At 40.4% G+C, this 107,301-nt stretch overlaps 4 protein-coding genes across 4 annotated transcripts; 2 read left to right on the top strand and 2 right to left on the bottom strand.

Annotated features, from left to right (window-relative positions):
- The first annotated feature begins 3,061 nt into the window (after positions 1-3,061).
- LOC139467737 (cadherin-23-like) lies at positions 3,062-48,877 on the top strand. Its single transcript, XM_071249247.1, has 28 exons — positions 3,062-3,131; positions 16,447-16,524; positions 17,109-17,272; positions 18,688-18,738; positions 19,104-19,193; positions 20,189-20,275; positions 22,008-22,019; positions 23,216-23,332; positions 23,981-24,121; positions 24,462-24,540; positions 26,423-26,550; positions 27,410-27,610; positions 27,825-27,995; positions 29,172-29,420; positions 30,107-30,640; positions 31,800-31,988; positions 32,999-33,218; positions 33,651-33,964; positions 34,710-34,940; positions 36,463-36,551; positions 37,104-37,190; positions 37,498-37,566; positions 38,361-38,424; positions 39,118-39,248; positions 39,990-40,027; positions 40,510-40,564; positions 40,942-40,998; positions 44,491-48,877. The coding sequence occupies exons 1-28, from the start codon at positions 3,062-3,064 to the stop codon at positions 44,765-44,767; spliced, it is 3,993 nt and encodes a 1,330-aa protein (XP_071105348.1). The 3' UTR covers positions 44,768-48,877.
- Positions 48,878-50,140: 1,263 nt separating this feature from the next.
- On the bottom strand, positions 50,141-52,108 carry LOC139467736 (mucin-2-like). The gene has a single exon (XM_071249246.1). It carries the CDS (start codon positions 52,106-52,108, stop codon positions 50,141-50,143), a length of 1,968 nt encoding a protein of 655 aa, XP_071105347.1.
- A 3,105-nt stretch (positions 52,109-55,213) lies between these two features.
- Positions 55,214-70,485, bottom strand: LOC139469433 (cadherin-related family member 1-like). Its single transcript, XM_071251599.1, has 13 exons — positions 70,386-70,485; positions 69,673-69,744; positions 69,164-69,336; positions 68,802-68,852; positions 68,409-68,498; positions 66,534-66,620; positions 64,209-64,325; positions 62,258-62,377; positions 61,275-61,353; positions 60,239-60,360; positions 59,595-59,798; positions 57,692-57,856; positions 55,214-55,476 (listed from the first exon to the last, which is right to left on the bottom strand). The coding sequence occupies exons 1-13, from the start codon at positions 70,447-70,449 to the stop codon at positions 55,369-55,371; spliced, it is 1,452 nt and encodes a 483-aa protein (XP_071107700.1). The 5' UTR covers positions 70,450-70,485; the 3' UTR covers positions 55,214-55,368.
- A 3,666-nt stretch (positions 70,486-74,151) lies between these two features.
- Positions 74,152-100,182, top strand: LOC139468370 (scavenger receptor cysteine-rich domain-containing protein DMBT1-like). Its single transcript, XM_071250291.1, has 21 exons — positions 74,152-74,260; positions 74,598-74,622; positions 79,008-79,046; positions 80,001-80,033; positions 82,350-82,391; positions 83,194-83,235; positions 83,781-83,944; positions 85,464-85,632; positions 87,447-87,613; positions 88,088-88,211; positions 91,514-91,546; positions 92,518-92,577; positions 92,686-92,715; positions 92,896-93,059; positions 93,531-93,684; positions 94,310-94,357; positions 94,861-94,896; positions 95,949-96,145; positions 97,442-97,857; positions 98,211-98,482; positions 99,152-100,182. The coding sequence occupies exons 1-21, from the start codon at positions 74,201-74,203 to the stop codon at positions 99,322-99,324; spliced, it is 2,448 nt and encodes an 815-aa protein (XP_071106392.1). The 5' UTR covers positions 74,152-74,200; the 3' UTR covers positions 99,325-100,182.
- Positions 100,183-107,301: the final 7,119 nt, after the last annotated feature.

Below are 107,301 nucleotides of genomic sequence, written 5' to 3'. Positions count from 1 at the left end.
TTTAGATTTACAGCTTACGGGGACATTTTCGAGAACAAGGAAATAGATGCAATCGCATTTGTATTCATGACATTTTGAATTAACACGTGTCTTGTATTTCTACCTTCACATACTATTTGAATTTGAACCACATTTTTATATCTGTATTAACAAAATCACACTTCTGTCATCTAAAACAACAAGTTTAAAAAAAAATATACGATAAAACTGCTGTTATAACGAAATTAAAGGGACCACAAAGTTCGTAATAACCGTAGTTCGTTATAAGCATATATACGGCATATATACAGTAAAAAACGAACTAAAAGGGACCAATAAGTTAAGTTCGTAATAACCGTAATTCATTATAAGCATATACGGCATATATACAGTTAATGGCCGGGACAAAAAAAAGACAACAGTTCGTTTTTTCCGTCAGTTCGTCATGAACGTGTCCATTATAAACGTAGTTTACCGTAGAGACTAAAAAATAGCCCTTGACTGTGAATATAGACCTAAGGTACATGTACCTCATCAACTAATGACTTCTATTACACGTATTCTGGCGAATAGAAGCAACATTGCAAATATTCAGCCATCCTTTCTGACACAGTAAAGACTATATTCGAGGCAGGGCGTCCAGTAGTATGCTAACGAGGTCCCGAATACCTATTTATATGCTTACACGTAGATTGGCAGTCACAGGCCCAGGTACGACAAGTATATCTCGCGCTCCTGAGGTTGAGTGAGTGAGTGAATTGAGTTTAACGCCGATTTTAACTCCTGAGGTTGACCAGACAGGAAGATGATGTTGATTGCGTGTCACTCCACTGGTGTGTCTGGTCCTGGTTTTAATCCCCACATGCCGTCGTGGTGGAGTTGTGATGACGTGACTGCCGCCCACTTAGTCACCATGGGTAGTCTAGTGGTTACAGCGTTGGCTTGGCACACCGGCAAGTCTCAGGTTCGATACCCCACATGGGTGCCATTTTTGGAGTTCCTTAGCTGATTTGGCTGGAGTTTTACAAAAGCGCGTAAAACTAAACTCACACTAACTCTCTCACTCGTGTAACTGGCTTTTTTCTGTACATGCTCTGTAGCGTGCTCTCGTGGAAAGGTATGTTGTTTTTTTTAACTAAAGAACTCCACAACACCACGTTAATATATAATACTACACATAATGAATTCATTTAACAACCTATTAGGTACAGCAGATACAGTAACTGGTATACCGTTCAAAACACTGATAACTCCGAGTCACTCACTCACTCACGCATAGTGCCATAAGCTTAAGTATCAGGTATATAGTATGAGATAAAAGTGAGAAATGGGGGACATTCAAACACATGACTCAGTTGCCGGTTAATGAACTGGAACGTCGGTAAACGGAAAGTGTGTTCCCGACAGGATCAACAACGTTCAGAGCAATAGTCCCACTGACAAAGGGCAGTCAACACCCCAGAGGGGCGGTCGGGTAGCCTAGTGGTTAAAGCGTTCGCTCGTCCCGCCGAAGACCCGGGTTCGATTCCCGACATGGGTACAATGTGTGAAGCCCCGCCGTGATATTCCTGGAATATTGCTAAAAGCGGCGTAAAACCATACTCACTCACCCACTCACTCAACACCCCAGAACCTATATTACAACGACTGACAGTGGACACTGCTTATTCAGTAAAACACGGGAATATGTGTAAATATTTGAAATAAATAGACCCGGGAATAGGATCACTGAAGTTATACATATATATGTTTCTTACTTTTCTTTACATTGACCTCAAATGTTTTTGTCAATCATAATCGTATAATGTTTGTAAAATGCTGTGATGGCATGGGTCAGGTTAGATGAACATTCTTTGTAAAGGTAGGACAGTCACGTCTTTCTTGAAAGTACAAAAAGATAGTTTACAAAATGATCTAACACACTGACCTAATAAACTTTCATTACTTATAGGGGCGGTCGGGTAGCCTGGAGGTTAAAGCGTTCGCTCGTCACGTCAAAGACCCGGGTTCGATTCCCGACATGGGTACAATGTGTGAAACCCATTTCTGGTGTCCCCCGACGTGATATTGCTGGAATATTGCTAAAAGCGGCGTAAAACAATACTCACTCGCTCATGAATTATGAACGTTTTCCATAAAAAATGGCACATGATAGTAGTTCTAACATTGCAAGCTGTTAACCTTTGGCATGCTCTCCCGTGAATACTAGTAAACTACGACAGCAGGTATGAGAGTACAGACTCGGGTAGTTTCAGCTAAATATATTATTTCCTATCTTCACACTACGTTTGACTTTATTTAATTTACGAAACTCCATCAAACCCCTCTGTGTTAATGAACATGTTAAATCATTAATTTAGTTTACTTTCGCGTATATTACAAGGGGTAGTTAGCCTTTTTAACAGGGGGTGCAATATAATATTTGTACAAGTATCACTTGTCCCCAACTTGTGTTTACATAATTACAATAAAATCCAGGGGGAGGGGGGGGGAACTGCCCTCCCCTAAACCACCACCCCCACCCCACCCCCCGGCTGGGTACGGCGCTGTATCAACATCAAGATGCAGTTTTAGCATCCCGTTATTACAATAGTGTTAAAACATGCGTGCACGACTCTCTAACGTCATAAGGTTGAAGAGGCATGAATACATCAAAAGTGTTTTATCTAGCAATTCACAACCTAGTTTACATGACAGCTGTGGATTACATTATGTATCCCATAATGCTCGCTGGCTGCTTGTTACTCGGATTCTGATTGGACAACACTTACTGGTGCAAGTACTTCCGTGTTAACACATCTGAGATATAGATACGCCTGTTTACGTCACTGGTGGATATTCTGTGACGATCGATGCAAAGAGGATTAATGTTTCAACTGCATTTAATTTAATGCTATCTTAAGGTTAGATCAATGACAACTCCTCAAGTAGAGAATATATAACGTCAACGCCAGGGAACAACCAGCCTCGATTATCCACCGAAACAGATCCCATTTGGGTAAAAGGCGAAACAGCGATGAACATTGTATGAATTGTATGGTGAATGTGGGAGGTTTCCACTATATATAACATCTTATACTCGATGCCTACGCTATTGGCTGAAGTTATTGTGTATGCCACATCGTTTGCCAAAGAGAGCTTAAACTATGCTGGTATGTCTTGATAATATTGGGAAGAACACATGGGCTTCCCGTATACGCTTAACTCTGTTTAAGTATGGCTTTGGATTCATATGGATCTCGCAATCTATTGGTGATATAAATATGTGTTTGCAACAATTTCGAACTCGTGCTAAAGAAATGTTCAGACAGGAATGGCATTCTACACTTTCAGGAAGTTCGAGATTCGACACATATCGTAATATTAAGTCCCTCCTTGAACCAGAGTCGTATCGTTCAAATTTAAGATTCAAACACCTCCGCAATACCTTTATACTGTTTAGACCTTGTCTAAATGATTTAAAAGAGAATAGACGAAGATATTTAATATTGAAAGTCCCTAAGATTTTGCCCTCCTGTAACCTTGGTGTTGAAGACGAATTTCATTTTATGGTTATGTGCCCTGTATATAAGAAAATAAGAATGGAATATCTACCCGCCTGGTCATTTTCATGTACATCTACTAATAACTTTGAATGTCAAAGAAAACGTACAGCGTTCAACCACAAGTATCTTTATTCATTCATCATGATTTTCTGTTTCGTCAGTTGGCTTGACACTCCGAATTTTATAATATTTGTTAATATGACTGTATGACTGTACAATAAACCTTTGAATTGAATTGAATGGATCACTGAAAATTAGTGATGACACCAGGTGTTCGGGAAAAGGGATACAACATTGCGATGATGTAAAATTATGTCCTACACGAACAAGAGCAGGTGACATGACTCGTCTAACATTGCAGCTAACATGGTTTCTACCACACGTCCACATAGTTCGCTGTCAGCCAGTATACAACCTGAACAAATCCCCGTTAACTAATTAAAAAAAAGTTGATTCGTCATGCGTATCACTGCATCACGTGTTTGATGAGTGCAGGGATTTGATAACAGAGAGTATAGTAGTTTCTTCCTGGTTAGACTAACATATAGTCTCTGAAATGAACATATCATACAGAAAAAAACAGTTGTTCAGTTATCTTAATAAAAATCTAATAAAAAGGGAGCCTAGTGATACTGCAGTAATCTAGACTTGCCAAACATTATAGACTTGCATGGGCTGTAGTTGATATGAATGTATCAGGGTCTGTAAGACAGACTACGTCCTGGTGACAGTTTGTCTTTGTCAAATGACAAGAAACACACCTCTCTTGAACACGACCCTGACTTCAATGATAACATTTGATGTGCATGGACTGAGCAACATTTGCCGTAGTAATAAATCAAAGCTATTTTACATTTATGTGAAACAGTATGTGTTGAACAGATACATGACATACTTTACTTCTCAGACTCCTGTACACAAACACCTTATGTTTGTCCTAAAGCCAGACGGTGGATTAGTAAAGAAATAAATATCTGACTGTAAACAATGGCTGTAATACAAGCTATTTAAGGGGGTTATCTATAACCTTGTCAGGACTGTAGCCGTGGCTGTGCATTCTGCTATCGATAATTGACTAAACTAGGTCGGGCCGGGGACAGGGAACAGGGCGGCGATACAGGAAACTACAGGTAACTCTTAGGTGGTAATGGTCAACCGACATCCTGGATGTGGAGCTAGACAGCACAGGCTTGGTCATTAGAATGGAAACCTTACGTTATTCTGATTCATTCACTGTCACGACTTTGTGATCGCCGTCTAGAATACCTGGAATAACCTGACGTTACCTGAGCGAGAGGGAACACCTTGACTCGCCCATATACAGGTGAGTGTTGTCCATGCTGTGTTAATAACGTGTAAACTATGATTCAGTCGGCCAGTGAAACATGATATATCCACACGTTATTAACCATAATGTTACTCTTAATTTGAAGAATACATTTAAAGGCATATACTCTTATTTATTACTGTTATTATCAACTAAAGGTAAATTTAATATTACAATAAAGAAGCAATGTTAATTGTAACCTAGAATTAAAAGGTCAACTTCTCAGTGGGATTCCTAGTGTACGAAAGAAAACACAAAAAGGGAGGTAGAGCGTGTGTATATAGGAAAAGTACATGGTCATAAGCTTCTTCCAATTTCTGTGTGATTTTGTTCAGTACATCTATGTTTTTATGTATTGTTATGTATTACCTCTTATATATACATATCTTGTGATTTGATGTGTCGTGTCTCATAGGTCATATATGGCCGACGGTTGTACCTTTTAACCTCTACACTGATATTCCAAGTATGTACCACTCTATATTCTTCTCTCTCCTGCTCTCTCTAGCTCTCCTTGTCTCTCTCCCTGTCTGTCTGTCTCTGTCTCTGTCTCTGTCTGTGTGTGTGTGTCTCTCTCTCTCTCTCTCTCTCTCTCTCTCTCTCTCTCTCTCTCTCTACACGAATGCCAGTTGTAATGCAATGACTCCACCAATATGTCTCCACCAAAAGAACATTTACTGAACGATATTCAAGTCGATTTCATGACTTTAGGTCATGTACCACATCTAAATATAAATACCGTTGAGCTTTAAATCTTGCATGAGTCATTACAGAACACACGTATCACGACACATTGACACTTTAACCGTCTGGGTGAAATACGGCAGCATTTGACAGTTCCTGCTCGTTGCTCTTATCTGCACGTCCAGTAAAACAAGGATGTGTATCTGCGCCGTTGCAATGGCTTATCAAGAAATCGATGTTTCTCTGATACGAACAGTTCGACTTGAGGATATGACATCTAAATGTCGATGGCATCCACTTCGAGAAGGAACTTTGTGATGACGTATACAGTTAAATTGATACGTTAATTAGTAAAATCGTATCGACATGGTCACATTTGTTTAGAAATGTCGTTTATTGTAATGTATGAGGCAATTTGGCGTCACATCGCTTCAACTGACTAATCAGCGTTGAGATTCGATAAAATGCACTTGCAAATATCGATCTTTCTACCCTCATGTGTAATATCGCATTGGTAGACTAGGGCGTTGCATGTTATATATCTTTGTGTATATCCTTTACATATATCATGGGTACCTGACAAGTTTAAACAGTTACTTTTTCTGTCGAGACTTTTAGAGGATTACAATCTTAGATATTGCATCTAGCAGTGTCACGCTCTTTTCAAATGTGTGCAGCGTGTTAACATCCCAGCCATAAAGTAATATTTTACTGACTTATAATCATTTTGTAAGTACATGAAAATAAAATGGACTATGAAGTTTTGTGCCGCTAAGGCAACATTTAGCTCACGAATATTAAAATCCATTGGAAATTCTGATCTTTTTAATTTGAAAAGATAATTTGAAAACAACATTAAATTAAATAAAAAATATATTTTGGAAAGATGTAATAAATAGCTACATTAGCCTCAAACCAAACGAAACACAAACTGTTCAAGGATATTTTAGTTGACCTATATTGAACTTTGTTCCATACAAACGAACTAGGATTGTTTCAATTGTTAAACGGTATAGATAAGGGTTTAAAGTGTGTCAGGGATATTGTTTCTAATACCGGACATTTAAAGACTTTGGATGGATTTCGCTTTGAATGAAACATACTTACTCTACTTTAAACACAAACCTTATATACCTAATCGATGGATACAACTGTTGAACGACCATGCACAGAGCAGTTACGGTAAACACGCAATTCGTTGTGGTCTTCTTAATGATATTCGTCAATCTACAGATTGTAAATTTATATAGAAACATTCACGGGAAACTGGCTGTTCCTCTTGATAACCTCCATACAAAATGGGGAAATGAATTGTACCGGACGACTATTTAGACAAATGTTTTGTATTGATAAATGATACTGCAATTGAAAATATGACAAAAAGCTTTTAATATGAAATAATCCATCGAATATTTGCAACAAATCATTTCTTTTTATGTTTTAACACAAAAGACTCGATCTCACAGGTTTTAAATTGGTTTAACAATAAAACAGGAACTCATCTGGTCTTAGACATTAGAACATTTATGCATGGAGGCCCCATCTCTTTCTTATTATAAAACAATACATGTATAATTCCCTGACTGGCAGATATAATGACACTGACTTGCATATGATCCATCTTACAAATTCAGTAAGGTACTATTTTAATCTTGAAAATGCTTTTCGGAGAAAACAGCACGGAATGTCACGTGGTCTGTTGTTCTTCCACTGAAGCTCGGTATATGAGTGCCACGTGGTCTGTTGTTCATCCACTGAAGCTCGGTATATGAGTGCCACGTGGTCTGTTGTTCATCCACTGAAGCTCGGTATAGGAATGTCACGTGGTCTGTTGTTCATCCACTGAAGCTCGGTATATGAGTGCCACGTGGTCTGTTGTTCATCCACTGAAGCTCGGTATATGAGTGCCACGTGGTCTGTTGTTCTTCCACTGAAGCTCGGTATAGGAGTGTCACGTGGTCTGTTGTTCATCCACTGAAGCTCGGTATATGAGTGCCACGTGGTCTGTTGTCTTCCACTGAAGCTCGGTATAGGAATGTCACGCGGTCTGTTGTTCATCCACTGAAGCTCGGTATTGGAATGTCACGTGGTGTGTTGTTCATCCACTGAAGCTGGGTATAGGAATGTCACGTGGTGGGTTGTTCATCCACTAGGGTTAGCTATAGGAATGTCACGTGGTGTGTTGTTCATCCACTGAAGCTCGGTATGGGAATGTTACGTGGTGTGTTGTTCATCCACTAGGACGAGGTATGGGAATGTCACCTGGTGTGTTGTTCATCCACTAGGACAAGGTATAGGAATGTCACGTGGTGTGTTGTTCATCCACTAGGACGAGGTATAGGAATGTCACGTGGCGTGTTGTTCATCCACTAGGACGAGGTATAGGAATGTCACGTGGCGTGTTGTTCATCCACTAGGACGAGGTATAGGAATGTCACGTGGTCTGTTGTTCATCCACGAGGGTTAGGTATAGGAATGCCACGTGGTGTGTTGTTCATCCACTGAAGCTCGGTATATGAGTGTCACGTGGTGTGTTGTTCATCCACTAGGACGAGGTATAGGAATGTCACGTGGTGTGTTGGTCATCCACTAGGACGAGGTATAGGAATGTTACAGTGACCTGCACATGAACACAGATAAACTGTAGAAATTCAGTTGTCATTTGTTGTGAGACTTAGGTTCTGTAGACTATTATCCTTCGGGCCTTAAACCTGTAATAAACTGACTTTGTCAGGGATATAAATGAGAATGTTATATTTATAAATCTTAATTGTTGAAATTGATCTTTAGTATTCTTTTTTTTCTCTTTGAATTCATTGTTTATCAAACAGCTTGCTGGACTATTATATAAAATAATGAACACCTAGTGGGATTACAACACAGGAAGTTGGTCGTTTGTCGTATTTTCGTCTTTTACAATGAGAATTACGTAGCACTTTTTCTTTTCAAATTACGGTTCGCCCCGATTATGTTTCTAGATTTGTCAGCACCATACCCTTGCTCGTGGGTTTCACCGAAGTGGTAAACGTCTGAGACCTGTATCACTTCGGGCATTCCTCCCAGACTAAGCTGAAACGCCGCGATATAACTGGAATGCTGTTAAAAGCGGCGTTAAGCCCAACTCAATCACTCACTCATTCTTTACGTAAAAATGTCCACCGATGTTATACTTACGACAGTGCTTCTGTGTCGTCAGTAAAACCAACCAGGATCCTATAGAAGCATGGCGACCAGACCCAGTGTGAGATGCGGAAAATCATCGTGCAAAGAACTGCTTGTTGCGGGTTTAGATGCCTGTGCTCCCCGCTCTGTCGGCATTATGCCCATGAATCAGAATTTCATGAAGCTAAGAAAGCACCCAGTTGGGTGTCCTCTAGTCTGTCTACCAGACGCTAGAGAAACAATTGAAAAGAAGTGCAAATCAAATCTAGATTGATTTGGCAAGTCTAGAATGCCCCAGCTCTCACAAAATAGGCATTGTTCTTGGCTACATTTGGATTATATTTGGTAGATATATACTTTTAGATAAGATAACTTTATTTCCTGGACTAAATGTCTGTCTAGGTTTACCCACTAAACACAGCTGTGGAATCTGACAATCACGGGGCGTGTGTTTGAAACTATGTCGTAAGACCAACCGGATGTCACGGGTGGACCGAAAAGAATACTGACGATAGCAGCTATCTATCCAATCAGACTATTATAGACTATTGTATAAATAATGAACACCTAGCGGGATTAGAACACAGGAAGTTGGTCGTTTGTCGTGTTTTCGTCTTTTACCATGAGAATTACGCAGCACTTTTTCTTCTTTTCAAATTACGGTTCGCCCCGATTATGTTTCTAGGTTTGTCAGCACCATATCAAATCAAATCGAGATTGATTTGGCAAGTCTAGAATGCCCCAGCTCTCGTAAAATAAGCATTGTTCTGGGCTACATTTGGAGTATATTTGGTCGATAAATAATTTTAGATAAGATAACTATATTCCCTGGACTAAATGTCTGTCTAGGTTTCCTCCTAAACACAGCTGTGGAATCTGACAATCACGGGGCAGGTGTTTAAAACTATGTATTTCCTCCAACCGGATGTAACGGGTGGACCGAAAAGAGTACTGACGACAGCAGCTATCTATCCAATCAACTTATTATCATTCTTAAATTCACAGATGTGTATTATCGACTTTACTATGCGGATCACACAGGAATAGAGTGTCGTGTTGGTGCATATTCTAACTGTGGTTGAGCCAAGAGGCAACCCTGTCTAACGCCACAGAACACACGACCCTTACAGTCGCCTACACGCCACCTCATATAAACGCAGCCCTACACTACATATAAACGCAGCCCTACACTAAATACAAACGCATCCCTACACTAAATACAAACGCAGCCCTACACTAAATACAACGCAGCCCTAGAGTATATACAAACGCAGCCCTACAAACATATAAACGCAGTCCTACATTACATATAAACGCCGCCCTACACTAAAATACAAACACAGCCCTACACTAAATACATACGCAGCCCTACACTACATATAAACGCATCTCTACACTAAATACAAACGCAGCTCTAAACTAAATACAAACGCAGCCCTACAAACATATTAACGCAGCCCTACACGACATATAAACCCATCCCTACACTATATATAAACGCAGTCCTACAGTAAATACAAATGCAGCCCTACACTAAATACAAACCCGCCCCTACACTATATATCAACGCAGCCCTACAAACATATAAACGCATCCCTACACTATATACAAACGCAGCCCTACACAACATATAAACGCAGCCCTACACTACATATAAACGCATCCCTACACTACATACAAACGCAGCCCTACACCAAATACAAACGCAGTCCTACACTAAATACAAACGTAGCCCTACACTAAATGCAAACGCAGCCCTTACCGTCGCCTACACGCCAACAACACACCTATACGCAGCCCTACACTGCATATAACGCAGCCCTACACAACATATAAACGCAGACCTACACTGCATATATACGCACTCCTACACTACATATAAACGCAGCCCTACACAACATATAAACGCAGACCTACACTGCATATATACGCACTCCTACACTAAATACAAACGCAGCCCTCCAAACATATAAACGCAGCCCTACACTACATATAAACGCAGCCCTACACTAAATACAAATGCAGCCATACACAATAGCTCGACTCACCACGCTTATGCCGCTCTACTCACCATATATAGGACTCTCAACACGCCACGCACATGTCGCTCTACACGCCACGCACATGTCGCTCTACTCGCCATATATATGACGCTCTTCTCGCCATATATATGACGCTCTACACACTACGCACATGTCGCTCTTCTCGCCACGCACATGCCGCTCTACACGCCATATATATGACGCTCTACACGCCATATATATGAGGCTCTACACGCCACGCACATGTCGCTCTACTCGCCATATATATGACGCTCTACACGCCACGCACATGTCGCTCTGTTCGTCATATATATGGCGCTCTACACGCCACGCACATGTCGCTCTACACGCTATATATATGACGCTCTACACGCCACGCACATGTCGCTCTATTCGCCATATATATGGCGCTCTACACGCCACGCACATGTCGTTCTCCGCAAAATATAATCGCGCTACATGTATACGACGCATTTCTTGCCAATTGTAACACACACTGTAATCGTTATGAGTTTGTACTGACAGGAAGATGAAACGTTTCTCCGTCTTCAGATATGCACAAAGGACGTTCAAACTTATTATAACTTAGATATTAAGCGACAATAAAATATAAGCGTTTATCCTATTTTACAATATATTCCAAAGTCCCAACATCAACACTGCTCTCTCACTATGTAGTGGTTATATATAGATTGTTAAAACATATAACACATAAACATATACATACACTCGTGTAAATGTATCTTATATTGTGGTTAGGAACCCATACTGAATCTCGAAGCTCCATTCATTGCAAGACAATATAATACGGGCGGAACTTTAGTAAATGATCTAACGACGTTATCTTTATGATTGAACAAGTGAGATTAAATGTTTCACAACACTTAGAATTGCACTGCACCAGAAGGTGGGTCAAACTGCTCGTACAGATAAGAAAGTTGACACAGGTCGACCACAGCACTGCAGGAACAGCCTGATATGGCTACTATTACTGCCTTACGAGTTAAAGGTATGTGGTTGGAGCTCTCAAGTACTGTGTTCGGTTTTGAAATGTGTTTTTTCCCTTAGGGACCAACTATTTAATATTCGGGAGGTGGGGTGGGGATGAGGCAGGTGCTGGGATTTTGTATGGAGACAATATATGTTTTCAGCTACAGTCACCACGCAATCACCATGCAGCAATGTATTTTTTGTGGCAGACGATCTATTTTTGACAACAGTCTGAAGCATAAATATGTTTGCAAGCATTTTCTGGGACAAATTTCATTTCCTCTTGAAACAATCATACAGCCATAATATATTGTCTTATACTAAAGGGTGACGCCAAGAATAGGTCCTACCCATTGAAATCGTGATTGAAAACTGCGGCGTAATACAACACTCACTCATATTAATATCATTCTGCAATATGAGAGTTTTGAGTCATAAATTATACTGCTGTCGGGAAACAAGATGATGTCACGGATTTCCCAACAGTTGTGTCATGTTAATATGTCTTCGGTTGTTTATATCCCGTATTCGTAACATGTCACACGAAGCGACACTTACTCACATGCAACCATTAACTGGTACTCTGCCCTTGTCTTGGAAGGCCACCGATAAGTACAGCAAGGTTGTTTCCTATCGGATACATGCAAAAGGGGTTACAAGGATCATGGTATTTTGGGAGCTACATTTGATGCACGGATTCACCACTGTGTGTGTACAGACCATCCTGTCTGCATATGGATGTGATTGTGACAACTTTTCATTACCCCTCATACTTAGAAATATGTGACAGATGAATGGCGAAAGCATACTATGAAACTCCAGAACTAGGATAACTCCAGACACCTTCAGTGGTCCCATGAATTCCCCCAGCGAGACTTCATTCCAATGTCCTATGTTCTGTCGCCCTTATGTTGCAGATATACCCTACAAACCATGAACTACATCTTGCTGGTCGCAGTGCTATACTGCATACACGACGGTAGGTTAATCGTCACCTTCAGTCCACTAATATGCAAAAAAACTAATTAACTAAGCCAAATGGTGGTGTGTCTAATGAGTCGAAGTTGACAAACACTGTACATACTGTAGACACTGATGACCTCCACTGTATATACTGTAGACACTGATGACCCCCACTGTATATACCGTAGACACTGATGACCTCCACTGTATATACTGTAGACACTGATGACCCCCACTGTATATACTGTAGACACTGATGACACCCACTGTATATACTGTAGACACTGATGACCTCCACTGTATATACTGTAGACACTGATGACCTCCACTGTATATACTATAGTCACTGATGACCCCCACTGTATATACTGTAGACACTGATGACCTCCACTGTATATACTGTAGACACTGATAACCTCCACTGTATATACTGTAGACACTGATGACCTCCACTGTATATACTATAGTCACTGATGACCCCCACTGTATATACCGTAGACACTGATGACCTCCACTGTATATACTGTAGACACTGATGACCCCCACTGTATATACTGTAGACACTGATAACACCCACTGTACATACTGTAGACACTGATGACACCCACTGTATATACTGTAGACACTGATGATCTCCACTGTATATACTGTAGACACTGATGACCTCCACTGTATATACTGTAGATACTGAAGACCTCCACTGTATATACTGTAGACACTAATGACATCCACTGTATATACTGTAGACACTGATGACCTGCACTGTATATACTATCGACACTGCTGACCTCCAGTGTATAAACAGTAGACACTGATGACCTCCACTGTATATACTATAAACACTGATGACCTGCACTGTATATACGGTAGACACTGATGACCTCCACTGTATATACTGTAGACACTGATGACACCCACTGTATATACTGTAGACACTGATGACCTCCACTGTATATACTGTAGACACTGATGACACCCACTGTATATACTGTAGACACTGATGACACCCACTGTATATACTGTATACTCTGATAACCTCCACTGTATATACTATAGACACTGATGACCTCCACTGTATATACTGTAGACACTGATGACCTCCACTGTATATACTGTAGATACTGAAGACCTCCACTGTATATACTGTAGACACTAATGACATCCACTGTATATACTGTAGACACTGATGACCTGCACTGTATATACTATCGACACTGTTGGCCTCCACTGTATATACAGTAGACACTGATGACCTCCACTGTATATACTGTAGACACTGATGACCTCCACTGTATATACTGTAGACACTGATGACCTCCACTGTATATACTGTAGACACTGATGACACCCACTGTATATACTGTAGACACTGATGACCTCCACTGTATATACTGTAGACACTGATGACACCCACTGTATATACTGTAGACACTGATGACACCCACTGTATATACTGTATACTCTGATAACCTCCACTGTATATACTATAGACACTGATGACCTCCACTGTATATACTGTAGACACTGATGACCTCCACTGTATATACTGTAGATACTGAAGACCTCCACTGTATATACTGTAGACACTAATGACATCCACTGTATATACTGTAGACACTGATGACCTGCACTGTATATACTATCGACACTGTTGGCCTCCACTGTATATACAGTAGACACTGATGACCTCCACTGTATATACTGTAGACACTGATGACCTCCACTGTATGTACTGCAGACACAGGTGACCTCCACTGTATATACTGTAGACACTGATGACCTCCACTGTATATACTATAGACACTGATGACCTCCACTGTATATACAGTAGACACTGATGACCCCCACTGTATATATCATAGTCACTGATGGCCTCCACTGTATATACCGTAGACACTGATGACCTCCACTGTATATACAGTAGACACTGATGACCCCCACTGTATATATCATAGACACTGATGGCCTCCACTGTATATACCGTAGACACAGGTGACCTCCACTGTATATACTGTAGACACTGATGACCTCCACTGTACATACTGTAGACACTGATGACCCCCACTGTATATACCGTAGACACTGATGACCTCCTCTTTATATACTATAGACACTGATGACATCCACTGTATATACAGTAGACACTGATGACCCCCACTGTATATACTGTAGACACTAATGACATCCACTGTATATACTGTAGACACTGACGACCTCCACTGTATATACTGTAGACACTGAGGACCTCCACTGTATATACTGTAGACACTGATGACCTCCACTGTATATACAGTAGACACTGATGACCCCCACTGTATATACTGTAGACACTGATGACCTCCACTGTATATACTGTAGACACTGACGACCTCCACTGTATATACTGTAGACACTGATGACCTCCACTGTATATACAGTAGACACTGATGACCCCCACTGTATATACTGTAGACACTGATGACATCCACTGTATATACTGTAGACACTGATGACCTCCACTGTATATACTGTAGACACTGAGGACCTCCACTGTATATACTGTAGACACTGATGACCTCCACTGTATATACAGTAGACACTGATGACCCCCACTGTATATACTGTAGATACTGTTGACCTCCACTGTATATACTGTAGATACTGTTGACCTCCACTTTATATACTGTAGACACTGATGACCCCCACTGTATATACTGTAGATACTGTTGACCTCCACTGTATATACTGTAGATACTGTTGACCTCCACTTTATATACTGTAGATACTGATGACCCCACTGTATATACTGCAGACACTGATGACCCCACTGTATATACTGTAGACACTGATGATCTCCACTGTATATACCGTAGACACTGATGACCTGCACTGTATATACTGTAGACACTCATGACCTCCACTGTATATACTATAGACACTGATGACCTGCACTGTATATACTGTAGACACTGATGACCTCCACTGTATGTACTATAGACACTGATGACCTGCACTGTATGTACTGTAGAAACTGATGACCCCCACTGTATATACTGTAGACACTGATGACCTGCACTGTATGTACTGTAGACACTGATGACCTGCACTGTATATACTGTAGACACTGATGACCTCCACTGTATATACTATAGACACTAATGACATCCACTGTATATACTGTAGATACTGTTGACCTCCACTTTATATATACTATAGACACTGATTACCTCCACTGTATATACTGTAGACACTGATGACCTGCACTGTATGTACTGTAGAAACTGATGACCCCCACTGTATGTACTGTAGACACTGATGACCTGCACTGTATATACTGTAGACACTGATGACCTCCACTGTATATACTATAGACACTAATGACATCCACTGTATATACTGTAGACACTGATGACCCCCACTGTATATACTGTAGACACTGATGGCATCCACTGATTTTACTATAGACACTGATGACCTCCACTGAATATACTATAGACACTAATGACATCCACTGTATATACTATAGACACTGATGGCATCCACTGATTTTAATATAGACACTGATGACCTCCACTGTATATACTGTAGACACTGATGACATCCACTGTATATACTATAGACACTGATGACATCCACTGTATATACTATAAACACTGATGACCTCTACTATATATACTGTAGACACTGATGACCTCCACTGTCCACGACTGTGTTACCTATTGGCAAAGCGACTATTACCGAATTCCTATAACTTATACTTTGATGTCTTCTACAGTCTTGTCAGGGGAGGCAAATAGTCCACCAAACATCATTGTACAGGGCACCGTACAAGTGTCGGAAGACACGTTCCCTGGTGAGTATTTCAAGTATTCAAATTTGGCGCTAAGATTTATAGGATTTGGATACTACAAATAGCAACATCTCAAAAATAATATATAGGAAGTAACCTTGAACGATTAATATTCGTTTCATTTCATATAGTTCTACAATTGTTACCAACGCAAATGTGCAAATATCCCATTTGATCACAGTGTACATGTAAAGAGTTATGCAAAACTTCCCTGTACGTTTTAGAAAGATTCAATGGTGTCAATGTTTGCTCGAGATAGGCTTCGTACGTGGATCGTTTCAAGATTTGTAATTTGTACAGTTTGTTAAAACCACAATACGCATGTATTGAAGGGACCAATAAAATATCCTGGAAAGTGATTTGTTTTGTTTAGTGCAGTTGATTATAACTTTATCATCAAAAGTATAATGATTTATATTTGGTTAGTTCAGCTATATTTTGTTATTAAGTATCAGAGTTACTTTTGTCGCATGGGAAAATAACAAATTCGTGAATGGATTGGTGATACTTCCAAAACGTTTGTCTTACATAGATCCCCCACCACAATATACTGATTGTCATATTGCCACGGCGTTTGGTGCACACAGGTTCCTTCCTCTTCAACATAAGCGCGACAAGCGAAGACAGTCCGCCTGTATTGGACATTAGATCGGATGAAGTCAAAAACATCGTCAGCCTTGAGAACATTACATCCGACGGCAACGCTAGACACGCGTCGGTGGTACTGAGTAATAAACTCGACAGAGAAACGGTAAGTCTAGTCGATATCCTTCAAAAGGGTCGACAGAGTGCAGTTGTAGACTCATCAATACCCTCACCCTGTTTACTCGGGCAGATCAGCAACACACAGAACAGCTCGGCACAAGATGCGTTTTGATCCATTTCTCACAAGGTTTATAGCAGTGAATGGATACAAAATTGCCAATGCGGCTTAAAACAATACTCACCCACTCTTTATGTTCACATATCACATGAGCCGAACTCTAGTACTCTGTCTCAACAAATCTGACGTCGCCTGCAAATCAAAACGAATAGTAGCGAACAATGCGATGTTGATAAAGTAGACACATTTTATGGATAACAACTTCTTTAATACTGTAAAGGCGACGTTTCGGTATAGATCCTTATACCGTTGTCCAACAAGACTGTCTTGCCCCGTCAACTTCTAAGTAATGCCTATCAAACAATTAATGCGATGTGGTGTGTCACAAATGATACATCGGAGGTTCAATTAGTCAGACAAGTGTATTGCGAAACTCACAACATTTTTGAAACTATTTATTGATAACAATACCAGTATACCACAAGACGTAGGTAACAGTAAACGTTGGCGACAAACCACTTCCACGTCTAATCTAAAGACCACAGAGAAACATATCCACAGCTTTATCAATTCATACACAAATGCTGGTCAGTTCCTGAAGAAAACCCTGGAAGCATTTACCAAACCGCAACATGAGTATATCCAGCCTCAGCCTCAGCCTCAAGTCATTAAAGTTGGACGTCTGCTACCCATTCGTCACCACTCGCCCCTTTCCGTAATCTGCAATTCGGCTTGCCCCGGAATAACACGAGTAGTCTGCTACCCGACCGGGGGCAACACGTTCATTAATGACTGATCCGTTTAAACCCTCCCTTGAATCTGTGATGAGATCAGATGCTCGCGAAAGGTGAGCGTTTCCTGCCCCACCGATTGAAGCATCAAATAGCCGAATCAAAATTGTCACTTTTTCTACATCTGTAGATATGAAGGTCGAAATATAATTCTTTGCGTATAAATATTTTTCTTCCATTCGAACTGTGTAAGTTCTCTCTTCCTTAGCTAAGCTGGTACGCCCTAACATGAGCGAATTTGTGAATCAAACAGGAGCTCTCTCTCGATTCACAAATATATAAGGTGGACGATATTAATCTTGTCGTAATATCCTATATCATTAATTATACACGGAATAATGCTTGTTCTGTGATAAAATCACAAAAGACGATAGCCCACAGACCTACCTCATGTATGAGTGACACTCCTCCCTTCCGCGTATCTCTGCGTGAGGTCCTTTTCTGGTGTCCCCCGCCGTGATATTGATGGAATATTGCTAAAAGCGACGTGAAACGATACTCACATCCACATTTCTCTTCTTTTGTGAATCATATCATGAACATCTTTTGCAGGATGGTTCCACAAAAGCTCTGATATTCTTTGCCTCGGACGGCATATATGAGGTAATATAATTTTTCTCACCTAGGATTAATCGAAAGAAATATTAATGCAGACATTCGGCAACGAACTCACTTACTACACACATACCTTTATCGGTTTTACCGCTTCTTTAACAATTTATCCCCGTGATAGTGGGTTTCAACAAAGTGACTTGATATGACTAAAATACTGTGTTAACCAAACGTTTAAATAGCTCTTTCTAACTCTGAAAAATTGACAAAAACTACACAGCAAGCAGAAAGATTTCCGTGTGTATTCAAACTCGTACATGTTTCAGATAAATGGAAAATGATGTTTGTTCCTCTGTTACCTCCACTGTAGATATGGACTCTCTATGCTGACTCTCTATAATGATGTGTCTGTGCAGGTGTCCGCGGGGGTCACCCTCATCATCATGGACGTGAACGACGAGAAACCGGTGTTCACCCAGCCCGGCTACAGGGTCACCGTGAATGAGGTAGGAGACTAGGACCCAACTGTATAGAATATTGGTACACTTGATGAAAGTTCAGGTTAAACATGATTACACGAACACCTGGTGTCATCACCTTATTGTGGCAATATTGACATCATTGGAAGTGAAAGTTAACAGCTCCTTCACGAACACCTGGGGTCATCAACTTATCGTGGTAATATTGACACCATTGGAAGTGAAAGTTAACAACTCCTTCACGAACACCTGGTGTCATCACCTTATCGTTGTAATATTGACACCATTGGAAGTGAAAGTTAACAGCTCCTTCACGAACACCTGGTGTCATCACCGTATCGTTGTAATATTGACACCATTGGAAGTGAAAGTTAACAGCTCCTTCACGAACACCTGGTGTCATCACCTTATCGTTGTAATATTGACACCATTGAAAGTGAAAGTTAACAGCTCCTTCACGGACACCTGGTGTCATCACCTTATCGTGGTAATATTGACACCACTGGAAGTGAAAGTTAACAGATCCTTCACGAATACCTGGTGTCACCACCTTTATCGTTGTAATATTGACACCATTGGAAGTGAAAGTTAACAGCTCCTTCACGAACACCTGGTGTCATCAGCTTGTCCTCGTAATACTGGCATGATTGGAAGTGCAGGTTAATCATCCTTTTCATATATACCTTGTGTCATATCCGTTATAGATGTACCATATTTATGCAGGTTGGTTAAACACCATCTCCTCCAACACCTGGTGTCACCACCGTTACGTATTTTTACATAGTAATTTACTCTTTGTGTATGTTCATTGGCGTCAGGATTATGATGGTGTGATGGCGAAAGACTGTTATTTGACCCTAATTCTAGGAAGGTTCATATCTATAACACGTCGCTGTAAGATGAATTATTGCCGATGCGGCTCTACTCACTCACGTGAAGTTGTGAAAGTAACTTGGTATCTCACAGGATTTATACATCACTTCAACCGGTTCATGTGACCTCTGTTCTGTGTTTGTTTCAAGTCTGCTACAATAGGTACAACAACTACAACAGTTACAGCACAGGACCCTGATTCGGGAATTGGAGGTCAGGTGTACTATGGTTTGAAGGTAGGTGCTGATCGATAGGAGATATGTTTGTAAAAATATGTACCGATACTGTTCGAGGTCTACCAAGCAGATATATCGGACAATATACCTACATCTACGTTGTGAGATATCCGAGGCTCAAGCAAGTTTCACAAACGAAAATATTTGTAATGTAATAACGAACTGACACCCGACTCTGGGAGAGTTAACATTCTGTAACAATTTATTTATGTGACGTTGATGTATCATAAGCACAGAAACCGACCTAAACTATTCACAAAAAAAACATTTTTGTCTCCGGTTCAGCAACTATCTGCGGATGTCTTCCGTCATCAATACAACGCCCTAACTCATTCTATCGGTTGAGTGAATGAGTGAGTGAGTTCGGTTTAACGCCGCTTTTAACAGTATTCCAGTTATAACACAGTGTGTCAGCTTAATGCGGGAGGAAAGCCCGAAGTGATGCAGGTCCTTGACGTTTACCACTTTAGTGAAACCCACGAGCAAGGTGCTGACAAACCTAGAAACATAATCGGGTCGAACCGGGATTCGAACCCGCAATCATAGGTTTCTGGCGTGCCCAAGGGACTCTACACAGAGAATTGCGTCGCCTTAGACGACTGGTCCACCAGTGCCCCCATCTAAATTAAGAGTTTAATTAAACTGTTTATTTGAGCTTTCTCATATGCAATGATCAATGATCAGATTAAATTGTATCAAAAACTATTATTGCACTAGGAAAAGTATATTCCATTATCCTGTTAGATGTTGCTTTTACTAAATATAGTGTCCCCTGTCGGTTGAGAAATATGACCATGGTAATGTGTGAACATTATTTTGAGCGAGAAATACCATTGATGCTCTTGTTGTGAGAGGGCGTTCATTGTCCTGCTGGAATATCTGCAGCCTCGGTGGAGATGTAAACGTGCGGACGCAGAACGTTATCTCTGTAAATAACAATAGTTACACGTTGTCCTGTGTGGAATCCTGTGTTCGTAGCTGAGTGTTCCCTACACCTTATTATTGCCACCTCATCAGCAGTTGGCTCATCTTCCCGAGGCAAGAGCATCCACTAGCCTTTTTTTTTTTATCAAAGTCTTGTTTCCACCCTTGCCACATCAAACCCACTTTCCTATGCTAAATATGACTGGACAATTGCACATATCGATTGTCCAATCAGAGAATGTTTCACAAAATCAACATCCACGACTGGTACTGGTAATTTCGTAATAAAGTGATTTACCAATGCCTCTCTTTTACATCTGTTAAACCTCCCAACAATTGCCTATTTTTGTGTCAGGGATGAAATCGCGAATGTTTTCCTTATCTGATCGACTAGGTCGTCGCCTTTTGGTAGTCGCCATCTTTGTGAAGCTATTCGAGATAAGAACAGCGATCTGATTGGATATCGCGTTTTCAATAAAAGGGGCACAACTCGTGATCTACGCGAGGTCGCGCCAGGGTCGAGCCAAGACAAGTGTCCTTGGTGTGGCAAGGGAGGAAACAAGGCTTTGATATAGGCTAGTGGACACGCTTGAATAACACAACAATCGGCAAAAACGTTCATTTCGATGTCTCCACCTGCCAGGACATTCAATAAATCACCTTATTTATATGTGTCGAGATACAGTTTGACGTAGTTGAGGCAGGGAGTTTTAGACAGTGGTTCGTTGGTTTTGACTATAAGAGGACATTTTGTTCACAAGATGTAAGATTTGCTTTACTCTGATGAAATGATTTCCCTTTTTTCTAGGCCAAGGGTCAGGTGAGTGGACAGGGTCTGTTTTATAAAAAGAAATATCTTCTACATAACGCTATCAGTGACACAATGATGTTACACAATGTACCTGCTATTATGTACACGTTGACGTGGATGGAGAGTAACATGAATTGACCTTTGCAACCATGCTGGCATTTGGACAAGTGGATTTCTCCTTGATAATTAATAATACGTCCCTACTATGAAGAGAGAATTGTAATCTACAGATCTACTACTACTATTACTACAAACACCACTACAACTACTACTACGACTACAACCACTACTACTAATACTACCACCACCACCACCACCACTACTACTACTACTACTCGTACTTCTACTACTACTACTACTACTACTACTACTACTACTACTACTACTACTACTACTACTACTAATACTACCACCACCACCACCACCACTACTACTACTACTACTCGTACTTCTACTACTACTACTACTACTACTACTACTACTACTACTACTAATACTACCACCACCACCACCACCACTACTACTACTACTACTCGTACTTCTACTACTACTACTACTACTACTACTACTACTACTACTACTACTACTACTACCACCTCAACCACAACCACAACCTCTACCACTACCACTACCACCACCACAACTACTACTACCACCACCACCACTACTACTACAATTATTATTACTACTACTACTACTACTACTACTACTACTACTACTACATTTCTACGTATGAGAAAACAAATTCTAAACAGGATTGTTTTGCTCGTTGTTATTCCGGTTTCGTAAAGTAGGGAGAATCCACATTTTATGTTTCTGGTAAAACGAAGAGGACTGAGGCAATATCTGATACATGTTTCCCGCAGCATATTAGACCTATCACTTTTCCATACCACTTAATTCGATGTAATGTGTCTCATTGTCCTACGAATAATATTGATTCCAAGTTGACAGATATCTCCAGCGGGTGTTGCATAAAGCATAGAACACCTGTTATATGAGCCATAAATTGTGTTTGTGTTAATCATATTTACTAAACGATTATGATATATAATATAAACGTTATTTCTTATGAAATACTAGCTTCAAATTCGGAAATTTAATTACGTTTCTTAAATTCAGCATAAAACTTTGTCGTTTAGTGATCTCTTTGCGTTTATAGAAAACAACACATAAGAGTACAATAAAAATGATACTGATTTCAGAACGCCGATGACTATAAATACACGTTCTATGTGGATCCAAGGCATGGCCATATTATCCAGAATGAAAGTCTGGACTACGAGAAAAGGACTTTCTATCAATACGAGGTCCATGCATGGGTAAATAGTGATTTGCTTTTTCTTTTATCGAAGAACATTCATGATATAAAAATGTTCCTACCTTGGAGAGTCCATGCTATATAATTATAATTTTTCTTGCCTGTTGTGTCGCGTGGCCTGCGATAGTGCATCGTTATTTATTTTGCTTTCATGTTTAAACTTTGGTTAACCAAAATGAAAGTAAACGGAAAATTAGTGTTATGGTTGAGTCCTTTCGCAATTATTCACGAAGCAGATGTACTTTTCTCCCTTGTTTTGGAAATACAGTTTCTCCTTAGAAAAGGTACTTGTGACGAAATACTTTTTCTAACCAATCCACAATGAGGCCGATCCGTGAAGATCCGGGGTAGAATATGTCTTCAGCAACCCATGCTTGCCGTAAAAGGCGACTATGCTTGTCGTAAGAGGCGACAAACGGATGGGTGGTCAGGCTCGCTGACTTGGTTGATGCAAGTCATTGTATCCCAATTGCGTGGATCGATGCCCATGATGTCACACACTGGATAGTCTGGTCCAGACTCGATTATTTACAGACCGCCGTCATATAGCTGGAATATTGCCGAGTTCGGCGTTAAACAACACACAAACAAACAAACAAACAAACAAACAAACAAACAAATAACTCTCACATGTACTACGTGTCTTCAGGACGCCTACCCAGATGAATCTCTTGGTGAGAACCATGCTGATCCAGTCGACTTCTTCGTCACCGTGCAAGATGTCCAGGACACTCCTCCCGTCTTTACGAACCTGCCGTACATACGACAAATTTATGAGAACGCCACACTCGTAAGTATTGATTTCCTCAGATGACGATATTCATATGAAATGGAAACTTTCAACACGTTGCTTGTCGTACAACATCAAATATATGGTAAATGTAAGTTTTTATGGGGAATGTCAGAAGGGGACAGAACATACAGTATCAAGATACAGGTCCATGACATGTTTATAGTTGATAGTTTAATAGCGATGCCCATACGTATATGCAGGTATCAAGGTATTTAATATCTACAATACATTGATCAGTGTATTGCCGAGAAGACAAATAATGAATTTGCGAACTTTGGGCATCAATTGTAGAGAGTGGAATAATGTTGTGACAGTACGTTCTTAACTTGTATTACAGGATAGTTCTGTTCTGCTTGTACAAGCCTTTGACGGGGACATAGGCGTCCCGAATGATCTCTATTACTGGATTGTACATGGTCAGTAACTTGTTCTCCTCTTTATGCCCTGGTAATTGAAGTCTGACATGTACGCTTTGAGGTATTCATATTCCATTAGTTGGGCTGTGTAGACTAACTGTATCAGACTGTATAGACTAACTGTATCAGCCTTTATATACTAACTGTATCAGACTGTATAGACCAACTGTATCAGACTGTAGACTAACTGTACCAGTCTGTAGACTAACTGTATCAGACTGTGTGGACAAACTGCATTAGACTTTATAGAATAACTGTATCAGACTTTATAGACTGCTTGTGTCACACTTTATAGTCTAACTGTATCGGAATTTATAGACTAACTGTATCAGACTTTGTAGACTAATTGTATCAGACAGTGTAGACTAACTGTATCAGACTTTATAGACTGACTGTATTAGACTTTATAGACTGACTGTATCAGACTGTGTAGACTAACTGTATCAGATTGTATAGACTGACTGTATTAGACTTTATAGACTGACTGTATCAGACTGTGTAGACTAACTGTATCAGACTGTGTAGACTAACTGTATCAGACTTTATAGACTAACTGTATCAGACTGTGTAGACTAACTGTATCAGACATTATAGACTGACTGTATCAGACTGTGTAGAATAACTGTATCAGACCGTATAGACTGACTGTGTAAGACTTTATGGACTAACTGTATCAGACTTTATAGACTAACTGTATCAGACTTTATAGACTAATTGTATCGGACTTTGTAGACTGACTGTATCAGACAGTGTAGACTAACTGTATCAGACTTTATAGACTGACTGTATAAGACTTCATGGACTAACTGTATCAGACCTTATAGACTAACTGTATCAGACTTTATACACTGACTATATAAAACGTTATGGACTAAATGTACCAGACTGTGTAGACCAACTGTATAAGACTTTATGGACTAACTGTATCAGACTGTGTAGACTAACTGTATAAGACTTTATAGACTAACTGTATCAGACTTTATAGGCTGACTGCATCAGATTTTATAGACTGACTGTATCAGACTTTATGGACTAACTGTATTAGACTTTATAGACTGACTGTATCAGAATGTATAGACTAATTGTATCAGACTGTGGAGACTAACTGTATCAAACTTTATAGTCTAACTGTATCAGACTTTATGGACTAACTGTATCAGACTGTGTAGACTAACTGTATAAGACTTTATAGATTAACTGTATCAGACTTTATAGGCTGACTGCATCAGATTTTATAGACTGACTGTATAAGACTTAATGGACTAACTGTATTAGACTTTATAGACTGACTGTATCAGAATGTATAGACTAATTGTATCAGACTGTGGAGACTAACTGTATCAAACTTTATAGTCTAACTGTATCAGACTTTATGGACTAACTGTATCAGACTTTGTAGACTTATTGTATCAGACTGTGTAGACTAACTGTATCAGACTGTGTAGACTAACTGTATCAGACAGTGTAGACTATCTGTATCAGACTTTATAGTTTAACTGTATCAGACTTTATAGACTAACTGTATCAGACTTTATAGACTAACTGTATCAGACTTTATAGACTAATTGTATCAGACTTTATAGACTAACTGTATCAGACTGTGTAGACTAACTGTATCAGACTGTGTAGACTAACTGTATCAGACTGTGTAGACTAACTGTATCAGACTTATTTGTAAGCCGAAGCAGTGGCAGGAAACTGGCCGTGAGATTATGTATGTCGGATTTTTCAAGGTCCCTACAGTCAGGGATGCAACATGCTAGACGTGATAACATTAAAGATCGCCTAAATGAGTCAGTTTCTTCCACCTTTCTTATATCTTAACTAGTTGACATACTGAGTCGGTCACACAAGTGCAGATTTGTGTTATATTTTATTTCAGACAACGCCGACTACACCGACAACTTCACCATGAACAATGACAGTGGCCTCATCAAAACGGCACTACCACTTGACACTGACTCTGACGATATGAAACAGAAGGGCGGAGTCTTATCATTCCAAGTTAATGTAAGATTCCACACAATGTTATATGAAAAATGATATAACAACGAACTAGTACCTTAACAGATATTCTACCATGGATTTGGAAAATACACGGTTCTGATTGGTCAACCAGAATTTTCAAATCACAATGACTTCCACAGATTAGAACAGCTGACAGGCGCCACACTCGCGGAAGCGCAAAGGGCACTTCTTTTTTAATCATTGACGGGGGGTTTGAATTGAATAATGGTATGTATAATTATAGGTTACAAAGTGCAGATCTGTGGTTAAAACAATATTCAGCGTATGCGTGGCTATAGATTTTGGACAGGAGACAACACAGATATCGACTAAGAGAGTGTAGCTTCAGGAACCACACAGAGAGAGTTTGTAATTTGGTGCTTTTGGCTGGACGTTCAGTTCCAAATTCAGTTCAGCGGGGTTAAGTGCCAGGTAACATCAGAACATCAAACGCGGGCGTAGTTCCAATTGATTCAGTTCACCTCTGTTAAATGAATAGGTGATCTAGCTCACTATTGAAACGCAATATGCTACTTTGAAACGCGTGTGACGTGATCTTCGACGTTACTGCATTGATGCTTATCCACTATTCCTAGGTTGATAAGTTCCCGCTGATACAGCTATATACATCACGTACCTGCATAGATACATACAAGATACACAGATAGTTGGCATTATAGCTTGAGACAGATGTATATCTTTACACGTATCTATTAAAAAAAGATGAATACTTACCAATATAGTTTGTGTGGGTTCAATGTTTTTTTATTATAACGATAGGGCATCCTTCTATCACCTACTTCCATTGAGAGATGTACGTTTGAAACAGAAGTACGTGTAATCAGTGAGTGCTATGCTGCAGGCGTCAGAGATCGTCATTGACAACCAGACCCAAGGAGGAGACACCAGTACCGTCACTCACGTCACCGTCACCATCCTCGACGTCAACGACAACTCCCCAGAGTTCTCCTCCACCCTCATTAACGCTACTGTTCTAGAAAACATCCCTGTTGGAGTCCCCCTCAGCATAGAAGGCGTCATAGAGGTGATGGACATTGACATGGTGAGTGGACCGCAAGCTCGGAGTGAATGAGTGGGTGTGGGAGAGAAGATGGCGGCGATGCCAAAGATACAGATACAGAGTAGTGGAATTTGCGTCTTATAAGAGACTTGTTACGAATTCCCGCCAAGGCATGCAATGATGGCTTGGTGTGATTGGATACTGTGCAATGATGCAATGATTTATAGTTAGATCTGATTAAATGAACTATTTCCAGACCGTGGACAACAATATGTTCGAGCTGTCTGTAGAGCAGAACGGATCACCATATATGGACTTCGACACAATCCCGGGGAGAGGTGAACCGGTGTCCAGAACAAACGTCATGCTACGTGTGAACAACACACAGGTCCTGGACTATGAACAACGTGACAACATCAGCTTCCAGGTAGCATACAACAACATGATGTAACAGATAATATACCACAGCATGGTGTTACAGATAATGTACCACAGCATGATGTTACAGATAATATACCACAGCATGATGTTACAGATAATATATCACAGCATGATGTTACAGATAATATACCACAACATGATGTTACAGATAATATACAACAGCATGATGTTACAGATAATATACAACAGCATGATGTTACAGATAATATATCACAGCATGCTGTTACAGATAATATACCACAGCATGATGATACAGACTATATACCACAGCATGATGTTACAGATAATTTATCACAGCATGATGATACAGACTATATACCACAGCATGATGTTACAGATAATTTACCACAGCATGCTGTTACAGATAATATACCACAGCATGGTGTTACAGATAATTTACCACAGCATGCTGTTACAGATAATATACCACAGCATGATGTTACAGATAATTTACCACAGCATGCTGTTACATATAATATACCACAGCATGATGTTACAGATAATATACCACAACATGATGTTACAGATCACGAACTTCACATGTTTCACATGAAAAATCTATCACAGAAATTCGTTATTCAAAACTGTTTTGTGTTTTTATATCCTTAAATGTGATGTACAAGGAAACTTATCTTTTTTAATTGACGTTAGTGACCTTGTTGATAAAGAATATAGTCACAATAAATTTCTTGTCAACAAGGTTTGCCTCTAAGGTTTGAAGAGTAGTCTCCCTTTGACTCTTAACGTCAGCGTACTGAGCTAAAAAAAAGTAGTGCGATATGGATACCACAACGTGTAAACTCTTCCACATGATAAATTCGTAATGGTGTCTTTAGTTGCCCTATACGGCGTCATATCAGGTTAGCAGAAAAATAATGGTAGAGGCGTCAGCCTAATAACTTTCTGCTAACCTAATATGACACCGTAAACGGCAACTAAAGTCACCATAACTAATAGTATCCCTATCATGCAATGGCGTCCTGAAACCAACCGAGTCTTGGACAGAAACACCAGTGACACGTCAGCGCATTTACTTATGTTGTTGAACCAATAACGGGAGGTTAATTTTGAATTACGTCTGCTGCGTACAAGTTGGTAATGATTCAAGTCTACCGTTTCACAATCACGACATGTGCTGTAACGCAAGCTGATGTCAATACAGATTGTGGCGAGAGAAAGCCGGACCCAGGAGAAGCGGTCAAGCACCGTGGACGTCCTCGTGCACATCATCGACACGAACGACAACTCCCCGGTGTTCAACGACACCTACAACTTCAACATCTCTGAGGACGCCTCTCTGGGGGAGAAAGTTGGGGATGTGACTGCGACCGACTCCGACAGTGGGGACTTTGGCAAAGTCTTCTATCTGATGGAAGATGCGAACGCTGATTTCAACGTTTCCAAAGCGGATGTACGTAGAACATTATGATGATATCCGTTTGAAGGGTGATATTACTGTAGGTACACTGTAGGCTTATTCTGTAATTGTTAAAATACATACACATTTTTCGGATAAGTTATATTCTTTTCAAAATATGTTATTATTTACCGACTTTCTTATGATGTTTTAGTTCCACAAAGCGATCGTAGAATTACGATTGTCATAAGTCTATGTTAAAGTAGCACATGAACACTGGGCTTCCCATGTTGTTCCCATGTAGAGATCCTACTGATCTTAATACACTAGGGTCATGCTAAGGTTCACCAACATTGTTTTCATGAATGTACAATGCTTTTTAGAAAGTGGTGAAATGCAACAAATGCTATATTTGGGATCACACTTTCTTAATAACTACAAATTCTAGTACTTTTTGTAGGTTGTCAGATTCGAACCGACTCTCAGAGTTGGGTACCTAATCGTCTGCACACAAATTAGGTGATATATACTATCAGTTGTCGAACTTTCACTTTGTGGAAGCCTCGGTGGCTGAGTGGGTTAGATCGCTGACCTTGTGTGCTTACGATTAGATGACTCAGTCTTACAGTGTGGGTTCGAATCCCGAAAGGGACTCAACCCCAGAAGTACTAGGATTTGTACTTTTTTAAGGAAAGTGTGATACCGAATATAACAATTGTTACACTGTTCTTGTGTCTCAGGGTGTTATAACCGTTGCAACTAAACTGGATCGGGAAACAAAGTCGTCGTACTCGTTGTTGGTGATTGCGTACGACAACGAAGCTGATGTTAACGGACGACGTTCCGGACAAACACGGGTAGAAATACGCCTGAACGACGTGAACGATAACCATCCAGAGTTTGAGCCTAAACCTGTGGCAACTCCGATTGCTGAGGATATAGACAACGGTACCATCGTCACCACCGTGTCTGCAAGGGACGCCGACGAAGGCATGAACTCCCAGATCGAATACTACATCGCCGACGGGGGTAACCTTACAGGCCGGTTTAACGTTGACAACGGTACTGGTGAAGTTGCAGTAGTCACATCCCTGATCGGCTTCACGGGGACTCGTGTGTTGACGGTAGGAGCCAGAGACAAGGGGGAACCTCCATTGAATGGGACGCTGCAGATTGTGTTCAGCGTCAAAGACGTCAATCTCCATCATCCTAACTTCACTCATCCGGGCGGTAACTACAACACAAGCAACCCATTTATACTTGCAGTCGATGAGGTAAGTAGTACACTTACTCGATACCAATAAACACAAGCATGCTTTGGTTTGATACAACGCATGTGTATTTGGCATATTGGGGGTGACTTAGTGGGTGAGTGAGTGAGTTGGGTTTAACGTCGCTTTTAACAGTATTCCAGTTATATCGCGGCGCGTCAACTTAATGTGGGAGGAAAGCCCGAAGTGACGCAGGTCTTTACCACTTTGGTGAAACCCATGAGCACGGGTATGGTGCTGACAAACCTAGAAACATAATCGGGGCGAACCGGGATTCGAACCCACAATCATAGGTTTCTGGCGTGCCCAAAGGACGCAACTCTGCACAGCGAATCGCGGCGCCTTAGACGATTGGGCCCTGGGGTGGGGGTTGGGGGGGGGGGGGGGGGGGGGGGGGGGGGGGGGGCGGGGGACTTAGTCACGAGGTAGATCCCAATGAGACCTATCATTCCTCATGTTGGATACGTTTATCAATTATTCAATTATCAATTATTGTGAAAAGGGTATGAATGACAACCGGGCTAAATAACGACAAAAAATAAAGATTGAGTGAGTGAATGAGTTGAACAGTATTCCAGTTATATCCCAGCTAAATGTGGTAGGAATGTCCGATGTGATACACATCTCAGGCGTTTACCACTTGAAACCCACGATCAGGGTTATGGTGCTGACAAATAATTGGTCCGAATCGGGATTCGAACCCACGTTCAAAGGTTTATGGTGGACCCAAGCGACGCAACTAGGGGACCAAATGGAATTAATAACTGTCAATTAATTACAGTCAACTTGTTGGTAATGCTCAAACTGCCCTTGGTTCTACTCCATACAGTGTCTATGTGTTGGTGGATTGAATCTTAACATTGCTCAGGATCATTGTGGGTAATATCTATTAAATGTTTAGGTAATTGAAATTGGTTTTGAAGTATAATTCTGAATTAATCTGGGCATTTGTTTTATTGCATATGTGAAGCCCCCAAAGATACTGAACACCCAATGCCATTTTGGAGGGAATTTGTATGCTTTATGTATTGTGACAAAATGAGCGAAACGGCACCAACCCCTAAGTGGAGTGGTGCAACCCATATTCTGGTGTACTACTTCATTGTGGAGAAAGACATGACAAGGGCTACACAGTGTAACCAGACATCTGTATGACCTTCAGGAGGAACCCCTTCACTCTGAGATGTTTATCCTGGAAGCTGATGACGAAGACAAGGGAGACAACGGCCAGGTCGTCTACAGGATCGAACCTTCTCGGGGAGACGATTGGACTTTCTTCTATCTCGATACCGCCTCTGGCAATTTGTCCAACACTAAAAGACTTGACCGAGAAACAAGACCAACTTTCACAGTAGGTTTCCGCTGAAGTTTCCGCTGAAGTTTCCGCTGAAGTTTCTGTTTGTGTCATTGCCGACGTCATGTACACTAAGGTCTACATATTACAGGTAATCGTCGGGTGGACTGTTATTAATATTGACAGAAGCAGATTACGTTCCAAATGAGCGTTATCGCCGACGCCGTTCGTATCTTTATGATGCCTGTTCAAGCTTTATGTACCGTGCACTTATTTCCACATCAGTTTCATTTTCACCGATCTGTATAATTATATTTATTGCTGCACTGACATTGATTCATAAGCCTTGCTTTAACTAAAAGCAACGCTTCGTGAGTCGGCAATTTTGTTCGAGGGGACGTCACTCGCGATGGAGTGTCAAGGGCAGATAACTATGACTGCCAAATGTATCACTCCAACGTCGATCACATAATACTGTTTACGTCCCGGGGACAATCCAGTGATCTCACAACTTCAGTCGTTACCTTGCAAAATAGTTTTGGTTCTAATGGTGAACTGTTTATATTGGGATTTAATGTGATAAAGGCTGATATAGGCAATGGCGATGAAATAAAGTTCGAAAGATTCCTATGTTTGAACTCCGTGAAGGACAGAATCTAGATTGCGATGTGAAATTAAAGTTAACGTTGATACATACACATCTTTAAGTAGTAGTTAGAAGTTGTAGTGTCAGTGAAGACTAGAATGTTAACTTCTGCATGTTGTTTTTAATGCAATTTAGAGCAAATGTCTCACATTGTTATGTGTAGATAGAGTTGTCTCTCCTTCTGATGTTGTATTGTTGCTGTGTAGATTGAGGTGTTTCTCCTACTGATGTTGTATTGTTGCTGTGTAGATTGAGGTGTCTCTCCTTCTGATGATGTATTGTTGCTGTGTAGATTGAGGTGTTTCTCCTTCTGATGTTGTATTGTTGCTGTGTAGATTGAGGTGTCTCTCCTTCTTATGTTGTATTGTTGCTGTGTAGATTGAGGTGTCTCTCCTTCTGATGTTGTATTGTTGATGTGTAGATCGATGTGTCAGCTCAAGACAAGGGAACGCCGGAACTGAAGACAACGCTGACGTTGGTGGTGAGGTTACTTGACATCGATGACAATGACCCATATTTCTCGAACAGAAAGCAAGACATCAGTATAGCAGAAGAAGAGACAGGGTGTTACGGTAATCTGTCTCTGGCCGATGACAAAGATGAAGGGGAGAACAACACTAGAAGATGTTATTACATACACAGTAAGTTATGGCGTCAATGTCTCGCTGTATAGATCATGATTGTATTCACCTTGTTTAGAAATACCACAAAGGTTTCGGGTAAAAATATATGCAAATAGATACGCGTAATTATAATTCTGACAAAAATGAATTCTGACTGAATGATTTTTATTAATAGGGTTTTTTTTCAATTGAAGCGTGTAAGGTCTTAAGGTGCGAAATCAATTTGAAATTAAACGTTAAATCTCCAGTTTGAGAATTATTGTAACCATAGCCGTTTTCAATGATTAGGTTTGTTGCAGGTAGGCTCTTAAATATATCTATTGATTAGAATGTGCTATACATGTACTAGGTTTACATATTCATACATTTGAGTCATACAGTTTACACTATAGTTTACCCGTTGAAACAGTACTACACATTTAGTCTTGAATCATATATGATCACGTTCAGGTGGTGATCAACCCCACGCAACGTATTTCTCTCTCAACAAGACAACTGGAACCCTATGTCTAAATCATAAACTGGACAGGGAAGAAAAGGACTTAATAAACCTGATTATCAAGGTATCAAAGGATTGTTCTCTGAATGAGTCCCCTCAGAACCCCTTCCATCCACCGTTCAACATAAGTGACACCTCTCTCCTCCACGTCGAGGTCAATGTTGAAGACATCAATGACAACCCACCAGTGTTCGCGGATGGAGGAGAACTTTCTACGGGCATTTTGTATGACGTGAACAAAAAGGAGTTGGTGTACGATCTGAAGGTCAGTAGAAACTTCTCACATCACTCTATGACCTTTACTTCCTGTACATGGAATGTCAGGATCCTCATGTCGATGTATGGAGAATCCTGGGCCATGTTTCACAAAGCTTCTTTTGCGCTACGACAGTCACAAGCCAATGTTAAATGTGAGAGTTACGACACTCGTAGGGAAATATCTTTTTGTTTAACGGGTCGTAATCTTGGTGGACAACTTCAGTAAGTACTTTTGAGCAGAAAGGGACCATTTATAGGCTGGGTATGTGGCAATGTAGCATTGGTAGTCAACATCTCTGTTACAGTCGTAGCGACGTTTCGGTGTAGATTCTAACACCACATGCTTGACAATGGCGTCAGGATCTGATCTGTCACCAAAGTAATTTTGATGTTCCAACGTCAAATCTGCCCAAACCATGTTATAGTAAAACTACTATGACTCCTTATCAACTATAGAAGAGTGGTAGTGTGTTCAGTTTACATTGATTTTACAATGAATATGGAAAATAACTATATATTATCCTTTGTGTGGTGGCGATAAGGTGCCTCACTCTGGCAGTGTGGGTTCGAATCCCGGACGGGACTCAACCCATAAAAGTACGAGAATCTGTACTTTACTCAGAGAGTGTTATTCCAAATATAACATTTGTTTTATATATCATTAAACGTTAAACATGTTTAAATCCAGACAAAAATGAAATGTGCACATCAATATGACAAATGTATTTACAAATGTACATGCGTTGGCACAGATTGACGTCACAGACAAAGATATAGGCTCTAACGCCATAACACATTTCCTGGACAAAGGCCAAAACGTTCATGGTATTAGTGACCTGGAAACCACGAAGCCATTTATAGTCGGCATCAACGGCAGTGTCATCACAGACACGCTGTTTTCTTCATCCATGCTGGGTCATGTGGAGATTGCAATACAAGCTTATGATGAAGGTGACAAACACACTGCTGATGCCACACTCAAGGTAATATCATGCGGTGTATACTGCGAATATTTAACAGCTGATTGAGTTAGTTGGGCCGTTAGACACAGTTGTGGAATAATGAAGATCAGTGGGGTTATGGCAATAGCGTTCTCTCGTCAGGGTTAAGGTCCGGGTTTGACTTCCTACAAGTGCTATGTGTAAAACCCCTGTTCTGGTATCCTCCGTCGTTATATTTGTGGAAAGGTACGACATAAAAACATATTCGCTCACACACTGTTTAATAATGAATACTATCTACATCGTGTTCAAGTTAGGCTTATCACTTGCAACATGTTTAAAACTATGTCTTTATATATTGTCTGCTATTTAAGACTGTTCAACGCGCCGATGCCCATTTCCAGTCTACGTCTAGAAGATATACTTGTTTCGGGTTGTATGTAATTTTTCCAACCCAAATGAGTTCGTACCCCTAGAAATTTCGTAAGCATGGCAAATTCGTAATACTTAAAATAAGAAACTTAGTTTCCCTACTTCATATTTCTGACAATTCGTTAATAAGACATGATTATATACATGTCAATCGAGTAGTTAACGATAACTGTATAAAACAGACGCTGTTGAGATTTTGTATTTTATTTTTAATTTTCAATCACGCAATTGTTGCATTCACATTCATAAAATCAACCATTCCTTCACTATAACATTGGTATGATCAACTGATATTGGGATCAATCATTGTTAATTGACCCAGTGCATAGTTAAAGATTGGCATCGGTCAACAGATAAACTCCTTGTGCTATTATATAACATAATATCGCCACTATGCATTTACATTGATGGACTCTTCCATTCGGTGCAGGATTTAGGTCAAGTTATATCAGGCGTTTTGAATGTGCTATAAATTTAAATTAATCTTATATTTATAACGAAATTTATTAGTCAGAGTTTCGAAATTACTTTTGATTTGGGTTACGAAATGCAGGGTGTGAAATATTGTCTCAGTCTTATTAGGCTAATACTAGATTGATCTCATCAGAAACCTCCACATGGCAGAAAAGAATTGGCGTCCATCTTCCCGAGACAAGAGCGTCCACTAGCCGTTTAATCAGAGTTTTGTTTCCACTCTTGCAAAACCAAGCCAACATACCTGTGCTAAATAGGATTGGACTATCGCACGTACCGATCAAAGAACTTTTCACAAAATCAACATCTGGTACACCTTTGGGTGAAATCGCGGATGAAATCGCGAATGTTTTCGTTGTCCGATCGACTTGGACGTCGCCTTTGTTAGTCGCCATCTGTTGTGAAGCTATACAGATCTGATTGGATATCGCGTTTTCATTTCAAGGGGCACAACTCATGATCTACAGGAGGTGGCGCCATGGTCGAGCCAAGAAAAGTAGCCTTAGTGTGGCAAGGGAAGAAACTAGGCTTTGATATAGGCTAGTAGACACGCTTGCCTCGGGAAGATGAGTGGTGTCTGACAGAATCTAGCTCGCTAGGATTGCCAATGTGTCCGAGCCTATTCTTCATTTAAAATCACCATCTATTACGATTACAGGTGTACATCATTAGCAACGTCCAGAGGGTGAAGATAATATTCCACTCACTGCCAGATGAGGTGCAGAACATCAAATCTAAATTCAAAAGGTACTGCTGAACATATTCTTTGTAAAGAAATCTGCTCTTATTGGATATGAATTGGTTTGAACAACGGAGAATGAATAGTCTAAATACCTTGTTAATGTAACGTACATGTTCTATTTCATGAAGGTGTTATTGTAGAGATTGGTTGTACATGTACTTTATATACTTCACAATGCATACAACTTGTTTCTGGAAAATGTACTTTTGTTCTTTGTAGTATGCTTTTTGTGTTGGTTGCGTTACATGTAGTTTTCATGATTCACACCAAAACCGCCTCCGTGGTCTGGTCGCAGAGCGTCCACCAAAAGACGTTAAAAGATGGAACTTGTTGTTACCATGTCTGGTGCTCGGCATTAAGGGGCTAAAACAAGGAGTAGTCGGCTCGGAATCACTATACTGTGTCTGAGTGGGGTATTCATGTTAAACTGCAGCATGGTGTCTCAGTGGACTGGTACAAGCAGCCACACACACACACACACACACACACACGCACACGCACACGCACACGCACACGCACGCACACCTCACCGCGCCATGATTCCTCGTCATTTACAGTGAGCTGGAGCAACTGTTGAAGTACAGGGTCATTGTGGACAAGATAGCAACACACGAGAATCCTGATAAGACAACAGATGATACAAAGTAAGTCATTTCCTTACCTCCGTTGCATCGCAGTATCTTGAGTTAAACCAGATCTACATATGACTTCATTGAACACGTATGTCAGAAGTTCAGAGTAATCTTAAACAAGGTAAAAGCTATGTAGGTTGAACGTATTATCTATTTTGTGTACAAGCAAATATGCAATTTACTGAAAAAATGATCAAAGTACGCATTGTCAAACGTACGGGTCTACAGTTATAGATGTGACTTTGAAATTCTCCTGCCTACCTACTGTGTGACACTGAGGTGGATGTTAATTCACATGTACCTGGCCGTCATCTTTCAGGACCGACATGTTCGTCCATGCTCTGTACAATGCCACTGGGGAGGTCGTTCCAGCCACGGAACTGTGGAGGTGGGTCAATTGTAATTAATTCCATGGAATGTCATGCTTATTTCTTTAAAGGATAAACAAAAGGTTTACATTGCTATATGTAATTCACTCTTGACTATCAATACAACTATAGTATATATCCTTGTTGCTATCTTGATATTTGATTGCTTTTCAATTCCATGATCTCCAAAGTAAATGGTGACTATCAGGGTTGAGGTCAAGTATTGCAAGTTTGAGTAACTGTCGGAAAGGGTTAAAGATTGTTCGTTTCAAGATAGGCATGCATCTCTAGGCAGCAAGACCCTCTCATTCTATAAACTGAATAAATCTTATATCGTTTGCGAAACATATTGATTAAATATTTAGCATTGTGAATATAGAAGGCTAATAACCAAATGTAGATACAAATACTCTTGGTATTCAACTTGTTCTTAAGGGTGTTGCCAATATTGAGGAGGATGACGACTTATGTAAACAATGTCATGTAATTGAGGATGAACTTCATGTTATATACAGTTGTCCTCTTTGTGCAGGTCGGAGGGAAATGTATGTCCCAAAGACAGTTAATCATCATTATCTGAGTTCTGAAATACTGTCAATTTTCCAACAATGACACAATGATAACTTTTGCAAAGTTTCTGATGTACGTGTTCTCAACACACAAAAGTATCCATTAGCTAATTCTTAGATAAATATGATGTAAATGTATTTGTCTGTCTGTCTGTAACTGTCCGATTTCAGGAACATCAAAACTAATTTGTGGTAGATTTGCTAAATAATTTAACCTTAGTAGAATCATCTACTGATAATTTCAGGGCATTTGACTTCACTGTTGGTGTGGCAGAGTTATTTCAACGGTACAAGGTTATAGAGTCACAGGTAAGACTGGGTCTGCACTCATTCAACTGTAGTACATACTCACCGAACTGTAGTATATACTCATCGAACTGTAGCATATACTCACCGAACTGTAGTACATACTCATCGAACTTTAGTATATACTCAACAAACTGTAGTATATACTCTGCGAACTGTAGTATATACTCACTAAACTGTAGTACATACTCACCGGACCTACAATTTTCATGGACCTGTGAAGATCCGGGGTAGAAAAATCTTTAGCAACACATGCTTGCCGCAAAAAGCGACTATGCTTGTCGTAAGAGTCGACTAACGTGGTCGGGTGGTCAGGCTCGCTGACTTGGTTGATGCATGTCATCGTATCCCAATTGTGTGGATTGATGCTAATAATGTCAATCACTGGATCGTCTGGTCCAGACTTGATTATTTACAGACAAACAATACAATATTCATGGAATGCTTCCACATGAGTGTCTGAGTGAGTGAGTGAGTGAGTGAGTGAGTGAGTGAGTGAGTGAGTGAGTGAGTGAGTGAGTGAGTGAGTGAGTGAGTGAGTGCATCTGTACGTTTTAACCCCTTCCAGCAATAGTCCAGCTGTATCACGCCGGTAGAAACCAGGATTGGTGTCTAATTGTACTGACACTTTGTACTAATTTGGGGATTGCGTGACAACTGTTCACAGTAGTTCTGTTTTCCAATTCCTTTATGCAGCCTGTTGTGGATCAACTGGAAGCCGACGACACGTTGACAAGGACGTTGACAATGACCCTGATTCTCGTTGCCGTCATCCTTACCCTGATTGCCATATCACTGGCTGTTTCCCTATACTGCATCAGAGGGAAGTGAGTACACCGCCAGTAGAAAGTTCATTAACAGTTATGAAGTTTGATGTTGTTCAAATGTTCTGTCCATCTTGATCCTGCACAGTAAATTTTATTTGGGGCGACGAAGATTAACACGTGACTACTGAGCATGCGTAGTGTTGAATAGAGGCCATTTTGAAAGCCCAGGGTCATGTCCATCTAAGTTTCTTGACGACTGAAGTAAGTCTATGTAGTAGACTAGCGTTTTGGATTTACGACAGTCATGGAGCTGTAGTGGCTTTAGCAGTGACCAGTGCGCCGTTGTACAAAACAACCTTAGCGCCACGACTGTCGTAAGTCTATGTTAAGGTATGGGAGTTACGATCACCTCAGCGCTAAGATCGCTTTGTACAACGGCACCCAAGGTTTGGCCAGGATATCTGCCTTGATATCATGTTATGAAGGAGTGGAGACATTTAATTTATCTCGCTTGGGTTTATCAAACAAACTGACATTTTTCCTGGTATAATTAAAAAAGGTGCCTTAAGTGATATGTAAAAATATCATTTCTGTTGGAAGATGTCACTTTAGCTTGACTTTTTAATTTTAAAAAAATCCCTAGTATAATTAAAAAACAAGTGCTTTCAGTGGGTGATACCCCTGGTATGTAAAAATATCATTTCTGTTGGTAGATGTCACTATAGCTTCACCTTTTTAACTCGCTCACGCTCGCTCGTGATTACGACACCCATTTGTATAATGATATATGTCACGTGACAGGTACATCCGGCGGCTACGCGCTGAAACCACAGCAGTCAGTAAGTATCACGTTGTCCATGGAGTCGCCACTCTGTGTCGCTGTTGCTCAAAGTGGAATCTGTTTCGGCAGAACATCTAGGATGGTTATACTCTTGCATTGACAATTTATATTTATTGTTGTTTGTAAATTATAGACTTAAAAATACATGCCACATTCTGCTGACATTCTGTGTCGGGTCACGTACTTCAGAAATATGCTGGCATAGTGATATAAATACATGTTGGTGATATTTAAATGAACATTTATATTTACATTATGTTAAAATGACGAAACCACAGTTGACATGAAGTCTGGTCTGTGTTCATGAATACTACATTGGGTTATGTGAAGAAAATATGTGATATACTTAATCTTAAGATATCAAAATCATTCTGTCACGATGTAGAGTATCATGTACTTGGTCATGTTGCGATATTTGTCACAACAATTATCCCTTTACCTGAGCAATATGTTGTTTTATCCTGATATTTCATTATCCAGGTGTTAATCACATAGAAAAGGAAGCTCCGCCCCCAGGGACGAACCTATACACAGCGTGAGTACAACATTAATGTTACATTAGGACACACTGTTGTACTTCCCTATATATATTCGATGGTTTGATTTAGGTACCAAGCAGGTTTTGGTATTGCATCTAAAACGCAGTATTAATGTTTCACACATATATATCCATGATCATATACTGAGAGGCGTCAGCCATGTTCAACTTAAACACGCATCAATTAATTCATGGAACCTCACTGAAGATCTGGAATCCAAACAAGGTTCCATCTTAGCCTGATGGCTAACAGCACGTCTTGTAGCCACCCCCAGGGCTGATCAACAGAGTTTAAAATATGTGCTTGTATTACGCTATGATTACTTTACATTCACTAACCGGAAGCATGTATCTTTATTTTCCATTTCTCTCAGGTCAAATCCTGTGTTCATGAAGGAAGGCCTGACGAAATCTCAGTATGAACCAGAAAGGTAGGCCACGTCACGTATTGCTCCATATTGTAGTTAGTCAGGCGAATCACCGACTACAACGTTCTGTTAGTGTAATGAACCATTCACCCTACCCTCCTCCAACCCTCACACTACCACTTTACCTAAAATAATATAAAGTGTGTGTGTGTGTGTGTGTGTGTGTGTGTGTGTGTGTGTGTGTGTGTGTGTGTGTGTGTGTGTGTGTGTGTGTAACTACGTATGTGGTTATTGAAGAAGGTATGTGTGTGCGTGTTGTGTATGTGTACGTGTGCGTGTGCGTGCGTGTGTGCGTGTGTGTGTGCATGAATGCACAAGCAAAATGTTAGCTTCCATGGCCATAGAAATAAAGTTTTGTCAATCTAAGGATTGAAGTTGTATTTGTTGACGTTCACCAACTGATGAAGACAGTGCCTCACGTGAGACACTTTCTTCATCAGCTGATGATCGTCAACAAATACAACTTAAGTCCTCAAAGGAATTTAAAGAATTAAGCCACGCCCACTGAAGCGGACTACTTTCATTCCAACGGAATGTTGGGGAATCCCAATATTACAGTCGAGGGAATTCCCTTTCTTTTCACGTGTATCGTCATGCACAGGACGTTCAGCGAAAATCATGCATATTCATTGTCCAAATTACCCTTTGAGACCCGAAGCCGAGAAGGAATGAAACAGCAAACGCTCGCTCGCTCGTCTGGGTTCCAGAAATGTCATGTCTTCCGGTTTCATTTCTCACCCACTTTTTTCCAGCCGTGTCTTACTGCTCTCAGGGAAATAATGTTTGAATCTGACAGTAGTTGGCCATGCCATTTTAAACAGCCATCTTTTCCCGGGCATATTTGTTCAGGTTCGTTACAGTGTGACTTCTGTTCTTCTCGCCTTTTGCCTTGATTGACAGGTCCTATGGACATTGTCTTGATCCTACCCTCCGTTGATTGGCTACTGACTTTGTGGGCGTGTCATGTTATGTGCAAATATTATAACAATCAGCATGTATTCATGAACCTGGAATGTTTTTCGATCTCGTCATTTTTGTTTGCTTTGATACATACAACTGTTTTTGGTTAAACTATGGTAACACATGTTTTCGTTGTCGAATTTAGTTTTCAGGATTGAATGTGTTTTTTTTCCGGTTTATTGAGGTATCAATCGAAAAACCGATGTGCAAACTGCATGAATTCCTACCAAAGTTTGCACATCGGTTTTTTGCACATCGATTCATACCTCAATAAACCGAAACAGTCAATCCTCCTCACAACTGAGCAAAACTAAATGCTGCATTAGTATTGCAGATCAAGGATCAATAGGACTAAACTTAGTTTCAACACATAACAGAACTTGAAGGGGCATCGATACGTTTGTTTCCAATCTATAACATGCATTCTGCTGGTTATCATTTCCAGTTAAAGTCCATGTTTAGCAATAATGGCGTTCGAAGAGTGTTCCAGGGTGTTTTGAGTGCAGTTTCCAAAATCAATATGATTTAACAATGGTCAAAAAAATTTACGGTGACGCGTGAATAGGAATTGAAATGTACATATTGGCCATTGTATTCAATATACATTCATTTCAAATAAACATGTTCATATTAACATGTTATACGCTTAAAGGCTCTAGCTGAGATGGGGTGAAATCGGGTTTAACGTCCCGTTCAAGGCTATTTCACATTCATATTTGTGTAAGCATGTGGCTGTTTGTACTAGTTCCATCTTCCCGAGGCAAGGGAGTTAACTGACTGTAAAAACTGGACTTCTATATTCAGTTAACTCCCTTGCCTCGGGAAGATGCACTTGTCCGGACTTGTGCCGGTTTTATCCCACCGAGTATAGTGGGATACAGTATACAGTATACTGACACCGAGCCGACCAGTACTTGATTTATTCCCTTAATGCCGAGCGCCAGACAGGGTAACAACTAGTACCATCTCTAAACCTATTTTGGTATGACGCGGCTAAGGGATCGAACCACCGACCTTCCGCTCTCCGGGCTTCAGGAACAGAGTATCTACAATGAGATGGCAAAGTAGTAACACGAGGTTTCTTAATCATTGTGATGAATTAATACCATTACAGATATTCTTTAATATCAATGTAGGGCCAGCACAAGGTGTGTTGAATGTTCATCGGGAATGATAAAGAGCATGAACTATCCTCAGCCATCTTCCCGAGGCAAGGGCGTTAACTGACTATAAAAGTCCAGTTTCCACCCTTGCAGACATTGGCTGGAATTCCGTAGTTATATTTTGGCTGGACTAACGAGTCTATGCATAGTCCAATCAAAATTGCCTAACGAACTGGACATCCGGTTCGTAAACAACATGGATGTCAACGTGCAGATTTCGGACGATTGAAGGATTTGCAAGGCATATGTACCGCCAACTGGGCGTCGACAGATAGTTTGCAAATCTTTTCATGTTTTAATCAAGGTGCTCAAGTGATCTGATGCACTTCTCGAGGTAAGGCCCGTCATATTAGAATATACATCTTGATCGATCGATCAGAGGGTCTTGTCTGGGCGCCGCCATTTTGTTTGAAGCAATTGCAAATGATATGAGCGGTGGAATCTGGTTGGTCAATAGGGGTGACATAGGGATATAAGTCGTAATAGCCGACGGTGGCGCTACGATCGAGCCTGTAAATTCCAGCTTAGTTCGGCAAGGGTGAAAAGAACCTTGTATAGTCAGTTTACTCCCTTGCCTCGGGAAGATTTCCTCAGCTAATTTTTGTTTTGTTTTCTTATGAAATCACTGACAATGATGAATGATACAACTAATTACTGGCTGAGATACCAGTGAAGATCAGCGTTCCCCTTGTATCAAACTGGATTTGTGTGATGAGCTGTGATGCAGGCAGTGGCTATGTTAGGTTAGGATAGTGGTCCTGAACAAGACCGTATACCAATAACATTAGGCCTGCATGGTATGTCAGCAATAAGAAAATTATTTAGCCAAAGTCCTCGATAAGTGTGCCATAAAATTGCATAACGGTACGTAGAATGTAATCGATTGTACCGAGTACCTGTGTCAGACACATGGACAACCCATGTGTCCATCGTGTCATGTGTAAACGTACACGCACGTGCCAACAGGCTTAGGTGACCTACAGAATGGCAGTCGCATTGATTCCTATGTATATAGTCACCTCCAGAAGAAACGCGAACCACAGAAACATAAGGAGAAGTATGTAAGTTAAGAAGATTAATGACAAATCTAACAATCATTCAAGTGATTTCCAAACTTTAAACGCTAATGTCCAGTCATGGCTCGATGACGTTACATGTGAAGCGTTCATGAGCGTCGATTCACACAACATATCAGTATGTACATTTGTGCATTGAACCAATCTTATATCTCTTGAATATGAGTAATTCTTCACATATGAACCAATATGTATGGTATTCGCGTTCTTTTGTATATACATATATGTATGATTGACTACAGAGCTTGTACAATGAAGATCCTTTCCACTCAACCTTAATGTTGGATACGTTTCAGTGACGACGACAGCCTGGACAACAACGAGGTTGACAACGACGGGCCTGCTAATATAGAGACTGTTGACGAGCAGGAGGTGACGATGAGGATAGACGAATATGACGCCATGAGGACCATGATACGGAATCCTGCCTTGGACGATGTGCTGAGACATCATGCAGACATGGAGAAGACGAGGGCGAAGGAGGACAAGCAGTCTCTCATTGACGATGATGGCAGTGACAACGACAGCGGCACCTACACGTCCATACAAGGCCTCCAGCAGTCAGACATCTAGATCATATTTGCCTTTAGCAGTCAAACATCTAGTCTCGATGCCATTTGCCTCTAACCAAAATAATACTTGCTTATTAACGTCAGCCATCCTGACATGATGATATTGGTTTACAACGGTCAAGACTATAGATGCTAATTGAAGAAAGTGAACAAAATAATGTCTAGAATTCCAACATTCAAAACGACAATCACAGGAATTCTTCATGGTCAGTACTTCACGGTTGATATAAACACTACATTCCTTCATCACCCGAGAATAAATATGGCTGCTATGCGGTGTCGCTGTTGTGTTAAAACAACGGACCGAGCACATCTTTCTTACTTGATGACGTGTACTACACTGCTACAACCTTGTGGCTGTATGCTCAACACGTTCCTGTAATGTCATACGATGACAGGGTTTGCATAACGCTCAACACGTTGCCGTAATGTCATACAATGACAGGGTTTGCACAACGCTCACACACAGCTAGGAGGGTTCAGGCGACGACCATAATGTACACCTGGCACCATTTCATTAGGTGTTATAATAAACCTGCTGCCAACTTGGCTATTGTAATGTGGATATCTCGTAATAACCTCTTGGGAGGTTTTACTTTTTCCTAGTAGGACCTCATCCCGGGTATGAGGTTTTACTTTTTCCTAGTAGGACCTCATCCCGGGTATGAGGTTTTACTTTTTCCTGGTAGGACTTCATCCAACCTAGTAGGACCTCATCCCGTGTATGAGGTTTTACTTTTTCCTAGTAGGACCTCATCCAGGGTATGAGGTTTTACTTTTTCCTAGTAGGACCTCATCCCGGGTATGAGGTTTTACTTTTTCCTGGTAGGACCTCATCCCGGGTATGAGGTATTACTTTTTCCTAGTAAGGTAAGTTATCAGGTACCCTGACCATAACCTCGGAGTCTTTCTCTATCCTTCACATAATTACACACGTAAACACTTCACCGCATAGGGCCATTTGTATTCCCGGAGCAACGTAGTGTATACAAACATGTAAAGTATTGGCGATGGAAATTCATGGACGTAGACACATACAAATGTATGATCTGATATTGATCTTGCGTTTTATAATTACTCGTCTCAGCCCTTGACCAAAGTTTGCGAAAACTGCTTAATACAATTTATCTATCATATTAAGTCAGGTGATGTTTTCCTGATCCTTCTTATTTGTGTTATGACAAGCGATTTACACCCGCCTCATGGAAATGAATTAAACGGCCTGTTGTTACTTTGCACGATACAGTCGACAAGGGAAAAGGATAAAACATGTGCAACTTGAGATGTAAATCATCACGTAACACGCAGTTATCTGACAAAACGACAGATGTGACAATCGATATGTGGAAACGATATTCTTAAAAGTATACGGCTTACCGAACACATGCTTATTGCGTAATTACACATACTCCAGTAAATTATCGGAGACCGCTTGACAGGCTGAGCTGAACGACGGATTGATTAAAAGCAGCATTCTTCATCTTGGGAGGATGCAGATCATGGCACGCAGTGTCACACATGTACTGTTATTCTGTTTTTAGTTTGTTTGTATCTATTCAGATTTTCACCTGTCCCTTTTATACAACTGAGTGTTTATTCATGATAATATTTTGTTTAATTTTTGTTATGACATTAGAAAATGCATTTTGTTTCTGTATACAACTGACTTTGTATCGAGTTCGGCCTCGCTTGTATTACATGTGGCGGGGATAGTTATGAAATCTCATGAAACACGTTGAACTTAATAATGAACCATTCACCTGAATGTTGTAAGATATAAATAACTTGTCGCCCCGGTGGAATTGCGATTTCCCCTTCATCTGTAGCTTTTGAAGATCGTTTTACAATGTTTAGACAACTTGATATCAAGTTTTTCAAAGGTATTTAGAATTGATTCACATAAGGAAGAGAATTTATGGATGTCAACTTCTTTATTATGAGGAACACAACATTTCGGAGCATATACTACTCTTCATAATACAGAAGTTGACACACATAAAGTACCTTTCCTAACCTTGATTCCGATGTTTAATCTTCTTATGTAATCATCCAATATGCCGGACATCACGTGTCGTCATAGCAAGAGCATCTACTGGATTTGTCGGACACGTATAAAATGGTAATGAAATATTGATGGAGATTCGTATCTCATCTAAGTGAGATAACATTAAAAAGACTGTTTGTGTTCTAAATGCATTTCGAACATATTTAGATTCATTATGTTACACGATAGGACACATGTATATGATTTTATACAAAACGTTGATATTCACTGACGTTACAACGAATGAAACGTTTATGTACTATGGGAGAATTGCTATCGTCATCGTTGCTCAGGTATATGTATCTGAAACTGAATTCACAATATCTCACTATTGAACATAATTCTGTGATCAGTCAGATTTGTTCGGGACAAGAGAAGAAAGGAACACTAGCATCCATGGCACGTAACGTTGAAACCTTGGAACACTTGAGCTTTTAGCACTAATTGTTTGATAGGCATTACCTAGAAATTGACGGATGACAAAGTAGAGTTAATTTATGGATAACAACTCTATTTACTGTAAAGACGACGTTTCGGTGTAGATCCTTATACCGATGTCAAGCAAAGGATATATACCTGAACGTCGCCTTTACAGCAAATACAGAAGTTGTTATCCATATATTATCTCTACTTTGTAAAGAGTGTTCGTCAAATAGCCTACATCTCTTTTCTTGAATCCTGCCTACCGATCGATTTGTTGAGTTAAATGTGGATATGTTTCTGTTTCATTTAGTCAATCAGACCTGTACTATCCCGTACATCGTGATGTATTCACGAGTATTCTGTGTACATGTATAGTAATGTCTGAGGAACAATAAAACGGAACCAAAATGCCTATTAAAACAATTTGGTTATGTTCGAGGTCCACTCCTATGTGGGCACGGTTTATCAAGATATTCTATTTTATGTAAGTCAAACATGTTTGTATGACAGCAAATCTCATAGTTTCATACCAGTTATGCGTATGGAACCTCGTACCAATATTTGTGGATGTTATTCAGCCCGTGGTCGAAAGTAATATCTATGTTAGAAACGAAAGCATTAGACGATAGCATTATTTCTGACAGTAGGTAGTTACGGGGTGATTTTCAAAATGAATCGCAAAGGTTAACCCAGAAATCAGTTTGCACAGAGCTAACTTGTAAAGTCGGTAAGTGTCCACAAGATTAATGAATGATCAACAAATTATATTCAAACACTCACTTTCTGGCTTCGAATCGTCCTCCTCTCATTTCTATATACAGCCAGCCATCACGAAACTTCTCGAACGATCAAACCTGTTATGTTGATTAACAACAACCAGGGGCAGACAACTGTAATCACTTCCTGCCCCGACATCACTCGACATTTTACTTGCTCTTCAATCATTCTGCTGCCACTGACAATCACTACAATTCTATCCACAACGGTCTCTACTGTCACATAAAATGGTATGAACTCGAACTTTTTCTACCTTAGAAGCAGCGTTGCGCGTTTAAAAAAACTGGGGTTGGGAAGTGTGTTAGACCTCTGTCTGTCAAGGAAACACAAACAGGGGAACATGCATAATTAACTATCATGTGTGATCATAAGATGCTTGGCTGGGATATCTGCCACTCATGTACATAACACATGAGTACAAGACAAGGGTTTCATCCATATCAAAGAATTCATGGAGCAGAAAACGAAATAGTTCAATGGTGATTCACAGCTGTCCGTTACATGTAAAATATATACACGCTTATTTTGTCATCATCATTCCATAAGTTAAGATTTATCAAAACCCCAAGTACGCAAGTACAGCTACCATATGCATGATGCAGTTTGAACAAGTGAATGGTACAATGCATTTTACATTTATATTCATAATAAGGATTAAACTGAAGTTAATTTAAGTGTGACATAACCAGATTGTCAGATACGACATATATACTCTTGTTGAATTGCTTTTGGTGTGTGTAAAGTGAGGCTATGTGGACTTGTTTTATTTATTTATGAAAATATGGTTGACACTTTCAATTGAAATGTATTATTATGTGAAATGAATTGTTACTTGCAACTGTTATTATTATCATCGATGTTGATTAAATGAAAGTGATGAAATAATTGTATTTATGTCATTGAAAACGTGAGTGGAATATACATGCCACTACTTGTGAGTGAGTGAGTTGGGTTTAACGCCGTTTTAAACAGCATTCCAGTTATATCGCGGTGTGTCAGCTAAATGTGGGAGGAAAGCCCGAAGTGGTGCAGGTCTCAGACGTTTATCACTTCGGTGAAACCCACGAGCACGGGTATGGTGCTGACAAACCTAGAAACATAATTGGGGCGAACCGGGATTTAAACCCACAATCACAGGTTTCTGGCGTGCCAAAGGGACGCAACTCTGCACAGCGACTTGCGGCGAATGGGCCACCCGTTCCCCCGCCACTACTTGTGATTGTATATAAATAGTGGATAAAGACGAGACAGAAGACAGGATGCAGAGAAACTGATCTTTATGTGCAGAATTACTTGCACAAATAGTGTTTTACCAACATATATCTTGACAAATGGGTTTGGGTAAGATAGATGTAGCTTAGGCGTAACTATACATGGACATCTAAATCAAAGTAGGAAAAAAGCGATTTAAGGGAGAAAAACTTACATAGATTTATGTGACAAATCACATACATTATGTTGAAACAGTTTCTAATTTTCAGCGTGAGCCCGTAGCAAGCACAGAGGTGAGATCCGAGTAATGGAATAGGGAGATGTGTAATATTCCTCAAGGCAATGAAGAGGGCTGCTGTTCCACGGACGAGTACTCTATAAAGAACAGTTTCCAGAACACCCGTCTCTTGCGTGGAATGAGAATTCCGTTGATAGAGTTGTCAACACACAGTAACCACTGTGCAGATGCACATATACTTGTTTCACTTGGCGAGTACACTCTGTTTTGTCGGCTAAACACAAGGTGTTGTGGAATCCTTTATTTGGTATTGGCTTGCATTTGTCACCTTAAGTTCCAGCATTAAGTAACTAGATTGTGGTCGAGGTTGTGGTTGTGGTGTAGATGTGATCAACTTGATCAAGGTTGTTCAACAGAAACCATCTCATTACAATCACATCTTTTACTCCCATACGATACTTCTCTCCGTGAAGATCTGAGGACATAGGTTGTTGTGGTTGTAGTTGGTGTGGTAGTAGATTTAGTTGTAGTTGGTATTGCATTGCTCTTGCTGTAGGTGTAGTGGTAGTGGTAGGTGTTGTTAAAGTGAGCTTTATTGTGTTTGTGGCAGGCGTTGTTTTGGTTCAAGTAGGTGTTGTAGTTTTCACACGTGATGTGGCAGTAGGCGTTGTGGCTGTAGTTTACGTAGGTGTTGTCATTGTGGTTGTACTATGTGTTGTAGATATAGGTCTTGTTGTTGTAGATGTAAGTGAAGTAGTTCCAATTGTAGGTGTTGTGGTTGTAGATGCTGTGGTTGTAGATGCAGGGATTGTGGTTGAAGTTAGTGTGGTAGTTGTAGTTGAAGGTATTATGGTTGTAGATGTTGTGGTTGTAGTTGGAGGAGTTGTGATTGAAATAAGTGTGGTAATTGGAGTTGCAGGCGTTGTGGTTGTAGATGTTGTGGTTGTAGTTGCATGATTTGTGGTTGTTGTTAGTGAAGTAGTTGTAGTTGTAGATGTTGTGGTTGTAGTTAGTGTGGTAGTTGCAGGAGTTGTGGTTATAGTTAGTGTGGTAGTTGTAGTTGCTGTTGTTGTAGTTGCAGGTACAATGGTTGTAGTTTGTGTGGTAGTTGTAGTTGCAGGTGTAGTGTTTGTAGGTTGTGTGGTAGTTGTAGTTGAAGGTGTTGTGGTTGTAGCTGTAGGTGTTTTGGATGTAGTTGCAGGAGTTGTGGTTATAGTTGCAGGTGTTGTAGTAGTTGCAGATTTAGTCGTTTTAGTTTGTGTGGAAGTTGAAGTTGCAGTTGTAGTTGCTGTTGTTGTGGTTGTTAGTGTGCTAGTTGCAGGAGTTGTGGTTGTAGTTATAGTTGTAGTTGTAGTTGCAGGTGTTGTGATTGTAGTTGCAGGAGTTGTGGTTATAGTTGCAGGTGTTGTTGTAGTTGCAGGTATAGTGGTTGTAGTTTGGGTGGAAGTTGCAGTTGCAGCTGTAATGGTTGTAGTTGCTGGTGTTGTGGTTGTAGTTAGTGTGGTAGTTATAGTTATAGGTGTTGTGGTTGTAGTTGTAGGTTTTGTGGTTGTAGTTTCAGGTGGTGTGGTTGTAGCTGTAGGTGTTGTTGTTGTAGTTGCTGGTGTTGTGGTTGTAGTTAGTGTGGTAGTTATAGTTATAGGTGTTGTGGTTGTAGTTGTAGGTTTTGTGGTTGTAGTTTCAGGTGGTGTGGTTGTAGCTGTAGGTGTTGTTGTAGTTGCAGGAGTTGTGGTTATAGTTGCAGGTAAGGTTGTAGTTGCAGATATAGTGGTTGTAGTTTGTGCGGTAGTTGTATTTACAGGTGGAGTGGTTGTAGTTTGTGTGCTAGTTGTAGTTGCAGGTGTAGTGGTTGTAGTTTGTGTGCTAGTTGTAGTTGCAGGTGTAGTGGTTGTAGTTTGTGCGGTAGTTGTAGTTGCAGGTGGTGTGGTTGTAGCTGTAGGTGTTGTTGTTGTAGTTGCAGGAGTTGTAGTTACAGGTATAGTGGTTGTAGATTGTGCGGTAGTTGTAGTTGCAGGTGGAGTGGTTGTAGTTGCTGGTGTTGTGGTTGTAGTTAGTGTGGTAGTTGTAGTTTTAGATGTTGTGGTTGTAGTTGCAGGTGGAAGGGTTGTAGTTTGTGTGGTAGTTGTAGTTGCAGGTGTTGTAGTTGTAGCTGTAGGTGTTGTGGTAGTAGTTAATGTAGTAACTGTAGTTGTAGGTGTTGTGGTTGTAGTTGCCGGTGTTGTTGTTGTAGTTGCAGGTGTTGTGGCTGTAGTTGCAGGTGTTGTGGTTGTAGTTTGTGTTATAGTTGTAGATGCAGGAGTTGTGGTTATAGTTGTGGCCGTAGAAGCACATGTTGTGTCTGTACTCGGTCTGTTGCGGAACATTGCCAGACAGGACCCAGGAGCTGCAGTCTGTCCATCTGTGGTTGTAAACAGGCGACACCTTACATCAAGACTGAACCTCCAGTCACACTTGGTTGTGAAAGCCTGGCATAGCGGGTCGACCAGACACAACTTGGCACAGTGCAAGGGACTTATAGCGAGCGGTGAGGCGTGGGCTTTAGCAGGAAGTGACTTGTCCTGGCTGATGTCAATCACAGTCTGTCCTGACGTGTTCCCAAGAAGTATGAGATGGATGAAGCTGAAGACCAGGAGACAGATGTATTGCATCTTGGGGGTCAGTTCGAGGGATCCTAACAAAGAACAGTACCTGATCTGAATCTTAGATCAACCCAATAATCAAAGACGTCACTTCAACTCACATACAGATGCATGGTATGATGCCACTTTTTTTCCAATCGGTCAAATACGTTTACTTCTTGCACAAATATGTCTTTAACCTCCACGGTTTTCTTGTGGTTGAGTTAAGCAATTCCAGTTTAAGTTCATCAACACTCACAGAACAATATTGAAAATATGCCACAAGTGGCGTCGTCGTGGTAGTCACACACTCCTTTGAAACTCCCGACTCTTTCGCGAATACGTTACGTACTGAGTACAATAGGAACAACTATTCACAAAGTCGTCTCCAGTTGCTGTATCACCGTGTACCCTCCTGCCGTCCATACATCTAGTGTGTATATTTACACATACGCTGGTACAAGTCGATGGAATGAACTAGTCATACGTTTCACGGTGATATAGAAATTCAATAAAGGCTGGAGGATTCTCTATCTCTGCACCTAATGCCTTACTTTGGACAAAACCAGTGTTCAATGTATCAAGGAAGGGATGAGCATTGATTGCCTGGCATTGCTTCTTGGAACAAAACATAGAAATGCATACACGTGGATTCAATGGCATCAGTGCGCGACAAACCTTTACAGGATACTTGTGTTAACATAAAAGATATATCTCTATTTGCAGACATGTAAATAACACTTACAGTGCTTCTCATAAGTACATGCCACTAATGCGATACAGTTTTGCGATAATATCAAGGCCCAGTCTTGATCGTACCGCGGTCGTATTGTGAACCTGTGTTGAATCTGCCTATCGCGATACTGGAACCGTGTAGTCATCGTACCATGATGGTATTGTGGTCGTGTGTTGATCGTACCTATCATGATGGAATTGTGGCCCTGTCCTGATCGCACCATTATCATAACGTGATCGTACACTTTTTTTTAAGTTTAGCTTTGATAAAATCGTGCTTGAAATTTGAATGACATGAAATGCAAAACTCAGTGTTTGCAATCAAATGATTGATTTATATGTTGTTTATTGATCATCAAAGTCAAAACTACAAGATTAATTCCTCATGGAGTTCAGTAAACTAAGAAATAGACTTAATGGTGGAAAGTTAGTGATCTGCGGCGATTTCAACATAGTGACAAAACAAGTGATGCAATTACACAGGAACTGAAACCTTTATTTTCTACACAAAATCTGATTCAACATGTCATTTATCCAACACACAAAGACAGGCATTTTTTAGACTTTGTATAATCTCTAGAGCTGATGAGATTATTTTTTTGGGTGTTTTTCGGTATGACTGTTGTCTGGCTATTTTGGTATTGTGTGCTCTACAAATCCCAACATCCATCTCGGGCGTCCAGGACTTTCGAAAGTGATGAGAAGTCATCCTTAACTTTTCAACACGCCAACACAATTAATTGCAATCAATCAATCATTCAATTATTTTATTCAGTAAAACGGCCTTAGGCCCATCTACATAAAATAGCAGCCAAGCAGGAGCGTTGAAGATTAGAAAGACAGATGCACAAATCTTCACTTCCTCTCCATCGCCAGATGCTTAACATACAGAGAAACATTGTAAACACGAAGAGGAAAAGAGGAAACATTTCACATCCCTGATAAACAATACATAAGATAACAAAACTGAGAATTTGGTCATCAGTTCAAAACAAATGCAGCCCAAGATTCAACTGTTCCATATACGGGTTGGGGATAGAATTGTTCAACCAAGCAGTAACGCAAGAAATCTAGACGTGATTGTCCATCATGTCGCTAAAGATATTGTTTTTGTGCAAAGGCTTGGCATCCACTGACAATGTGTTGGCCAACCTCATAAAATCCATTGCATAATCTACATTTTATATTTACAGTTTCATGTAAAATCCCACATTGACGGTTTCGAGTGGGAACAGAAAGCCTTCTGTTTCATTTTTCAGGACAGTCGACTTCATCCAAGCGAGGGGTAGACTAGTGGTTAAAGCGTTCGCTCTTCACCCTGAAGACACGGGTTCGATTCCACACATGCACAATGTGTGAAGCCCATTTCCGGTGTACCCCGCCGTGACATTGCTGGTATATTGGTAAAAGCGGCGTAAAACCATACTCTCACTCACTCATCCAAGCGAAGGACTCTGCGGGGTTACTGTTGTTCTCAACACGCTGCACATAAACTCGATGCAGTGTTCTGGGTCGATTTGATAAGTCACTTCGCTTGGTTGGCACTATTTTCTGTACCGTCCAGCACAGAACCAACAACAAATTCAACACTGGTTCATGTCCAACATCCTTGGCTCGTTAAAGGAAACTATGGAATGTCTTTTTCTCATCATGAGTCTTGACATGCTTCACAAGAGGATCATCAGACAAATAATCACGAAGAGCCTCCACATTAATCACGCCCTCCCATTATAATTTGTAAATATAAGCTACTGAGGGAAGATCGAGGTTGGTGGGATATATTGCCTGACATGATTCTTCGTGTGAGGGTGTCAATACCCTGAACTTCTTGTTTCGTCCAATCACCAACACCAAAGGAATACGAAAGGACGGGTACAGTATAAATATTTGAGGCTTTGACTTTATTGCAAGTGTGGCCAAGACGTCTAAGGCGCCGCGATTCGCTATGCAGAGTTGCGTCCCTTGGGCACGCCAGGAACCTATGATTATGGGTTCGAATCTCGGTTCGCCCCAATTATGTTCCTAGGTTTGTCAGCACCATACCCGTGCTCATGGTTAAACGTCTGAGACCTGCATCACTTCAGGCTTTCCTCCCACATTAAGCTGACACTCCGTGATATGCCTTGAATGCTGTAAAAAGCGGCGTTAAACTCACTCACTGAAGTCCAGACTTTCTTAAGTCTACATTCTAGAGGTTGTCCCTAACCTGCATCCATAAGTACGTATGGACCTGACCTTCCACGAGATAGTCAATAACTCCTCCCCCAAGTGAACTGACTGACTGATCCTGTCTGGTAGTCATAGCAGTATCTCAATGCTTCCTTGCATGAAGTTAGGAATACTATTTATTCACAGGAAAACCCTGTTCTATCACAGGAACACTTTAATTCATAAGAACACTTTTAGTTTACAGGAACACTTTTAATTCAAAGGAGCACCGTTAACTTCTCGTTACATTCAGACTAGTTTACGAAGGAAAGAAGGAATACATCTGTACACCCTCTCCACCCCTTCTCAACTGACAAGACATGATTTCTACCGTACGCCCCAACACGTCAGCCGACCACAGGAACGTGGTTACATTGGGACTGGGTGTTCTGCACGTCGATTGACACCGTCACCATGGCGACGTGACTCGATGATGACGTCTCTCTGGCGTACAGCTGTAACATATTGAACTGTAGTAACAACAAGTAGATCTATTGTAACACTGAACTGTAGTGACACTAACTAGTTCTACTGTAACACTGAACTGTAGTGACACCAAGTAGCTCTACTGTAACACTGAACTGTAGTAACACCAACTAGCTCTACTGTAACACTGAACTGTAGTAACACTAACTAGATCTACTGTAACACTTAACTGTAGTGACACTAACTAGATCTACTGTAACACTTAACTGTAGTAACACCAACTAGATCTACTGTAACACTGAACTGTAGTGACACTAACTAGATCTACTGTAACACTGAACTGTAGTGACACCAAGTAGCTCTACTGTAACACTGAACTGTAGTGACATCAGGTAGCTCTACAGTAACACCGAACAGTAGTGACATCAGGTAGCTCTACTGTAACACTGAACTGTAGTGACATCAGGTAGCTCTACTGTCACATACTGAACTGTAGTGACACTAACTAGTTCTACTGTAACAATGAACTTTAGTCGCACCAAGTAGCTCTTCTGTAACACTGAACTGTAGCTCTACTGTAACATACTGAACTGTAGTGACACCAAGTAGCTCAACTGTAACATACTGAACTGTAGTAACACCAGCTAGATCTACTGTAACACTTAACTGTAGTAACAACAACTAGCTCTACGGTAACACTTAACTGTAGTGACACTAACTAGATCTACTGTAACACTTAACTGTAGTAACACTAACTAGATCTACTGTAACACTTAACTGTAGTAACACCAACTAGCTCTACTGTAACACTGAACTGTAGTAACACTAACTAGATCTACTGTAACACTTAACTGTAGTGACACTAACTAGATCTACTGTAACACTTAACTGTAGTAACACCAACTAGATCTACTGTAACACTGAACTGTAGTAACACCAACTAGATCTACTGTAACACTGAACTGTAGTAACACTAACTAGATCTACTGTAACACTGAACTGTAGTAACACCAACCAGATCTACTGTAACACTTAACTGTAGTGACACTAACTAGATCTACTGTAACACTTAACTGTAGTGACACCAACTAGATCTACTGTAACACTGAACTGTAGTAACACCAACTAGATCTACTGTAACACTTAACTGTAGTAACACCAACTAGATCTACTGTAACACTTAACTGTAGTGACACTAACTAGATCTACTGTAACACTGAACTGTAGTGACAGTAACTAGATCTACTGTAACACTGAACTGTAGTAACACCAACTAGATCTACTGTAACACTTAACTGTAGTAACACCAACTAGATCTACTGTAACACTTAACTGTAGTGACACTAACTAGATCTACTGTAACACTGAACTGTAGTGACAGTAACTAGATCTACTGTAACACTGAACTGTAGTAACACCAACTAGATCTACTGTAACACTGAACTGTAGTAACACCAACTAGATCTACTGTAACATACAGATGATATTTGTCAATGGAGGAAAAGGCAAACATCACTTGACATGAAGGACATGCAGTGATTGAGTAAAGAATGATTTATCTACACTATCCGCATATTGAATCGGTAGTTAACGAAAAAAGAAATTGGTTGTAAAACCTATTGGTAGACCAGAATGTTGAAAAGAAAAGTTTTTTGGGATAAGATGTTATGCTATCAATATAAGGATAAATTGATTCGTGGATAGAGATATGAGTGTTACGGAATCAGTTTTTGAGGTGAAATCGGGTTTAACGTCGCATCCAAGATTATTGCACTTATATAGCGACGTGCATGTACGTGTGTATGTTTGTGTGGCTGCTTGTATAAAGTTCACTGAGATACCATGCCGCAGTTTAACATGAATACCCCACTCAGACACAGTATACTGACTCCGAGCCGACCGGTGTTGTTTTAGCCCCTTAATGCCAAACGCCAGACAGGGTAACAACAAGTACCATCTTTTAACGTCTTTTGGTATGACGCGGCCGGGGATCGAACCCCGGTCCTTTCGCTCTCGGGCGGACGCTCTACCACAAGACAACGGAGGAGGTGAATCAGTTTGTGAAGATAATGGTATAGAGATATTGGGATATAAGAAATGCAGAGATGATAAGAATATGGGATAGAGGATAATGCCATGTCAATACGGAAAAGGCTCAGACAGGTGATTATCATGAAATCAAGGATACGAAAATAATGAAATGATGTATGTTATAGTAGTAAATATCGCGCCTTTGTAACCCACCTCAACTGTAATTACGTCGTAGGGATATGTCCGCAGTGCGGAAGCATTGAACACATTGAGGAAAATCTGTGCCTGGGAATACGCCCTCTGGGGCGATACTTGAAACACGGTGTCGTGTTTGTTGCCAATTGACTGCAGGAAGATCTCCATGATGCCATTTGGGCCCTGTTGGTAGAGAGGAGGAAAGTGAGGAGGTACATTTGACATTTCCAGTTTGATCACGACCTGTCAGTTTCTTATGTGAGGAAACCACTAACTGACGCAAATATATAGAAACTAACGAGGCGAAACAGGGACTCGAACCCACGACCAGCGCACCCTGGCATGACGAAGACAGCAACTATGCACAACGCATTGCGACGTCTCGGTTAACTAGGTTCTACCTATGTCTTATACCAAAGGCATGCACACAAGAAAGGAAGATTGGAGCTTGGGGGAGACATGTTTCAGAATGGCAATATGGAGGAAAACCTAAAATGACAATGATCTGATTATGGGTGAGTTGAAATGGGGGTTAACGTCGCGTCCAAGATTATTGCACTTTTTTTAGAGACGTGCATGTGTATGTATGTGTGTGTTCGTGTGTGTGTTCGTGTTCGTGTGTTCGTGTGTGTGTGTGTGTGTGTGGCTGCTTTTGTGTGTACTAGTCCGGACTGATGCCGATTTTTGTGGTAACCCACTTAGATACCATGCCGCAGTTTAACATTAATACCCCACTCAGACACAGTATACTGACTCCGAGCCGACCAGTCCTTAATGCCCAGCGCCAGACAGGGTAACAACAAGTACCATCTTTTAACGTCTTTTGGCATGACACGGCCAGAGATCGAACCCCGACCCGGACCTTCCGTTCTCCGGGCGGGCGCTCTACCATTAGACCACAGATTACGATAAGAACGGCATTTGGTGGTACATTTGCCGAACCTTGCAGCCGATCTCTTTCAGTACAGATTTTTAAGGAACTTTGCAATCCAATGTCCAAATGAGTGAGTATGGTTTTACGCCGCTTTTAGCAATATTCCAGCAATATCACGGCGGGGGACACCAGAAATGGGCTTCACACATTGTACCCATGTCGGGAATCGAACCCGGGTCTTCGGCGTGACGAGCGAACGCTTTAACCTCTAGGCTACCCGACCGCCTCGTGTCCAAATGAAGAATGTCCTAAGGATTTAGAGTCAAGCCTAAACTGCGTGGTACTCATGCGCGTTTTGAGGGATTTCTCCCACAGTTATCATACATGCCTCTTATGGTGCCCTCATTTGTCATAAATGCCAGGTTTTGATCAAACAATGCAGTGGTCCTGTTACTAACATATGTGGTTATGTTATCTGAGCATTGTCATTGTCAACTTTTCATGTAGAGCAGCCATATTTTGAATGACAACAAGCTTGTACAGAATGGGCGAATTCCAATTCTGTTTTCTCTATCCAGTTTGTGCATTCTACCAATGACAACATCACGCACTAATTCAACTTTAAAAATCGGTAGTAAGTTTATATAATGCTCGGGTAATGTTTCCAGACACCTCAAGTCGATCGCAAATTGCATGTCTCCACTTGACCAGTAGTGTCTCAAAAGCTATATCTTTAAACTAATATCTGTGTATTTTAATGTATTGGAAGCGGCCCGGCACAGTTAGTACCCTTTGGGACACTACTAAAAAAGTTAAGATAAGAAGGTCTCTTAAATAACATACTGTGACAGGGCAATTTTTTCACAAAAGTATGTTAATCTACGTGACTTACGATAGTGATATTGCTACGATCGCTTTATCTAACGGTGACCAGAAAATACAGCCTTTTTTTGAAAGAGCAAACAACGGCTCCCCAATAATCTATCTTTCAGTGGAATCACCGTCTAATAAAACCCCTCTAATTAAAGAAAATAGTTGCTACCTTACCCTATCGTCGTCCACAACTGTGAGAAACTGGGGTTGTGCAAAGACAACCGGCGCACCTTCGGGGACATCCCTCGCCGTGTACGCCTTTACCTTCCCTGCACTGAACGTAGGGTGGTTGTCGTTGACGTCAGTGATAAACACCATCACCATCACCCATGAAGACGACAATCCATACTGTAGCCGGTCACCACTGTCCTCTGTAGCCTGTATCAGGTGGCCGAAACACGCACTATTACGTTGAAGACGAAATTATGTATCGGTGCTTTTACTTACAATCTATCTTGGAAAAGTATCATATTATATTATTTTTTGCAGAAATGACGTTTGTAACATTTCAATCATGGATAAGACGCTGATTCAGTGACGGCTAGGATTTTATCGAAAAAAAAGTCCTAGATATTTCTTGCTAAAAATAATTATGCTTCAGACTGTTGAAAAAATAGAAATTGTCTGCCACAAAAATTACAAGGTGCAAGGTGTTCATCTTAAAAAGATATTCAGGCCCATAGTTTTAATTAAAAAAATATCTGGTTTGAAGCTGTAGCTGGAAAAATGTCTAATCTCTGGACAATGTCTAATTTCTAGACAAAATCCAAGGCTACCCCCTCATCCTAATGAAAGAAGCGATTGAAGGTTTCTCTTACCGTGACGTTCAGCATGCAGACGCCATTGTTGTCTTTAAATAAGACGTCCTCTCTATCAGGACTTGATGTGAGAGTTATCTCCCCTGTACTGGAGTCAATTTTGAAGATACTGGTACAAGGGCCTGGAAAAGATAATCATGGGTTATCACGTAACATTAGAATTTGCCGTATCTAGGAATATAGTGACACGTCTGTAAGAGTATGTGTCAGTATTGTAATGACGTTTCAACACATTCGTGACAATAAATTAAGCCTACGGGATCCCGGAACCTCGGTACATACAAGGCAAATTGATGAACTAATCTTTTATCTGACGCTTGAACGTGTTGTTTTTCAGATAAAGGTAACTAAGAATAACTTTATCACAGAACTACCACAGCGGGGTCCAAAATAACGTGTTATCTACTGGCATATAACCCGTAGTTTATCTTCAAGTATTATACATTGGTTGTGTAATGATTTGGGGTTTAACCTCGCAAAGGGCAAATCGTGCTACTAGATTAACATGCACGATCCTGGCCTGGCATTGACTACTGTTGACTATTATAACGTTTAGAAGGGTGAACTGTGTTGAAGTTGTAACGGCACCTCAGTAGCCAGATACGCCTTTATATAACCCACATTAGTATGTAATAACCCATTTGATTCTGATGTAACAAATGGTTGTTACTGTGTTACATTCTTATAAAAATGAGGGTGCACGGGTGGCCCAGACTCGCTGTGCAGAGTTGCGTCCCCTGGGCACGCCAGAAACCTATGATTGTGGGTTCGAATCCCGGTTCGCCCCGATTATGTTTCTAGGTTGTTCAGCAGCAGACCCGTGCACATGGGTTTCACCGAAGTGGTAAACGTCTGAGACCTGCATCACTTCGGGCTTTCCTTCCACATTAAGCTGACACACCGTGACTGGAACACTGTTAAAACCGGCGTTAAACCCAACTCACTCACTCACTCACTCACTCGTATAAAAATAGCAGAGATAATAAATGCACGTTGACTGTACATTTTGTGAGTAATGTTGTTGACTGAAACTCGCCTGTGTCTAAGCCCAGGACCACCTTGTTTTGCAATGTAGTGTCGCCATCTTCTGTCCTCACTGTCACAACAGCGCTACCCTGGTATATGCAATTGGAACATCGACGTTGTTAAAGTTAAAACCATATGTACTTAGAAAATAGGTGATGGCTAGGCCTATAGTCTAAGGTTCAGCGAGTCTCGTCTCTCAGCAGTAGATTATGTGAGAATAGATATTTCTTATTGCTGTAACCGAACTGTTAGCCTGTGTCAAGTGAGGGCTGGTGTGTGGGTAATGCGTTTGTCAGTCGCACCGAGGACAAGGGTTCAATCTTTACATGGGTACAATGAGGCCAATTCGAAATTTCTCCACCATGATTGCTGCGATATTAATCACTCGTTTAATGTCATGCCATTAAATCTTGGGAAGGTTTACCGTTGCACAGTCGAGTTACGAAAACCCAAAGGGATGCGTTTGTAAGATATTTACCATTCCGCGGCACCACAAAACATGAGTATATGTGCTGACAGACTGACGCTCATAATCGGATCGAATTTAGGATTCATACCCATGATCAGCAGATTCTACTAAGACGAAATTGGATGTAATTAAACTAATCGACTAAGTGTCCCGTCATAACACAGTAGAACCACGCTATGGGTGTTCAAAAATAGAAATAACGCTAATCATACATTAACACAATGGTGTGATGAAAGTTGCTGGTGTTTTTTTGGTATATTTTCACATTTTCAACCATCCTCTAATATGAGCTCCGGAATTCCACAACGAGAATTAACCTCCGTAAACAAACATTAAGAAAGTATTGATCCGATGATGGAGTAAATTACACCCAGAAGGATTTTAGTGGGAAGAAACTAAAGACTGTATTCTTTGAATACTCCTGACTTTGTCCCGACATGCTACAAATAAAGAAACAACTCTTTCTTGACTTCCTCCCTGATATACGACGGCTGTACACAAACATTGGCTCGAAACATATTTACCGCAAGAGCGTTCTCTGAGATACGGACGGTGTATGAGGGTCGTTCAAACACAGGGGGAGTGTCCTGAGCATCTGTCACAGAAACGTCAAACGTTGACGTCGACGTTAGACCGCCACCATCCTGTAAACGTCAGTAGTAAAAAAAATAGTCCAAGTGACGTGGAAGGTCGCTTTGAGCTGTACAGTGTCCATTGGCAATGTGTTGATGAGTTGATGTGATGGACAGTTCACTTATATTACGGCGTGTTATAGTGTGGATTGGAGAGTTAAACGTACACTGACACTGCAACATGAAAGGGACACAACTCTGCACAGTTTTATCTCACGGGGCCACCCGTTCCCCTTTCGTAATCACTTATAGGGACCCATGTGTACCTTGTGAAACTAGGACAGCAATGGATGTCTTTGAATACCATGACTATGGTGTGGTGTTATATAAATGAAACAAGTTTAATTAAAACATTGTTTATTCTAATGACATATCAGACTTTCAACAAACCCAAACATGCATATTTCTACTGTTTTTCTCCATTGATAGCGTGCTGTGAGTCATGCAACATTAAGCCTTACAATGATAGAGGATGACGACTGGCCAGCAGGGTGGGAAGATTGCATACAGGTCAGAGAAATATCAGAAAGAGATAATATGTCCCTACCCTAAACATGTCATTTGATGTGTGTGTTGTGTAACAACCTATATTTACCTATATGTTGAAAGGCGACATGCTGTGATTTATTTGTAGATTTATTACACAACGGGCTGGAAAAAGTGTGCTTGCCAGTCAGTGTTTTTGAACAAATGCGTCTCAACATAAGAAATTACGAAGTTAGTTGCATATGTTTTTATAAAGCTCATTTCTTAAAGAAATCGGGTAAAGTCATGTTTGCAAACATATGATGACATCATAACGTCAGGGTGATTCATAAGTACATGCATATTGTTTCTCTTTATTTCGTTTTCTTATCTTGTGAAACGAATCGGAACACAATAAAAGCATTGGTGTTTTTGAGCTGATGGCTACACTTCAAAACACTCCTGATCTAATTTGCTTAGAAGATGGTGTCAGCTTTTTGATGCTACATACATTTATGGCTCATAGCATCCACTATTACAATTTATTTGTTTTATTTTTGTTTTGTTTGTTGTTTAACGCCGCACTCAGCAATATTCAAGCTATGTGACGACGGTCTCTAAATAATCGAGTCTGGACCAGACAATCCAGTGATTGACATCATGAGCATCGATCCACGCAATTGGGATAGGTACATGCATCAACCAAGTCAGCGAGCCTGACCACCCGATCCCGTTAGTGGCCTATTGCGAAAAGCAAAGTCACCATTTACGGCAATCATGGGTTGCTGTAGACCTATTCTACCCCGGATCTTAACGGGTGTATTACTGCTTAAAAACATGGACAGTTGTTTTTGTTAGCTACCTCATACACGTTTCTTTATTTCTGCTACGTCTTGAGTAAAGTAGTGGGTGAATAAATTTTATATTCCGTCGCAGTTAGCAGTATGCCAGCAATATCACGACAGATTGTATGTAATCGAGCCGGTGGCAGACAATCCAGTGATTGACAGCATGAGCAACTCTGTCGTTTTGTTTGTTTGTTTGTATTTTAACGCCGTATTTTAACGCCGTACTCAACAATATTCCAGCTATGTGACTGCGGTCTGTAAATAATCGAGTATGAACCAGACAACCCAGTGAGCATTGATGAACGCAATTGGGATACGATGACATGCATGAACCAAGTCAGCGAGTCTGACCACCCGATCACCCGATCCCGTTAGTCGCCTCTTACGACAAGCATAGTCGCCTGTCGGGGTACGGAGACACACACTGCAACCTGTTCTACTTGGAGTCAGCTCCTACGGTATGCATGTGCTACTAGCGGTAATAGTGTGACCAAGAACCCTCACGGGTAGAAACGTAATGAGTCGGCTACCGTTGCAGTAATGTTACAGCTGTAGGAAGTCCGCTGTTCAAAGTCCAGTTTGACACCAAGCTTTATCTCCCCTGTAGCGGCTGCAATCCTGAAGGGCGTGGTCGTTCCGTCGGACAGCTGGTAACAGAAGTATAATACAGCAAACCTATTGTCTCAACTATAAATTAACAGGAACATTAATCAAACAAATAGTGAAGTATTTTTTCCATATAAAAGTAAATAGAATTACCATTGCATCGGCAATATTTCACCAGTATAGCAGTTATATATAGAAGCTAGGTACAGCCAGGTACAAGAAATTACGGATTGTTGTCTCGTGCGAATTAATGGTGTGTCCCGAGCCTATATTCTCCTTAAACCTGACCGAATTTTCGATTCATTTTGTAATTGTTTTCGTTTTCGTTTTATTTCAAAATGAAAAGGAAAGCTGTATATATCAATATATTGATAAATGTATATATCTAGTGTGCAATGGGCTGTATAGCGAAAAGAACGACCACTCTTCTAACCGCGTACTGAATAAACTACTTGCCAACACATATTTTAACGCATATTGGGCGAACCAAACCTCAAATATTCTTTCTTTTTCATATATATTAACCTTTGACCATGTCATAACTTGCTACACAATTTAAATTAGAAATTTTGAAATAGCTTGAATAAATCTTTTTAGAAAAAATGTATTGTGTCCATAAGATCTCAATCCATACTCCAGAATGATTTATATATTCGATGAAAAAAAGAAAATGTTTGAGTTATGTGCTTCTTAAAGAAGATAGGTAAAAACATGAGAGAGAGCAACGTATGTCTTGAAGCAACCTAAACAGTTATTACTACCCTAACGATCAATACAACTGGTTCTGATTGCCTTATGATGACAGAGGCATACATTGTTGCACAGTGCACAGGTGTTCAGCAAGCACAATGACACATGCAGTGATATATATGTGCTCCCCGAGGTCTGGATCTTCTAGAGCTTATCAGAAAAGCCCAGCAGTATGATAAGAACAGATGATACTGGCAAGAAACTGGTTCATACTATGACAATGCGATAAGGTCTCACAGCAACACTAAGCGCATCCTTCTTCTGAGATATTAGGGTTAAATCTTGAGTTGTGTACACACGTACCCAGCACAGGGTATCTCTTCCCACAGAATAGCAGGAAAACTTGTGCATGTATGACATGTGTCCGTGTTGACAAATACGACACTGATCTACGGGGAGTACCATGCTTCATGTGCATCTCTGGCCATTCCTGGTAGTTTTTCTTGCACTGGGTCACAATATCTAGTTGATTTAAAGGCACTATTTGTTCACTGTCTTGTGCCCATTTCAAGAGACTGTCTAGACAGTAACATCACGTGTGAAACTGATAGATTGTTTCTCTCGAATGTGGAGAAACATAATGTTCAGCTGAATTGGTTTACATAACAGATATTGTTATCTGACAAAGAGGGGTTTGAAATAAACATTTGCACCTGGTCTACTAACAGTTTAAGGTGATGAATAAATGAATAAAAAAATGAATGAATGTAAGAATGAATAAATGAATGTATGACATTGAAGGAAATACATACACTCCCAAATACATATACTATATAAATATATAAATAAATAAAAGAATGACATTGATGGAAATACATACACTCCCCAAGAGTATATTCTATGAAATGACGAGTAGTGCATATACTTGTACTGAGTACGTTATCACACCCCACAGTATACCCTATGAAAAGACGAGTAGTGCATATACTTGTACTGAGTACGTTATCACACCCCACAATATACCCTATGAAATGACGAGTAGTGCATATACTTGTAGTGAGTACGTCATCACTCTCCCAGAATATACCCTATGAAATGACGAGTAGTGCATATACTTGTAGTGAGTACGTCATCGCCCCACAGAGTGTACTCTATGAAATGACGAGTAGTGCATATCCTTGTACTGAGTACGTTATCACACCCCACAGTATACCCTATGAAATGACGAGTAGTGCATATACTTGTACTGAGTACGTTATCACACCCCACAATATACCCTATGAAATGACGAGTAAGTAGTGCATATACTTGTAGTGAGTACGTCATCACTCTCCCAGAATATACCCTATGAAATGACGAGTAGTGCATATACTTGTAGTGAGTACGTCATCACCCCACAGAGTACCCTATGAAATGACGAGTAGTGCATATACTTGTAGTGAGTACGTCATCACCCCACAGAGTGTACCCTATGAAATGACGAGTAGTGCATATACTTGTACTGAGTACGTTATCACACACCACAGTATACCCTACGAAATGACGAGTAGTGCATATACTTGTAGTGAGTACGTTATCACTCCCCCAGGACCAGTGTCAGCGTCTGTGGCATTCACTTGGTAGATGGCCGTACCCACAGCAGTTGTCTGAAATATTGGAGAAGTTATTCAGAGCTGATCCTAACCCCAAGAATCATATGATGGTGAAACAAAATATGTATTCATGCAGTAGTGTTTAGAGAGAGAGACATTATTCAGACCCGGGACAGATACATGCCCAGTCCCACACCTCGCATGACATGTTATACAAGTACAGTAAACTACGTTTATAACGAACGCGCTTAAAACAAACTGACCGATAAAATGAACTTATTTTTTAGTCCTTGTCACTTGCTTATAACGAACTACGGTTATTACAAACTAAAATTAATGGCCCCTTTGAGTTCGTTATAACCGTAGTTTACCGATGTGATTATTGTACATAAATAAGTAAATAGCATCGAACGGATAAAACAGTTCTTGAGCATTTAACAATGCCAAAAACGCGAATTCATAGTTTGGAAATATGTTTATTCAAATCATTTGAATGGGATTACAGAAGGTTAAATGTGAAGCCACTAACACCGTGAGAATGAAACATTATATATGTAACAGTCTGGGTTAAATAGTCTAAACTATATGAATAAACATGTTCCATGACTTTGTTGATAGTGCGTCATCGTGTCATCGTGAGTGAATAGTACCTTAAGAATTCAGTAATGGTGCACGACCTAAGACTAATTCGGACCTGACCCATAGAAACAAGTGGTTGATAGCGTGAGCACACAAACAACAGCTTACGTGTGGTTACCCTTTTAAAATACCAAGGCCGCCTTCAACGTGTGCAGAGCGTCTGCCCAGAGCGCGGAAGCTCGCAGGTTCGATCTTATTGTCGCGTCATATCAAAATACATTGGAAGATTATACTTGTAGTTACCCTGCCGGGCACTCGGCATAAAGGGGATAAAACAAGTACTGGGGTAAGTTTACTATATCTGAGTGGGGTATCTGTGTTGAACTGCGGCCAGGTACATCAGTGGACTAGAACTATGCCGGAATCGTACAAGCAGCCATACACACACGTGCTTGAACGTACGTAAAAATGAAAGTGAAATAATCTAAGGCTTGAACGCAACGTTAAACCCAATTTCTTTTCACCACCCTATCCTCTATGGTAATGTTAGTCTGGCCACACGATCCCCATCCCGGTGTGATTGACATATATATTAGAGACACTGGTACAGCTATGAGTGACACTGGTACAGATATGAGGGACACTGGTACAGATATGAGGGACATTGGTGCAGATATGAGAGACACTGGTACAGATATGGGAGTACTGGTACATATATTAGAGACACTGGTACAGCTATGAGTGACACTGGTACAGATATGAGGGACATTGGTACAGATATGAGAGACACTGGTACAGATATGAGAGACACTGGTACAGATATGAGAGACACTGGTACAGATATGAGAGACACTGGTACAGATATTGGAGACACTGGTACAGATATGGGAGTCACTGGTACAGATATGAGAGACACTGGTACAGATATGGGAGTACTGGTACATATATGAGAGACACTGGTACAAATATGAGAGACACTGGTACAGATATGAGAGACACTGGTACAGATATGGGAGACACTGGTACAGATATGGGAGACACTGGTACAGATATGAGAGTCACAGGTACAGATATGAGAGACACTGGTACAAATATGAGAGACACTGGTACAAATATGAGAGACACTGGTACAGATATGAGAGACACTGGTACAGATATGAGCGACACCGGTACAGATATGGTACAGATGGTACAGATACATCATAGCGTCGATAAGATGCAGTGGAGATGGTGATCTTTAGTTATCATATTATATACACTAACCTCTGAAAGTGTGATTTTATGTGGTAGATTGATGAAGTGTGGAGTTTCGTCGTTGGTATCCGTAATAATTAAATTAAACTGCACTGGAATCTGAAATTATAAGAACAATAACATTACTATGGCAAAACTGAATAATAACTTGACCGAGCTACGTTAAATTCGTGCAGTCATATCCCACCAAAACAAACACCAGGATACATTCCTGAACAAAATACACGCAGATACGACCAATTCAGAAAACTCATTCTTTGACCTGACGTAACATGCACTCATGACTTACTTTCGTGGTGCCTGACTAGATTCAGCCCCCGAATTTACAGCTTTTAAAATTATTACAAAAACTGTTTACAATCTTCTTGAATAATTGTTTCATTATAATATTATTAGCAGTACCTTGTAGACACCGTCCGTAACCTCAAACGTCAAGTGTCGTGTTCTGGAATGCTGAAGAAAAATGCGCGTGTAATCATTCCGTTTTTGTTTATTGAGGTCATCACGGTAAATAGTCATACGTTACAGGCATTCAGTCATGTTTAGGAATACATATCATCGCCTTATAATCAGGTCTAAACCAACACTATACTTCATAGGCCGTGGTAAACACAACTGCCTGCTCTTTTAACTTTTAATGTGTATATATTATTATATAATATTCATGATATATAATATGAATCAAGGTCTTAACTACTCGCAACAACACAGTATTTAAAAAAAGTTGTGTCGTTATTTTAAAATATGTTTGCAGTATTATTTACAAAATCCCTGTCCAGATGTGTTTTGAGGACGACATCAACAGTCCATTCGTTATTACTCTTCTTGGCTACGTGGTCCAGCTTGACCAGGTCCCCCGTCGCCTTATCCCCAACTGTGAACACCAAGTCTGAGGGACCATCACTGTCAGCGGCCGTCAGGGTTAGCAGCACCGACCCTAGTAAGTAGGAACATTGGAACAGAGACCACCTTCAGGCTCCCTCTGACAACTCAATAGTATAGACAACACAGATACTGCCTTAAGACAGGCTTTGGGCAACGATTGTTTTGTGATTAGAGTACTAGGTTGTATTTGATGCTCATGACCAGCTATAGATTTAATATAGGCTTCGCACCGGGCAGTGGATACATGGATATTTTCGTAAACAATAGAACAGTTATATACAAGAGTATATAAGGATACCCAAGTCCTCTTAAGATTGATAATAAATTGATACTAAATGTCAATAAATGGATCGTGGCAGGTTATTTGTGTGAGCTTTATATAACCTACCCATTGGGGTATTTTCCGGCTTGATTAGAACGTTACTTCCTGTTCTGAACAATGGTGGGTTATTGCAACCAACTGAAAGTAATGCACAAAATAAAATGCAGTATGTATATACCACCAATGAATGCATGCATGCATGCATGCGTGCGTGCGTGCGTGCGTGCGTGCGTGCGTGCGTGCGTGCGTGCGTGCGTGTGTGTGTATGTAATACGACCCATAAGCTGTAAACATGCAGGCTCGGTGACCTTGTTGATAGCGTGCCCTCGTACCCCGACGGCGTAGATCGTTTCGCATAACATCGATCACTGGACTGTCTGGTTTTCCCCATGTGTGAAGTCCATTTCTGAAGTCTCACGCCCTGATATTGCTGGAATGTTGCTAAAAGTGGCGTGAAACCATACTCTCTCACTAACTCACTAAAGACCGCTATCGTATAGCTGTAATATTGCTTAGTGCGGCTACAAAACAACAAACAAACTAAGCATGCATGCAAATACTGCATTGGAATTGATGACTAGAGGGAGAATATTCGCTGGTATGTGTACCAAACCTGTATATCGAAAAACATATACTTGCATGTGTGCGAGTTGTCGACTCTAATAAGACTGTGAATACAATTTATATTCTCTCATACATATGAAATATACATAAATAAACGTTTATCATAAGAATCATTAATCTTTACCGCCTAAGTCAACACAAGTATACCAACTTACCTCTGTCGAACAATCCGTTAATGACTAGAATAACGAAAACAACAATATGGAATACGGCAGGCATAGTTTCACACTACTGCCAAGACATGAATGTGGGTCACCGTTGTTCTCTTGAAAGTCTTATCTTACCATTCCGCATGTTATAAATGGGTCGACCTGCTGATAAGTATTTTTTCATTACAATCTATTTGTTGATGTCTTTGTCAAAACATGACACGCAATAATTGAATGAAATAAGATGGATAGAAGGAAAAAGGGTCTTCGAATGCTCAAGGAATCTAGATTATTATTTTCTATTATCGTTGAAAGAAAGTGTAAGAATAAAGTTGTTTGTGTAGTGACAAAAGATTATTTCTTGAAATTACTAGAAACATGTTTGCGAAGGAAAAAAACCAAAAAAAACGAATATACAATTATTTGATAGAATTTGTTTGGTCTAATATTTGGACTAAAAGAAAGTTTGGAGTCGGTTTCTATATGTTATGATAATGCATGATTTCTTATGAAATCTCCAGACCAGAATATTGTGCAGGAACACAAATTTGTTCTAAGAATTACTTGTATCCGCGTCGTTGTAAAGTGCTTGTTCCAATACACTGGTGTCTTCTAGAACAATGGTGTCTCCTTGCACACTGGTGTCTTCTGGTACAATAGTGTCTTGTTGTACACTTGTGTCTTCTAGAAAAATGGTGTCTCCTTGTACACTGGTGTCTTCTAGAACAATGGTGTCTCCTTGTACACTGGTGTCTTCTAGAACAATGGTGTCTCCTGGTACAATGGTGTCTCCTTGTACAATGGTGTCTTCTAGAACAATGGTGTCTCCTTGTACACTCGTGTCTTCTAGAACAATGGTGTCTCCTTGTACACTGGTGTCTTCTGGTACAATGGTGTCTCCTTGTACACTGGTGTCTTCTAGAACAATGGTGTCTCATTGTACACTGGTGTCTTCTAGAACAATGGTGTCTCCTTGTACACTGGTGTCTTCTAGAACAATGGTGTCTCCTTGTACACTGGTGTCTTCTGGTACAATGGTGTCTCCTTGTACAATGGTGTCTCCTTGTACACTGGTGTCTTCTAGAACAATGGTGTTTCCTTGTACACTGGTGTCTTCTAGAACAATGGTGTATCCTTGTACACTGGTGTCTTCTAGAAAAGTGGTGTCTTGTTGTAAACTGGTGTCTTTTAGAAAAATGGTGTCTCCTTGTACACTGGTGTCTTCTAGAACAATGGTGTCTCCTTGTACAATGGTGTCTTCTAGAACAATGGTGTCTCCTTGTACACTGGTGTCTTCTGGTACAATGGTGTCTTCTAGAACAATGGTGTCTCCTGGTACACTGGTGTCTTCTGGTACAATGGTGTCTTCTAGAAATATGGTGTCTCCTTGCACTGGTGTCTTCTAGAACAATGGTGTCTCCTTGTACACTGGTGTCTTCTAGAACAATGGTGTATCCGTGTACACTGGTGTCTTCTGGTACAATGGTTTCTTCTAGAACAATGGTGTCTCCTGGTACACTGGTGTCTTCTGGTACAATGGTGTCTTCTAGAAAAATGGTGTCTCCTTGTACACTGGTGTCTTCTAGAACAATGGTGTATCCGTGTACACTGGTGTCTTCTGGTACAATGGTGTCTTCTAGAAAAATGGTGTCTCCTTGTACACTGGTGTCTTCTAGAACAATGGTGTCTCCTTGTACACTGGTGTCTTCTAGAACAATGGTGTCTCCGTGTACACTGGTGTCTTCTGGTACAATGGTGTCTCCTAGAAAAATGCTGTCTCCTTGCACACTGGTGTCTTCTAGAAAAATGGTGTATCCTTGCACACTGGTGTCTTCTAGAAAAGTGGTTTCTTGTTGTAAACTGGTGTCTTTTAGAAAAATGGTGTCTCCTTGTACACTGGTGTCTTCTAGAACAATGGTGTCTCCTTGTACAATGGTGTCTTCTGGTACAATGGTGTCTTCTAGAACAATGGTGTCTCCTGGTACACTGGTGTCTTTTGGTACAATGGTGTCTTCTAGAAAAATGGTGTCTCCTTGCACACTGGTGTCTTCTAGAACAATGGTGTATCCGTGTACACTGGTGTCTTCTAGAACAATGGTGTCTCCTGGTACACTGGTGTCTTCTAGAACAATGGTGTCTCCTTGTACAATGGTGTCTCCTTGTACACTGGTGTCTTCTAGAACAATGGTGTCTCCTTGTACACTGGTGTCTTCTAGAAAAATGGTGTCTCCTTGTACAATGGTGTCTCCTTGCACACTGGTGTCTTCTAGAAAAATGGTGTCTCCTTGTACACTGGTGTCTTCTAGAACAATGGTGTCTCCTTGTACACTGGTGTCTTCTGGTACAATGGTGTCTCCTTGTACACTGGTGTCTCCTTGTACACTGGTGTCTTCTAGTAGAATAGTGTCTCTTTGCACACTGGTGTCTTCTAGAAAAATGGTGTTTCCTTGTACACTGGTGTCTTCTAGTACAATGGTGTCTCCTTGCACACTGGTGTCTTCTAGAAAAATGGTGTCTCCTTGTACACTGGTGTCTTCTAGAACAATGGTGTCTCCTTGTACACTGGTGTCTTCTAGAACAATGGTGTCTCCTTGTACAATGGTGTCTCCTTGCACACTGGTGTCTTCTAGAAAAATGGTGTCTCCTTGTACACTGGTGTCTTCTAGAACAATGGTGTCTCCTTGTACACTGGTGTCTTCTAGAACAATGGTGTCTCCTTGTACACTGGTGTCTTCTAGAACAATGGTGTCTCCTTGTACACTGGTGTCTCCTTGTACACTGGTGTCTTCTAGAACAATGGTGTCTCCTTGTACACTGGTGTCTTCTAGAACAATGGTGTCTCATTGTACACTGGTGTCTTCTAGAACAATGGTGTCTCCTTGTACACTGGTGTCTTCTAGAACAATGGTGTATCCTTGCACACTGGTGTCTTCTAGAACAATGGTGTCTCCTTGTACACTGGTGTCTTCTAGAACAATGGTGTCTCCTTGTACACTGGTGTCTTCTAGAACAATGGTGTATCCTTGTACAATGGTGTCTTCTGGTACAATGGTGTCTCCTTGTACACTGGTGTCTTCTAGAACAATGGTGTCTCCTTGTACACTGGTGTCTTCTAGAACAATGGTGTCTCATTGTACACTGGTGTCTTCTAGAACAATGGTGTCTCCTGGTACACTGGTGTCTTCTAGAACAATGGTGTCTCCTTGTACACTGGTGTCTTCTGGTACAATGGTGTCTCCTTGTACAATGGTGTCTCCTTGTACACTGGTGTCTTCTAGAACAATGGTGTCTCCTTGTACAATGGTGTCTTCTTGTACAATGGTGTCTTGTTGGTACAATGGTGTCTTGTTATGAGTGGTCGTTTTCTGAATTGTGGAATAGAAATACATCACCTATTCTATTCTATTCTACCTTCTAAGATTGTTTTAAAAGTGATCCTTCTGTTTATGAATGAATGACTAAGTATTCACTAACGCTGACGGTTATTCAGATATATCACGACGTGACTTGGCATATCAATTCCACCATCATTGTATGAAACAAAACATGAAAAATGCAACAGGTTATTTCTAGAATATCTGAAAGGTTTAATACACTGTTCGACTGCATAGATCGATGCTGGTGATCATTGGATTGTCGGGTCTGGACTCGATTATTTACAGACAGCCTTCATATAAGCTGGACTATTTTTGAGTGCAGCGTTAACAAACAACCAAGCAAACACTAGTACACTGTTACGGGGTCAGCAAAGCCAAATCAAGGCAGTAATCTCCGGTGACTCACTACTGGTGTTCCGGGTTGGCGAGCCAGTCAGTTGACGGATGACGATGGCGGGGGTGACAGGGCTGTCTCTTCTTCTTGTTGTAGCTGTCGTAGGGCGGGTAAGTTCAACACCCATATGTATTATCCTTCCAAAACTCACCCATTTCTATGAATCTGTCCACCGATTATTACTGCCTACATAAGCAATCGCATCTTATTCAAAGTGCATTTTCAAATATGCTATACATATATGATATAACAATATTTTCACTGAACTTTTTAAAGTGTGGTTAAAGTGTTAATATCTGCAATCGTTGTTTGGGGTTAAATACTTACCTATTTATATATAGCTGTACACGTATGTTATAATTAGTCTTGTAGGGTTGTACGCTGTGTTTTATAATGAAAATGAATGAACTATAGGTTATTGCCATGATAAATATCTTTATGTTACAGGTGTCCTTGGCATACACGACGACAGGTAAGACCATGAACAAGATTAGGAAATAGGTAGAACATGCTTTGTCTCCTTTTGCGTGTAATGGTTTCCATATGAAAGAATTATATCTCAAGAGAATCAATTGTTGACAACCTTTATGTAATCCTGCAAAATATATCCATAAATGTCATCGAACACTGTTTCTATATGGGATAACATAATTTCATTTCAATCAAAGTTGTATTATATTCCCCATCTTACAGACACAGCTGACCCCTGCATGTTTTGTCTACATGATAACATTATTTCCATGACTTTTGTACAACCTGATATTTTGATGTAAGAAATGTATACCAGCAGGACTTTCGGTTGCACCAAGAAAGACATTTCTATTATGAATTCTATGTAAAATCCGGAATGATTAAATTAATTCGTATTTCTGTTAAAATCAAGCACTATATCTACCAACTTTGGACTTGGCTCTAAGACCTGAATTCATGTCCATTCCTCTTTTGTACTGGATTCGAAAGCTCCACAAAAATCCGTACAAAGAGAGATATATTGCTTGGTCCAACAAAATGTACCACCAAATCCCTGTTCAACGATTAACAATAATCCTTTATTAAATCAAGGAAGGACTTTCTTTATAGTGGAATTAATATCATGTGCGTTCAAAGGATTTGCCCAAATGTATGCAACAATAGAAAAGAACCATGTTCAATCTGTCAAAATATGTGATTTTTCAACTTTGTTCACCACTGTTCCACAAAACAAACTTAAGGACATACTTCATTCCTTGATCCATGGGGCATGTGTTACTAAACGTGGTGACCAGAGATGTAGTTACTTGTTTATTTTCAGAGGTTCGGGACAGTTTGTCAAAAATGAAAGTTCACTGAGAAAACAATAATGCTACACCTCCTCATTGATAGCAGCAATGTAAATTATGGGGATAAGACATTTAGGAAAGAAGTAGGCATCCCAATGAGGGATCGACTGTGTTCTCCTTCTTGCTGGTCTGTTTCTTTATGGGGGCGGTCGGGTAGCCCAGTGATTAAAGCGTTCGCTCGTCACGCCGAAGATCCGGGTTCGATTCCCGACATGGGAATACAACGTGTGAAGCCCATTTCTTGTGTCCCCCGCCGTGATATTGCTGGAACGTTGCTAAATGCGACGTAAAACCATACTCACTCACTCACTGTTTTTTTATGTTTACGGAAATTCTGCTCGAACTGACAAATCAAAGCAAGGGAATCTTGCCAAGAAGTTTAACCGCTCAATAAACATCAAATAGCCACGTCCCTTCCACTGAAATACATACCTGAACCAGAAATAAAAGTGAGAAGTGAAACCACCTTATCTGTTTCATGTTTATATATATGCATAAATACATGATAAGAGAAATGATTCCACCTTTCCAGTAGTCAACTTTCCCATAACATCTATCGATATCCCAGCCTCCTATGACTGTTGCCCAAAAGTTGTTTGATTCAGATTACACCAATCAAGGTCTCAGCAAAGCTTTGAGAACGATGTATGGTGGACATGTGGAGGCTATTTCCAAATTTAATGTATCAGTGACAAAAAAGATGTCCAATGCAGTTCCCTATTTTGACCTGTACAACATGTTCCCGTGTGAAAAAATGACTTGCCTTTGCATGTGTTTATGACGGCTACCATCGGTAAGGCAGGATACGCTCACATTTCGTGAACACCTGAATTTTGAAAATCGAAAATAAAATGCCCATATATGCTGATTACAAGTTTCAATTGAATGAAAGTAAATGCAAGAGTTTCACCCATGAAATCTCGACTTGTTTCATGGTGTGCATGTTACACTCAGTGTTTCTTTGAACACACGCATCTCAACCGCCAAGCAAGCTCCTCCCATGAAATATGAAACACTCTTAACAAAGTGTACTGGGTACAGGACTGGTATTGATGGTTCATTCTGCTTGGGAGTATTACGCGTTCAGTCCTATGGACAAGTCGCTGACGAGGTTGCAGTTGCCTAGCAGCAAAACATCATGTGAAAATATTCTCCTTAACAAAAACGTTCTTTCATGGCGTTGGTGGTGCATCCACAAGTACTTAAGGTTGTGCTGAATAAAATTCAATGAATTCGTTACGTTTTCCTGCTGAGCAACATGTATGACTCATGGTTTCACTTCCTTATAGATATGCCCCTGAACACTGCCCTATGACTGCCCTGTGTAACTGCAATAATCTTGGACGAGACGTTAAGCTCCATTTCACCTCATCTTGTATGTTGAGATACTTGACATGCCATTTAGTATCATGTCACATTTCAATACAGTCCGTCATGACAATTTGCACGAACGTCTTTCAGGGAAGAAAATGTGATTATTAATGGTCTAATTGGTACATTACGTTTTCTAGAAAAAAACCTCTATATAATGTGTATCAGTACACCAGTATAAAAGTATATAGTATATCTGTACATCCATACATCAGTATATCAATATATCAGTACACAGTACATCAATACACCAGTATATCAATGTATCAGTACACCACCACATCAGTACAGCAGTGCATTAGTACGTCAATACATCAATATATTAGTACATCAATACATCAATACATATGTACATCATTACACAAGTAAACCAGTACACCAGTACATCCATACATCAGTACATCCATACACCAGTTCATCAATACACCAGTACATCCATACATCAATACACCAGTACACCAATACATCAGTACATCAGTGCACCAGTACATCAGTGTACCAGTACAAAAGTACATAAGTATGTCAGTACACCAGTACACTAATACAGCAGTAAACCAGTACACCAGTACATCAGTACATAAGTACACAAATACATCAGTACATCAATACACCAGTAAACCAGTACACCAGTACATCAGTACATCAGTTCACCAGTATACCAATACAACAGTACACCAGTACACCACTACATCAGTACACCAGTACTTAAGTACATCAGTATACCACTGTATAGTGCATGAAAAACAGGATACAGATGGAAATCCTCAAAAGTTAACTGTGTGTAGATATATTTATGGTGACACTACGAATGCATTGGGACATATCATGTATCTGGTGTACAATTCGAAATATAGAAATGGCCGTTTTCAATTTCTTGTTTCCCTGAGCGGTTGGGTGGTCGTCACACCGGAGTTCCGGGTTCCGTTCATCACATAGATACACTATGTAAAGACCAACATTGTCTGCTGAAACCCAACTCACACACAACACAAAAGCTACTTCTGTTATAATGCATGCTAAGTGACAAAACCTTGCCAATTTTGAACTGTCTCTATTGATTCTATTCTACTTTCATTTTTATTTCGCGTTACTTTTTCCTCTTCAAATTCATGACATGTCAACACGTGACATTGTCGGAAGCGTACAATGGAGTTTTGTTATTATTATGGAAATGCTTTTTTCGCTTCAATAAAAACGAACACACGCTGTTACGAATCAGGAAGGTGTAAGTTAAAGGTTAGGAAAAGGTGCATGGTTGGCCGGGTATCAGTAACGCACAAGTTGATTTATTGTTTGTTATCTTAAGTCAACAGAATGAAAACGTCGAGAACCCTGGCGTACCTTGGACTTATAGATAGGGATTTTGTGATCAAGTGTAAGTCAAAAGACGAGAATTAGGAAGGTGCTGATACTGGATAAGAAAAATATTTGTCATATAAAAGTGTAGTAAATTTTCTCAGGATCCTAACTCATTTCGGGACATGTGTAGCACAATGACCTGGGGCTTCGCATATATACTACTATATGTGGTGTAGATCACTCCTTGGAACAAAGAAGGTTTTTTTCAAAACTATCTCTGTTGACATTTCGGTGGCGTATTAATCAGTAATGTTCTTTCCCCAAACTGACTGATACTGACATATGTGATTATCTCCCTGTAGGTTTGGCTTCCAGATGGCAGCACTACGGGCAAAACTGAGTTTTTTACTTAAAGATTGACTGCTCATATATTTCAGTTTAATGAGTTATGAATCGATAAAGCAACGTGCAAATGTACGAGAAAAGGGTAATCGAAAACTCTCATTTTGACGGATGATCTGTCACATGTTGTTTATGGGCATTGTGTAGCACATGTCTTCGCGCAATATTGTCTTTGGCTTTTTCAATATATGCACACAATTGCCTTTAATTGTGGTGAACCTTAGCAAACGTTGAGTAGTGTATAGTTCGAGTGTGGAGTCCATTCAACGAGCTATGAACACAAAGATTTTAAGACACATTTAAACCTCCGTTAGAATCGTTGACTGAAACTGCTGTTCAGAAATAGGTAAAACGAAACAAGATAATGCTCGGTAAAATATAGTGGTATAATATTCGTGAATTTAGGAATACATATTTCTAAGAAAGGAAATGGAAACCAGAATGACAGGATGTTGACATTTTGCAGGTCGTACCCGTGACTGGTACTACGATACAACAACAAGAGGTGAGTGAGAGGACACACACTTCCACCACCAACATCAGAACCATCACTACCGCAACCACTAACACTTGATCCAGATAGAAGAAAATACAATTCCTCAGTGTGCCCTCATCAAGAGATTAATTGGCTAGATAACGTGCTAAAACGCGGACCCACATATTTAGGTTATTAACGAAGTTAGGTAACAGTTGTGTATGAATATTGCAATGTACTATTATTATTATTATTATTATTATTATTATTATTATTAATATTGTTGTTATTATTATTATTATTATTATTATTATTATTATTCAGACTTAAATAAATGTAACAAAATGGGTTTGGGTGATCCTGGCACAGTCAGGCTGGTTAGGCACAATATCAGCTCAGGGCCCTTGCCCCCTCTACACGTAGCCCAGACAGCGAATGGGACTTCTCCCAGGAAGCGCTGCCTAGTCGAACCAACCCAGATTTTTTTTGAGAATGTGAAGACTCCCCAATACTGGAGACTTCTGCATTACCCAGACTGTCAGAAGGGCTGTATTCCTGGTAGCAAACCCAGGTACTCTCCAAATGTCAGTCAGAATATTGGGAGGTACCAAAATTTCTATTACGTGCAGATAACACAACGGACAGTGTCTCTTACATCTTCCAGTACCATATCGTCTTCCTCTATTTACCATTATTGACAAATTCTTAACAAACAAATAAACATCTATATTCTTGACATGTTAGTGTCAGCAATTTATATTCTTTATTCATTACTAATTTGTCGGATTCAGATACTTTACCATGCCGATCCTGCTGCTTACTTTTACATTACTTGTTGAAACTTCTTCAGAAGGAATCCTTTCAGTATAGTGAGAGAACCCGCCGAAAGTCGGATGGAGAGTAAATCAATTGCATGATTGAACACGTAACAAATTTACATGTTTGACATGTGAAGTTCTAAAAGAGGCAATTCTTTTCTTTTAGCACCAACCCAGTACTGGGGATACACGTCGCCGGGTAGGTGTTTCATAGTAAACGTAATGGAGTGGGTAAGTTTGTTTAACGCCACTTTGACCAGTTTCCAGTGATTCATTTCGCACGGTAGGCCATCGGCCCACTGTACATTTAGTTAGTCAGGTCGACAATGGACATTAAAGAGCTTCTAATATTCATGGCATGGAATATATATAGTGAAATGTTTTTCATAGTTTCAGCATGACATGATGACAACAATATGTTAAATTTATGGAAAGTAGGGTGCACATAATATTTTCCCGGAAAATATTTATGTCTAAGATTGTTATATGTATTACAAATTAACAGAACATGGTATTCGTTTTCGATAAGACCAATGTTACAGAGGTTACAAAATCTTTGGTCTCTTGGGACATTGTGATATCTACCCACTTCAATATGGAGTGTGTGAGAACTATAACGATAGCGGGAGAGTGCAGTAAGACATTTATCAATATTGATATGTAGGAGTAAGGTTCAACACAAAAGAATCATTTAAATAAAGAATAGTTACGCATTTTAGAACTAACAATATCTGAATGCAATTCTTGTTCATGAATATATACTGAACGGCAAAAGAAACGTCACCCCAAGTAACATTGCATGAAAAGTTGTCATTTAAATATCTGGGTGGCATAAGTGGCATTTGAAAGTGTCCACGTCACACCCCAGGTGTCAGCACGAGATACTGCTGGTAAGACATCCTGGACTAAGAGTGAGAGATGAAGCTTCCGTAAAATGAAAGAGAGATAACTCTTGGCAACTATCACTAAATATATCCGGGGACAGATATGTTTCGGTTCAAACTAGTTTGAATTGAGAAAACAACGCGCAAAGTTTATGAGACGGTGTAACAGTGAGTTATTTATTTAATGAAGGAATAACTATATACGCTTTTTCTAAGGTACGAAACGGAAAAGGGTAGCTTAGTTATAATTAACTGTTCAGGCCTACGAAAGGACAAAGATATCACTGCAGCGTTAGTACTTACTTTTTCTGTTTATTTTTCCCGATTTGTACGTCTTGTGCGGAAGAGAGACTGGGCGAGATAGCTCAGCAGTTAATATATACTACTCAAAGTTTGCTTACGATGACGTTTTGATGAATCATGTCCTCTCCAGCGGGGCACTATGACAGGTGTGCGCTACATGGAGGACATTCTAGATGTGTACGTGAGATCGGACCGGACTTCATCCACATGGACGACAACGCACGACCTCATCGTGCCATGGTCGTTGATGCCTACTTACAGGAGGAGGCCATTTCCCGCATAGAGTGGCCAACCCTCTGACCAGACATCAACCCAATCGAACACACGTGGAACGAGCTGCAGATCACCCTGTGACGACGCCCTGTCATTCCGACAACTCTACAGGAACTTTGCAATGCATTTGCTGAAGAGTAGAACAATGTTCCCTTTGCAACCATCCAGACACTTATTGGGAGCATGAGACGACGGATCGCATCACATACGCGCTACTGAGAGTTTCTTCTTCTTTATTCGGGGGCACGGGTGGCCCACTCGTCTAAGGCGCCGCGATTCGCTGTGCAGAGTTGCGTCCCTTGGGTACGCCAGAAACCTATGATTTTGGGTTCGAATCCCGGTTCGACCCGATTATGTTTCTCGGTTTGTCAGCACCTAGACTAACATTTAGTCTCTGAAATCTTATATTACACAATATCCTTCTTGACTCTAATAATGAAAAAAAAAATCCCTATGCTGTGGAATAGAGCTAGCTTGAGCTGGCTAGACTTGCTTTTGTATGCATTTCTAGATTATCATTTTTTCATAAAATAAATATATTCCACGGTCATGGTGCAGGACTAGTCAGTCAGTTAAACAGGTAAAACTGAGTTTTGTTACTAATGGATTGACTGCTCATATATTTCGGTTCATCGAGTTTTGAATTGAGAAAGGAATGGCAGTTTAACGATATTCACCAGGCACGAAACGGAACGGAACGGCATAGCTTAGAAACGAACGTAGCGGAGGCGTATTGACTCCCGGCATTTGACCTTATTTCTGGATTTTAAACGAAAGTCAGGAAACTCTAATTAGCCAACCCGAAAGAGAAAGTTAAGTCCATATCATATGAATAAAGATGACTTCATACTATTTGGGATAAACCCACAGGTGAAGCCTTTTGTAATACGTTTTGAAAAAAAGTATCAATTTACAATAGAATAATGAAAGCCTGCAGGTAAAACTAATGTTTTAAAATCGCGTTGTTACTGCGTCATTTTAGGCCTAACAAAAACAGACATAAATTTGGCTAATAGTCGTCCTGGATAACCAACACATGACTTATCTGTTTATAGACCGGCCTGCTACCTATGGTGGGAGATATGCAACTACAGGTGGTAAGTATTATAAGTAGAGAACAGGAGAAAGAATTACTTTGCTTCAGTTTTACTTGTATGACGATATAACATCATGTAAAAAATCCGCAGATTATGATTGACAAGGATGTTTGACAACTGGTTTCGTTTGAATGAATAAACTCTGTTTACCACAGCGTGTGCAATTACGTTAGGTGGTTGCTTTATTCATCATTGATAATCTACAGGAACAGCTGTACTTATACATGTCATATACATACCCCACCAGCAGGAACGGCTGTACTTTTACATGTGATATACATACCCCACCTGCAGGAACGGCTGTACTTATACATGTCATATACATACCCCACCTGCAGGAACAGTTACACTGATACATGTCATATACATACCCCACCAGCAGGAACGGCTGTACTTTTACATGTCATATACATACCCCACCTGCAGGAACAGTTACACTGATACATGTCATATACATACCCCACCTGCAGGAGCAGCTGTACTTATACATGTCATATACATACCCCACCAGCAGGAACAGTTGTACTGATACATGTCATATACATACCCCACCTGCAGGAACAGTTGTACTGATACATGTATTCTTAATCAATTTGATGTGAATGTTTTGTATACAACAAGGAGTTGAGCAACACCCTGAAGTTAAGGTGTAAATAATTTAACAGCTACGTATATAATTAAAAGTACACTTTTAGCAAAATACATTGTTTCTGTTTATAATACTTTTCTTTCTGGCTCATTGCGATGAATCAAAAACATACATGTCACGTGCCAATTAACCATTTAAATTCAACATTTCCAGGAACCTCAGAGGACTGGCGCTATCTGACATCGACAAATAGTGGTAGGTGTAGACGAGACCATATCCTTCTGTTACTACGTTAAACCTCTCACGTGAACAATATATTCTATCCAGGTGAAGGTAAATTCTATATTTCAAGTAGTGTGTAACGGCAATGGTAATATACGTCAGTGGAGACGTTTGAATTCGACAGACGAGGGAAATTAAATCTCACCTTCCTCCATGGCTATTCTCGACATGAGTAACGGCAACTTAAAACAATTGCAGACACTTACTCACGGGGTTGAATGATAGTATTATAATTCAGTTGTACAGTTGGGACAAAATATGTTTTTAAATGCCCTATAAGTGAGTATGATTTTACGCCGCTTTTAGCAATATTCCAGCAATATCACGTCGGGGGACACCAGAAATGGGCTTCACACATTGTACCCATGTCGGGAATCGAACCCGGGTCTTCGGCGTGATGAGCGAACGCTTTAACCACTAGGCCACCCGACCGCCCCAAATGCCCTATGAATAAAATGTGGAATAAAATGTAATTCGTATTGAAGAGATGTATTTTAGGCAATTCTGTTTTCTTACAGCATGCGGAGGATACTACAGCTCATGGTCTGGGGTTGTAACGTCTCCCAACTATCCCAGCAACTACCCTAACTATGCGAACTGTGAATACATCATAGATACGGGCGCTTACGTATCACTGAGAGTCGATACCATGTCACTGGAATCCTGCTGCGACCACGTGAAGGTAGAGTTGATAGCGACTCTTTACATCATCACTTATTCTATGTAGCCGTGGGCCTTTAAACTGAGGAACAATAATGCAACAAAAAGAAAGAATTGAATCAATGTTACATTTGCAGTTTTATAGCTTTCGGCTTAACAACTTACTTAAAACTTTGGCAAATATTTGCACTTAGCAAAAGCAATACACTGTCTACTGTGTACTAACGCTAGCATTTGAACTAGATATCTTTATAATAATGTCTACAACGTTACACATCTCTTGCATACTATCTTTATAACTACCAAAAATGATATAACGTTTGCAGAATATATGCACACTTGCATGATCACACAACTGTTCTGACAGTGTCAGACCGCCGCCGTGGTCTAATGGTAGAGCGTCCGCCCGGAGAGCGGAATGTCCGGGGTTCAATCCCCGGCCGCGTCATACCGAAAGACGTTAAAAGATGGTACTTGTTGCTACCCTGTCTGGCGCTCGGCATTAAGGGGCTAAAACAAGGACTGGTCGGCTCGGAGTCAGTATACTGTATCAATCCGGACTAGTACAAGCAGCCACACACACACATACACGTACATGCACGTCGGTATATAAGTGCAATCATCTTGGACGCGACGTTAAACCCCATCTCACCTGACCTCACCTCTGACTGTGTCATATATTATCTTTGACCGTCTTCTTTCATCGGGTATATCATCAGTCATGCAAAATCCCAAATCTCAGAATATACCTGTCGAAAATGCTATTTAACCATTGTGTGATCATATGATTATTCCGACTAACATATCATGTGATCGTATGCTCTCCCTGTTATCTGAAAGGTTTATAACGTTTTGATGTATTCGCGATCGTGTTATATCAGACACGCCCATATGATAATGGTAACAGCAAGTGGCGTCCCATCTTCCCAAGGCAAGGGCGTTAACTGACTATAAAAATCCAGTTTCCTCCCCTGCCGAAGGAGGCTGGGATTCCGGAGTTACAACTTGGCTGTACTAACGAGTCTATGCATAGTCCAATCGAAAGCGCGAAACGAACTTGACATCCGGTTCGTAAACAGATTTCGAGCGACTGCAGGATTTGTACCTGGGCAACTGTCAACTGAGCATCGACAGATATATTCGAAACCTTTTCATGTTTTTAATCAAGTCGCTCAAGTGATTTGGTGCACTACGCAGGGTAGACCCGTTTAATTGCAATATAGATCTTGATTATCGATCAGATCGTTTTGACTTGGCGCCGCCATTTTGTTTGAAGCAAAGGCAAGTGATATGAAAGATGGAATCTGATTGGTCCATAGGAGGGACACAGATTGGACACAACTAGTAATAGCCACAAGGGGCGCTGAGAAGAGCCTGGAAATTCCAGCCTAGTGCGGCAAGGGTTGAAACTGGACTTTTATAGTCAGTTAACGCCCCTGCCCCGGGTAGATGGTTGCGTCCCAATGGCCAACCACAGTGATGAGAGTGAAATATATTAGCAACATGTGTGAAAGGCATGATTTTCTTCTGATGTTCTCCAGGTGATGGACCGCTATGGCTCTGTTTATGACAACATATCGGCGAACACCATACCCATTACGAACAATTACTTTCGGATTGTTTTCACATCTGATGGAAGCAACACGTTCAAAGGATTTAGACTCTTCTGGTCGCTCGGTAAGGGAGATATTGACCAACTACATTTAGACAGTATGACTGTACTGTAATTATATCACTCTGTGTTTTTGAAAACGGCACTGTTAGGCAAATAACAGCCATACAGCATTTCCACATCTATTTAGACTTTATTTCCATATATATGGTCTGACTTCTATTTTTCTATTCAAATGGTTACTGATGACGCATTTAAAATTGTTTTTTTTCAATGATATTTGTCAAATGGATCATGCCTATCATTACAGATTCGACAGGTGCAGTGAGCGGGACCTTCACTTCGCCGGGCTATAACTGTAAGATATATCAATGAATATGTGCTATATAAGTTTTGTTTGTTTGTTTGTTGTTAAACAATATCACAGCTCTATGCGGCCTTCTGTAGATAATCAAGTCTGGACCAGACAATGGCATCATGAGCATCGATCTAGGCAATTGGGATACGATGACATGCATCAACCAAGTCAGCGAGCCTGACCACCAGATCCCGTTAGTCGCTTCTTACGACAAGCAACGTCGCCTTTTACGGCAAGCATGTGCTAGATAAGAAGACGTCATAGTGACAAGCATGATAAGTTTTCACGCCATACTGTGTGATTGCAGCGCAGTGCATCTATCGGGAGTATATTATAAGATCGATTATGATTGCGGATTCCGATTGATGAAAGCTTTCATGAAGAAAGCTCCTTTATATGTAACCGTCGTGGTTGACCGAGTTCAAGTTACATGTACGTTGGGTGGCTGAATACTTTCGTGCCTAACAATGATGGACTGCGTTGAGGTGAGGTGAGGTGAGGTGAGGTGAGGTGAGGTGAGATTAACGTTAAATAGTGACGTGCATGCACGTGTATGTGTGTGTGTGCTGCAGTTTAACATGAATACCCCAATCAGACACAGTATACTGACTCCTTATTGTAGCCTCTTAATGCCGAGTGCCAGACAGGGTAACAACAAGTACAATCTGTTGACGTCTTTTGGCCGGGGATCGAACCCCGAACCCTTCTCTATCCAGGCGGACGCTCTACCACTAGACCACGAAGGCGTTCGGACTGCATTGAGCCACGAGGCCCAAACAAACCCTACTGGTGTAGAGGGCATCTTCCATGTGTATAAAGTCCTCCACTACAGAAATGACGCCATTATCATTTGGGTCCCCCCTTGAACGCCGCTGTCCACCTCTTAAAAGTGGGGACGGAAAGAGCATCATCCTCTGAAGTTGACACCATGTCCACGTGGGTGGCTGATGAAGTTAGTCTTGCATGATCAGCTGGATATACACCATGACAGTGTGGTCGCCGATTTTGTCCATTATTCCTCAACGGAGGCTTCCTTGGTACTCTGATGCCAGTGGAATATGCTGAATGTAGGCATAGAAGGTACTATACAGAATGCATGTTGACTGTTATGGTCGACCATACATTCTGCGTATAAGTGTGTAAATGATGATGACAATGTAAAGAGTGGCTTACGAAACCGGTTAATCCATTCAGGATCTGACCATCCTTATTTATGAGGTGCAACTGCATATAGCTATGGAAGTTGTGTTTGTTGTTTAACTCAGCAATATTCCAGCTATATGACGGCGGTCTGTAAATAATGGAGTCTTGACCAGACAATCCAGTGATTGAATCATGAGCATCGATCTAGGCAACTGGGATACGATGACATGCTTCATGACCACCCGATCCCGTTAGTCGCCTCTTACGACAAGCATAGTCGCCTTTTACGGCAAGCATGGCTTGCTGGAGACCTATTCTACCCCGGATGTTCACGGGTCAGCTGTGGAGGTAAATGCCCATATTGAACTTCTGTTCTGTTAACCAACATCAGATGTGAATGAACAATTTCAGACTGCGGAACAAAGTACAGCAGCAGCTTGTCTGGTTACATCACGTCCCCCAACTACCCAAGCGACTACTACAACAACGCTCAGTGCGAATACGTCATCTCCCCTGGCACCTACGTCTACCTCCGAGTGATTGACAAAGACCTGGAAGCGTGCTGTGACCATCTTGTGGTATGATATCTCTCATCCATGACTGAGTGATCCATGTTAGTATGTCATGTGAATACATCTTGTTCGATCACCACTAAGTATAAGATTGTACCATGCCCTTCCGGAAGACCGGATTCTGATTGGTCAGCCACAGCTCAATCAATCACGATAGAACGTGTCTGGTCTATTCCCGGGGCGAACCGGGATTCGAACCCAAAATCATAGGTTTCTGGCATGCCCAAAGGGCGCATCTCTGCACAGCGATTTGCGGCGCCTTAGACGACTGGGCCACCCGTGCCCCCTGTTAATATCAGAAGACATAACATAACAGATACTAGGTTAGATAAAAGCAATGTGCAATACCAGGCACTATGACAATAAACTGAAAACACAAAGACATTGAAAACTAAATTGAAAGATCGTTTTGACAACAGGCTTCTAAAATATCGATCGTAAAATCTGTTATATTTGATATTGTAAGGTGTGCTTTTGCAGATATATGATGACCAAGGAAACAACGTGACTGGCAATTACTACCTCTATGGAAAATACTTCCGAGTGGTGTTCACCTCTGATGGTAGCGCTGTCCGCAGAGGATTCAAACTGTATTATGGTCCAGGTGTGTGGCCATTGCGCCTAATGTCATCACCTTAACAGCACTACAATGCTCACAATAGCAGTTTACTTTAGGGTTACAAACACTGACAATGTTATTCTTTTATCCTCCAAACACAAGTATATAGCGAATCAAGCAATGAGAACACGTTTACAAATATACCATGCCACGACACATATACATGTATACAATGGCAGCACACATATACATGCATAAAAATAAAATGCTACGACATATATACATGCATACAATGCTTCGACACATATACATGCATACAATGGCAGCACACATATACATGCATAAAAATAAAATGCTAAAACACATATACATGCATACAATGCTCCGACACATATACACGCATACAATGCCAGGACACGTGAACATGCATACAATGCCACGACACATATACATGCATACAATGCCAGGACACGTGAACATGCATACAATGCTTTGACTCATATACATGCATACAATGCCAGGACACGTGAACATGCATAACCTGCCACGACACATATACATGCATACAATGCCACGACACATGCACATGCATACAATGCCACGACACATATGCATGTATACAATGCCAGGACACGTGAACATGCATACAATGCCACGACACATATACATGCATACAATGCCACGACACATATACATGCATACAATGCCTAAACACATATACATGCATACAATGCCACGACACATATATATGCATACAATGCCACGACATATATACATGCATACAATGCCACGACACATATACATGCATACAATGCCACGATACATATACATGCATACAATGCCATGATACATATACATGTATACAATGCCAGGACACATGAACATGCATACAATGCTACGACACATATACATGCATACAATGCCACGACACATATACACGCATACAATGCTTTGACTAATATACATGCATACAATGCTCCGACACATATACATGTATACAATGCCACGACACATGCACATGCATACAATGCCACGACACATATGCATGCATACAATGCCAGGACACATTTACATGCATACAATGCCACGACTCATATACATGCATACAATGCCACGACATATATACATGCATACAATTCCACGACACATTTACATGCATACAATGCCACGACACATATACATGCATACAATTCCACGACACATATACATGCATACAATGCTACGACACATATACACGCATACAATGCCACGACACATGAACATACACACAATGCCACGACACGTATACATGCATACAATATTACGACACATATACATGCATACAATGCCACGACACATGCAAATACATTACCTTCTACGCCACGTGTACATGCATGACCTGCCACGACACATATACATGCATACAATGCCACGACACATGCACATGCATACAATGCCACGACACATATGCATGCATACAATGCCAGGACACGTGAACATGCATACAATGCCACGACACATATACATGCATACAATGCCACGACATATATACATGCATACAATGCTGTGACACATGTAAATGCCTACAATGCCGTGACACAAATATATGCATAGAATGCTACGACACATATACATGCATACAATGCCACGACACATATACATGCATACAATGCCATGACACATATACATGCATACAATGCTACGACACATGCAAATACATTACCTTCCACGCCACGTGTACATGCATGACCTGCCACGACACATATACATGCATACAGTGCTACGACATATATCCATGCAAACAATGCTGCGGCACGTGTAAATGCATACAATGCCGGGACACATATATATGCATAACCTGCCACAACACATGTATATGCATAACCTGCAACAACACATGTATATGCATAACCTGCCACAACACATATATATGCATAACCTGCCACAACACATGTATATGCATAACCTGCAACAACACATGTATATGCATAACCTTCACGACACATGTACATACATAACCTTCACGACACATGTACATACATAACCTTCACGACACATGTACATACATAACCTGTCACGACACATGTACATACATAACCTGTCACGACACATGTACATACATAACCTTCACGACACATGTACATACATAACCTTCACGACACATGTACATACATAACCTTCACGACACATGTACATACATAACCTTCACGACACATGTACATACATAACCTTCACGACACATGTACATACATAACCTGTCACGACACATGTACATACATAACCTGTCACGACACATGTACATACATAACCTGTCACGACACATATACATGCATAACCTGCCACGACACATGTACATACATAACCTGTCACGACACATGTATATGCATAACCTGTCACGACACATGTACATACATAACCTGTCACGACACATGTACATACATAACCTTCACGACACATGTACATACATAACCTGTCACGACACATGTACATACATAACCTGTCACGACACATGTACATGCATAACCTGCCACGACACATGTACATACATAACCTTCACGACACATGTACATACATAACCTTCACGACACATGTACATACATAACCTTCACGACACATGTACATACATAACCTTAACGACACATATACATACATAACCTGTCACGACACATGTACATACATAACCTGTCACGACACATGTACATACATAACTTTCACGACACATGTACATACATAACCTGTCAAGACACATGTACATACATAACCTGTCACGACACATATACATGCATAACCTGCCACGACACATGTACATACATAACCTTCACGACACATGTACATACATAACCTTCACGACACATGTACATACATAACCTGTCAAGACACATGTACATACATAACCTGTCACGACACATGTACATACATAACCTGTCACGACACATGTACATACATAACCTGTCACGACACATGTACATACATAACCTGTCACGACACATGTACATACATAACCTGTCACGACACATGTACATGCATACAATGTCACTACGCATGTACATGCATACAATGTCACGACACAAGTGCATGTGTATACAATGCCACGACACATGTACATGCATAAAATGCCACTACACATATACATGCATACAATGTTTCGACACAAGTGCATGTGTATACAATGCCACGACACATGTACATGCATAAAATGCCACGACACATACACATGCATACAGTACACGTACATATGCATACAATGCCACGACACAATGACCGTGTATTATGTTGTACAAACGTTGTAGCGTAATGATGTAATGGTTTATTAGTTGACGTAAACCCACTGGTTGGAGTTTAGTAAATGCATGTTTGACTTTTTACAGATTATTCATCACTCCCCGCGTATCTCACAACCGGTAAGCGTACAGATTTGCACAATTTATAGCTTGAAACTCTGTTCATGATTTCCCTCGAATATTTGACCCTGTTTATAAACATAGAAAGGCAAGGTGGTGGGATGAAATGGGGTTTAACGTGCGTGCGACGTGCATGCACATGTGTGAATCTGTGTGCGCGCGTGAGTGTGTCTGCTTGTACTAGTCCGGATTTATAGTGCTATAGTCGACTGATATACCATACCGCAGTTTAACATGGATACTCCACTCAAATACAGTATGCTCACTCCGAAATGACCTGTCCTAGTTTTATCCCCTTAATACAGAGCGTAAGACTGGGAAACAACCAAAAAGAACCATCTCGTAACGTCTTTTGGTATGACGCGGCCGGAGATCGAACACCTAACGTCCCGTTCTCCGGGCAGACGCTTGTAGAGGACAAATTTGACTAACCGGACCAATTTTTCTAATCAATATTCAAGAATCTCGCAACGTTTTCATAAATATTATTTTATTATATATAATGATAAACAGCGATCTGCGAGTCTCTGATTTAAACAAGCCGACAGCATGCCGAAAGCGAAGTGACCAATCCATAATGGCGGATATCGTAGCCCGAACATTAAAATGTTGCATTGGTAAATGGAAACGAAATTGACATTGAATAAATCATGCAAGTGCCTTTTCTGTACAGGCAGTTACATTTCTAAAGAAAAGGGATGATTTTGTCTTAGTTAGATTAAACAATCAGAAAAAAATAAAATGTGTCCAAAAAGATAGAAATGTGGTTGTCTTTGTCGAATGTGCACACTGGCAGAAATATAGATCGAATGCACACAAAACTATTTGATATGTCCTTTGAGAGGCGACCAAGCACAGGGGTTTGAATAGTTATCGTTGTTTGTCGGAGTGCTTGGTCGCTATACGAATATGGGCACTTTATTGCAATTCCGGTGTCTGATTTTCAAACATATTTTCTGACTTTCCACCAGACTCCAGCTACAACAGCCAGCCATCGAGCCCTTATCCCTGGTATGGAATGACAAGCCCCCGTGAGTATTGCGAAATATGAAGAACGTGGTCTAACTACTTTTTTAAACAAAAAACTCCGTTTACACAAATTTTCAATATTCTGAAACATTTTATATTTACCTCCACAGCCCCTTGGTACGATACGACTACAAACGAAGGTAAGCGTTTTCATGACCACAAGAACAAACATGTCGAGATATAAAATACATGTAGCATGTGTGTTTATATTTAGTATTACGACCAATAGAGAGCAGCTATGTACACAACTTATATGTTCATTCGCTACGTATGTCTCATTATTCGCTTTCTTAAAACATAATTATATGTTTTTTGTGAAGCCTGTGGTCAGACGAGCTACAGCACTAGTGGCGTTTTCACATCCCCCAACTACCCCTCCAACTACTTCAACAACCTCAACTGCGTCTACTACGTCCTCACATCAACCTACAGTGAACTTAGTATTGACGATATGATTTTAGAAGATGGTTATGATCACCTGAAGGTACATAGAAACACTGTTATACTTTCGTATTTGTTTTACCGAGTTTTATCTTTACTTTATGATAGAATACACAATGTGATGTGCATAATAATAAAAGGAATAATAATAGATCAATATCACTTACAGACCTTTCGCAAAAAATCGGGTCAGAATTAATCTTCAATAACCCATGCTTGGCTTAAGAGGCGACTAACGGGATCGGGTGGTCAGGCTCGCTGACTTGGTTGATGCATGTCATCGTATCCAAGTTGAGTAGATCGATACTCGTGGTGTCACTCACTGGATTGCCTGGTCCAGATGCAATTTACAGCCCCCGCCATATAGCTGTTGAAAAGCAAACAAACTGCTCACAGACAGTATTATCACAATACATTCTCAGCTCCCTCGGGACCATACATCCAATGGTAATCACTGAGAGATGACGGAGAACGTTAAACGCCAAGGTGAATAATTATTTTGCCTGCTTTTCAGATTAATTACGAGGACCCATATCGGAACCGCCAGATGAGGTCATTCACTGGCACCAGTCGTGGTACCATCATCGGCAGATACTTTGATATCACCTTCACCACTGATGGAAGCAATACTAACCGAGGATTCAAACTGTCCTGGAGACTGTCCTATGGTATCATAGTATAATAGCTCCTAGCCTCATAATGACTAAGTGTGAACCGTCGTTTCCCAGAATTTTGGGATAATACACATACCAAACTATCCGTATTCCAAGATAAACGGAGTACTGAAACTTTTCCACAGCACCAGTAGGGATTCTGATAGGGCCACAAAGGGAAATGCTACATTAAAAGAAGTAGTTCTAGCTAACGATATTTCATTTTATTATGCTTCAAAGTGCGATTGACCAATCAGAGAGCAGAACTACCAACCCCATATGAGCCCGTATACCGTCAGTAAAAATCCAAGATGATTGTTACTGACCTAATATGAGCCCGTATACCGTCAGTAAAAATCCAAGATGGTTGTTACTGACTTAATATGAGACCGTATACCGTCAGTAACAACCATTTTGGATATTCCAACACCCACCTCACATATTTCACATGAAAATTCTAGTACAGAAATTCCTTATTCGACACTGTTTTTGACGCCTTGCCCAATATTTTTCTGCTAACCTAATATCACACCGTATACGGCAACTAAAGACACCATAACTGATAGTATTTACAATGAACCATACCATAATGAAAGCATATTACCATTTGTACACTCATAAAATCCAATTGTTATTTTAGATGCGACCTTGACCTATGGCTATGGATACACAACGAACGAATACTATCGTGAGACATTTCTACATTCTTATTTCTTCAAGAAGATTGACAAGGACAATGAACTATGTTCAACTTTATATTATGCAGTACTCGTGCGATAAGTGCACTACCTTCACTGTCAAGACGTTTTACCATGTGAACAATCATTAATAAAAATCTTTGCCACATGTTTCCCCAAGTCGTCAAAGGCGAGATACGACATAACAGAGATACTTTTCAAATCGTGACCACCCACCCACACGCTCACTCACTCACTCACTCACTCACTCACTCACTCACTCAAACCCACCCACCCACCCACTCACTCACTCACTCAAACACCCACTCACCCACCCACACTCACTCACTCACTCACTCAAACACCCACACGCTCACTCACTCACTCACTCACTCATCCACCCACACTCACTCACTCACTCGCTCACTCACTCACTCACTCACAACCCATTCACTCACTCACTCACCCAAACCCATCCACTCACTCACTCACCCACCCACCTTTACCATTCCAGAGTCGAGCAGCAACTGGTGGGGCTGGTCATCAAAAGGTAGGAACTTTTGGTGTGAAATGCCCGCCTCTGAGGCTCTGTAAACACCAACAACTTTGTATCTTGAAATTTCAAGAAAAACACCAAAAAACCAAATGGCCTTAAAAGGCTTCAGCTCAAGTTGGTTGAATCGGTCGAAAAATACTTGACTGTAATATGAAGCCCAGTGAAAGCCCAGTTCATGAGTCCTTCTTGAATTCCACAGTACTTTATAGAATACAACTCTCCCATTAATTTCGATCAAGGGCGTCATATATCAGTCATGAAATTCCTACTCCGCTATCCCTAAATATACAGTTTGGAAAGTCATTTTCTCTATTCCCTCACACCGTTCCTGTCCTTCCGCACATGTTCTTTTGTCATAAGGGGATTTCCTCTGGCACCCGCTTCACGTATCCAGTTAGGGTGAATCGCATGTAAATGTGCCTCTCTCCATCTATCATTTGGGCCCAAACTACGCTGCTGTCCGATTAAGCCCTAATCCTGCCTTAAATATATTTCAGTAGTACTTAGCACGGAAATGTGTTAACTGACGTAATTTTCGTACCAATCGGAAGCCTGGTTCATATATATATCAATATGATGACATTTACTCGTTAGATATAACAGCTTTCATGTCGACCCGTGAAGATCCGGGGTAGAATAGGTCTTCAGTAACCCATGCTTGCCGTAAAAGGCGAATATGCTTGTCGTCAGAGGCGACTAACGGGATCGGTTGGTCAGGCTCGCTGATTTGGTTGTATCGTATGTCATCGTATCCCTATTGCGTGGATCGATGCTCATGATGTCAATCATTGGATTGTCTGGTCCAGACTCCATTATTTACAGAAATATAGCTGGAATATTGCTGCTTGCGGCGTTAAACAACAAACAAGCAAGATTTTCATGTCATCATGTGATATGGCCGCTAACAGGGAACGTAATCGAGTTAGCCACAGTGCAGAAACTTTCGTCGCAACATCAAATTTGGAAATATCGATGAGTATATACTTTTTTGTCCTTTGCTATATATTGCATGAAAGGTCTGATCCTCACTCCCCTTTTCTCATCAGCCCCCTTTGGGAAAGTGATGGTCACCTGCGACTCCAGGGATTTCAAAGTGACTGTACCCCGTGACATGATTCAACAAGTGTTTCCGGGGTCATCTGAATATGACCTGACCCTGGATGACCCTAACTGCAGGGGTCAAGTCTACTATGACGTCGTGATGTTTCGTTCAAACATCCTCGGATGTGGAATGACAAGGGAGGTAACTAATCCGTCCGTATTTCGTGTTGCGTTCGGTAGTGTCACAAACTTAACTCAATGCACACTGGCATCATATTTTGTATCTGATTCCACATAATGTCTAAAACAGGATTTAAATATAAATATTGATGTAGATATAGATGTTGAAAGTGTTATAAACAATAGATACCAACGGAATTCAATAATTATATTCTGATGATATATGAAAATATAGATTGTATAAGTGACTGTAATTAACAACATGAATCATTGGCGATGTATTTGAAGGTCCACGCTCTCCTAAATAACGCTATAACACATTGGCTGAATTCATTCTACGTCATACCGGAAGTGATCTGATCTAAACCAAGGCTAATACAAATCAGTAGTTTGTTGTGATTAATTCTTATCCTGTATTAATTGATCATGCATTCACGAGGAAATTACGTCACAGAGAACTGGAGAGCGTCATTCACCGCTGCCCACGACCTTAACAACCTAAAACATTTATTAGTTAAGATATCGTTTTTCCCTTACGTCGACGATATACTTAAGAAATGTCCTTTGCCTAACTCAACGACCGCGACCCTCACTCATAAGGGATGATACCGGAAGGGCAACACGTCCATTTCGCGAACACCTGATGTCATTGTCAGTTTGCAATGGTGCCATTGAAAGTTATCTACGTCTCTTTGGTCCCAACATGTCCAGGAATGATATGAATGGTCACGAATACACAACGCCATTCACGAATCATCAGCGAATTTGTGGTAGAGCGTCTGTCCAGAGAGCGGAAGGTGCGGGGTTCGATCACCGGCCGCGTTATACCAAAAGACGTTGAAAGATGGTACTTGTTGTTATCCTGTCTGGCGCTCGGCATTAAAGGGCTAAAACAAGGACTGGTCGACTCGGAGTCAGTATACTGTGTCTGAGTGGGGTATTCATGTTAAACTGCGGCATGGTATGTCAGTGAGCTAGCACTATAAATCGGCCTCGTTCCGGACTAGTACAAGCAACCACACAAATACACACACACACACGTACATTCACGTCAGTATATAAGTGAAATAATCTTGGACACGACGTTAAACCCCATTTCATCTCACCTCCTTCTCTGAGCAGCGTAAACTACCCCCAGGCCAGACAGTTGTATCTGGAGCACATTGGAATGGTCTAGGCGGGAAGGGTTTAGTCGTTACATCTATAAATAACCTGCAATTATACTAATTACCAACGTTTTTTTTTCAGCCCTGTCACGTAAAGCCACGCATGTGGGTTGTGACAATAACATACTTCAATTATTTACTTTGTTTTCAAGGAAACTGGATCTGACATAGTGTACAAGAACAGGATCGTGACACAGAGTAGAGGATACTACGGTAGCACCACGACGGGACCAATCATCACGAGGTTCAACTCGAAGGATATAGCGTTAGAATGTCACCTTAACAGGGATGTGTCCATAGTCGGACACTTCAGGCCTCAACATGACCATGAGCTGGTTGTACGAGGCTCAGGAAACTTTTCCATGCATATGGACTTCTACAGGGATCCAAGCTTCAGTTACAGAATCACGTCCTATCCCATATACATTGGTCTGAATCAGAATGTATACGTGGACGTCGGGCTGGAGTCCGATGACTCTGACCTCAAGATATCGCTTCAGAACTGCGTGGCTAAACCAACTGTTAATCCTTACGATTATTATAACCAGTACTACCTTATAAGAGATGGGTACGTGACACCAGATCTATGGTCAGGAAACATTATTGAATCTTAAGACTATGCTTTGTTACTATGGTGATCTAGTATAGCGAACTCCGCTAAACGTGTATCTAAAATGATAAATGCAGCCTATCATTCTATGCCACTATTGAGATACATTAAATAAACATGTATTGGTAGCCTTATATTACTTCTGTAGGAAAGGATCCGTTTTCCTTACTGTAACCTCTTTTAGACATCTGCACGGCAAAGAAACACTTACTGTGAATATACTGCGCATTAATGTGCTCGATGAAAGCAGACCTTTTAACATAGATTTTGGTCCACGGTTAAACATTGTACACCTTATTATTTTTATGTAGATGTCCTGCTGACCAGACCGTTGCTTTCGAGTACACCTCCTCCCAGAAACATGTTCACTTCCGGTTCCGGACATTTGAATTTGTCCGCAACAATCGGGATGTATATATCTTCTGCTACGTCCGAGTATGCAACGGGACAGACTACGATCAGAGATGTCGTCGGGACTGCTACTCCCCGCATCGCCAAGGTCGGGATGTGTCAGATGACAGAAAAGATCATGACCTCCATATCTTCCAGGGGCCACTTACCTTCAGAGAGAAACGGAATGCAGGTAGTTATATAAAGGTTATATCTCATGTTGGAGAACCGTTTTCTTTGTCATTCTGTGTTCGGTATTGGATTGAAAAGAAACTGCCTTGTTGTAGTAGTACTAGTAGTAGTACTAGTAGTAGTAGTAGTAGTAGTAGTAGTAGTAGTAGTAATAATAATAATGATAATTTTGTTATTACAAATGTATTATTATTATTATTAATAATAATAATAATAATAATAATAAAAATAAAAACAATAATAATAAAAACAAAACATTTGTATTATTATTATTAATATAAAAAACAAACAACAACAATATTACCCTAAGTTGAGGATGAGCATAACTAGCCTGACTGTGCCACGCAAACCCTCTTTGCTGCATTTTCTAAATTTATATCTGTACATAATAATATGAAAATATAATTTTATCGACGCTATATAATAACTGCAACAATGTTATTTTTGAATATACTTTTTGTAAGTATGGAAGGCGAATGCGTGCGAAAATATCCAACAATGAAATTGGTCTTTCCCTATGTTCTATATTTCTAATTCTATATGTTTGGTTGATATGAACAAGGCTGACGTCTTTGTGCTATTTTTTATCCCAATAACCAACAGAAACCAGTGTAGATTCGCGTGCGAAATAAAAGAACGCCAAATATTTGAAATTCGTCTTCATTTTCAGATTTCCAGGTTGCAGAACGAACTGATGAGAAGGACTCCAGCTCTGCGGGAACTGTCTCAGCAATTGTCATGGTCATTGCCGCAGTTGCCATGGTGATGGCTGCTGTTGTCATGGTGATCCGGGGGAAGCGCCGCAACCGATCCCACACAACAGGTGTCGATACCGAACTGTAATAGTTCGAACAGCCTTTGCAACTGTTCCCAAATTCCCTGCTTAAACTAAACATTTACCTGCTTTTTAGAGAATTCTCATAAATATAATGCTGCATTTTACAAATCTTTCCCGCATCACTACAACTGTTTACCGGCTTAGTCAGCTTTATAAACTAAGTGTACGAAAATGTAATAATCGTAATAATTAAAACCAGACATATACAGAGCATTTGAATACACAGTGGGGTGCAACTTCGAAACTCACCAATCGTTATGTCACATTGAGCGTTAAGGAAGTCAATGATCACGGTATCTATACAGTAAGCCATGATCCATGTTGTTTTGGCGGAAGCGACACTTTGTAGGGTTTACTTACTGATAATAGACTTTTGAAGGATATTCGGACAAGTTACATCGAATTTAACAGTTTATGACACATCATTCAAAGTAAAATATTTACCATGATTAGTAGTCAATACGATTAATAAGCCAAACATGAGCAGAAATCACTTTCGAGGTCCATCACTGTAAACTCGTAAAATAAGCCGTCTATTTCATTGATTTAAACTGTCAGACAAGTGTGGACGAGCCGATCTGCTTAAGCGTATGTAGAGACATTGAGTCCCTGTCAGGTGTATTCAACAAGACCATGCTGTCTTTGGATCGTTCAAATCAGAAAGGATGCCTTTGTGTCATCATCACCTGGTGTCATCACTGATTTTCAGTGGTCCATTCATATAATTTCGGTAGCTTTTTGCCCTTTACGCCAAGTGGAATCTGTTCGGCAGAAAATGTAGGATGGTTATTTGCTTGCATTGACAATTTATAGTATTAGTTGTTTTAAAGCTTTGCTATAACTGCAATAAACAATATATATAATGTCTTGTGTCGTTATTGTTATAACCTGGTAGTGAATGACACGGACGGCCCTGTGCTTAAAGGTGCCGCAGAAACATTAAGTTGACCATCTGTGATATTTAACTCAAATGGTAAACCCAACTCACTCACATAGGCCCAGTTATGCATTTATTGAGTGAGTGAGTGAGTGAGTGAGTATGGTTTTACGCCGCTTTTAGCAATATTCCAGCAATATCACGGCGGGGTACACAAGAAATGGGCTTCACACATTGTCCCCATGGTCGGACTCGAACCCAGGTTTAACCATTAGGCCACCCGACCACCCCTTTTGCAGTTATTGGGTAATGCAGGTACATAATGGGAGTGTATAAAGTGGCGCGCGTTTTAAAACGAAATCACATTCTGCTCCTTACCAACAAGAGATGGATATCATGGAAAGTCAGGATTTCTTTAAAACAAATGACCATCGTCTTTGTAATCGTTGTGATTCTATACACACTGATTGAAGTGACGCATTAATGCTTTGGTGAAACCCATGAACACTGGTGAAACTAACGAGCACTGGTGAAACAAAGAAGCACTGAGAAACTTACGAGCACTGGTGAAACTAACGAGAACTGGTGAAACAAAGAAGCACTGAGAAACTAACGAGCACTGGTGAAACTAACGAGCACTGGTGAAACTAACGAGCACTTGTGAAACTAACGAGCACTAGTGAAACTAACGAGAACTTGTGAAACTAACGAGCACTAGTGAAACTAACGAACACTGGTGAAACTAACGAGCACTGGTGAAACTAATTTAAATTGTACATTTTTGTCATGTTTCCATAGAAACAGTTTCGACTTAGTCTCAAACGAGGGTAGGGTTCGTTTCGTATATAACGAGCACTAGTAAAACTAACGAGCACTAGTGAAACTAGCGAGAACTGGTGAAACTAACGATCACTAGTGAAACTAACGACCACTGGTGAAACTAACGAGCACTGGTGAAACTAACGAGCACTGGTGATACTAACGAGCACTGGTGAAACTAACGAGAACTGGTGAAACTAACGAGCACTAGTGAAACTAACGAGCACAGGTGAAACTAACGAGAACTGGTGAAACTAACAAGCACTGGTGAAACTAACGAGCACTTGTGAAACTAACGAGCACAGGTGAAACTAACGAGCACTTGTGAAACTAACGAGCACTAATAAAACTAACGAGCACTGGTGAAACTAACGAGAACTGGTGAAACTAACGAGCACTAGTGAAACTAACGAACACTGGTGAAACTAACGAGCACTGGTGAAACTAACGAGCGCTAGTGAAACTAACGAGTACTAGTGAAACTAACGAGCACTGGTGAAACTAACGAGCACTAGTGAAACTAACGAGTACGGGTGAAACTAACGAGCACTGGTGAAACTAACGAACCATTGGTGAAACTAACGAGAACTGGTGAAACTAACGAGCACTAGTGAAACTAACGAGCACTGGTGAAACTAACGAGCACTGGTGAAACTAACGAGCACTGGTGAAACTAACGAGCACTGGTGAAACTAACGAGCACAGGTGAAACTAACGAGCACTGGTGAAACTAACGAGAACTGGTGAAACTAACGAGAACTGGTGAAATTAACGAGTAGAAGTGAAACTAACGAGAACTGGTGAAACTAACGAGCACTGGTGAAACTAACGAACACTGGTGAAACTAACGAGCACTTGTGAAACTAACGAACACTGGTGAAACTAACGAGCATTGGTGATACTAACGAACACTGGCATGGTAAAGTGGCGAATCTGATCTCTTCATGTCTCTACTGCTGTAGACGACACGTATGACCTCACAATGGTTCATTGATTAATAAGATCTTATAAAAAAATTCTTAAATCGCGGAACTGGATACACATTTACTTTTTATTTCAATTTCTGTTCAGAACGAACCTGTACATTTTCTGATGCTTGTATTCTGTGATGCAAACGATTTGGGATAATGGGATGTGGCACATGACACATGGTTGAACCCTTACTATTTAATACACAGTACACATAACATCGTGACATATCTTCATTATATAAAGATCACAAAATCTAAAAATGTAGAGATACTCCGTAATGTGAATCTCTGTCAAATAGTTAATATTTCTATGGTGACTATGATTAGTCATATTAGACAAGGAAATGGCATCACATGAGAAAGCGAACAATGCTGAACAACTTCGTCGTCACATGTATCAGTTCCTACAAGATGGATGGAATTGCATTGTGTGAAGGAGTAATATGTCTATTGTGATACAATTTGAAAGGCCATAGTCACACAACTAAATAAAGCTCAATTGCTACATATTTTGAGTGAGTGAACGAGTTGGGTTTAACGCCGCTATTAACATTATTCCAGTTATATCACGGCGTGTCAGCTTAATGTGTGAGGAAAGCCCGAAGTGATGCAGGTCTCAGACGTTTACCACTTTGGTGAAACCCACGGGTATGGTACTGACAAACCTAGAAACATAATTGGGGCGAACCGGGATTCGAATCCACAATCATAGCTTTCTGGCGTGCCCAAGGGACTCAACTCTGCGTCTACGATCTTCATTCATCAATCGAATCCGACAACTATCAACATATAAATATTTGAACCTGTACATATGAATAAATGTAATACAAAATCCCTTTCCGACCATATCATGACCATGCGTTTACGAATCACTATAAAATAGTGATGACACCAGGTGTTTGCGAAAAAAGCGTATCCTGCCCCACTAATGGGAACCGTAAGAAACACATGCAAAAGCGAGTCTTCACTTCATTTGAAAAACACGGGAACATTTGGTTCAAATAGGAAATTGCATCGGACATTATTTTTGTCACTGATGCATCAAATTTGAAATTGTCCTCCACATGTCTACCATAAAACGTTTTGAAATCTTGACTAACGTCGTGATTGTTGTAATTATGATCAAACAACTTTTGAGCAAGAGTTGTATGACGCTGTTTGAACTCTTCTTAAAAAGTGCATGCTCGAAAAAATGTGAAAGCTGGAGCTGGTTGATAGTGCTCGACATGAAGGGAAAAATAAATTATGTAAAGTTGCAGTAATCCCTCTTATACTGCAGTCTTGTTGAGAGTTTTTGGTCACTCTGAATCTTTATGCAGATTTATATATATATATGAATCAGATGAGGCGATCTCACTGGATTCTTAGATTTTGTTTGCTCGGCGGGGTAAATCAGTGGAAGGGATTTAGCCATTTGACCATGATTGAACGAATTCAGAACATCGATACACATGGGGCTTAAGTAAAACGTTTTGGGAAAATTCACTTGTTTTTTTCATTCTGAGGAGAAGTCAGACTCGTATGCATAAAGAAACAGATCGGCAAGGAGGGGAGCAGAACCAGCCAATGGGATTTTATCAATATTCCAGCAATACCACGGTACCATGTGGGGATTCGAACCCGGACCTTCGAGCGAGCGAACGCTTTAACCACTGTTATCTTTGAGGAAGTCCAGCATTTCACAAATTTCATTATCAGTAAACATATCACATGTGTGTCATTTTGACAACTTGAACCTTTGAATGTATGTATGTATGTATGTATGTATGTATGTATGTATGTATGTATGTATGTATGTATGTTAGGATGGTAGGATGTTCTCTTGTGTGTGTTCTACACGCCACGCACATGCCGCTCTACCGGCCACGTACATGCCGCTCTACTCGCCATGTAGATGACGCTCTACACGCCACGCACATGCCGCTCTAGACGCCATTGAAGAGTGGGCAAACATATCTTAAGCCTTCCCCAACCACATTCAATTTGGATTTAGGAGAAGGGCTGGGGCAGAAACTGCCCTGTTTACATTAATGGAAAGCATAGCTTATTATAACAAAAAGATTTTATTGCGCTTTTCTCGACAACGAGAAAGCTTTTGACAGAGTCTGGCTTAATGGTCTCTTTTTCAAATTGTATAACTTTGGTATTATTGGAAAATTATGGCGACTTTTACGCACAATATATACCTCAACGCAGTCACGTGTAAGCATTGGAGCTTTTACCTCAAATGTGTTTCACTTTAAGCAAGGTATTGGTCAAGGTCGCGTTTTATCAGCATGGCTTTTTACTCTGTATATCAATGACTTGTTGTATTCACTTGATGATTCAGGATGTGGCTTGTGTCTTCCATGGGGTATTACACCCGCCATATGCATCCTATTAGCAGACGATACTACGTTGTTGAGCAGCTCCCCCGACGGACTGCAATGTTTACTGAATTATACATAGATGATTCATCACGAGTGGCTTTTAATATGGAAATGTCAACCGAGTCTTAATTAATTGGTATTTGCCGAACCTTTGGCAACTTAATTGTTGAAATGTTACGTCTAGATCGTGCGTAGTGATACATGTTTTCTATATCTGTGTGAAGTTACTGTGAATCAAAATAAACAACCTCTTAACTCCTTTATGGCATATTCCTTCGCTCAGAAAAAAAGTTCCTCGGATTATTTTAAACAAAATACTTGAACAGACTTTTGCAGAATAATTGAAACTTTAATAACGGAAATATAATGCCAGTAAAAGTGCATTTCTACTGTTTAGGAATATTCGCAAATCTGTCTGTCAACGTGTCTACATTGGTTCAAAAGTACTCCCTAAAAAGGAAAATGTAACTTTGCTGAATTACTTTTAAGTACATCAAAGAAAACTTTAGAACGTACCCATCTAATATGTGAAAAACTCTATGAATCATGGGTTTAAATCCTATCCCAGCTGTTCGTATATGGGAAAAGGTAATATAACCATGTGGATTAATTATTTGCTTGTAGTGTATGGGGTAAACTGTCACCAAAGATATACGAAATGTTTGATATTTGTCAACGTTATTTTTGTAAAAAGATTCAAGGATTGTCTATACGCACTACTTCCCTCTTCACAAGAGATTGTCTTGGTTCAATTTCACAGGCATACATTCATCAACGAGCTCTCTTATTCCGTGGAAGACTATGTAATAGTGACATTAACTTTGCATTTAAAATACTATTACAGCACAGACTTGTTAAGTACGAACTCGATACAATTAAAGAAAAAGATGAGAAATGTCAAATGTCACCCGTATACCACATGCTATCACAAGTAAGTAAGTATGAACTCAATAATGATATAATCACCTTTACCACCTCTTCTCAGTTCCCCAACAAACATGAATGGGTGAGTCGAGTTAAAGAACAAATAAGCGTATGTGACCATAACGTAATTTATGCAGAGATTCATTCAAGAGAAAACCTAAAACGATACACTCTTATACGATCACCTAAGGTACACAAACTATGGTTACTAACAACTGAAAGATCGGAACACTTCTAGGATTTAGCATATTCATTATGTCTTAGCACCTACAGTATACATTCCGATGATCTATCTATCTATCTATCTATCTATCTATCTATCTATCTATCTATCTATCTATCTATCTATCTATCTATCTATCTATCTATCTATCTATCATACAAGGGGCGGTCGGGTAGCCTAGTGGTTAAAGCGTTAGCTCGTCACGCCGAAGACCCGGGTTCGATTACCGACATGGGTACAATGTGTGAAGCCCATTTCTGGTGTCCCCCGCCATGATATTGCTGGAATATAGCTAAAAGCGGCGTAAAACAGAACTCACTCACACTATCTATCATACGACGCACTTCACGCCAGTTGTCGTCACACACACGGTAATCGTTATGAGTTACATGTATTACTGACAGAAAGATGAAACGTTTCTCCGTCTTCAGATATGCTCAAAGGACATTCAAACTTATTATGACTTAGATATTAATCGACAACAAATATGTGTTTATATGTCCTATTTAACAACATATTCCAAAACCCCAACTGCAACACTGATCTTTTAAGCAAAATGCGTATGTGTACATACTGTTACCAAAGATCTGTGGTTTATATAGATTAATAAAACATGTAACACGTAAACATATACATACATAAATGTTTCATATATTGTGGTAAGGAACCGGACCCTTACTGATATTCGAAGCTCCATTCATTGCAAGACAATATAATGAGGGCGGAACTTTAGTAAATAATTTAACGACGTTATCTATATGACTGAACAAGTAAGATAAAGTGTTTCAAAATGTTTTTAAATGTTTTAAAATGTTTTAGAATTTCACTGCACCAGAAGGTGGGTCAAACTGCTCGTGTAGATAAGAAAGTTGACAAAGGTCGACCACAGCACTGCAGGAACAGCCCGGTATTGTTGGTATTACTGCCTCACGAGGTAAAGGTATGTGGGCTCTCAAGTACTGTGTTCGGTTTTGATGTGTGTTTTTTCCCTTAGGGACCAACTATTTGATATTCGGGGGGAGGGGTGGGGATGAGGCAGGTGCTGGGATTTTGTATGGAGACAACATATGTCTTCAGCTACAGCCTCCACGCATGTCACCATTATCATGTAGCAATGTATACTTTGTGGCAGGCAATCTATTTTTGTCAACAGTCTGAAGCATAAATATGTTTTTCAAGCATTTTCTGGGACAAAATTCATTTCTTTTGAAAAGATCCCTGCCCATAAGGCAACATCGAATTAAGCAATATTCCAGCCATATCAGGACAGGGGACACCAAGAATAACCCGAATTTATCTTGTACACCTAATAGAATTAATAAATTGGTCTTTACAGCCATAATGTGGACGCCAAGAATAGGTCCTACGCATTGAACTCGGGATTGAAAACTGCGGCGTAATACAACACTCACTCATATTAATATCATTCTGCAATATGAGAGTGTTGAGATTGTCAAGAATATTATCAAAACCATTATCAAAAGACACATCATTCTGCTTATATGTTAAATCACACATAAATTATACTGCTGTCGGGAAACAAGATGATGTCACGGATTGTGTCAACAGTTGTGTCATGTAAATATGACTTCAAGTGTTTGTATCCCGTATTCGTAACATTTCACACGAAGCGACACTCACACACATGCAACCATTAACTGTTTCTCTGCCGTTGTCTTGGAAGGCCACCGATAAGTACAGCTAGGTTGTTTCCTATCGGACATATAAGGGGTTACAAGGATCATGGTATTTTGGGAGCTACCATATGGACGCCACGCCCTTGTGACAACTTTTCATTG

The sequence above is a fragment of the Haliotis cracherodii genome, unplaced genomic scaffold, assembly GCF_022045235.1.
Source record: "Haliotis cracherodii isolate W230 unplaced genomic scaffold, xgHalCrac1.p SCAF_2, whole genome shotgun sequence".
In the NCBI taxonomy this organism is placed as follows: domain Eukaryota; kingdom Metazoa; phylum Mollusca; class Gastropoda; order Lepetellida; family Haliotidae; genus Haliotis; species Haliotis cracherodii.
The sequence above is the reverse complement of the archived record's forward strand: the minus strand, read 5'-3'. Positions and strand labels throughout refer to the sequence as shown.

Bases quoted from the DNA above. Each gene is read 5' to 3' on its own strand.
- LOC139467737 (XM_071249247.1), top strand. From the start codon at position 3,062: ATGCCTACGCTATTGGCTGAAGTTATTGTGTATGCCACATCGTTTGCC. The intron at 34,941-36,462 runs GTAATATCATGC...TTACGATTACAG, and splicing joins CTGCTGATGCCACACTCAAG to GTGTACATCATTAGCAACGT. The intron at 40,028-40,509 runs GTAAGTATCACG...TTCATTATCCAG, and splicing joins CGCTGAAACCACAGCAGTCA to GTGTTAATCACATAGAAAAG.
- LOC139467736 (XM_071249246.1), bottom strand. From the start codon at position 52,108: ATGCAATACATCTGTCTCCTGGTCTTCAGCTTCATCCATCTCATACTT.
- LOC139469433 (XM_071251599.1), bottom strand. From the start codon at position 70,449: ATGCCTGCCGTATTCCATATTGTTGTTTTCGTTATTCTAGTCATTAAC. The intron at 69,745-70,385 runs GTAAGTTGGTAT...CATTACTTTCAG, and splicing joins TAACGGATTGTTCGACAGAG to TTGGTTGCAATAACCCACCA. The intron at 68,853-69,163 runs GTAAATAATACT...ATTTTTCTTCAG, and splicing joins CACATCTGGACAGGGATTTT to CATTCCAGAACACGACACTT.
- LOC139468370 (XM_071250291.1), top strand. From the start codon at position 74,201: ATGACGATGGCGGGGGTGACAGGGCTGTCTCTTCTTCTTGTTGTAGCT. The intron at 85,633-87,446 runs GTATGACTGTAC...GAACAATTTCAG, and splicing joins TGACCAACTACATTTAGACA to ACTGCGGAACAAAGTACAGC. The intron at 91,547-92,517 runs GTAAGCGTACAG...ACTTTCCACCAG, and splicing joins CCCCGCGTATCTCACAACCG to ACTCCAGCTACAACAGCCAG.